The sequence below is a fragment of the Scyliorhinus torazame genome, chromosome 19 (assembly GCF_047496885.1).
Source record: "Scyliorhinus torazame isolate Kashiwa2021f chromosome 19, sScyTor2.1, whole genome shotgun sequence".
NCBI classification, from domain to species: Eukaryota; Metazoa; Chordata; class Chondrichthyes; order Carcharhiniformes; family Scyliorhinidae; genus Scyliorhinus; species Scyliorhinus torazame.
Window position 1 is genome coordinate 70,262,763 of NC_092725.1, and position 144,179 is coordinate 70,406,941.

The window sequence follows — 144,179 nt, forward strand, 5'->3', positions numbered from 1 at the left end:
GACACCGGTGCTGCTGATGAATATATACTCCCCCAACTGGGACACTCAGACTTTATCAAAAAGACCATGACAGAAATACCCGACATCAACTCCCACCAACTCATCATGGGGGGGAGACATCAACTGCGTGCAGGACCCACGTACGGCCAAATCCAGCCCCAAATCGGCCATTTTGAGGGAACTGAGCGCCTTGGATCAGATGGGGGTGGGGGGGCAGTGTGGACCCATGGAGGTTCACACACCTGAGGGAGAGGGAGCTTTCTTCTTCTCCCAGTTCCACAAAGTCTATGCCTGAAATTATTTTTTTGTAGTGGAGAAATTGGTGCTTCCAGGGGTGGTAGGGGAGGAATACTCCACAATAGTCATCTTCGACCACATTCCACACTACGTGGATGTGAGGTTGGATACGGGCCAGGTCCAATGTCCCCCCTCATGGAGGCTGGACACAGCCCTCCTCACCGACAAGGCCTTCTGTGAAAGAATGCCACAAACCATTGACGGGTACGTATACTGCAACCAGAATGGGGAGCTCTCTCTCTCTCCACATTCTGAAGGCATTGAAGGCAGTGATAAGGGGGGAAATAATTGCATATAGGGCACTCAGGGCCAGGAAGGCGAGGACGGCTAGGCAGCAGCTGGTCAACTCCACGGCTGTGGAACTGCTGAGCGAGGGGAAAAAATTACAAATGGAATTTAACCAGCTCTCCACGGGGGAAGCAGTGAACCACCTCCACCAGACATGGGAGAACTTTTATGAGCATGAGGACAAGGCCAGCCACCTACTGGCACACCAGCTGAGAAAGCAGGCAGCCACGAGGGACATAGGATGGGGGAGGCAAGCTAGTCGCAGCACCACATGAGATCCATGAGGCCTTTGTGAGTTAGTACTGAGATCTGTACACATCCGAGCCCCTGGAGCACGATAAATCGATTCCTCAACAAGCTCCCAGTTGTGGGTGAGGAAAGAAGCAGGGACCGGAAGCACCACTAGGACTGGAAAGTCCATGCAACTCCATGCAGTCGGGAAAGACACTGGGGCCAGACCGATTCCCGGTGGACTTCTATAAGAACATTTGCAACAGCGCTGGCCCCGCACTTGCGGGAGATGTTCAATGACTTACTATCGGGAGGGACTCTGCCGCCCACGCTGCCTCAGGCTTCGATACCACTAATCCCTAAAAAGGACAAAGACCTGACGGAGTGTGGGTCATACAGACCCATCTCACTCCTAAATACGGATGGCAACGTTCTGGCGGAGGCTCTGGCGAGGCGACTAGACAGCTGTGTGCAGAGGTAGTCGTGGAGGACCAGACAGGCTTTGCTAAGGACAGACAACTAACAGATCAGGGGCTGAATTCTCATCCGTCAGGATGCTCTGTTTTGCCGGCAGCCCAGGGGTTTCCTGACGGCGTGGGACTGCCCCACATTGGGAAACCCCATTGACCAGCCGGCGAAATGGAGAATCCCGGCAGTATGCTGCACCAGAAATCTGGCGAAGCGGGACGGATAAACCCGCCCCGCGTGAATGTGATCATGACCCCACCCAGGGAGGAGACACCAGAAGTGATCATCTCCCTAGAAGCAGAGAAGGCCTTCGACAGAGTTGAATGAAGGTACTTCATGAAGGAGAGACAGGGAGCACAGAGTCTCACTCTATCGGATGGTCTGCTTCTGTGTATCTGGATCCCCGAGCCAGTATGGAAGAAATAATGGAACTCCTCAGAGAGTTACAAAATTAACCTGAACAAGAGCAGAATCTTCCTCATGAACCTGCAGGTGGGGCAGGGGTGGGTGGTAGAGGATCAGAGCTGGGGAAGTTGCCATTCAAGCTGGCCCAAGCCAATTCCGATACCTGGGGATCCAAATAATAACAACCTTTAATAGTGTCGCAAGTGGGCTTACATTAGCACTGCAATAAAGTTACTGCCACACTAAGGCACCTGTTCAGGTACATGTAGGGAGAATTCAGAATGGCCAATTCACCTCACAGCACATCTTTCGGGACTTGTGGGAGGAAACCGGTGCACCTGAGGAAGCCCACGCAGACACGGGGAGAACTCCGCACAGACAGTGACCCAAGCTGGGAATCAAACACGGGTCCCTGGTGCTGTGAAGCCACAATGCTAATCACTGTGCTACCGTGCCACCCTAATAGCCCATGACTGGACATGGATCCACAAGTTCCGGAGACATGTCAAAATGTACTGATGGTAGAGACCTGTACGTGGATGGCCGAGTAGCGGCTCTGGGGGAACGCACGGATAAGTACCAGCTCCCGAAAGAGAATGAGCTACATTATATACAAATAAGGAATTTCCTCTGAAAGGAAACAGCAAGGTTCCCCCAGCTACCAAGATGCTCCCTACTGGAGAGACTTCTGATCACGGGCAAACTAAGGGACGGTAACTGCGCGGACATCTACGGATGGCTACTAGAGGAGATAGTCACTACTGGACGAGATGCAGGAGAAGAGGGGAGACGTGTTAGGCAGAGAAATAGGTGGGAGGACTGTGGATCGAAGCAGGGCGAACTCCACCTCCTCATGCACAGGACTGAGCCTAACGCAGCTAAAGGTGTTGCGCAGAGCGCACTTAACCAGAACACGAATGAGCGGGTTCTCCCCGGAGTTGGAAGACAAATGTGAACGATGCTAGGGAGGCCCGGCCAACCACACCCACATGTCCTTGTCTTGCCTGACTCGTGGGGTAATGAACAGTCTTTTTCAAGGCCATTTCCAAGGTTGCAGGGGTGAGGGTGGAGCCGTGCCCACTAGTGGCGATCTTCGGAGTTTCGGAGCAGCCACAGCTCTATGGAGAGAGGCGCCCTAGCCTTTGCCGTCCTCATCGCCTGCTTGGCTGGCAATCAGCAGCGCCACCCAACGCCGCAGACTGGCTTTCTGACTTGGCAGAGTTTCTCAAATTGGAAAAAATAAAATACGCAATTCGGGAATCTGGGGCTATTGACCAGCCTGTTCCAAGACCTGTACATGACCAGCAATCAATAAGTAATGGGGGGGCAGAGGGGACAAAGGGTGAGGGCACACATGGGGCCAACTATAGCAGCAAAGCTATAGGGAGCCGACACCAAACACCCTCCCCCTGGTATGTTCTAGTACCGGTGGCAGCAGGGAAATAAATATAACAGTACGGCTGTGGCAACCAGCTTCCGGAGGCTCAAAAACAGGGGCCCCCATACCTGTACATAGGTTCCTTTTCTTGAAGCTTTGTTTTTCCTTCATTATTTCACAGAATTTACAGTGCAGAAGGAGGCCATTCAGCCCATCGAGTCTGCACCGGCTCTTGGAAAGAGCATCCTACCCAAGGTCTACAGCTCCACCCTATCCCCATACCCCAGTAATCCCACCCAACACTAAGGGCAATTTTGGACACTATGGGCAATTTATCATGGTCAATCCACCTAACCTGCACATCTTTGGACTGTGGGAGGAAACCGGAGCACCCGGAGGAAACCCACGCACACACGGGGAGAATGTGCAGACTCCGCACAGACAGTGACCCAGCGGGGAATCGAACCTGGGACCCTGGAGCTGTGAAGCAATTGTGCTATCCACAATGCTACCGTGCTGCCCTTTTGCATACGCATTTTGTAGATACATAGCAAATGTAACTGTAAATAATTGTGAAACTAATAAAAAATATTTATATTAAAAATAATAATGGTAGGAGCTTTGGATTGCCTGCAATGAGGGATTGAAAATAGGAAACATTTGTGATGGCCTCCATGTTAGTCCAAGCTATGCCTATGGACAACTAATCAGGTAGTCTTTGCCCAATTATGATGTCCAGAGGCAACTGTTGCACAATGAGGCGTAGGAAGGGTCTCTCGACAGGATAAAAGACATGCACCAAGAGAAGCCAAGAGCATGGCCAACAGAACATAACCCAGGAGGCGATGCCCCAGTGACTTTGGAGACCAGGAACCAGTGTTCACTGTTACCAATATTTCTGTTGTTAAGTGCCAATTTTGTATGCTGATTAAACTCGAGAAACTCATTCTATTCATCAAAATATTTGGCATCTGTACCTGTTGGGTCAAGGGGTGATAATTTCTCTTGAGATTGTGGTGATGAGCTGCCTTCTTGAACTGCTGCTGTCTATGTGGTATAGGTATACCGACAGTGCTGTTAGGGAGAGAGTTCCAAGAGAGAGTTCCAAGATTAGATGCTAGTGGGCAACACGGTAGCCTTGTGGATAGCACAATTACTTCACAGCTCCAGGGTCCCAGGTTCGATTCCGGCTTGGGTCACTGTCTGTGCGGAGTCTGCACATCCTCCCCGTGTGTGCGTGGGTTTCCTCCGGGTGCTCCGGTTTCCTCCCACAGTCCAAAGATGTGCAGGTTAGGTGGATTGGCCATGATAAATTGCCCTTAGTGTCCAAAATTGCCCTTGGTGTTGGGTGGGATTACTGGGTTATGGGGATAGGGTGGAGGTGTTGACCTTGGGTAGGGTGCTCTTTCCAAGAGCCGGTGCAGACTCGATGGGCCGAATGGCCTCCTTCTGCACTGTAAATTCTATGTAATTTTGACCCAGCGACAGTAAAGGAATAGCGATACATTTCCAAGTTAAGATGCTGAGGCTTGGAGGGAATCTTTCAGGTGATGATGTTCCCATGTGTCTGTTGCCCTAGTCCTTCTAAATGATAGTGGTCCTGGGTTTGGAAGATGCAGTTTAAGGTGCTTGATGGTTTAAGGTACACATTGCTGCCACTGCGTCGGTGGTGGAGGAGTGAATGTTTGTGTATTTTCTCTGACCCTTAAAATTAGAAAATATGAAAATCATGCACAGCAAACTTGAAGCAAGATAAAGTAACGCTGGTTTATCTTTTTATACACACACGGTTTTTGCAACATCCTTCCCTTTTGCACTCATACAATATAAAGAGGGATAAGGGAAAAGAAGGATCTTCAGGGACAGACCATAGTAAAACACAAATGAGGGTTTTACATGTGTCCCGGGTCCAGATTCAAAAGTTTAATGGAATGTCTCTTCAGAGGAGATGTTGACTGTTGCGGGGTGATCAGTCTTTCCAAAAGTGAGACTGCAACCAGGGGAGAAGGCATGTAGAGTTGAGTTAGTCTTATTTCATAGAATTTACAATGCAGAAGGTGGCCATTCGGCCCATCTAGTCTGCACCGGCTCTTGGAAAGAGCACCCTACCCAAGGTCAACACCTCCACCCTATCCCCATAACCCAGTAACCCCACCCAACACTAAGGGCAATTTTGGACACTAAGGGCAATTTATCATGGCCAATCCACCTAACCTGCACATCTTTGGACTGTGGGAGGAAACCGGAACACCCGGAGGAAACCCACGCACACACGGGGAGGATGTGCAGACTCCGCACAGACAGTGACCCAAGCCGGAATCAAACCTGGGACCCTGGAGCTGTGAAGCAATTGTGCTATCCACAATGCTACCGTGCTGCCCCACTAGTTCACAGTTTTAATGAGGGGCGAGAATTCTTTCTGGTGCCACCTACTTGATGGTAAGATGGTAGACAATACAGGCTGCGTCCTGGAGTTGTGTTTTCTTCGAAGGTCAACAGGTAACTGAGTATAACTTCCAAAAGCTTGTTATTTAATGGAATTCAAGGGTGACAGTGGTTAGTACTGCTGCCTCACAACACCGAGGACCCAGGTTCGATCCATGTCACTGTCTGTGTGGAGTTTGCACATTCTCCCCGTGCCTGCATGTGTCTCACCCCCACAACCCAAAGATGTGCAGGGCAGGTGGATTGGCCACGCTAAATTGCCCCCTAATTGGAGGTGGGGGAAATTGAGTACTCTAAATTTATTTTTATAAATAATTAATAGAATTTAGATTGAAGTCCCAGAAATAATAGGTGACTATTTAGGCCATTAGCCCCAGTTTAAAGACCAGGCTTAGCAACCTTTGTTCATGGCTGCGGTGGAGACATCTCGCAAACAAGACCATTGTGTTGGCAGGGCTGGAATGTTTATATAATGCCTGGAGTATTACAGTCTTGGAGGTATGAGCCTTTGTTCACTTTCAACCGTTTTGAAAAGAGAAAATAATTTTATATAGTCAGAGGGACATATATATGTACTTTGTTCCTCCCCTCCCCCCATCCTCCTCCTCTATAAATGGACAGGCTAAATTCTTAAGTTTGAAAACACCACAAAAAAAGTGCTGTGAGAAAGGATAAAACAACTATGTGCGTGACGATTTGTTAGTGAATGAAATGGGCGATAAGGATATTCTGTAATACTGTCAATTCGATTTCTACTTCCATTTTCTTGAAGGTGATGAAAACACTCTATAGAGGGCCAGGTTTTAAACATTTTGAAACTGGAAGTTTATTTATTGCTGGACACAATGAAACTAGCAATACTGGTGAAATGTGGGAATTCTAATCTAGATACAAACTCACACATGTAAGAATGGAATAGCTTTTAAGGGTTGTTCACGGGTTAAAAGCTCGATATGAAAGCTAAAACATTTGGTGAATAGTTGGGAGTTAATTTTCTAATCGGTTTTGCTCCAGGGCTTTTGTTCAGATATAATCATTCCATTTTGAATTTGTTAAGGTATTCAATGACTACCGTCCAGTGGCCCTGACATTAATCATAATAAAGTGCTTCGAGAGGTTGGTCATGAAGGACATCATCTCCATACTCCCAGAACGCCTAGATCCACTGCAATTCTCAGACTGTCGCAACCGGTCCACAGCAGACACCATCTCCCTGCCCTACACTCATCCCTAGAGCATCTCCACAACAAGAACTCTTACATCAGACTCCTACTTATTGACTACAACTCTGCCTTCAACACCATAATCCCAGGCATGCTCATATTAAAGCTCCAAAACCTAGGACTTGGCTCCTCACTCTACAATGGGATCCTCAACTTTCTGACCCACAGACCACAATCAGTAAGAATAAACAACGACACCTCCTCCACGATAGTCCTCAATACCGGAGCCCCGCAGGGCTGCGTACTTAGCCCCCTACTCTACTCCCTACACACGATTGCGTGGCAAAATTTGGTTCCAACTCCATCTTCAAGTTTGCTGACGACACGACCATAGTGGGTCGGATCTTGAACGACGAGTCAGAATACAGGAGGGAGATAGAGAACCTAGTGGAGTGGTGTAACGACAACAATCTGTCCCTCAATGCCAGCAAAACTCAAGAGCTGATCATTGACTTCAGGAAGCAAAGTACTGTACTCACCCATGTCAGCATCAACGGGGCCGAGATAGAGATGGTTGACAGCTTCAAATTCCTAGGGGTGCACATCACCAAAAATCTGACCTGGTCCACCCACGTCAATGCTGCCACCAAGAAAGCACAACTTACTCAGGAAACTAAGGAAATTCGGCATCTCCACACTGACTCTTACCAACTTTTACAGATGCACCATAGCAAGCATCCTATCGGGCTGCATCACAGTCTGGTATGGCAACTGCTCGGCCCAGGACCGCAAGAAACTTCAGAGAGTCGTGAACACCGCCCAGTCCATCACACGAACCTGCCTCCCATCCATTGACTCTACCTACACCTCCTGCTGCCTTTAGAAAGCGGGCAGCATAATTAAAGACCCCTCCCACCCAGCCCACTCACTCTTCCAACTTCTTCCATCGGGCATGAGATACAAAAGTCTGAGAACACGCACAAACAGACTCAAAAACAGCTTTTTGTCATTTCACCATGCCTCTATCTTCCTCCTGTACTCTGGCTCATTGTTGTTTGAGAGCCGGCCCACTATGGTTGTGTCATCAGCAAACTTGTAGATGGAGTTAGAGTCACATTTTGCAACACAGTCGTGTGTATAGGGAGTATAGTAGGACCCCGGTATTGAGGATTATTGTGTGCAATTTGTAGAATCACTATAGTGCAGAAGAAGGCCATTCGGCCCGAGTCCGTAGTGACCTTCCGAAAGGGCACCCTACCTAGACCCATGCCCCCGCCCCATGCCCGTAGCCCCACCTAGTCTTTTGGAAACTAAGGGGGAATTAAGCATGGCCAATCCGCCTAATCTGCACATTTTGGACTGTGGGAGGAAACCAGAGCACCCGGAGGAAACCCACACAGACACAGGGAGAACGTGCAAACTCCACACATACAGTCAGCCAAGATCGGGTCCCTGGCGCTGTGAGACAACAGTGGGGGGCATGGTAATTGCTATTTTATGCCACAAATATCCAGGAAGGAAATCTGTTAGGACTACTTATTCTGATCTATACATGTCTCCAGGCCCACAATCGAGCCATTACGGCCCATCCTTTAATAGTCAATCACTGTGCTGACGGCCCAGAATACTGTGAATATCATTGATGTCAAGAAAAATCCAACAAAAAAGGACCCAAGTTAAATTCTTGGCCTTTGATTAAAAGATTTTCCAACAAAGAAACCACCTTCAAAGAAATTGTTGTTACCCAAGCTTAGGTCGAAGTATTTCAATTCGTAAAACAGTTGGTGTCAAAATTTTAGATGTGTTCATTTAAGTAAATAGGCGGAAGCCATTCCATTTAACTGGTTAGCATTCTTCGCAGTACAAATAACTTTGGGACAAAATTAAGACATATTCTGGATTTTTCACGGCCTAATAAATGTAATTTGTTACCAGAATGAAGGACTGAATCACAGTGCACCGCCAATTATCTTAAGTTAAGAATCATTCCCCACCGGACACCACTGGAAACTAAGGGACAATTTTATCATGGCCAATGTACCTAACCTGCACTTTGGACTGTGGGAGGAAACCGGAGCACTGGAGGTAACCCACACAGACATGGGGAGAACGTACAAACTCCACACAGTCACAGGCTGGAATTGAAACCGGGTCCCTGGCGCTGTGCCGCTCCTAATCAGGAAACAAGTCAGTCAGTTAGGTAAATGTGCTCCACCAAATACCATGTTAGAATTGAAAAAGATGTGAAGAAGACATACACCATTCCCCATGTACTCAGAACTTAGAAATCAAGTTGTGTTAATTTTAAGAGTGGAATATTTTGAATCTGTGTTGAGAGGGAGGGTTAATAGAGTACTTACTGGCACAGTATGTGTCAATAATTGTTAGTTGCATCAACAGCCTAGTGATGAATGAGTCTGACCATTTCCCACAAAGATGGCACAAGAGGAGGCCATTCAGTCCATTTAGTCAATACCAGCTTCCCACGGAGCAATCCAGCCAGTCCCACCAACCCGTCCAGTTCCCGCAGCCCCACAAATACCAAATTACTTTTTTAAAAAATCTTTGTTTCTGTATCCAACACCCCTGTGGGCAACGAATCTCAGCTCGTGACTGCTTGCTGTGTAAAAGAGCTTTTCTTTGCATCCTCCCTTCATCTCTTGGCCAAAATCTTAAATCTGCACCCCCCAGTCCTTGTACAATTAGTTAATGGGAAGTTATTTTTTATTTATCTTAGCCAAGTCTGTCAAAATGTTGCACATCCCTCTCAAATTTCCCTTCATTCTCCTTTGCTCCAAGGAGAACAACCCCAGCCCTTATAACTTAATCTTGTAACTAAATCGCACCCCGCAGCTCTCAAACCATTCTAGTAACTCTCCTGTGCGGCATGGCAAGGATCTTCATGCACCATAACTTCCAATCTATTGGGTCTTAGACTCGCCCCGCCCCCCCCCCCCCCCCCCCCCCCCCATCCCCGGTTGCATTTAGCAACCGACCACCAAACCCCTGACCCATCTGACCCTCTTTCTTCCCCCCGCCCCCATCCTGCCCACTTACCTTCACCCTGACATATCAAAGTGACTGGATCATTAAACTTGCTTGATTTACAGCAGCTAGTGCAATAAAAAGTGAGCGTCTTCCTTACATCTGAATCTCCTGCACACAACCAAAGGCTTCAGGAACCCAGTCCAATCACTTTTCTCACCCAGCCTGAGTCAGAAGGTCTGGTGAGAAATGCACGGTTGCATTTTGGTGGAAATAGGAGTGGAGCTGTATCTTTCTGAAAGTGCGATGCCCAGAACTGGATTAAATAAGGACCTAACCAGACCTGTATATATGTTAAATATGATTTTCCTGCTTTTGTACTCAACACCTCTATTTATGAAGTCAATGTCCCATATGCTTGATGTCCTGAAACTACAAATATCAATGCACATGCACCCCAGGGTCCCTCCGTTCCTTCAAAAAATGAAAACAAAGTAGTTGTCTAGCAATAGTGCTCAAGTGGCAATGACAGAATGATGGGATCGGAGAGGCAGTGGGTGTCAGAGAAACAAGACAGGGATTTGAAGCTTTTTGATAAGAAATACTACATGGCTACTGGGTGACTTAGTTTAGGGGACTCATGTGTTTGCTCTGCAGTTGCAGCATTTGAGGTGTGCAGCTTTGATCATCTCAGGGAGTTACGAGTTGGGTGAGAAGCATCAAGCGAATGCTTAAGAATTCACTGGAAGAAAACTGGTTTACATGTCTGCCAGACCCAAAGAACAAAGAAAAGTACAGCACAGGAACAGGCCCTTCAACCCTCCAAGCCTGCGCTGACCATGCTGCCCGTCTAAACTAAAATCTTCTACAATTCCGCGGTCTGTACCCTCCATTCCTATCCGATTCATGTATTTGTCAAGATGCCCCTTAAACGTCACTATCGTCCCTGCTTCCACCACCTCCTCCGGCAGCGAGTTTCAGGCACCCACTACCCTCTGTGTAAAAAACCTTGCCCCTCGCACCTTAAACCTATGCCCCCTAGTAATTGACCCCTCCACCCTGGGAAAAAGTCTCTTGTCTATCCACTTTGTCTATGCCCCTCATAGTTTTGTAGACCTCTATCAGGTCGCCCTTCAACCTCAGTCATTCCAGTGGGAACAAACCGAGTTTATTCAACCACTCATCTGTGGTACCCTCAATAATGACGCTTAGAGTGTAAACGGTGAAGAAGGCTTTAATAAGCTAAGAACTAGTCTGGTGCCTAGACGTGTGCTAACAGAGGTGCCGCCCACAAGGCGGCCCCTTGTATACGGCTCCCAGATGGGTGGAGCCCCCCAGGGATCCATGCCCGGTCTTAAAGGGAACATCACCTGACATCATGACAAGGGTACAGTGTTACAGTAACCATTCAGGGGAACAGGGCGCAGGGAGAATAGGCGGGGCTGAGGGTAGCGGTGCCGGTGCGGTGTGTAAAGGGGGGCGCTAGGGGGCGCGCGCGGTAGGTGATGACCAACGGGGAGTGGAGCTGGGAGGGGTGTGTTGTAGGGGGTGCCAGATCCTGCAGAGGAGCGGCGCGGGATGGGGCGTCTGTAGTGGGGGATCCAGCGGGTGCCAGGTCCCGGAGGGAAACCGTATCTTGCCTGCCGTCAGGGTACTCGACGTAGGCGTAACTGGGGTTGGTGTGGAGTAATCGGACCTTTTCGACCAGGGGGTCCATTTTATGGCTCCTTGTGTGCCTCCGGAGAAGAACAGGTCCAGGAGCCATCAGCCAAGGTGGAAGCGAGACCCCGGAGGTAGACTTCCTGGGGAAGACAAACAATCGGTTTTGAGGGGTCTCATTCGTGGCCGTGCAGAGGAGCGACCTAATGGAGTGGAGGGCATCGGGCAGGACCTCCTGCCAGCGGGTAGTTGGGAGACTTCTCGACCGTAGGGCCAGGACAGCCTTCTACACTGTCGCGTTCTCCCTCTCCACCTGCCCGTTTCCCCGCGGATTATAACTGGTCATTCTGCTCGAGGTGATGCCTTTGCTGAGCAGATACTGTCGCAGTTCATCGCTCATAAACGATGTACCCCGGTCGCTGTGGATATAAGCGGGGAAACCGAACAGGGTGAAGATGCTGTGCAGTGCCTTAATCATGGTGGCTGAGGTCATGTCGGGGCAGGGAATGGCGAATGGGAAGGAGGAGAACTCATCGATAACGGTAATGAAATAGGCATTACGATTGGTGGACGGGAGAGGCTCCTTGAAGTCCTCACTCAGTCGCTCAAAGGGCCCCGAGGCCTTCACGATCCGAATCTTGTCTGGCCAGTAGAAGTGCGGTTTGTACTCCGCACAGACCTGGCAGGCCCTGGTCATGGCCTTGACCTCCTTGGTTGAGTAAGGTAGGTTGTGGGACTTGATAAAGTGGACGAGCTGGGTAACCCCGGGTATCAGTGGTCATTGTGGATGGCTTGCGGGTGGTCCTCCTGCACGTTGGCGCATGTGCCGTGGGAAAGGGCATCTGGGGGCTCATTGAGCTCCCCTGGACGATACTTGATATCATACGTGTAGTTTGATCCTCCACCTCAAAATTTTATTGTTTTTTATTTTGCCCCGTTGCGCGTTATCGAACATATAGGCGACCGACCGTTGGTCGGTGACGAGGGTGAACCTCCTACCGGCTAGGTAGTGCCTCCAGTGCCGTACAGCCTCCAGGAGGCTTGTGCCTCCTTCTCGACTGCAGTGTCGAACCTCGGAGGCGGTGAGGGTCCGGGAGAAGAACGCTACTGGTCTGCCTGCCTGATTGAGGGTAGCAGCCAGGCGATGTCTGACGCATCGCTCTCTACCTGGAAGGGGATAGTTTCGTCCACCGCGCGCATAGCGGCCTTGATGATATCGGCCTTGATGCGGTTGAAGGCCAATCGAGCTTCAGCCGAGAGGGGAAATGTGGTGGTCTTTATGAGTGGGCGGGCTTTGTCTGCATACTTGGGGACCCACTGGGCGTAGTAGAAGAGCCCCATGCACCGTTTGAGGGCCTTGAGGCTACGGGGAAGTTCCTTTAGGGGGCGCATGCGGTCGGGGTCGGGACCTAGGACCCCGTTTTCCACGACATAGCCGAGGATGGCTAGCCGGGTTGTGTGGAAAACGCATTTTCCCTCATTATAGGTCAGGTTAAGGGCTCGGGCGGTCTGGAGGAACTTTGAGGTTTGCGTCATGGTCCTGCTGGTCATGGCCGCAGATGGTGACATTGTCCAAGTACGGGTATGTAGCCCGCAAACCGTACTGGTCCACCATTTGATCCATCGCCCTTTGAAAGACGGAGACCCCATTTGTGACGCCGAAGGGAACCCTGAGGAAGTGGAAGAGCCCCCCGGCTGCTTCGGAGGCAGTATAGGGGCGGTCTTTTGGTTGGATGGGGAGCTGGTGGTAGGCGGATTTGAGGTCGACCGTGAAAATACTTGGTATTGGGCGATCCGGTTGACCATTTCTGCGATGTGAGTTAGGGGGTATGCATTAAGCTGCGTGAATCGGTTCATGGTCTGGCTATAATCCACGATCATCCGTTTCTTATCCCCGGACCGGACTACCACCACTTGTGCTCTCCAAGGGCTGTTGCTCGCCTCGATGACCCCCTCTCCCAGTAAAACGCTGGACCTCTGACTTGATATAAATCATATCTTGGGCACTGTACCGCTGGCTCCTGGTGGTGACGGGCTTACAGTCGGGAGTGAGGTTCACGAATAGCGAGGGGGTTGCGACTTTCAGTGTCGCAAGGCTGCATACCATGAGGGGGGCAAGGGTCCGCCGAACTTCAGTGTCAGGTTTCGTTGGCTCCACTGGAAATCCAGTACGAGCAGCAGGGGGACACAGAGGTGGGGAAGGCTATAAAATTTGAAACGGGTGTACTTGGCGCCCTGGATCGAGAGATCCGCAATACAGTACCCCTTGATTTGTACCGAGTGGGACCCAGATGCCAGGGCTATGGTTTGGGACTTGTGCCCACCCTACCAGGCAACATCCTGGTAAATCTCTTCTGCACCCGCTCTAAAGTGTGGTGACCAGAATTGAACACTATACTCCAATGTGGCCCAACTAAGGTTCTATACAGCTGCAACATGACGTGCCAATTTTTATACTCAATGCCACGGCCAATGAAGGCAAGCATGCCGTATACCTTCTTGACTACCTTCTCCACCTGCGTTGCCCCTTTCAGTGACCTGTGGACCTGCACACCTAGATCTCTGACTGTCAATACTCTTGAGGGTTCTACCATTCACCTGTATATTTCCTACCTGTATTAGATCTTCCAAAATGCATCACCTCACATTTGTCCAGATTTAACTCCATCTCTTCGCCCAAGTCGCCAAACAATTTAACTCCTGCTGTATGCTCTGACAGTCCTCATCACTATCCATAATTTCACCAACCTTTGTGTCGTCCGCAAACTTACTAATCAGACCAGTTACATTTTCCTCCAAATCATTTATATATACTACGAACAGCAAAGGTCCCAGCACTGATCCCTGCAGAACACTAGTCGCAGCCCTCCAATCAGTAAAGCACCCTTCCATTGCTACTCTCTGCCTTCTATGACCTAGACAGTTCTGTATCCATCTTGCCAGCTCACCTCTGATCCCGTGTGACTTCACCTTTTGTACCAGAAGGAGTCAAGCTAATGGTGACTCTTCACTGGCATTTGTGTCTGTAAAGATATCATTGGGTAAAGGACAAGTGGGTCATTACCCTGTGTTTGTACAGATTGTTATAACATGTTTTTTTGTCTGGTATAGTATTTTTCTTGTTTCAATAAATTTTATTCTGTGTTCAGAGTACATCAGCAGACTCCGGTTTCCTCCCACAGTCCAAAGATGCGCAGGTTAGGTGGATTGGCCTTGCTAAATTTCCCTGAGTGCCCAAAAAAAGGTTAGGTGGGGTTACAGGGATAGTGTGGAGGTGAGAGGATAGGGTGGAGGTATAGGCTTAGGTAAGGTGCTCTTTCCAAGGGCCGGTACAGACCAAATGGCCTCCTTCTGCACTGTAAAACCTATGAGTCTATGACTCCTATGAATTTGCTCAGCAAATTTCCTTCATCGTTTCTAAAAACAAATTAGGATCTATCAAGCCAAGTATCTGATTTGTCCAGTATCAGCTGGGATTGCAACACGCATGCTGATTTTAGACTATCTGGCCTGCAGTATGCTACGACGCTCCTTGAACCCTTTCTCGAAAAAGGGTGTTATATTTGCTACTCTCCAGTCCTCTGCTATCCGAAAAATTTCAGGCAACTCCTTCTACTAGGTCTAGCCAACTTCCTTTAGCAACCTACCTGCAAGCCATTTGGACCAGTCAGCTTATCTACCCCAAGCATAAATTGCCTTTCCAGTCCTTTGGTATTACATTTTCAGACCATCCCCGGTCTCAGCTGTGACCAAAATTGTTAGCACCCTCTTCCTTATTAAACACTAATACAAAGAATTCATTAAATATTTTAGCCTTGCCCTGAACCTTTAGGCATACATCAGCATTTTCCTCAGAAAAGGGCCCACTCCACCTGTAACTGCCTGCTTACCTATATGCTGGTAGATTATTGGGTTTCCTTTTATGTTGATTGCCATTTTATTCGCATACTCTATTTTCCAATCACATTTTCCTCTTCACCTATTGCATTCACTTGGACTCACCCGACATTCATCATACACCTTCCCTTTTTTCTTCATCATCATCTCCATCATTCATGGAGCCTCATTTTCATTTATTTTCCAATTAAGCGGCAATTTAGCATGGCCAATCCACCTACCCTGCACATCTTTGGGTTGTGGGGTGGGACCCACACAGACAAGGGGAATATGTGCAAACTCGACACGAAGTGACCCGTGGCCGGGATCCGATTTGGGTTCTTGATGCCGTGAGGCAGCCGTGCTAACCACTGCATCACCATGCCACCACCGCCACCCCCCCCCCCCCTTCCCCAATTTAGGGCCATTATCAGATTGTTCATTACTCTTTTCCATTACCAATCAAAACCTCATGATACAATGATCACTCTTACCCAAATTGTTCACCAGAGACAATTGGTCCACCTAATTTCCCAGCACCAAATCCAACAATGCCTTCTTTCTAGTTGGGCAAAGGACATCCTGGTCAAGAAATTCTCCTGAATGGAGTTCAGAAATTCCTTCCCTTGTCTAGTGAGAGAGCTGGAAAGTAGGAAGACGATGCTGTCAAAAATCAGTAAATGAGCAGGTAGCCGAGGTAGTGGATGGGCTAAAAATTGATCAACTCATCTTTCCTGCAACTCCACATCTGGATATCTTCATTCAGGTTTCCCTTTACCTCAATGGCATTCAAGAAATGAGCCAACTGGGAGAATAGAATATAAACGCTGATTGGGAGAAAGGTTCCTTGTGGAGGGGTCAGCTACCTATTGAAGAATGATAGACCATGTAATCAACTTGACTTCCTAATTTAGTCCACCATCACCAGCTGCACAAATTATTCCGAGTAGGTCTCCAAGGATTACACCCAGTCAGCTTGGAACACCACAGAAACTATCTGTTCATAGTACGGCAATGATACTTGAGAAAAGCGCAAGATTGATATATTTTAGCACAAGCCTTTGTCTGCATCTTAACTATTCTAGCTTAGCTCTCTGGAGACCCATGCAGCTAAATACCAGCAGAGACTGGAGACCATGTTATATCTGACTGTTCAATTAGTTTCCAGAAGTTTCAATTCCAAGGTCACATACAATACAGGTCACATACGATACAGCTAAATGTTTTCCTCCTCATGAATTCTTGCTGCTCTGCTAACTGGAACATGTCAGTTCGTTCATAACCAACACCTTATGGAGATGCCATATGTCCACCTCAAATCTGACTAGGCTGGTATTTACAGTAGTATTTCAGATATTTACAGTGAATTGAATTGGGAGAGGAGCAAAGAACTGAAGATGTGGCATAAATTAGTCAACAGGGTTAGGTTGATCGAAAGTGCAAAAATTAACCATCAGCCTCAGATTCTAATGAACTCTAATATACAATTATCCATAGTCAACGGGGACCTTTGCCAAAAAGAGGTCTGAAAGGCTAACAGATGGTTGGAATAATACTGCAAAGCATTTTAACAAAGGACTTGATTCATAAATAATGTCTAGTGACCTATTTTTGTAAAACAAAGGCATCTTTGCATCAAACCAGAGCATCTTGCAGGTATGATTTTTAAGCAAAATAAAGACATTAGTATTGACCACATTGCTTTGAAAGCTTAGTGCTTAAGATACAGTGCAATTACAAAGCTTTTAGATGTGCGGAATTTAAAACTTTGACTGGACCTTCAAAATGAAAGTGAAAAATTCGACAGGCCTGATCCCGCCATTTTGTAGCAAGATTGGAAGTAGACTTGAACTTTGTCAATATTCTTTAATAACAAATAAATTTGACATCAAAATAAGTGAATAACTTTACAGAATAGCAAAACAATGGTTAGGAGTCTCTCATTATTTGCAAACAATATGCAAAATATTACTGTTACATGGAAGTAGAAAATGTAGTGTCAAAAAATTACAACGTTCAATATAAAAAATTGACTTCATAAACAGTACAGTGAAGCCACCTTACCAGTGTTTCAGATCAAAATCATACATTCTGAAAATACAATGGATCAAGAAATTCTTGTCCAGCCACTCGTTTCTTTATTCATAGTCATCAGTGGCACTCTGTTCAATACTTTGTGTGGAAAATCAGCTTGATCTATATACTGAAATCAAGCACTATGTACAATTCAACTGAGGTACTAGTCAAAGCAAACGAGGCAATAGCCACATGCCTTGATGGAATCTGATATCAGTTCCAAAGGGAATTGCCTGAAACAACTCGTTAGACAACAAAGCACCTGATCACAGTTAATATGGATTGACAACAAATGAACAATTAAACCTTTTCATTCTGAGCCTTGAAAGTAGTGACAAAAAAAAATCACCATTGTATTTCGTACAAATGAATGGTTTATCTTTTCTTTTTAAAAAAGGCTCAATATTAAAGGTTGCTACTCAGAGAAACTTCATCACACAATTATTGGGATTTGGTTCTGGCTTTTGCCCTGGTTTTGCAGTTCTTTCCAGAAATAGGTAGCAGACTGACGAGAACAGCACGCTCTCCTGATGAGGAGTAGGTTTTATCCCGGATCATAATACGGCAGTTGTAGCTGGGTAGAAGTTTGGCATCTGTCACAAACAAAAAAAAAAGGTTTAACACCCAAGGATCAAAACTTTTATCCAACAAATCTATTCATCTTTTTACCCCTTCATTTCCTGAAAATGCTGATTTGATTTGTTCCACAGATGCCAAGTTGACTTTAAGAGCATGCGCACTTGACCATTTTCATGTAAAGACCTGGTACATCCTTGGGATATTCCAAAAAGCCTATTCGCCAATTGTTGGCAGGTTATTTGCTCAAAATGAACTGGGAATCATGGTTGATGCTAATCCGGTCCTTGCCCGTATCTACAAATAACTTTTACCATCAGGGCGGATAATTTTAGCTGCATTTTCCCACCTTGGAGAAACAAGGGCCCAATTTTTATTCTGACTGCTGCTTCAACTAATTCAGTATATAACAGAGGGACCAAACTCAGAACCAACTTGGATCAACACAATTCAGTATCAGAGCTTAATGCTTACTGCTCCAGCATGGGCGGCATGGTAGCATAATGGTTAGCACTGTTGCTTCACAGCGCGAGACACCCGCATTCGAGACCCCGGCCTGGGTCACTGTCTGTGTGGAGTCTGTGCCTGCGTTGGTTTCCTCCGGGTGCTCCAGTTTCCTCCCGCAAGTCCCGAAATTCTCCCTCCGCGTAACCGAACAGGTGACGAGGGAATTTTCACAGCAATTTCATGGTAGTGTTAATATAAGCCTACTTGCAACACTAATAAAGATTCTCATTTAGTACAGCCTTTTGGTCCTACAGTTTTGTCCTGAAGATGATGTTTCATGCTGGATCAGCTCAATCAGCCCAGATTCTTCACCAACATGGCTATTCTTCATTTGAGATCAGGGTGAGTGTAATCAAGTGATTTGATAAGAGGTTGTTGCAATAATGACCTGTTCGTGCTGAAATGGCTAATTACAGGCATGATGGAAAGTGTTTGGTCAACTTGAAATGAAACATATTCAGGGTCCTTTAAACCTGGCCTATTTAAGGAAAGTTTATAATACACAGAGCTGTTACCTGTCTGTGGTTAGAAGAAAGATGTCATTTGGCAGTTTGGAACAGAACACGGTTTGACCTGTCTATGACACAGGTCAGCAGAGTATAAGAATCAAACATTGGAGACTTTTCGCTTCAGGGATGACCTCTAGGAACAAACTCGCACATGCGGAGCCCAAGTGAAGTCTCCGTGAACAGAACAGACCTCCGAGAAGAATTTGGTCAATTTACTTCAAAGGGGTAATATCTACTCATATCCGAAGCGGAGAGTCTGGAGGCACATTGTGACCATTTGTATGGCATAAGATTTGAAAACAGTGTATTTGATGCAAGTTTAGTGAATAAATCATGTTGAATCATAAGTTTGGTGTAGAGTGTTAGTTTGATATGTAACTGCTTGACCTCTTGTAAGAATAGAGACACCAAGAGGCTCAACAGGGTGGAGAGTGAAAAGATACAAAACTCTGACCTTTGTATAATAATCAGGAATGAGAACCAGGTAAGTTTTCTCGCCTGTTTCCTTTGACCTTCATCTCACTTGGTAAAGTTATGCATCCCAATGATACCTTTCTTTCCATCTTTTGTATGCAAATGTTTAAAGATGTTTTTGTTGACACCCACGATAGAAAACAATTTTCAAAAGTTCATTGGTTTGCTTAACTAAATGACCAGTATACTTACCCAAAGTGTCTCCTAATAGGTGGATAAATGCCTATAAATGCTCAGGTATTAGTGGCAACAGCGGATAAATCCTCCTTGATAAGCTGCTAACAATATCAACACATCAACAGCTACCTTACTTCGATGGGAGGAACTGATTAATCATCTGTTCAGATTTGCTGGTCTGTACAGTCCATCTGCTGGTACTATTAATATGTTGTATTTTCTTGACCTTTCACAGGATGTGGGTGTCACTGGAAAGGCCAACATTTGTTGCTCATCCTGATTGCCCTTAAATGAAGTAGTTTGCTGGACCATTTCAGAGGGCACTTGGGAGTCAACCATGTTGCTGTAGATATGGAGTCGCATGTAGGCCAGACAGGGTAACAATGGCAGATTTCCTTCCCCAAAGGACATTGGTGACCCAGGTGGGATTTTAGATATAATCAACCACCATTATCGAGGCTAACTTTATATTCCAGGTGTATGAATTGAATTTTAATTCCACCAGTTGCTGTGGTGGGATTTGAACCCATTCACCCCATCACATTAGTCTGGGTCTAATGATGTTACCACTATGCTGCCATCTCCCCATACATCATACTTTTGCAGCAACTGCACTTGTACATAATTGCTTTTAAAATTCAAGTTGAGAGCTTCACAAATGCAGCTTTCCTAACATTATAAAATACATCATCCACCAGGAAAGGGCAACAAAAGGAACCAACGCACTCAGGCAACCGTTTGCATAATGTAAAAGTGGCAGCGTCTGGGTACAGAATGTGAATCGGGTAAACAACTGACAGAATTGTCAAGATACAACGAGGTGATGTACATACAGAAGTGAGAAAGTTATCCCTGGAACACCGTTTGATCCTCCAGCAAATCTGCAAAGGGAATGGGTTCCAGTTTTGCCATCTGAACTGGGTTCTAGGATTAACGAACAACTTATCAATTAAACTTCAATCCAAACTATATCCATTGGCATGATTAGAATAGATATCGGGGGCAAGATTTTAAATCAGCGGTGGAGGACTGAAGTCACAATGCTGGTGGAAATGAAGCAAAGTCTGACAGGAGCTCCCTGCGTCAAATAAGGAACACAAATTGCATCTGTTAACCATGCCAGGATGGTAGTGAGAATATTGGTACCTATGTTTTGCAGTTTTGAATCTTGTACGCTGTTATGAATAACTGCAAACCGTCTTTAATCCCACCCCATCTCCTCCATCCTCAGCTCCAACAATAGGACCGAAGAGCTCATGAACCTTTTTCCCTAATCAGTTGCGACATCTCTCCCTCCTCCCAGCCCACCAAGCCAAACTTTATACAAAATTGCCCAATCTCCAACTCATGCCCTCTCCAAGCTCTTTTGATCATCTTTTGCTGGTCTTTAAACATAGGAATTACGAGCAGAAGTGGGCAATTCAGCCCTTTGAGCCTGCTCCGCCATTCAATCAGATCATGGCTGATCTCGTCCTAGTCTCAAATCCTCCTCCCAGTCTGTTGTCCATATCCCTTTAACCCATTTTTAAAATCAGAAATATAACTATATCCTTCTTGATATAGGGGGCACTATGGGGCAGCAAGTTCCACAAATTCACCACCCTCTGCGAGAAGTAGTTCCTCCTCATCTCAGTTCTAAATCTACTGCCTCTCAACCTACATCTGTGACCTCTCATTCTAGAAACTTTCCCAATTCTCTGGCTTTGCTACTAATTCTCTGGCTTTGCTACTAATCTTTGCTACGTTGTATGTTTTTTTTTCATTATAAGCTCTGCTGCCCCAGTCTTTATTCAAAGAAGTCCTGCTCACCTATTACAGCTGTGATTACTCGCTCAGTTTAGCATCCGATCAAGCATTTTGAAATGCTCAGGATTGTTCTCAAATCCTTCGGTGGCCAGCTCCACAAGCCCAAGGAATCTACGCTCATAATTCTGGTCTAAGTATGCCAGATTTTAACTGTTTCGTTATTGGCAGCATGTATTAATAATCGCTTATTGTCACAAGTAGGCTTCAATGAAGTTACTGTGAAAAGCCCATGTAGACCATAAGAACTCCCTCCTACAACCCCTTTGACCTGATAACGCCTTATTCCTTCAAGATAATCCTTAAAAAGCTTTACCCTCATATTGCCATATGGGACTTGGTATTTAATTTTGTTCCATAACACCCTGGGATAATTTATTACATTAAAGATACTATATAACTAAGTTTTTCTTTTCTGCTAAAGATCATAGATATTCACACATTATATTTGTCAAACCATTAAAAATAACATCTCGAGTGCAAGCCACTGCCACTAACTTGGGTGTATAAAGTCGAGGTCATTTGGGAGAAAGAGGCCAAAGTGAACATCGGTCTCTTAAGAGAATGGAAGTAATAATGGGGAACTAGGCGGAGGAGTTAAATAAATACTTTGCGTCAGTCTCCAAGATAGAAGACGCTAATAGTATTCCAAAAATAGTAAATAATCAAGGGGCAAAGGGTGGGAGGAAATAAATACAATAATTAAATAACACAAAAGGGATTGCCTTTTATCTACTTCCAAATTATTTACTGAGACAACTCAAGTGCAATATTAGTATGTCACTGTGAAACAGAACCATCAATTGTTATTTTTATTATGTTCTTATCGATTCAGACTGGAAAGAGCACATAGGCAGGTTTTCTTGTACATTTTGTAAAGGAGATAGTCTTCACTGTACTTAACACCCAATGTATAAAAATAAAAACGCTCAGACTCAAATGCATCTAAGAGAGTCAAACACGCGGACAGAGGCAAGATCCCAGGGGGTTAAAATTGTTTAACTGTCCAGAAAGTGAAACACATGGGGGAATCTTTTAGAAAAAGTATCTTGACGCTTTTAGTCTACGCATAAAATCAGTTTCAATATGTAACTCTAGCAAGAGTAGTGCGGGACTTTGGACCGTTTATCATTTGTAGTGATGAGGCGGAGGACAAGGATAAGACAGAATTATTTTCCAACTTCTTAGCATTGAGAAAGCGGGATGGAGAACACTTTTAGTGCTGTGGCGCATACAAGAGAGAGGAGATAGGTTGGAAATCCTTTGGAGGTCATATTGAAGCTGAAGGTGAGCAAGGTGCTAGTTTGTAACAATTTATCTTGACTTACATGAAAATGTCCCAAGTCTTTCAAACAAGTTATTATATGGGATTTATGAGCATGAATGCAGCCAAACAGCCTGGGTTTGTTCAGAAATTCAAGACTTCAGGTAATAACAAAGTTAGAGCAGCAGAACCAGAGAAGGCAGCACAAACTACAAAAAGAGTTGAACAAGTTATGTAAGCAGAGAAATAGTGGATTGAAATTTAATATGCCACGCCAAGGAAAATGGATAAAACTTACTCCATAATGTTTAAATAGCTAGGAATGAAATGTAAAGAGGAGTCTTAGGTAGGTAAATGCAATGATTGATCAATGAAGAGAAATCAGCAAAAGCAACAAAGTTGTCATTCAAAACAATAGAACACGGGTTAGAGGAATTCATGATCAAACTGTAGAATGCTCCAGTGTCAGAACACATCTAAACTACTACATCCCATTTTGGTCACCAAGAGAGACATTGAAACACACGAGCAATATGACACGGATTCTAAACGTCAAAAGTTGCAGGTTATTAGGAACAGCTTATTAGGAACAGTTTACAAATAGTTTTTGTGAAAAGACTCACCAGTGCGTATTCCCCAATGGCTGCCGGAAGCAGTCCCTTCACCATGTCCCCCCTTCTCCAGCTCAACCAAAGGTTTGCAAGTAGTAAATAAATCTAAAGGGAGGGGGAAAAAAGTGTCAACTATCCATTAATTTCCAAGTACTGGAGGTTCAGCTCTGAAGAGTGCTTTCAATTCGCCTATCTCTCCCATGCTGCTGCTCCAGTTCCTCCCCTCATAGGTACGGTCCCTGGAGGGGCAGGAAGAGCGAGAAGTTGGGAACGTGACTGGAGGAACTGGAGAAGCCAGCACAGGATAGTAAGAATCTGTGATTAGAGAAACAGCTCTTCGCGGATTCTGTCTCTCCCATGTTCACTGCTCTTCCAATCTAACTCTGCATTGTTTCCTCACTCTCAACAAATTCCAGGGCCTGCTAGCTACATAGCCTCATTTGGACCTCGAAGGAGCCTTAACGTAATATTGCAAAAAGGCAACCGTTAGTCTTCGCTTTTTCATGAGATACTTGCAATGACTAGAGGGTAAATGTTTTGAACTCTTTATGTTTCAAAATCACGCTTGACCTGTTCTGGATATTGGTATTGGATACTGCCGACGGTCCTTTTCCAATGACCTCTTAACCAGTGCAAACCGCCTTCATCACCAGTATAATTCTATCAATGGTTAGAAATTTGAGTCCGGTGTAGATATGTTCTTGGATTCAGTAAAGCAAATTATTCCTTCAAGATATGAGCACCTTAACATTATAGTATTGACTCATCACCTATAGAATGTCAACATATCTTTCATTATCTCTAGGAATTCATTATCTCCATGAAATTAGGGAAGATTTCCTTTATGAATTCTCATCTTTATCTCACAGCCCTGCTACTCTGTGAATTTAGGCCTTCCATAGCCAAGTTATGTTCAATAGTAGCACCGTTAAACATGCATTCCAACAAGGTCTACACATAACAGCATAGTTTGGAGGCATGGTAGCACAGTGGGTAGCACTGTTGCTTCACAGCGCCAGGGTCCCAGGTTCGATTCCCGGCTTGGGTCACTGTCTGTGTGGAGTCTGCACATTCTCCCAGTGTCTGCATGGGTTTCCTCCCACATGTCCCGAAAGACGTGCTTGTTAGGTGAATTGGGCATTCTGAATTCTCCCTCTGTGCGCGCCGGAATGTGGCGACTAGGGGGTTTTCCCAGTAACTTCATTGCAGTGTTAATGAATGCCTACTTGCGACAATAAAGATTATTATTATTAAAACCCCAAAACATGACAGAATCATATGCAGATTTTGTAGAATTATAGTGTCACTGTTTGAGGAAAAGTCCAGGATTTTGTCAAGACAAATAGAAATGCCCTGGTCCAGAATGCCTCAAGCAGCTATACACTGGCCATTAGCTCTAGTAGGTCACTCTGGATCACTAGCCATGGAGAGTCGTGCCATAGGCTAGAATACAGTAAACTCCAGTAGATAATTGAAAAAAAAAACCCGACTTACTATCACATTTGTCTACTCAAATTTCACTTCATGTAAATTAGTTCGACAAAGGTAGGCACTTAACAAAACAGTTTACTTACAAACAATACAGCTGAAAAAATATTTCAGCTCACCAATCTATTTGTGTTCCAAGCAGTCAATGATTCATCATTGCAGCACATCAACCCAGACTGCTTTTTCCAAACAGATTCTTATTGGCAGTTGTAGCCCAGTACATCTTAAACTGCAACATAGTTTTATTTCCAAAACAATTGAATCAGCAATGATCTTATCGAATGGCATTGGAGGCTCGAGAAACCAAATGTCCTATTCCACTTCCCAACCTTCATGCTCGTTTAAATCACCAAGAAGCAATGTCCTGCTTACTGGATTAACCTTGCGTTTTTCCATTACGGGTTTACTTCTCCTCTAACCACACAGCACATTTTGACTGCGACAACTGTCAGCTTCGAAACAAATATTGATTGGAGAATATTTGCATTGTAATTTGAGTTTCTGTCCAATGCAAGGCGGCATTAAGTGTTCCAAGTATGGGCTCCTTAATGTCGCTTTAATACTATACATCTCAGGAATAGGCAATTGTTTCATTGATCTACAGCAGTTTTATTTCAGAATTCCTGAAGGATTAATCGATCAGCTAAGCTAATTTTGCATAGTTTTCTATTCATTTTGGCTGTTTTGGAAAAGTTTGACCACTACATTTAATAGCCCTTTAATTAGTCTGCTCAGCATATGTTGCCGATATTAAATTACATTTATTTATTATTTATAAGTTATTTATATAGGATGCATTAATTAGAAGTGGGTTTTAACATAATCCAACATAGAATCATAGAATTTACACTGCAAAAGGAGGCCATTCGGCCCATCGAGTCTGCACGGGCCCTTGGATAGAGCACCTTACCTAGGCCCCCACCCCCACCCCATTCCCGCAACCCAGTAACCCCACCCAACCCAACCTTTTTGGACACCAAGAACAATTTAGCATGGCCAATCCACTAACCTGCACATCTTTGGACTGTGGGAGGAAACCGGAGCACCTGGAAGAAACACACGCAGACACGAGGAGAAAGTGCAAACTCCGCACAGACAGTGGCCCAAGCCGGGAATCGAACCTGGGACCCTGGAGCTGTGAAGCAACTGTGCTAACCACTGTGCTACCATGCCCGCCTCCCCCATGATTATTTCAGGCACTTTCCCCAATCCCCCTAGATGGGGACATGACCACATTCAAAACTCGTCCGATATTGCCAGACTGGGCTTCAGAGGCCAACACCTTCTACAATCTCAACGCAGCCTTCTAGATCATAGAAAGGCCACGGCAAACAGAAATAGTATTATCTGAAACTGAAGTTTAATGTGTTGTGATTTCTAGGGCTTTCTGCCAAGCTCTCAATGCAGCCAGCCTAGAAAAATAGATACTGCCACAGGTGTCCCATGGAACTGAAACCACAAATGTCCAACTACCTGCCGAGAACTGTAATTTATTCTATTTTGTTACCCAAAGATACTAGTTCTCCATACCCTTCTTTCAGGCAAATACAACTGTATGGTGGTCAGCATGTTTACAATCACAATATTCAATATCCTAAAGGATTAAGAGGCATTTTGCTACTTTTGGAATATAATTTCCATTTATGTTTCTCAAAGTGTTCTACCATTAACCTACAGCAGCAATGACATTGCAACAAGTAGTTCACCGAATAGCCACACAATTATTTCCTTTTTGTCTTTCAATATTTCTGTTTTTCAAGTGATGTACAACATCTGGAACTGGACGAGCAGAGATTTCCTCCAACCAAATATTCTGAAGACTAGGAGTCATTGTCTGCAGTTCCCACCACAAACTCCGTTCCCCAAGAACTGAATTCTCCCTGATCAATGAGAGGCAGATCCAGATCACTTGCAATTGGTGCAGTATTTCAGTTTTTGCAATGAGCTTCTGACTACACATTCGCTCAATCACCAAATCAGTCACCTGACCCCCCCCCCCCAGCTCATTCAACTTCATAAAGCTAAGCTCTGCTGTCCATATCCTAATTTCCACCAAGTCCCATTCAAATATTACCCCAATGGCCACTTGACTTGCATTGGCTCGTGATACAGCAACATCTCAAACTTCATTGTCCCCCTTTTTAAATTCTCTCCATGGCCTCACACCCTTTCCTTCTCTAATCTCCTCTGGCCCTACAATCCACCATGATCTATGCACTCCAATTCCAGCATCTTGCGCAACTCATTCTACTCGCTCCACAAGTGGCCATGGTTACTTCAGCTACCAGAGCCCGATAATTCCTTACCCCCAAGACTTTCCATCTCTTCCTTCACCTGAAGAAGCCTTTCAAATCCTACCATTTTGCTGCCCGAATATATCATTAAGTGACTTGGTGTGAAATTTAGCTTGCCGAACTCTCCAGTAAAGCACCTACTACTTCAAAATGTGTTATAAGTCATTGTTGGTTGGTATAAAGCCCCATTACTCCAGAAAATACATGGTTTAAATATCAGTTACATACATTTCATATGTTCGCTACACAAGATCATGGCCTTTATCCATTGGAATGTGGAAATTTCATTCTTCAACTATGTTGAATGATAATGAATCCTATTATAAGCATTCTAATCATGGTTGCAACTAAAGACATTCCTAATTTTAGCCTAAGAAATTTAAATAATCCTCAATAGGCTCTTTTCCAATTCAGGTTCATTCTGTCTCACTTTGTTTTAACATGCTTATCAACAAATATGGGATCATCCTCTAGCTTCCAGCCAAGAGCAATTTAATGTGACACTCTTGATGCATTCATTTCACAGCTCCCTCCAACCTCAAACACAAAATCTCATTGCCACGGTAATCCAACACTTTATGCAGTGAACACAACCAATTACATTTTCAGCCACCCAGTCAGTGTAGGTCAACATAGCTTAATTTATGTTTGCTCAAAAAAATAATTTAAGACAAGATCTCAAAAGTCATGTTAGTTTTGTGCCTTATTTCTCCTCCAGCTGTTTTCTCCTATTGAAAAAGAAAGCTGCCACTCCCTCAATTAGCTAGTGGTTGAACCAGGTCACTTCTGTGTACAGCCTACCTGGATTTGTCTTTGTGATTCACCTAAGGGGTGTTGCATCACAGTTCACGGAGTTAACTGTAGCTCACATTCTAAAAACTCGATTAACTAGGTTGAATAATAGAATCCCTATTGTGCAGAAGGCGGCCATTTAACCCATCGAGTGGGTCCGAGGGTTGCTCTGAAAGAGCACTCCACCCAGCCCACTCTCCCACCTATCCCAATAACCTCTTAACCTAACCTACACACTGCGGCAGATGGAATTCAATGTTGCCAAGTGTGAGGCTATCCATTTTGGAAGGAATAACAGCAGAATTGATTATTATTTAAACGGTAAGATGTTAAAACATGCTGCTGTGCAGAGGGACCTGGGTGTGCTGGTGCACGAGTCGCAAAAAGTTGGTGTGCAGGTGCAGAGGAGATTCATTAGGTTGATCCCAGAGTTGAGGGGATTAGATTATGACGAGAGGTTGAGTAGACTGGGACTGCACTCATTGGAGTTTAGAAGGATGTGGGGGGATCTTATTGAAACATATAAAATTATGAAGGGAATAGATAGGATAGATGCGGGCAGGTTGTTTCCACTGGTCGGGGAAAGCAGAACTAGGGGGCATAGCCTCAAAATAAGGGGAAGTAGATTTAGGATGGAGTGTAGGAGGAACTTCTTCACCCAAAGGGTTGTGAATCTCTGGAATTCTTTGCCCAGTGAAGCAGTTGAGGCTCCTTCTTTAAACGTTTTTAAGAAAAAGATACCTTTCTAAAGAATAAAGGGATTCGGGGATATGGTGTACGGGCCGGAGAGTGGAGCTGAGTCCACAAAGATCAGCCATGATCTCATTAAATGGCGGAGCAGGCTCGAGGGGCCAGATGGCCTACTCCTGTTCCTAGTTCTTATGTTGGTGGTGGAAGGAATGTTTGTGGAAAGGGTACCAATCAAGTGGGCTGCTTGGTCCTGGACAATGTCGGGCTTCTTGAGTGTTGTTGGAGCTGCACTCATTCAGGCAAGTGCGGAGTATTCCATCACACGCCTGACTTGTGCCTTGTAGATGGTGGACAGGCATTGGAGAGTCAGGAGGTGAGCTATTCGCCATAGAATTCCTAACCTCTGACCTGCTTTTGTAGCCACAGTATTTATATGGCTAGTCCCGTTCAGTTTGTGGTCAATGAATATTAATAGTGAGGGATTCGGTGATGGTAATGCCATTGAATGTCAACGGACAATGGTTTAATTCTCTCTCATTGGAAATGGTCATTGCCTGGCACTTCTGTGGCACAAATATTACTTGCCACCCCAAGCCTGGATATTGTCCAGGTCTTGCTGCATTTGGACATGGACTGCTTCATTATCGGAGGAGTCGCGAATGGTGCTGAACATTGTGTAGTCATCAGCAAACATCCCCACATTTTACATTATGTTGGAGGGAAGGTAATTGATGGAGCAGCTGAAGATAGTGGGCCTAGGACACTACCCTGAGGAACTCCTGCAGTGATGTCCCGAGACTGAGGTAACTGACCTCCAACAACCACAACCATCTTCCTTTTTGCTAGGTATGACTCCAGCCAGTGCAGAGTCTGCCCCCCCCCCCCCCCCCCCCCGCTCCCGTTTTGTTAGGGCTCCATGATGCCATACTTGATCGAATACTCACCCTCAACCCACCTCTGGAGTTTTGTCCACGCTTGAACCAAGGTTGTAATGAGGTCAGGAGTTGAGGGACCCTAGCGGAACCCAAACGGAGCGTCAGTGAGCAGCTTATTGCTCAGTAAGTGCCATTTGATAGTGATGCTGATGACTCATTCCATCACTTTACTTTTTTTAAAAACATTTTTTATTTAAAACAAATTTGTAATAGTTCCAGAGAGAAAACAGGCCTTATGCAAAGAGCCTTAACATAGTGAAAACAAACAGTGGGAAAGAATAACCATGCGAATAAAGCACTTCCCCCGTCAGCACTGTTTGCCCTGCCCCACGTGTTCAACTAAACTAACGTGGCTCTAACCCCCCCCCCCCCCCCCCTCAGGTGCCGCTGCTGTCGGTTTCCTGCGCTGTTCCCCGAGAGTCTGCAAGCGACCTTCTACCCCCCCCCCCGATGCTATCCCCCAAGAACATCCTACACAATGCGCCCTCCAGCCCCTGCTCTCTATCCCGGCTGAAAACAATTTTGGATAGAACTTTACAGTACAGGATAATTTAACAAACCGCCGCCACACAAAAGCTCTGAGAGCCCAGAGTCCTTTAGATCAAGTCCAGCTTCTTTTAATTAAAGTCCACACCTAGTCAGAGCAAATTAGGTTAACGGACTGCCGTCACTGTACAGCACTGAGAAAACTAAATGCCCGTTAGTTCAAGTCCAGCTTCTTTCCATTAATAAAAGTCCAAACCTGTTCTGGTGTCTCAAAGTAGTGGTGGAGTTCCTCAAACGTAACCCAAAGCTTCGCAGGAAACAGCATTCCAAACCTCACCTTTTTGTAGGAGGCTGCCTTTACCTTGATGAATCCTGCACGCCTCTTGGCCAGCTCCGTTCCCAAGTCCTGGTAGATGCGCACCTCACAATTCTCCCATCTGCTGCTCCTCTCCGCCTTGGCCCATCATAGCACATGATCCCTGTCAGCAAGCCGGTGAAAGCGGACCACCAAGGCCCTCGGTCGGATGCCCGTCCTGGGCTTCCTTGTGGGGGCTCTATGCGCCCCATCCAACTCCAGGGGTCGGGGGAAGGCCTCTGGCCCAATCAGCGCCTCGAGCATACCTTTCACGTATGCACCCACATCAGACCCCTCGCAGCCCTCGGGGAGGCCAATGATCCTCAAATTCTGCCTCCTGGCTCTGTTCCCCAGCTCTTCAAGCTGCTCCTGCATCCTCCTCTGGCGGGCGTTCAGTTCTTCCACCTCATGCTCCAGCTCTGCCACTATGTCTGCCTGGCTGGAGAGCTTCACCTCTACCTCCCTGAGCGCCTTCTCCTGGACCGTCTGCGCCTCGACCATTCGGTCCATTACCGCCCTCATCGGGTCCAACGTGTCCCTCTTTAATTCGGCGAAGCAGTTCTTAAAAAACTCCATCTGCTGCTCCCTTGGCCAGTGAGCCTCCGCTCCCTGGACCCCGCTGTCCGCCATGTTTTCGCCTCCTGGCCTGGGGTCCCCGCTGCTCCAGCTTCGAGCCCTGCCGCACCACTCGACCACTTCTGGTCCAGTTGCTCATACCCTGGGGTGGGGGGTGGGGGGGAAAAAAGAGAGCCTCTTCCCCATCGTCCCCTCAACCTAACCAGGTCGCCAGGTCCCGCAAAAGTCCGTTCAACAGGTCCGTTTGCCCTTCGCGGGCGGGAGCGATCCGACCTGCGACCTGCTTCCTCGAGGGCACCACCGGAAGTCTATTCCATCACTTTACTGATGATTGAGTAGACCAATGGGACGGTAATTGGCTGGGTTAGATTAGACCTGCTTTCTGACGTACAGGACATACCTGGGAAATTTTCCACATTGCCAGGTAGATGCCAGTGTTATAGCTGTATTTGAACAGCTTAGCTAGGGGTGCACAAGTCTTCAGTACTATTGCTGGAATATTGTGAGGGCCCATAGCCTTTGCAGTATCCAGTGACTTCAACCTTTCTTGTTTTCACGTAGGGTGAATCGAATTGGCTGAAGACTGGCATCTGTGATACTAGAGGCCTCTGGAGGAGACCGAGATGGATCATCCACTTGGCACTTCTGGCTGAAGATTACGGTGACTGCTTCAGCCTTATCTTTTGCACACGTGTGCTGGGCTCCTCCATCATTGAGGATGGGGATATTTATGAAGCCTCCTCCTCCTCCAGTGAGTTGCTTAATTGTCTACTACCAGTCATGACTGAATTTGACAGGGCTGCAGGTAATGGTAGAGTGGGAGATATGACAGGTTATGAGGCTACAATTGTGGCCGAGTACAATTCTGTTGCTGCTGATGGCCCACAGCACCTCATGGATGCCCAGTCTCGAGTTGCCAGATCTGTTCTGAATTGGATTCAATTTCTACCACCTGCAGGAGGCCAGTCAGCCCATCAAGTGTGCATTGACCCTCTGAAAGAGCACCCTATTCTAGGCCCACTGTCTCGCCCAATCCCTCTAATCGCAAAACTCCATCTAACCTACACAGTCAATCATAGAATCTACAGTGCGAAGGAGGCCATTCGAGTCTGCACCGGCCCTTGGAAAGAGCACCCTACTTAAGCCCTCACCTCCACCCGATCCCCATAACGACACCTAATATCTTTGGACACAAAGGGTAATTTAGCATGGCCAATCTACTGAGCCTGCACATCTTCGGACTGTGGGAGGAAATCAGAGAACCAGGGGGAAGTCCACGCAGACACTGGGAGCGTGTGCAAACTCCACACAGTCACGAGGCCGGAATTGAACCCAAATCCCTGGCGCTGCTAGGCATGTGAAATCAAATCGACCTGTGGCGGGATTCGAACCCTGGGGCTCTGGATCACCAGTCCAGTGACAATACCACAAGGCTACTGCCAGATCTGATCATGATGAGAGTTCCTTAATTAATCAGTAACTTCCTGATCATCCTTGCAGATCACACCTTTTGTGTGAATCACAGTAATATTAGGCGACTAATTTTCAGTCTTTTCCGATGATTCTAAATATTTTATAATTTTACCTCTACTTACGCATTGGATAACAACATCAGCACAAACTAGGTACCGTACTTGCCGAGTCTTGTTACCACCAAGTCAGTTTCCTGTGGATTAGTTGGTGTAATCTAGGTCAATTTCAAGCACTTTGCAAATCGGGCCATCCTTTATCGAACTGAAATATTATAAGAACAAAAGTAAGTCATATGGCCCTTAAGAGCCTGTTCTGCTGGTCAATAAGATCATGGTTGATCTGACCTTTGCTTCAACTCCATATTCCTGCCTGCTCACCATGATTCTCCATTCCTCTATAGTTCAAATATTTGTCTATCCCAGCTTTGAATATATTCAATTCCTCCATAGGTCTCCAGGGTTGAGAATCCCAAAGATTCATGATCCAGTGAGGGAAGAAATTCCTCCACGTCTCAATCTTAAACAGACTTCATATTCTGAAACTATGTCCACTGGTTTTACATTCCTCCATTAGGTGGGGAAAAAAATCTGCTCTGCATCTACTACTCTATCAAGTCCTTTCAGAATTTTTTGTTTCAAAGATCACCCATTCTTCTAAACCCCAATGAGTGTGAGCCCAACCTGTTCAACCTTTCCTCATACTTCTTTATCTCAGGATTAAGCTAGTGAATCTTCAGAACTGCATCCAATTTAAATACCCTTATTCCCTTAAATAAGGAGGCACAAACTGCAGACACTAGTAGTGATTTCACCAACACCATAAACAGTTGCAGCAAGAACTTCCCTACTTTATACTCCATCTCCCTTGCAATAAAAGCCAATCGAGTGCCTTCCTTATTACTTGCTGCACATGCATGTTAACTTATTACAAAGATACCTTGGCATTTTGTAGCATTCCATTTAAATAATATTTCACATTTCTATTTTCCCTAACAAAACTGATGACATCACATCTTGCCCACATTATACACCATCTTGTCAAATGTTTGCCACCACATTTAGGCTATCCTTAATTCTTTTGCAGATTCTGTGCACTCCTCAACTTCCATTTCCACTTAGCTTTATATGGTCAGTAAACACGGCTATAATACATTCAACCCTTTCAATCCCCTCAAATAATTAAAAGATTGTGATCCCTGTGGCACTGGATTAGTTCGTTTGTCAACCTAAAAATGACCCATTTACCTTGACTTGTCGGTCAGCCTTTATCAATGCTAACATCTTACCCCAGCACCAGAGCTCTTGTGCAGTGGCTTTAAAATCACTTTATTAAAGGTCTTTTTGTAAATCCAAATGTGCCACTCCGAACTGATTCTCCTTTACCACCCTACTTGTTACAGCCTCAGGGAACTTGTCGAAAATACAATTCCCCTTCTACAAAACCATGTTGGCTCCGCTCGATTATATTTTGAATAATCCAATTTCTTATTAGTTGACCGACTAACTGGCTTATGTTTTTTTGCTTTCTGTCTCCTTGCTTTCCTGAATTGGTGTTACACACAAGGTTTTCCAAACCAATGGGACCTTTTCAGAATTTCATGAATTTTGGAAGCTTACAGCCAATGCATGTTGGCCATCAGGTTCAGGGGTCTCGTTAGACTTCAGTTTACATAGTAATTTTTCCAGAGTGATAAAAGTTAATCCTTCCCTTTTCCTCCCTGATATTTTACTATTATTGAATTTCTTACTGTCTTCTAAATGAAGATAGATACAAGATATTTTTCAGAATCTGTCATTTCGTTTCACATTATTAATTCGCCAGTCATATGCTCTAAAGAACCAATGCTTATTTTAGTTACTTACTCCCCTTTTGTAAACTTAAAGTTGTTTTTATATTTCTTGCTAATTTATTCACCATTTATTTTCTATCTTTAAGCCATCCTTTGCTGATGTTTCGCAAAATGTTGATAAATTGGATGCCTTTTCTTTCAATTTGGTATCATCCTTAAATTTCATAGCTAGTCACAGATCCTTCTCATGGTTTTTTCCCCCCGTGATTGAATGTGCATCTTTGTTCAGTTACGAAATATCTCCTTGAATGCCTACCACTGCTGCTCTAGTCTTACCTCTTAACCTACTTTTCCAGTCCACTTTAGTCAACTAGTCTTCAAACCTTTGAAGTTGCCTCCAAGTTTAAGACACACGTTTCAGACGTAAGTTGCTCACCCTCAAAACAAATGTGAAATTTTATCAGGTTATGATCATTCTTCCCTTGAGGTACTTTCATCGAGAATCAATCGGTTTGTTAACTGTATAATTTCATGGATGTGGGCATAACTGGCAAGGCCAGCATTTGTAGCCATCCCAACTGCCCTTGAACTGAGGGGCTTGCTAGGCCGGTTCAGAGATCAGTTAAACATCAACCATATTGCAGTAAATCTGGAGTCACTTGTGAGCAAGACCAGGTCAGGATGGCAGACTTCTCTCTCTAAAAGGACATCAGTGATCCAAATGATTTTTACAACCAACAATGATAGTTTCATGGTCACCATTATTGAGACCAGCTTTTAATTCCAGGCTTTAACTGAATTAAAATTCTACCAGATGCAGCAGTGGGATTTGAATATGTGCCATCAGAAGATTACCTGGGCCTCAGGACTACTAGCCCAGTGACATTACAACTATGCCATCCTCTCCCCCAAAGTTTCATTCATCCTGCCTCATCATATATCATCAGATTTAAAACAGCATGGCCTCTGGATTGTTTCACAAGAAACTGTCCAAACACACCATGAACTTATCCTCAAGGACATCCTTTGTCAAATTGATTTGTCAAATCTATGATTAAAGTCACCCACAATTATTGAAGTGCCTTTCTTACAAGTCTGCATTATGCCTCAATTTATACTCTGTTGTATAGTGCAGATGGTTTGGGGCGCTTATAAACTGGTCCCACTTGTATACTCTCCATTTTCTTCAAAATTACATTCAGATAAACCTATTGCTACCTTGAGCTTTCCGACAATCCATTGAGGACGATTACTTGCAAAGTTGAACACTTTTCAGATGCATCAAGTTCTGGGATATACCATTTTCATTCCTCCTGGTTGGCAATGACTTAAAAATTGGTTATTTGATGGCGGATGAGACAATTCACCTGCTGTCCAACATCTTGCAATTTGATACATTTATCTTGATGTCAACTTAGTGAACCATTAAAGATAGTCCTTATTAAATATCCTGTCTCTGATAAATCTTGGAGCTTGGCTTCAAGACTGAGTAGTCAGAAGCGTCTATTTAAAATCAAAGTGTTCTGTGCTACAGTTGGAAAAGTCAAAACCCAATATAGTCAACAATTTTCCATCTTCATTTTTTGGAACTCCGAAATTCGTGTCACAGAAGTGTACAGCTCAGAAAAGGCCCTTTGGCCCACGGCATCTGCCAAAAAACACCTAATATTCTGATCCCATTTTCTAGCAGATGGCCCATAGCACTGTATGCCTTGACATCACCGCCAAGTGCACATCTAAATACTTCTTAGCTGATCATCTTACTCTGATCTTTGCTATTAACAATGCAGTCTTATCCTTAGCTTCAAACAATGCTGCTTTCACCACCATATCTTTGATTTTCTTTACTTATTTTTCCTGAAAAAAGCTCTCCAAAAAATGAAGATGGAAAATTGTTGACTATATTGGGTTTCCGGAATCTGGATACTTCCAGGAAAAGGGGGACCAGAGTAGTTGTTTTCTGATAATGGTCTTGTAGAATTGAAAAATTAATGAAATATAATTCTAAGTTTAAAACATCAGAGAGGTGCCCTGTGAGTAATCAGGAAGGGTGTTTGTGCAGATACTTGGCACTTATCCTTGAATTCCAAATCTACAGCTTGTCGGAGAATATCAAAGGATACGATTTCCCGACAAGCGATTTAATACTAACAAAGCCATCACCTCAGAGCCTGTAGAATCAGTTGAACTTTTCGCAAATGATTCACAGGGCCATAATTGGTAAACAGAAGCTGTCCACATACCAGTTTAACCCCTAATGCCTGTGCATCAACTTTCTCATTAAAAATACTGCTTGGGTTACAAATATTCTTTGGTACTATCGACCCTCAAATGTGACGATTGTAGAAAATTTGCGAGGCTTGCTTCAAAAGTCCATTTGCTAGATGAAGGTAGTCTTGTATTTGCATCTGGGCAAACTCGCAATCATTCCTTCTACAGGCACGGACTATACATCACAAGGGCTAGTTATTTTGTTTTTGAAATTCCACCACCAGGCTTACTTCCCAGGTCAATGACTTTGAAGATCTTATAAGACAATTTTTATGACCCTTGCATCTTGTGAACCAGGGATATTGGCTCGCTGCAGGATTACAATAGCTACAATTAAAGGACTCACTTTTCAGCATGAGACTTGATAAATCCTGCTTTATCCTATAAATAGTCCAAATCGTTCTTAGTGATCCACACTTCAATTACCTCTGGGATATTTACAGACTAGGCTATTATAACCGATTGTCGTGGCTTGGTTTCGGTAGTCTCTGCAATCTGCTGGTCAGTCATCCAACGCTGTGCTCATTCATAGAATTACATCCATTAAACCTATTTTTGGGACCGGGATATTTTACTGACCTATTTTACTTGACAGCATCAAGTCTATTATTTCAGTAACAAACCCCTCATTATTTGTTTCTTTACCAGAAACTTCTCTGCCCACGTATCGGCTAGAGTTAAACCACTTCTATTAATCAGAAAGATCTGATAAAAAGACACTTTGTTTTCAATATCCACTTCCATACAAGTCTAAAATATTTCTGAAGAGTGTAGATCTCAGATTGTAGTTTCTCTCCACACTTGCATAAAGCCCCCCGCCCCCCCCGCTTCTCTTCTGGAGATCCAGTTACATCTGGATATCAGTTTGGCTTAACTGTGCCAGGTTGAATATCCACCAGTCTCACAGCCACTTTCAATTCAGCTACTGAGGGTTCCTGAATGGACTGTGCTTGATTAAGTCTTTCTCCCTGCTTCTGTTGTCTCGCATCCGATGATTGATAAGAATGTTGTTCCTCTGTCCAAGCACCAAGTACTGAGCACTGACAGGGGAAAAGTGATTCCCTGATGGTTCTGCTTCTTCCTTTCCATCTAACGTCATGTACATTCGGAGAGCACTTCCTTAGCTGATATCCTACCTGACTCAGGAGTCTGCCTTCCCTGGTGGATGCCACCCTTGCAGCACGTGGGTTTAGGGAGCTCTTTGGCCATCAGAGCCTTTGCAATAGTTTATTTTTCTGTCCTTCTAATCTTGTGGGGGTGGGCGGGGAAAGAGAAAATAGTTGGGAGAAGGGAAGAGTGTTTTCCTCTTTATCTGGCTGTTATTTCAGTAACTGATGGTAGAAACTGACAAGCACGCCATGGATAGTTTATGCAGAAATGGTCCAGAAACTGATATCTCGGATCCTCCAGGATGCAACATTTTGCCCGTTCCATACAATGTTCCTTTACCTTTCTTCCTACTGAAGCATGGATGGTGTTCTACTGGGCAATCCTTCACAATTTTCTATACTTGTGCATACCTAATTGGGAGGTCTATTTTACAATCAATAATTATTTTCAAGCACAAACTAATTCTAAGCTATGCCGTTAACTACAATGTTCAATTTGTTTAAGTAACACTGAATTTATTGTGCTCTGAATTACCAAGGAACCCTCATTTCCAGGCCGAAGGATTTTAATTAGCCCACGTAATCGCCTCTGGGTTACTTCTTGGAAGAGTCCTTTGGGGGTGGGGGTTGGAGATCTAGAACAAGGGAGTCATAGTCTTGCGACTGAGATGAGGAGAAACATCTTCACTCAGAGGGTAGTGAACCAGTGGAATTATACAAAAGATTGTGGCAGCCGGTCACTGAATATATTTAAGAAAGAAAAAGGTAGATTTCTAGACTTTAAAGGCATCAACGGATACAGGGAGAGAGTGGGAGCATGATATGGAGAAAGAGGGTCAGTCATGATCATATTGAGTGGCAGAGCAGGCTTGAAGGACCAAATGGCCTACTCCTAATCTCAATGTTTCAATGTCTCACTGAAATAATTGTATACAGCCTTGGTAAGACTGCACCTGGAATATTGTTCAGTTTTAGACTCCTCATCTAAGGAAGGAAGGATATACTTACCAAACAGGAGCTCTTTAGTTCTTTTGGAAAAGTCTTCTAAACTAAATCATAATTGGTGTACAATGATGCATAGTTCAAGCTGCAAGTTCCAAGGCTTGGATTTCATTCAGATTATGTCTCACAACATTCTCTTTAAGCTTCTTGGGGCTTTTTAAACTACATTAAAAGTTACTAGACACATGCAAATTGTTTCAGTGACAAATGTAATAAAGCAAATCTAATTAACATGTTCCCAAGTGAAAAATTTCCCTGGTAAGTCACACCCCACCCATTTGCTAACAATTTCAACTTACATTTTAACGGAAATTGTCAGGATCGTGCTAAACAGAGTGCGAACGGGAAAGAAAGTTGACTGCAGCACCAATCTTATTTCTCGATTACACACATTTTCTGTTTCATCATATGGAAAACAAAGCCATAGATTCCAGGACGGAAAGAATCTACAAAGTCCTCACCCGCAACATCATATCTTGTTTTCTTCTGTGGACTATGGTTGTTCTTCTGCAGACTAGGGCTCTTGACAGATTTTGTTTTCTTTCCTGGAATAGTGAGCAGCAAGTTTATCATATGGGCGGGGGGGGGGGGGGGGATTGGATTTTTCATTACACGCCACCTTATCGCTTACCAAGGCTGGCACTGAGATTTTTTTGAAGTCTAATTCCACATGATCCGAGGCCTTTTGATAAAACCCCGTGCAAAACAATAGGCTCAACTTTTTCAGAAAGTTGGTTCTACATACGCACATCCACAAATGGATACGGATGAGATTTAGATAGTACAGGACTTTGATCCCAACACAGACTGCCAGGCAAGCGAACAAGCCAGAGACCAGCTAATGCTGCCCTGCAATCATGTACCAGAGGTTGTGAAACATGGTAATCGTGGGTGAGGGCGACCATTAGTCTACCCATCCATCTAGAAAGGTACCTACAGTGTCAATAGTTGACTCACAGGGTACAGCCTCCACTGATCTAGCTGCAACTCTGTTCCGTAGATCACTGTGTTGAAAGATACCTTCAAAATCAACAGTGCATTTTGCAAGTCTGACTGGTGTTCTTTTGCAATTTACAGTACTGTATATCCTTGACCTTGTAGGTCAGCTCTCAAGACAGGTTTCTTGGACTGAAAAGTCCAAGTCTGCTATAACTTTCTTTTTAATTCACCACCCCGACATTAGGCAACAGAGACGTGATACTGCTCCCTGTAGTGAGTCTGCAGCTTCTCAACATAGCCTAGTTTCAGACCTAGTCTGGTACACTTATCATAACATTCTCTGGCAATGTATTCCAGCTAGGGTATTCAACATTATTTGTTTTTTGGATTGCCATTCTGAATTGGTTGAACGTGTCAATTATCGAATCTGCAATTCTCTTGCTGTTGTCCATTTGAACAGCACACATTTACTTTGCTCGTCACCCTGGCATGACTTGACCTTGTCGGCATCAAATGTCACCTGTGGCTTTTTACCCTTGCACAGATTTTGTCCAACTGCCTCTGTAACTGCGGAGCTGCTTCTTCGATTCTTCTAACCACCCACATTTAGTACCATGGGTGAAATAGACTTGCAACCGTGTGTAATAGAACTTGCACTTCACACACACACAAAACACACCATACAAATTAGCTAAAAACAAATGGATTTATTCAATCAATTTAAACTACACGCAATTTCATAATGCAGCCATTGGCACCCCAGTATGTGTGAAATAAAATGCAAAGCATGGCGGTTCCTACAACACAGGAGGAAATAGCAGGGAGCCATGATCTAGTCAATTTAAAAAAATTGTTGAAGAGGTCTTTGCAACGGCCAGTGCATAGACAGAGTAGTGTACATTCAAAACATTCCAGCACGGTTGACTTTAGGGGCGATAAACAATAAGACAGTTGAATGGCTGATCAGTGAGGCAAGTGAGGGTCGGGGGTTGGGAGGAAAGAAAGAATTCCAATTTACCCGCCCGTATTACAGAACTGGTAATGGCTTGAGAAAGGGGGCCCAGGGCAGACAGATGCAGCTCAATTCCACCATATTGAGCTTCAGATCTTGGCATGCCATACCAGGTCACCACAGGAGAACCAGAAAGTCAGGAAAATACTGGTTGATTTTCAGAGCTGACAATGTGAGCAAGTGAATCAATTCATTGCAAAACTGGAATTCTAGCATGGAACTTGAGAAATTTATGGGCCTTCACAAAGCAGCTCTGTAAAGTATGTACTGACAAGGATATCCATGTATAAATGTCATTAATTTATTTTAATACTGTCAAATAACCCGTCTCAAATTTCTCCCATAACCCAAGAGGTTCCAGGGTGGGAAAATGGTAGCAGGAATAATTAAGTCATTGATCTCAAAATCCTGCAGTTCAAGCATGATGCTTTTGGAATCAAACCAGAAATTTATCTCAGATATCCTTTTCAAGTACTAACAGTTTGCATTATCTTCATTAGAAAAACAAATTGAAGCTCAACAGCCACAAAGAAATCAGCAGGGAAAGGAATAGCAGCTTTATTGAACTTAATTAAGAATGGTCAGACTTTCCACTGGAATATCCTTTCTGCTTTATTTCATACAGCAGACTTAATTTTGAGATTTTTTTCATTTAAAAATAGGAAAAGAGACTACAAGATCCTCACCCTGAGTATCATATTTTCTTTGTTTCTGTGGACTCCGACAATTAGAAGCATCAGGTTTTCTTTTCATTACTAAAAACAAAGTCAATGAATCAGGTTTGAAATATTAAAATTTTCTCTTCTCCATTTTTAACTTCATATAGAAATATTTGCTATAGAAATGCTTTCTCTCTCCCCCTCCCCCCCCCCCCCCCCTCCTCCCTCCAAGGAGAATGAATTGGCTGCAGTGGTGAACAGGCAGGAAGGGTTTAACGCGATGGTGCAGCCTTACTCAAGTCAGGCAAGCTTGATGATCAGCCCATCCTCTTCTATCCATCAATTTTGTATGTACATGTTTCACATCAAAACACTCCTACAGTTTTGTGGCTGGTGTTCATGTACTCAGTAAGCCAGTTGGCATTGTAGCTGCATTAGCCGAATCTTCAACTGAAACCATAATACAAAAGACCAAATAGAAATGCATACAATTAACCTTCCTCCTCTCTGACACCTGACCAGTCCCCAAGACTTCCAGCTTTGCAAATTTGTCCGCCTGTGCCCCAAACCTCCCTCCCATTTTATTTTTACAAAAAAGTACCACCACATGGCTGGAATTTTCTATTTTTTAAAAAAATCACATCGTCTTTTGTTCCCGCTCCTACCATTCATAAACTTAGGTTTTCAGAATGACAGCTCAACGGCTTCATACCATCACACTTGATCCCGCCAAGTTTTGATTGATTCTTGCATCTTAAAGAAAAATCAAACTTTCAGTCTTCAAATCTGCCCATGGTTTGGCCCCATCTCCATAATTGCCTCTCGCTCCCGACCTACCTATTGTTCTTTGCTCCAGTGCCCACTCCATTACGGATACCAGCTCCTTCAGCTATTGTGCTCCCACCCTCCAAAACTTGCCACCTCCATCCTTAAAATAAACTGTACAAGTTAGATTACAGATTTGTAACTACTCCCACATATGGCTCAATAGAACAAAACATGTAGTAAAGTTCAGTCAAGCTTTCAGGTGGGGTGTGGGGGAAGAGGAGGGGAAATAGTCAGAAACGGGGGGAAAGTTGTGTCAGCGCCTATGTTTCTCATAACATAGGCTGCTAAGTGTATTCAAGTGAGAACGCCAATACATCTTTATCAAGCAATAATTCAAAGTTATTATCGCCTTGGTCTAGAGAACAGTCAGCGATCTCATACCCTTAAATCCAAGTTTAACTCCAGGAGGTCGTTTAACCAGATCAGTTTGGTCACTGGCTTCCTCACTTAATACATTCAGAGAAGGATCTTCGTGCACATTTTTAATTTTATATTCATTAAGCTCTTTTTCCAGAACAGTCCAAGTTTCTTTATCGGGTTCAATTTCAACCACATCCCGAGAAGCGTCTTTGCCTTTCTCCATTTCCTTCAGAGAGAGATTCCTTTCAAGGGGAACTTGGCACGGCAATTTATCGGATTCCTTAAATATATCAAGGGAACTTAGATTTGCATCGCCTGGATTGCACAAGCGGGCTTCATTTTTTGCTGCTCCCGTACCACTTTCACCAGACTGCTGCTGCACTGCTTCAACAACACACACTTCTTGCTGCACTTCTCCCATTACTTCATCCTGATTATGGGCGGGGATAATACGAGTGCAGCTCGTGGGTACAGAATTCCAGCTTTCAGGAAATTCTAATACATGCTTCTCCGAAGTAGCAATTGGCACACTGTGTGAAGTGGTGCTTATTTCCATCTGCTTTACAATAGAATTTGGATTACTAGTCTCATTGCCATCATGGATCTCGTGTACTGCATTTGGCAAATCTACCTGGTTTTCAGCTTTATTTCCCTGCGATAGTTTACAGTGACAGTATATGCCAAGCACACCAGATGCAGCTAGCCAGGCATTAATACAACAATATTCTTTTTTTTCCCGTTGTTTTCCCTTTTTTGCAGCACCGTTCTTATTGCCGAGAGACTGTAATAATGCATGATTTTGATCTCCCCACTGTCTACCTGCCAGCTTCATCCCTGGTGCCTTGGAACTGCTAGCCTTCCACCCATCACTGCTGACATACTGTGAAGCTTTACTTTGAAGCTCCTCACTCAATCTCACATCCGAGCGACTGAAGGTCTCAGATCTTGCACTTTCTGCCGGCAGCCTCTCATTTGGCTTTGATATTTCAGCAAGCAGATTCAGGATTTCAGTGTGTCCAAGTACCTTGATGTTGTAAGACGATGAATGACAATGTGCATCCTCGAGCAGGTCAGCTTTACCACCTTCATCTAGCCTATCGGCTTCTTCAACGCTTGGTAATTTACACTCGCAAATTTCTCCTTCTCGTAGATTATGGTGTTTACAAGTTGACTTCTCGGTGTTGCCACCTGCAAGTGTGGGAGCATAAGGATTCCAGAAATTCAGTAGAGTTTCAATTTCTGTGTCAATCGAGCGCAACAAATCATCAAGGTCCCGAGTTTCCTGATCTGAAAACTTGAACGGAGGTGGGTTATTAATTTCAACAGGCAAGATATTCTGGTCAGAAACCAACTTGGCATCCTGCTCTTTGGGATCAGGTGGTAACACGGACTCAGACAGCTGAGGTTGGGTAAAATTGTCTCTGTCTCCAGTTAGATCTATCAAAATGTTAGCCGTGACATCATTAGATTCAGGGGTCAGTTGGCTATCGCTTTTTTTCAGTGAACACTCCAATACTGCGTCAGTGTTTTCCATCTGAGCAGATTCTTTTACTGGAGGGCGCCGTCCACTTTCCAAATTTGGTGGAGGCACAGACACTAATTGCAGACTTTCCTTCGCAACGAGCATGTTGCAGTCTCCGTGACTTTCTTTGACTTTCAAAGTGGATTCTCCAGTTGTTGACCTCAAAGATGAGTCACTCACCTCTGCTGCTGAGGAGCTAGTCAGGTCAACCAAAGCGCACGGCGAGCTCTGTTGAGCAGACCGCCACAGTCCAGTACTGTCTCCGAGGGAAAACACGCCAGTAATACAGATCTCAGATTGAACCTCATCATCTCTCGTAATAGGTTGATCAGCAATTGTAGTCTCATTATTTGCTGAGCTTTCTCTGCATATTACCAGCTCTGAAGAGTTTGTTATTTTCTTATTAATAGGCAAGGGTGAATTTTTACAACTATTTATGTCCTTTAAAGCATCTTCCACAGCAGAAGCCAGAAACCTCTTTTGAGGCGGACTATCGGTCACATTTTTCTGACTATCACAAGGTGTCAGATCATTTTGGATACTGGAGTCTTTGGACAATATCCCTGTGTTCAGAATTAGGTTCCTCTTTTTCCCATTTAACTCGGTGGAAGGAGACAACACTCCAATTGGAGTCTTCTGACTGGGTTCCAGGGGTGCAGCCACAGAATCTGTCTGCTGCTCAATAAATCCTCCTGCAGTTGATGAGCTAATACCCAAAAGCTTTTCACACTGCTGCCCAGTCCAACCTGATGGACTAGCAGCCGACGACAATGCTGCTTTGAAGTTCTCTGGCGCCACAACGGAATTAGAAGTTTTGCCTTGGTATTCAGCAGGCCTGACTGGCATATGCTTTTCTTGACTCAATACTGTAGAAGGGCTACAAACAGAAGCAACCTCCATATTCTGGCAATTCTGCACAACCATGGATGGTGGAATCACAAATACAAGGCCTGGAGTATTGTGCTTCCCAAAGTCTCCTCTGGATACAAGTTGAACAGGGGAGGGTAGAGAACTGCCACTGCTGACCGTTACAGGTGATGAATTAGAACCTGAAGAAACAAGTTGAATTGTTTGTTTGCCCACATCTTTAGATGCCAATTTTATTGTCGAGTATAGTACATTCATAGAATGTGGAGGATCAGAAGGTACCAGACTACTATGATCATGTTTGTTATACAAAGCCCCCACTTCAACTGCAGACGTCGTCACAGTCTGTTGGATGACTGTTTTTGAACCATCTATTGGTGAAACTCCAAGGTTGCAATGTCCAACAAATAAAGGGGATAACTGCGGGGCTACAGACATTGCATTCTGGGAAGTTACATTAGCAGTCGAAATGTGATTTCCTGGCGACGTCACATTGTGTTGGACATTTACATCTGAAGATACCGGGGAAGTGATTATACTATGTTCATTAACTGTCGAAGGTGTATAAAAGAAGTGAATATTGTGTACGTTTTGTTGCCTGTATAAACTCGGCTTAAAAGTGAGAGATGGTACAGCTGGTACAAGGGGAATGTTTCCCTGCGCATTTATGTCAGTAGTGGATGATGGAGTAGTTTGGTTTCTCTTTTCAACTGACATGTCAGACGTTGAACTGGCATTTTCTGATGCTCTATTCTGATCACTTAATTTATGATGCAACTGAGCGTCTTCAACATGCAAGTTCTTCATGTTAGACGTGTCAGTATACTGAAAAGTATGCGGGCTTTGCTGCAAATTCTTCCAGTCATGAGACATTGGAGTGACCCGCGCAAGCACCATTCTCTTTTGCCCATTGGAATTTGGTGGCGAAAACCAAGAATTGGGGGCATTGTGCTGTACATTGGGCTGCGGACCCAAAGCCGATGACCCTGTCCAGTCAGAAACCTGCAAATTGCCATAAGAGGGGGCACTTGCTGGCGTTCCACTGGGCAGAGTAGGTAGAGAAATACAACTTGTAAGGGCTGGCCAGTTTCTCTGGCAAAGCTGAACAGATGCAGCACTCGTCAGAGCTGAAGGAGCTTTGTACTGATCTTGATCTGTGCCCACCTTCCCAAAAGTCGTTTGAATTTGCATCGGGTCATTACATTTCCCCAAATTATTTGCCGCTGCACCAAGCGACGAGCTACAACTTCCCTGGGATTGGGAAAAATTTAGATGCTGCTGGTCCATTGAAATTTGAGGTACAGTTCCATTTGCAGATGATACTGAAATGAGCATTTTGGAGGAATGGGCTACATTTTGACTTTGATATGCTAACACTGGTTTAAAAGCTTTCATTACAGTGGCAGAATTGATGTTGTGGACATTATCAGTCTGAACTGTTTGTCCAGCAGTTGTGGTGGTCATCCATACAAGTCCATTGAGAGCGAGCTGCTGGACTCTTTTACCAGTTACTGTATTGTCTTTGGCAATTATTGTGGCTTGCCTCTTCCCTGGAGCAGCAACAGATTGGGACGCTGACTGTGAAACAACTTTGTGGATTAGAGCGTTCTGTGCTTGCGAATTAGCTTTAACAACGGAGAGCACTTGCTGAGGCTGCGCCATTGGCTGGACTGTCCCAATCATCTGGCTGAGGGTTTGCAAGGCATTCTCAACCGGTTTAGCACTGGTGCTCTGCTGGGCTTGGGGAGGAGTGGGATGCACAAATGTTCTGTTCGCTGCATATGCAGCATTATTCAGAATCGGCTTTGATATTGGATACGGTGGCGGCAGTCCCCTCTTACAATCGTAAATTTTCATTATTGCAGTTCTGGTCAAGAGAATTCATCACTTTTTTCAAAGTCGAGTCATAATCAGCCAGCCGTTTAAGGTCCTTGGCGCAAAACCTTTAACCTACAGGAGATCCTACGCCACAAGATTACAGGAATTCTGCAATTAAAAAAAAATGGAAATTATTAGGAGTTTTAAACTATACCCACATGATCCTGACACTACTCCCAAAATGCTTTTAAAAACAAAGGTGGTGGACAAACACATAGTTTAACATAAAGAACAAAATGTTTCACATGACAGTAACTAAATTGGTGACTATAAAACTGTACATAGTACAACCCCCAACAGGTTTCCGATGTCATCCCAGACGACGATGCCTTCCACTGGAAGCCAGACAGCAAATTACTGCTAATACACCAGAATTTATACAAGCCACTTATTAAAAGTCTAGAGATAGTGATCATAACTGGATTCAAAAAGGTCCGAAACTGGGCTTAGCCGCAGAACGTCCTGTGAAAGAGTGAACAAGGATAAATTATCGTGGATTAAGCAAGCATCTGGTGAGGAGAACTTAGCAGGCTGCATTGGTCAGGAGGTGGCAGTGTGTTATGATCTCAAGGGAGACCAATAAATTTAAAAAATAAATTTGAACCCCCAGTCATTAATTCAGAACAAATATGCCAGATGATTTCACGTTTTAAAGAAAGCTTTCACTGCACAAGAATTAAACAAAGCAAGCACTATACTTCATAACCCTTATTAATTAGGCCCAGAAATCGCAACAGGAGACAGAGTTCCCTATACCGTACAAGATCGTTAGGGCATCCTTCACTTCTGTTGAGTCCCTAAGACATAGGAGCAGAATTAGGCCATTCAGCCCATCGAGCCTGATCTGCCACTTAATCATGGCTGCTATGTTTCTCATCCCCATTCTCATGTCTTCACCGCATAACTCCTGATCCCCTTATTAATCAAGAACGTATCTATCTCTTGTCTTAAAGATACATCAGTGATTTGGCCTCCACAGACTTCTGCGGCAAAGAGTTCTGCAGATTTCCTCTGGCTGAAGAAACTCCCCCTTTTACAGTTTTAAAGGATCATCCCTTCAGTCAATGGCTGTGCCTTCGGATTCTAGTTTTTCCTGCTCGTGGAAACATCCTCTCCACATCCACTCGACCCAAGCCTCGCAGTATCCTGTAAGTTTCAATAAGATTCCCTGCTCCTCATCCTTCTAAACTCCAACAAGTACAGACCCAGAGTCCTCAGTCACTCCTCATATGACAAGCTCTTCATTCCAGAGATCTTTCTTGTGAACCTCCTCTGGACCCTTTCCAAGGCCAGCACATTCTTCCTTAGATAAGGGGCTCAAAAATGCTCACAATGCTCCAAATGGGTTCTGACGATAGCCTTCTACATCCTCAGAAGTACATCCCTCCTCTTGTATTCTTACCTTCTCAACATGAATGCGCACATTGCAATTGCCTTCCTAACTGCTGTCTGAACCTGCACATTAACCGTAGGAGTCCTAGTTCAAGATTTCTCCTTTGTGCTTCAGATTGTCTCCAAGCCTTTTCCCATTTAGAAAATAGTCTAATATCCATTCTTCTACCAAAGTGCATAACCTGACATTTCCAAATTGCATTTGACCACTTCTTTGACCACTCTCCTAGCCTGTCCAAATCCTTCTGCTGCAGCCCCTTGCTTCCTCAATACTACCTGTCTGCATATCTCTGTACCATCTGCAAACTTAGCAACTGTGCTTAGTTCCTTCTTTCAGATCGTTAATTTATATTGTGAAAGGTTGTGGTCCCAACACCAACCCCTTAGGCACACCACTAGTCACCGGCTGCCATCCTGAAAAGACCCCTTTGGGCTGCATGCTGGCACACTGCTACCTCATGGCGCTGAGGACCCGGGTTCGATCCCGGCCCCGGGTCAATGTCCGTGTGGAGTTTGCACATTCTCCGTGTCTGCGTGGGTCTCACTCCCACAACCCAAAGATGACAGGGTAGGTGGATTAGCCATGCTAAATTGCCTCTTAAATGAAAAAAAAAAGACCTCTTTACCCCCACTCTGTCTTCTGCCAGTCAGCCAATCCTCTATCCATTCCAGTGCCAGTCAGCCAATCCTCTATCCATGCCAGTAACTTACCCTTAACAGCCTCCCATATGACACCTTGTCAAAGGCCTTCTGACAATCTAAATAGATCACGTCTACTAGTTCTCCTTCATCTAACTTCCTTGTTATCACTTCAAAAACGTCTTGGTCACTTCTTCAAAGAATTCTAACAGATTTGTCAGACATGATCTCCCCTTGAGAAAGCCGTGCTGACTCAGTCCTATTTTATCATACACTTCCAAGTACTCTGCAATCTCATCTTTAATAATGGACTCTAAAATCTTACCATTGACCGAAGTCAAGCTAATTGGCCTTCTGCCCCCTCTCTTCTTAAACAGGGGTGTTACATTTGTCAGTCCTCTGGGACCCTTCCTACCTCCAGTGATTCCTTAAAGAGTCCAAGGGGCTTTTCACAGTAACTTCATTGAAGCCTACTTGTGACAATAAGCAATAAATGAAAATGATTGAAATGAAACTAAGGTGAACCACAGCCCTTAGAAAATCACTTGGAGAGGCAGCACGTGGCACAGTGGTTAGCATTGCTGCCTATGGCACCGAGGACCTGGGTTCGAAACCCGGTCTTGGGTCACTGTCCGTGTGGTGTTTGCACATTCTCCCAGTGTCTGCGTGGGTTTCACCCCCACAACCCAAAGATGTGCTGGTTAGGTAGATTGGCCACGCTAAATTACCCTTTAATTGGAAAAGAAAAATAATTGGGCACTAAATTTATTTTAAAAAAGGAAATTCAGTTGAATTCCCCTCAGTTTCCTAGTCTGATACTTCAGAGACATCCAGAGCTCACTCGTCCTATAAGGATTCCGCTGTCCATCTTTTCCACTGGTTTTACTATTCAGATCAGACAATTTTACTTCATGTACTTGGATTTTCCATTCCAAGCAGAGAGATCTTGTGCTTGTAATGGACTTGAGATCCTTTATTGTCCTGGATGCTTGCAGATACCCAACTGCCTTCTCACAGCCTCCCAAGCGGATTTGTTTGAGAGAGAGAAATACACAGATAAAAACCAATAAATAAATAAATTCAAACACCCATCTTAGGCAAGGCGGGAAGAGTTGATGTGGAAAAGTGCATCATTAGAACAGACGTAACCAAGACTAAGAAACTCGAGAACAGAATGGAGTCCTTATGGGAAGTGCTTACGGCGTGAACAAGGGTACCAAGTGGGAGTCTGGGTTTGTAGTGAACAGTCGTTGATTACTTACCTCCATAAATGGAGACAGAGGTTGAGCATGGGAACCAGTAATGGACTTGGTTGAAGGTGAAGGAAAGGTAGAAATTGGAAATAAAATCAATGAAGTTTTACCATTCATGCCAAGAGCGGGAGGCGACAATGAAACAGTCTTCATTGCACCAGAGAAATGAAGGAGGGACCCGAGTAGGACTGGAATAATCAATGTGACACATCACCCACAAAAAGGCATGTATAACTGGGACCGAAATGGATACCCATAGCCACACCTTTTTATTTGAATGAAGCAGAGTTGGAGGAGGAGTGGTTCAGAATGGGAACAGGCAGGGGAGTGTGTTGGAGGATAGAGACTGGTTGGGCCTCTGTGGAAGAAGCAAAGAGCTCCGAGGCCATCCTGGTTCAATGATTTCACAACTAACAGATCCGGTCAAAATCTTGTAGTCCTGCCATGTACCGTTTCAAATGCTGATGCACAATTAAGCAGCTAACAATTAACCCCCAAGAACATCCCTCTACTCAGGAGAAAATGCTCAAAGTCATACTTCACAGCATGTAGTGGCCAACTTAAAGTAACTACAGTAGATTAGTCAATGTTCCATAAAGAAACAGTAACAAACAGAATAGCCTCTTGTGATCATCAACAACAAACTCTAACTGGCAGTAGGAGTAAAGTGGGGAAGCAAAGAATGAAGGTTTCCTCTGTACTTGTTAAAAATCATTTGTTGCACCAGCCATTGCATGCAGCAAGATGATTGTGTTCACACCAATGTAGCTACAAGTAGGGCCTGCAGTTAAATGGTATTTCCTAGCCCAGAATTACCAAGCATTATTGTGGTGGTGTAAACTCAAATTTAAAACATTAGCTAGAGACTGACAAGGTAGCCCAAGACAAAATGCTGTCTGAAGGGTGGCGTTAAAAAGGATAAAAAGATCAGATTTTGATGACTGGCCAAGAATAATGCACTGTTATATCTAACCTGGAAACGTGGAAAATAGGAAAGGAGAAGAGGAAGGCCATTCGGCCCTTCAAGCCTGCTCCGCCATTCATTAAGATCATGGTTGATCATCCAGCTCAGTAACCTGTTCCAGCTTTCCACCCATACCCCTTGATCCATTTATCCTGAAGAGCTATGTCAAACTCCTTTAAAACATGCAACATTTTGGCCCCAACTACTTTCTGTGGTAGTGAATTCCACAGGCTCATCACTCTCTGGATGAAGAAATTTCTCCTCATCTCAGTCCGAAATGGTCTATCCAGTATCCTCAGACTGTGATGCCTGCTACTGGACACACCCACCATCAGGAGCATCCTTCCTGCATCTACCTTATAGGTCTCTATGAGATTTCCCCCACGCCCCCATTCTTCTAATACCAACCGACTCAATCTCTCCTCATTAGATCATAGAATTTACAGTGCAGCAGGAAGCCATTCGGCCCATCAAGTCTGCACCGGCCCTTACTTAAGCCCACACCTCCAACCTATCCCTGTAACCCAGTAACCCCACCTAACCTTTTTTGGACAATTTAGCTTGGCCACTCCACCTAACCTGCACATCTCTGGACTGTGGGAGGGAAAGGGTAGACAAAGCGAAGGGGAGCACCAACTCGGAACAAAATGCAGAATAATGTCAAAATGACAAAGTTAATGACACTATCTGAATGCACACAGCAATCGTAACAAGGTATATATTCTGAAGGCACAAAAAGACATAAATGGGTATATGATTTAATTGTCAGTACATAAACGTGGTTACAAGCTGACCTTTGGAAAGTGAACATTCAAAGATTTTGTCATTTAGAAAGGATAGGCAAGGGCGGCACAGTGGTGCATTGGTTAGCACTGCTGCCTCACGCTGCCAAGGACCCAGGTTTGAGCCCTGGCCCTGGGTCACTGTCCATCTGGGGTTTGCACATTCTCCCTGTACCTGCATGGGTCTCATCCAACATCCCCCAAAATATGTGCAGGGTAGGTGAATTGGCCACACTAAATTGCCCCTTAATTGGAAATAAAAAGAATTGGGTACTTTCTCTAAAAAAAAAGGACAGGTAGGCAAAAAGGAAACGGCAGTGGGATAGCAATGATAATAAAGCATGAGATCAGTACATTAGTGAGGGAGGATCTTGGATCGAACGATCAAATGTACAATCAATTTGGGTGGATCCAAGAAACAGCAAACATTGATGAGAGTTGTTTATAGGCCACTAAACAGTAGTGGCAATGGGGGGCATGGTATGAATCAGGAAATAAGAGCTGCGTGACCTGGGAAATATGTAATAAATTTGCATGCAGATTAGGTCAACCTCATTAGCACTAATGCTGCAGAGGATGAACTCCCAGAGTGTGCTAGAAGGTGGGTGCCTCGAGCACTGATGAAACATCTAGGGATCAGGCAGGCTACTTTAGTTTTAGTGTTATATGATGAGAAGGGGCTAATTAATGGCCATGTTGTAAATGATCCTTTAGGAAGTAGTGACAGCGATAGGGTAGAATTTTACACTACATTCTGAAACTTGGGTCTTAAATCTGAACAACAGAAACTATGAAGTTATGAGGGGTGTTGGCTAAGGTAGGTCAGGAAAAAATTTGGCAGAAGACAGGCAATGACTAGTATTGAAAGCAGCATTACATGGTCTGCAGCAAACATATTTCCTCTGAGGTACAAAAAGCCCAACAGGAAAAGATGGTTAGCTGAAAATTTAAAAGATGACTTCAGATCAAAGGGAGTGGTTTTTAAGTTTGCCTGAAAAAAAAAAAGTGGTAACCTCAAGGATTGGGAGCAATTTAGAACCCCTACCAAAAAACTGTGAAAGGAAGTGAAAAGAGAATAGGAATACAAGTTACCGCCAAATACTGGCGGACTGTAAAGGCTTCAGGTGCGTGGAAAGGAAACAATTAGCAAAGGCAAATGTGGGTTTGTTACAGGCAGCAACGGGAGAATTTATACTGGAGAATAAGAAAATGGCAGGGAAACTAAACAATTACTTTGCGTCTGCATTCACAACAGGAAGATACAGAAAATATCCCAGAAGAACAAAGGGGACCAAGTGACTGTTAAAGATGGGGAACTGAAAAAAATTAATGAAATAGCAGCACTCAACTTGAAAATTGATCAACTTGTGGTCCTTCAGAGGTTTCTCTTTGTGTTTCAGTGCCTTCCCATCGTGATCACCAAGGCCTTTTTTTTTTTAAAAAGAGAGTAGGCAGGAGTATTATGGGGTTTGTGTGGGCGAATAGGACCCCGAGGGTAATGAGGGGGTTTCTGGAACGCAGTAGGGACAGAGGAGGGTTGGCGTTGCCGAATCTGGGTGGCTACTACTGGGCAGCAAATGTGGCGATGATTCGCAAGTGGGTGATGGAGGGAGAGGGGGCAGCATGGAAGAGGTTGGAGATGGCGTCCTGCAAAGGAACGAGCCTGGGGGCGCTGGTAATGGCACCGCTGCCGCTCTCGCCAACGGCAACGCTAAAGATCTGGGGCCAGTGGAGACGACACAGGGGTGCAGTGGGAGCCTCGGTGTGGTCCCCGATCAGGGGTTACCACCGGTTTGTCCCGGGGAGGATGGACGGGGGGTTTCAGAGCTGGCATCGGGCGGGGATTAGAAGAATGGGGGACCTGTTCATTGATGGGATGTTTGCGAGCCTAGGGGCATTAGAGGAGAAGTTTGAGATAACCCCGGGAAATGCTTTTAGATACATGCAGGTGAGGGCGTTTGTGAGGCGGCAGGTGAGGGAATTCCCGTTGCTCCCGACACAGGAAATTCAAGACAGGGTGATCTCGGGTGTATGGGTCGGGGAGGGCAAGGTGTCGGCAATATACCAGGAGATGAAAGAGGGGGAAGCGTTGGTAGAGGAGCTGAAGGGTAAATGGGAGGAGGAGCTGGGGGAGGAGATAGAGGAGGGGTTATGGGCTGATGCACTAGGTAGGGTTAATTCTTCCTCCTCGTGTGCCAGGCTCAGCCTGATACAATTTAAGGTGGTTCACAGAGCGCACTTGGCAGGGGCAAGGTTGAGTAGGTTTTTTGGGGTAGAGGACAGATGTGGAAGGTGCTCAGGAAGTCCGACGAACCATGTCCATATGTTTTGGTCATGTCCGGCACTGGAGGGGTTCTGGAGGGGAGTGGCGGGAACAATATCTAAGGTGGTGAAAGCCCGGGTCAAGCCAAGCTGGGGGCTAGCAATATTTGGAGTAGTGGACGAGCCGGGAGTGCAGGAGGCGAAAGAGGCCGGCATTCTGGCCTTTGCGTCCCTAGTATCCCGGCGAAGGATCTTGCTAATATGGAAGGAGGCGAAGCCCCCCAGCGTGGAGGCCTGGACAAATGACATGGCTGGGTTCATTAAGCTGGAGAGGATAATGTTTGCCTTGAGAGGGTCTGTGCAGGGGTTCTACAGGCGGTGGCAACCGTTCCTAGACTATCTCGCAGAGCGTTAGAGGAAGGTCGGTCAGCAGCAGCAGCAACTGGGGGGGGGGGAAGAGGAGGGGGGGGGTTGCCTAGGGGGTGTTTGAGCAAGAGAACACATGAAAGATTTGGGAAACTGGCATGTACGGGAGGGAGCCAGTGTACAAAGCTCTGTAACATATTGTTTTACCATGTATATATCTTGCTATGTGCGTTTTCTTTCTATTTTGTTACGAGGCGGAGGGGTTATTGTTTGTAAGGGTGAAAAATGTTTTAAAAAAACTTTAATAAATATATATTTTTTAAAAATAAAATTGATCAACTTGAAAATTGATAAATAAAAATTGATAAATTCCCTGGTCCATATGAGCTACATCACAGAGCGTTGAAAGAGATGGATGTTTGCTGATTATCGTTTATAATTATATACATTGCAGAACGGCTCCTGCAGACTGGAAGGTAACAAACCTAACCACGTTGTTTGAGAAGGGAAAGAGGGAGAGAAAAAACAGACAGCTACAGGCCTCTTATTTGGCATTGATTCAGAAGTGATAACTGGATATTTGGGATAAAAATGATAAGATTGGGCAGGGGCAATGTGGATTTATGGAAGGGAGATGTTTGACACCGAGCATGTTACTTGCTGCATAGATAGAGGAGGACCAGTAGATGAGGGCCAGATGATGATGGCTGATGAGCTGGGTCGTGCTGTGGGCTTGGGCCCACTATGATATGAAGAGATTGGTCTCCGGTTTCGCACCAATGAGGGTATTAGATGATTATTTTAACACAGCAATACAATGCACATGGGTATGGCAAAAAGGCAAGAGAATAGCTAACACTAAGCCATAATGTGTGATTGGAGAGCTGCGATTCAGATTTTGTGAAAAGCAAAATATTGCGGATGCTGGAAATCGGAAATAAAAACAAAATGCTGGGGAAAAGAACTCATAAGTTAGGCAGAGACTGGGGCGAGGGGAACAGCTGGCATTTCAGATGCATAATGTTTCACCAATTAGAAACATAGAAAATAGGTGGAGTCGGCCACTCAGCCCTTCGAGTCTGTATCACCATTCACTATGATCATGGCTGATCATGCAAATTCAGTATCCCACTCCCGCTTTCTCTTCCCCTTGATTCCTTGACATCAAGGCTCCCTCTTGAATATATCGAACAAATTGGCCACAGCAGCTTTCTGTGGTAGAGAATTCCACAAGTTCACATTTCTGAGAGAAAAGTTCTGGGGAAAGGTAGAAATGTAATAGGTTTGGAGCAAGAGGTGGGTGGAACACGGACGAAAAGGAAGCCCTCTGATAGGGTGAAAGAAAGGAGCAAAGTCTTCCAGGGCCAAAGGGTTGGGGGAGGAAAAGAAATAAAGGAACAGAAACACACCTAGAACAGGTGTGCTGTCAAGTGAAAGGAGAAAAAAAAACAAGGACAGTGTTCACAGGCTGAAGTGAGAACAAAGAACAGGAACAGGCTCTTCGGCCCTCCAAGCCTGCACCGACCATGCTGTCTGTCTAACTAAAATCTTCTACACTTCCATGGTCCGCATCCCTCTATTTCCATCCTGTTCATGTATTTGCCCCTTAAACGTCACTATCATCCCTGCTTCCACCACCTCCTCCGGCAGCGAGTTACAGGCACCCACTACCCTCTGTGTAAAAAAACTTGCCTCGTACATCTCCTCTAACCCTTCCCCTCGCACCTTAAACCTATGTCCCCTAGTAATTGACCCCTCTACCCTGGGGAAAAAGTCTCTGACTATCCACTCTGTCTATGCCCCTCGTAACTTTGTAGAGCTCCATCAGGTCGCCCCTCAACCTCCGTCTTTCCTGTGAGAACAAACCAAGTTTATTCAACCTCTCCTCATAGCTAATGCCCTCCATACCAGGCAACATCCTGGTAAATCTCTTCTGGACCCTCTCTAAAGCCTTCACATCCTTCTGGTAGTGTGGCGACCAGAATTGAACACTATACTCCAAGTGTGGCCTAACTAAGGTTCTTTACAGCTGCAACATGACTTGGCAATTTTTAAACTCAATGCCCCAGCCAATGAAGGCAAGCATGCCGTATGGCTTCTCGACTACCTTCTCCACCTGCGTTGCCACTTTCAGTGACTTGTGGACCTGTACACCAAGATCTCCCTGACTGTCAATACTCTTGAGGGTTCTACCATTCACTGTATATTCCACAACTGTATTGGACCTTCCAAAATACATTACCTCACATTTATCCGGATTAAACTCCATATGCCATCTCTCCGCCCAAGTTTCCGAATGATCTAAATTCTGCTGTATCCTCCGACAGTCCTCATCACTATCCGCAATTCCACCAACCTTTGTGTCATCCGCAAACTTACTAATCAGACCAGCTACATTTTCCTCCAAATCATTTATATATACTACGAACAGCAACAGCCCCAGCACTGATCCCTGCAGAACACCACTCGTCACAGCCCTCCAATCAGAAAAGCACCCTTCCATTCTGTGACCTAGCCAGTTCTGTATCCATCTTGCCAGCTCACCCCTGATCCCGTGTGACTTCACCTTTTGTACCAGTCTGCCATGAGGGACCTTGTCAAAGGCCTTACTGAAGTCCATATAGATAACATCCACTGCCCTACCTGCATCAATCAACTTTGTGACCTCCTCGAAAAACTCTATCAAGTTAGTGAGACACAACCTCCCCTTCACAAAACCATGCTGCCTCTCGCTAATACGACCACTTGCTTCCAAATGGGAGTAGATCCTGTCTCGAAGAATTCTCTCCAGTAATTTCCCTACCACTAATGTAAGGCTCACCGGCCTGTAGTTCCCTGGATTATCCTTGCTACCCTTCTTAAACAAAGGAACAACATTGGCTATTCTCCAGTCCTCTGGGACATCACCTGAAGACAGTGAGGATCCAAAGATTTCTGTCAAGGCCTCAGCAATTTACTCTCTAGCCTCCTTCAGTATTCTGGGGTAGATCCCATCAGGCCCTAGGAACTTATCCACCTTAATATTGTTCAAGACGCCCAACACCTCGTCTTTTTGGATCTCAATGTGACCCAGGCTATCTACACACCCTTCTTCAGACTCAACATCCACCAATTCTTTGGTGAAGACTGATGCAAAGTATTTATTTAGTACCTCGTCCATTTCCTCTGGCTCCACACATAGATTCCGTCCCCTGTCCTTCAGTGGGCCAAGCCTTTCCCTAGCTACCCTCTAGCTTTTTATGTACGTGTAAAAAGCCTTGGGATTTTCCTTAACCCTATTTTGCCAATGACTTTTCATGACCCCTTCTAGCCCTCCTGACTCCTTGCTTAAGTTCCTTTCTACTTTCCTTACATTCCACACAGGCTTAGTCTGTTCCCATCCTTCTAGCCCTGACAAACGCCTCCTTTTTCTTTTTGACGATGCCTACAATATCTCTCATTATCCAAGGATCCTAAAATTTGCCATATTTATCCTTCTTCCTCACAGGAACATGCCGGTTCGGAATTCCTTTCAACTGACATTTGAAAGCCTCCCAGATGTCAGATGTTGATTTACCCTCAAACATCCGCCCCCGTTCTTCAGTTCCCGCCTAATATTGGTATATTAGCCTTCCCGCAATTTAGCACATTCACCCTAGGACCAACCTCTTATCCTTGTCCACCAGCACTTTAAAACTTACTGAATTGTGGTCACTGTTCCCGAAATGTTCCCCTTACTGAAACTTCTACCACCTGGCCGGGCTCATTCCCCAATACCAGGTTCCCTAGTTGGACTATCTACATATTGTTTTGAGAAGCCCTCCTTGGATGCTCCTTACAAACTGCCCGTCCAAGCCCCTAGCACTAAATGAGTCCAAGTCAATATTGGGGAACATCACAACAACCCTGTTGCTTTTACTCCTTTCCAAAATCTGTCTACCTATCTGCTCCTCTATCTCCCGCTGCCTGGTGGGAGGCCTGTAGTAAACCCCCAACATTATGACTGGACACTTCTTATTCCTGATCTCTACCCATATAGCCTCGCTGCCCTCTGAGGTGTCCTCCCACAGTACAGCTGTAATATTCTCCCTAACCATTAGCGCAACTCCTCCACCCCTTTTACATCCCCCTCTATCCCGCCTGAAACATCCAAATCCTGGAATGTTTAGCTGCCAATCCTGTCCCTCCCTCAACCAGGTCTCTGTAATGGCAACAACATCATAGTTCCAAGTACTAATCCAAGCTCGAAATTCATCTGCCTTACCTGTTATACTTCTTGCATTAAAACATATGCACTTCAGGCCACCAGTCCCACTGTTTTCAGCAACATCCCCCTGTCTGCTCTGCCTCAGAGCCATAGGTGCCCTATTCCCTAGTTCTCCCTCAATTTTTTCACCTTCTGACCGATTGCTCCGGTACCCAGCCCCACTGCCATACTAGTTTAAACCTTCCCGCGTGACACTAGCAATCCTCGCGGCCAGGATATTTATGCCTGTATTTAAGTTGTTGAAGTCAATGTCAAGTCCAGAAGGCTGTAAAGTGCTGAAAGGTCGGGTGCCGTTCCTGAAGCTTAGGGTACGGTGAAGAATTAAAATGACAGGCCACCGTGAGCTCAGGGTCATATTTGCAGAAAGAATACAGGTGTTTTGTAAAATAGAATTTACAGTGCAGAAGGAGGCCCATCGCGTCTGCACCAGCCCTGGGAAAGGGCACCCTACACCCCACCCTATCCCCGTAACGCAGTAAATCCTGCTTTCAGCTGGCTGAACCTGACTTAACTTTACCTTCTCCGTCATTGGACTCTTGATATTCACGCGAGTTAATATCTGATATTTGTTTCATAGATCATTCGGCCCATCGAATCTGCACCAGATGCCTTGGAAAGAGCATACCTCCGCCCTATCCCCATAACCCAGTAAATCACCCAACCTTTTGGACACGAAGAGGCAATTTAAGTTACCCCTACTGTAAACCTCTTTCCTGTTTCTTTCTTGTGTACATGTATGCAGTTGCGACGACCGATCTCCCAGATCTCAATGTATGAATAAAGGTTATAATTATGTTTTAACCATAAAGGGAGTTTGCTGCGTGATACTTTAAAATTGACTTTACAAACGAAAGGTTTGGGGGAACACACCACAATCCATTAACAGAAATAGAGATAGAGATGTCAAAGAAGAAAAGGAGTTGAAGATGGACAACGTGAAATGAAACAAAGGTGGAAACTCTAAGCAAAGCGGATGAAGCTTTTAAATTCAGGGCATATGCAGGACACTGCACCCATATAGTCATCAATACATCAAATGTCTGGTAAAACTAATTGAGGGAAGGGGTCCCCCAAGTAGGACTGGAACAAGAAATGTTCGACATAACCAAAATGGCAGGAATTCTTATCTAGGATCCAAACAGGTATCCTTGGCAAAGGAAGCAAGTCAAGTCAAAGGAGAGGTTGTTCAGAGTGAGAACAAGCTCAGCCTGGTGAAAGACGAGGGTGTTGGTGGATGGGGACAGTTTGGGCTCCTCTTTCAGGAGAAGCAGAGAGAGCTCAGATCATCCTGATGGGGGAAATGTAGGTGCAAGGAGACATCCGCAGTTAAAAAGAGAAGGTGGCTCGGGCCAGGAAATAGAAGAGTCACAGAAGCAGGAAGGAAAGACTGGACAAGGGGGAAAAAAATTAGAATCGAGGTCGGGAGAAAAGCGGGGTAGGAACAGGTTGCAACGATGGGCCTACCTGCTTAGAGCAGTCCTGTTTATGGGTCTTGGGAAGGAGGCAAAAGCAAGCTGTACGGGGAATTAGGGGGTGGAAAGCTGTGGAGAAAGACCACCAGAGGAGCGAGGAGATCAGTGACTGTTCTCGAAACAATGACTCGATGGGGGGTCATGGCCCACATGGTGGCAAGGAGGAAGTGACTGAGTGTTGGCATTCAGCCTCGGCATGGGGTCAGTCCATCAGATAAAAAAGAACAGCATCGCATCTTTCAGTTCGGCATTCTGGACATATCAAGTTCAACAGTTTCAGGCCCTAAACACGGTCCTCACTTTATTTTATTTTCTTCACTGGTTTCTCTTTTTTTCTTGCAGACAGCAGCACACCTGGTCTGGCCACAGTTTTTGTTTCTTTGCTTGCTTCCATTTCCAGTCCCTTTGCCCCCTTGGAGGATTAACTTTTCTGCCATTCAATCTCTTTTTTTGTCATGCACCTTTTCATAGACAGACCTTCCTTTTTTGACCTGGCCCTGCCAACTCCTTGCTCTAACTTTTCCCACATCAGATAAAATGTCACAAACCCCCAAAACGTTAACCATTTTCTCCAACCTCTCTCTGCATGGTTGCTGCCCAACCTGAAGTTTTCTTTCCCCAGCATTTTCTGTTTTTTTAAGGTTGAGGAATTTATTTATCTTTTTATGCCTTTGATTTTATCTTTAAATCCATTGCAGGATTCCATGTCAATATCCTCTTAAAAAGCATCAGCAACCAGGTCGATCTAAACGTGCAAATCTTCGACGTGTCTGTTGAAATTACGGATGGTCAATTTGTACACAACTTCCTGCCTTTGTTTACATTTATTTGAAATGCATGGCATTTAAAACCATAGGCAAGGGCCATAAAAGCAGTTCTCAAGCTACCTTAATGAACCATGTCTGAAGTAGCCTGACTGTTTCACAAAAGGAAATGGCCATCATTTAACTTCCTGGCTGATAAGGGAGACAGTTTTATGATACCCATGTTGCCACTCTTTTTAGCCATTTCGTAGCCATCTGCGAGAAACCTTTTTTTGCACAGCAATGATTCAGATTCCTCAGAAATCAGCTTACCAGGGTCCACTGGCATGATTAAATGCCCACTGTGCTACAGCGGCCAAACTCTTTTGACTTGCATTCTACTGTACCAGGTGTCAAGAAGACACTTAAATTGAAAAAGGAAAGAACAAGAATTTGAACACGGGTGAGTGTAAAGCAGGGAAAGTGCTCCGAGTCAAAGAGACAGCTGAAAAACCAGAGAAGCCAGCCATCTGAGGTAAATCAAAAGTTTGGCGACATCTTAAGACAGCCTATGAAGCAGTAGTGCTTGGTTGGCATGACTGGGCACCTGACAGGAGGCTTGAATGCACATGGCAACCGAAGGCAGATGAATACTGAAAGGAAAGCTGGAAATCCTGGAAATGAACTCTTGGTGAAAGCATCAGGGATAAAACGTTTTTGGAAGATTCTGAGGATGTTTTTTCGAGAGTGGAGTTTGGAAACATTGGTGTGGAAGTCAGAGTTCCAGTGAGACCAGCTGGCTCAGAATGTGATAAGCATCTGGGGGACTTGATGGAAAATCTACTCAAGTTGTATTGGGTGGTATCTGCCACTTGGCTTCAGAGTCTGACCACAGTTGGCCTGTTTGTTTACATAGGCTTACTTGCCGAGAACATTATAGTACAAGATATAGTTTGTAACTTGTGTTATCGTCAAAAATCTCTGATATTTGAGGATATTGCAGGGTGAAGGAGTATTGTATTATAGTCAATCCTTTCAATGTTTAATAAATGTTTTATTCTTTCGTTACATGTTAATCGGCAGTCCTGTGACTCTGCTCATCCATGTCTCTGAACAAAATAAAAGTTATGGTCTATTGAGCCAGGTTTCCATTTTGGGACACGACTTGTCCTTTCAGCTGAGATCATAACACAGGACCAGCCTTCAGTGTTAACAAAACGGAGGATCGCAACCCAGGTTTGTAATCTGCCCCTTCCTCACTTCTACCCAACTCTAGCAAGTAACAAATACACAACTTCAACCGGTACATTTTACCTTGTTCTTTTTTCTCTATAGATGGGGTTAATATGAATTTTTATGAGCCACCTCTCACAGCTCCCTGTCACACCACGAGATGGTTTACTATCATTTCCTCCCACAAATAGTGCCAATTTTTGAACAAAATGCAAAACAAACAGACATTTCCTCAAAATGCGCACATGCAGTAGGAGCTCCAAACAATCCAACTTTCAACTAACACCCAAAAAATTGGGTCTTCAGCAACCAACCCCACCCTTTCCCCCAGCCAAGCCTTAACCACCTCGCCCAAAGAGGAAACAAAAACAATGAAGTGTTTGGAGGAGGGGGATAGGAGGGGAAAAAAGATCCATTGACACTGTCTGCCAATGAGCACAGCCAATAGGTCAGCCGATGATCCGCAAGCTGGACTCTCAACTATGCATTTTATAGCAAATTCCATTCACTTGGCACATGAGCCTGTTTAAGCGGCCACATAAAAAGCAGCCTACAAAGTCTATACAAACTATAGTGCGCACACAACTCATGGCTGAAACTGCACCAACTTCTGATCTTTCACCGGCAAAATTGACAAGAGCGAAGGGCGGATAGATACAAATTCTGTGCATAAAATTAATCAGTAACTTGCAGCAGTGCGGTGCTCAAGGGCCGACAGGGAAACTATCAAATCACCTCTGTTGTCACACACACACATATCCCCCACGAGTAATGTTTTAGAAATCCTGTGCATGTCATTCACTTCTTTACCACACTATCCAAACTCCTTGCGTTATTAGTTTAGATGCACAATCCTTATTGTCAATAATTAAGTGGGCAAATCGTCATGTTAATAAGAGGCTGAAAAGAAAGAGCCCAAATATAGATCAGACTGCTGGTCACGCTCACATTCGTCCAAAGATGCTAATAGAAATGGAAGCTGTACTTGGAGCCCCATTCTCTAACACTATTTCCCTAGAATGGTGGGGGACCCATTTGCTCAACTGTGGAGTTACAAGTTCATTTGTTTGACTTCAGAGATAGGCAGGAGCTAGAAAAAATTTGGAGATACACAAGATAGGACAGACAGAAAATTTGTATAAGATCTAATGGCCTCAATAAACATTTCGTCTTGTAAAACACATTAAACAAATTCTCCAGAGAAGCGTTATTTTAGGAAGTATTTTTTTAAAAATTGTGTTCATGGAATGTGGGCATCACTGGCTGGGCCAGCATTTATTGCCCATCCTCGAGGGATTGATGTGGGTCTGGAGTCACATGTAGGCCAGACCAAAGGATTTCCTTCCCGAAAGGACATTAGTGAACCAGATTTTTTTTTTTTTTTTTTTTTTTTATTACAACAATCGACAATGGTTTCATGGTCATCATTAGACTTATTGAATTCAAATTCAATCAGCTGCTCTGATGGGATTCAAACTCGGGTCCCCATGGCATTACCCTGGATCTCTGGATTAGTAGTCCAGTGACAATACCACTACACTACTGCCTCCCAGTAAGCAGTTTGTTGGAAGGAACAGATGCATCACGTCTCAAGATAAGGCAAGATCGTCGGATGATGTGTGAAATATAAAGAATGAATAGATATGCACCAAGTTAAGGACTTTCCACATCTAAAGGAAGCCACTGGCTAGGGGCATTGAAGTAAGAAATTTAAGGGAAGTCAATTGCACAATGATATAACAAGCTCATCCATTCACCTACGCTACGACCAAGAAAACACAACAGCGCCTATACTTCCTCAGGAAACTGAGGACATTCGGCATTTCCACATGGACTCTTACCAATTTTTACAGATGCACCATACAAAGCATCCTATCTGGCTGCATCACAGCCTGCTATGGGAACTGCTCAGCCCAAGACTATAAGAAATGACGGAGGGACATGAACATAGCACAGTCCATCACGTGCAACCGTCTCCCATCCAAAGACTCCATCTACACCTTCTGATGCCTTGGGAAGGCGGGGTAGCATTAAAGACCCCTCCCATCATGTTATTCTCTCTTCCATTGGGAAACGTCTGAGAACACGCACAACAGATTCAAAAACAGCTTCTTCCCCACTGCTACTAGACTCTTGAATGAGCCTCGTATGGACTGAACTGATCTCTCCACACTACACTCCGATGCTTCAACCAATGCCTGTGTCTATGTATTGTGCATGTATCGTATGTCCTATGTTTTTTCATGCATGGAACGATCTGTCCGGACTGAATGCAGAACCATACTTTTCACTATACCTCGGTTCATGTGACAATAAATCAAATCCAAATCCTACGAACTAGAATTATTGTAGTAAAAATTAATCTGGCAAATAAGAGCCTAATACTTAGCTTCAGCATGTCTGCAGCAAAAGAGCTATTAACAAGGGGTGATGACTATTAAATAGGATTGCTAGATTTTAAAGTAGAAATAGGGCTAGGCATATAGATACATAGAAGATAGGAGCAGGTGGAGGCCTTTTGGCCCTTCAAGCTAGCTCCGCCATTTATCACGATCACGGCTCAACAGCCTAATCCTGCTTTCTACCCAAGTGCTATATCTAGCCGTCTCTTGAATATATTCAGGCTTTTAACATCAACTACTTCCTGTGGCAATGACTTTCACAGGCTCACCACTTTTTGGGGAAAGAAATGTCTCATCTCTGTCCAAAATGGTTTACCCTGAATCTTCAGAGTGTGACCCCTGGTTCTGGACACACCCACCATTGGGAACATCTTCCCTGCATCTACCTTGTCTCATCCTGTTAGAATTTTATATGTCTCAATGAGATCCCCTCTCTTCCCCCCCCCCCCCCCCACACTAATTCTTTCGAACTCTAGCGAGAACAGTCCTAACCTAGTCAATCTCTCCTCATATGACAGTTCCGTCATCCTTGGAATCAGTCTGGTAAACCTTTGTTGCATTCCCTTGAGAGCAAGGACATCCTTCCTCAGAGAAGGAGACCAAAACTGCACACAATATTCTAGGTGTGGCCTCACCCAAGGCCCTGTATAATTGCAACACATCCCTGCTCCCGTTATCGAAACCTCTCGCAATGAAGGCCAACGTACCATTAGCCTTCTTTACCGCCTGCATGCTTACCCTCAGTAACTGGTGCACAAGGATGCCCAGGTCCCGCTGCACACTGCCCTCTCCCAATTTACAATTAGGCGAACATTAATCTCTGCCATTTAAATGAAAATTGGATAGTAACTTCCAGTGGCCACATGTGCATTTAAACACAGAAATCAAGAAAGTCAGGAAGTTTTCTAGGGGCTGTTTAGCACACAGCTAAATCTCTGGCTTTGAAAGCAGACCAAGGCAGGCCAGCAGCATGGTTTAATTCCCGTAACGGCCTCCCCGAACAGGTGCCGGAAATGTGGCGACTAGGGGCTTTCCACAGTAACTTCATTTGAAGCCTACTTGTGACAATAAGCGATTTTCATTTCATTTTCATTTCAAGTTGAGCTGATCTGCCAGAAGTTGGGAGATTACATTATCACACCACTAAAATAATTATCTCAGATTCAAACGAAACATGCCATATAAAGGTTGCGCTAGCACATTCTAGCTCAAGTACATCTCTGAATCGTTGGCACTGAAAATTAACTTTTATAAATGTGGAGCCCCATTCTGTCAGCTATTATTGTTGGTGTTGATTTTTAACTTTGTTGTTGCATCTTTCAATTGAATAATTTATTTTCCTTTATTTCATTTACTGCACATGATTTGACACCAATATCAATATCCTGACTGGCACTTCCTGGTTCATGCTGTGTTCCTTAATCACTCCTTTTGGCTCTGCCCATAGATGTTTTGAGGCAAAAGCAAAACCGCCAACTACAAAATCAGATCCATTGTAAAAGAGCACATAGCTTAGGCAAGATCACCATAGCAACAAGAACAATTCCATATTAGCCATAGGTTGTTTCAACATCTGCCAACTTAACTTGATTACATTGAGAATGCAGAGAAAAATGAGTCAATCGTGGATTGCAACATAAGAAACCGATGATGGCTAAGTCACTGCCCCAGAGGTTTGACTCTTTCTTTTTGAAATGGTGGGGCGAGACACAGCTCAACCACAACTGCTCCAATTGCACCTTCGCGCTGTCCTACTTCCCTGACCGCCAGGTTCCCCCAATAAAACAGATGATGTGGCTTCAAGAGAAGTGGTACTGTACTGCAGCATCATCCACCCAACTTTTTGGAATCTTCCCGGCAAGCTTGAATCAACCATGTGCATACATCCTTTGTTATGGAAGTTTCCAGAGGACAAGATTGTCCCCGAGAAAACACATCTGCAGATGGTGTTGTGCCTCAATGAACTGGAATTAAAGTTAGAGAAACTCAACATTAAAGCAGGGGGAACAGTATCTGGACAGTTTGCGCCAGGCTTCAGTCACACCTTGTATGTGCAGGTTTTACACAGGAATAGGTGCGATCGATATTATGCAGAATTGTTGGGACCCAGATGAGATGGAGACCACGGATCTGCAGAAACTGATCATATCAAACAAGCACAGCATACTGGCTAAATGTGAGGAATACAATGGTGTCTGTTGAAAGAGTGAGAATGCCAATCATGGCATGGCACCTTGGAGCATTAAGATGTCCAAAGAGAGGAGGAGGAAGGGAAGCATAATGTGGTAGTTACAGAGGATTCAATAATTAGGAGGACAGATATTCTTTGTAGGTAGGATGGAAAGTCCAAGATGTTTACTGCCTATCTAGTCCCAGGGCGAGGGATATCTCAAAACGGAGTGGAAAAAGATATTGAAGGTAGGTGTGTTGGGGTGTAGCCATCTGGGATGGCCACTTTCAGCATATAAAATGGACACTCGCGGAGCATATAGGGAAAAATGGACAATACAAAGCAACAAGCAGGCACAGAGCCTGAATGTGTATTAGGAAAGACAGACTGCAGACGGAACCAAAACTCTTGGCCGATTTGCACATTGATGGCCCATCTCCAGGAAACAAAGAACTCGTGCTCAGGTAGGCAATATCGTCCCAGACATTCCGGCGCCACTACCCCAGCAAGAAGACACAAACAAAGCAAGCGGCCACTTAGGACACGCCCAGCCATCAAGGCACCCGCCCCTTTATTGGCTCAGATCGATGGCAGTGATCGAGAAGCTGCCAAATTAATAGGGACCAAGTTTAAGGCCCACCTAAAAGCACGTGAAGCCCCCCCCCGGACTATAAGAAGGAACCCCCGCCATATGTTCAGCCTCTTGGAATCGGCTCTCAACTGGAGAGACCCTTCCACCTGCACCACCAGAAGCAAGTAAGTTCAAGTTCAACACTTGCTACCAGACGGACGACCTTAGCTGTACTCCTGCTACCTCTTCGAACCCAATAGCCTCAGGTCCGAACAACGGCCACTGTTCCTCTGACCTAAGTGGGCACCCGAAGCTAAGTATAGGTGTTTGATAGACATAGTTTAGGCTGTAGTGTTATTGTGCAAGAGTAAATAATACTGTGTGTAAGTAAAGTACCATTGACTTTGAACTAACTAACTGGTGTATTGGCTCTTTGATCGGTATTCGGTTGAACCTTGTGGCGGTATCAAGAGATACCTGGCGACTCTGAAAGCATATTCATAATTAAGATTAAGAAAGGCGACCTTATTAACTGCCATATTTATAGCCACTAAAAGAGAGCAACAGGGGACCCAGTCAGAGTCAGTGCAATTAATCCATGTTGGAATCAGCAACAATGGGAAGAGTAGGCAAGAGATAAGAGTTTGAAGCATAAGGTTATAACTTCTGGCTCGAGGTCTTTTGGCGCAATGTGTAGAAGCTCCAGGTTCAAGTCTCAGTACAGAACTGGACAGCCAAGGGAGTTGACTTCATAATGTAGCCAAGCAGGTTGAGAATCAACATGCAAATAAAAGCTTCCAACACGTGTCAATGGTGGGCGCCAAGAGTGGCATGATCAACATTGGAAACTCTACCATCACTCGGATAGCCACAGGCTGCAACACTACAGGGTCGGATATCATAGCAACTCAAACTCAGAGTGAATTGCAACACACCACCACCAACCTCAGGATTGTCACCTGAACCACATGCAAATTGGTGTAGGGATTGTTACAAACGCAAGGTTTTATAAGAGGGTTACAATTTGAAATGTTTAAGGTACAAAGGATCGGACACAGGCTCTGCCCAACAACATGCCTGTGATTTGGTTACATGGAAACTTGGTGGGGGGGGGGGGGGGGGGCCGCGGGGGAGGTCATCTGTGGACAGATTTATTCGTCCACAGAAGTTAGACATCGCTTTGGCCAGCAGTCATTGCCCATCCCTAACTGACCTGGGGGTGGTGGTGGGCTGTCTTCTTGGACTATTGCAGTCCATGTGTTGTAGGAACATAGACAGTGCTGTTAGGGAGGGAATATAACCATTTTGACTCAGCAAGTGGAGGAATGGTGATATAGTTCCAAGTCAGGATGCTACGTGACTTGGTGGTGGTGGTGTTGGGGGGGGGCGGTTTGTTCCCAGGTCTGCTGCCCTAGTCCCTTGAGGTCACAGGTTTTGGTCGGTGCTATCGAAAGAGCCTTTATGAGTTGCTGCAGTGCATCTTGTAGATGGTACACACTGCAGCTACTGTGCATTAGTGGCAGGAGTGAATGTTTAAAATGGTGGATGGGTGCCAATCAAGCAGGCTGCTTTACCTTGGATGACATTAAGCTTTCTTGAATGTTGTTGGAGCTGCACTCATCCAGACAGGTAGAGAGTATTCCATCACATTCCTGACTTGTGCCTTGTAGATGACAGACAGACTTTGTGGAAACAGATGCCAAGTTGTTCTCTCCAGAATTCCCAGTCGATGACCTGTCCTTACAGCGACAACATTTACATGGCTGATCCTGATCAGTTTCTGGTCAATTGGATGTTGATAGTGAAGGATTCAGCAATGGTCATCCCCTGGCACTTGTGTGGCATGAACATTACGCGCCATTAATTAGCTCAACTCTGAATATTGTCCAGGTCTTGCTGCATATGGACACCGACTGCTTCAGTATCAGAGTCGTTGCAAATGGTGAACATTGTGCAATCATCCATGAAGCATAGAATTACTGCAGTGCCATTCGGCCCATCAAGTCTACACCGATCCTCTGAAAGAGCATCCTACCTAGGCCCACTCCCCTATCCTCACAGCCCCACCTAACCTGCACATCTTTGGACACCAAGGGGCAATTTAGCATGGTGAATCCACCTTACCTGCACATCTGCACTGTGGGAGGAAACCAGAGCATCTGGAGGAAACCACGCAGACACAGGGAGAAAGTGCAAATCCACACAGGCAATCACCCAAGGCCAGAATTTAACCCGGGTTCCTGGAGCTGAGAGGCAGCAGTACTAACCACTGTGCCACCGTGCCGCCCCCAGTTCTGACCTTGTGATGAAGGGAAGGTCATTGAAGAAACAGCTGAAGGTGGTTTGGCCGAGGACACTACCCAGAGGAGCTCTTGCAGCAATGTCCTGGGACTGAGATGATTAACCTTCAACAACCATGACCCTTGTTCCAGGTCTGACTTCCGCTGTGCCTAGCTTCCCGACTTCAAGGGAAGTCACTCACCTTACTCTTCTACCCCTGTTTGGACGAAGGCTGCAATAAGGTCAGGGGCCAAGTAGCCCAGGCAAAACCCACTCTCACTCTTTCTGTCCAAAAACTGAGTGGTCTCAGAAAGAAAAGCTGTGGGTCAGCAGAGAAGACTGCTGCTCCACTGCAAACTACCAGGTAGAATAGGGACATAATCTACAGAGGGTGGTGGTTGATGGGAAATGTTCAGAATGGAGTACAGTCACAAGTGGAGTACCACAAGGATCTGTTCTGGGGCCGTTGCTGTTTGTCATTTTTATCAATGACCTAGAGGAAGGCGCAGAAGGGTGGGTGAGTAAATATGCAGACGATACTAAAGTCGGTGGTGTTGTCGATAGTGTGGAAGGATGTAGCAGGTTACAGAGGGATATAGATAAGCTGCAGAGCTGGGCTGAGAGGTGGCAAATGGAGTTTAATGTAGAGAAGTGTGAGGTGATTCACTTTGGAAGGAATAACAGGAATGCGGAATATTTGGCTAATGGTAAAGTTCTTGAAAGTGTGGATGAGCAGAGGGATTTAGGTGTCCATGTACATAGATCCCTGAAAGTTGCCACCCAGGTTGATAGGGTTGTGAAGAAGGCCTATGGAGTGTTGGCCTTTATTGGTAGAGGGATTGAGTTCCGGAGTCGGGAGGTCATGTTGCAGCTGTACAGAACTCTGGTACGGCCGCATTTGGAGTATTGCGTACAGTTCTGGTCACCGCATTACAGGAAGGATGTGGAGGCTTTGGAGCGGGTGCAGAGGAGATTTACCAGGATGTTGCCTGGTATGGAGGGAAAATCTTATGAGGAAAGGCTGATGGACTTGAGGTTGTTTTCGTTGGAGAGAAGAAGGTTAAGAGGAGACTTAATAGAGGCATACAAAATAATTAGGGGGTTGGATAGGTTGGACAGTGAGAGCCTTCTCCCGTGGATGGAAATGGCTGGCACGAGGGGACATAACTTTAAACTGAGGGGTAATAGATATAGGACAGAGGTCAGAGGTAGGTTCTTTACGCAAAGAGTAGTGAGGCCGTGGAATGCCCTACCTGCTACAGTAGTGAACTCGCCAACATTGAGGGCATTTAAAAGTTTATTGGATAAACATATGGATGATAATGGCATAGTGTAGGTTAGATGGCTTTTGTTTCGGTGCAACATCGTGGGCCGAAGGGCCTGTACTGCGCTGTATTGTTCTATGTTCTATAATAGGAAGAGTAGGCTATTCAGCTCCACATGCCTAATTCAACTCGATCATGGCCGACAGCTTGTAGCAACTGTGTAGCAGATGGTATAAATTGGACAAGTATGTAGCAAAAGCAGATTTTAATAGGCGAATATTAACTTCTCAGAGATTGTGATAAACATACCAGCACATCAGAAAGTAACGAATTTCTTGAGTATGTCCGAGATGGTTTTCTGCATCAAATGTGTCCTATAACTGAAAGGGTGGCACGCTATACAGTAAGTTCCCATTTTTAGCAACATTCCACGTTAGTGCCAGATATAACAGGACTGCTATGAACACTTGGCGTCAGGGTTTCCTATTCAGCATAGTTGCATGCTGGGGTTGATTGTTGCATCCCATAGTGTCATTTCGGAATGGCCTCTCCCACTCATCAACTGTCCCCACTCACCACTTCCCTCCTGCTCGCAGCTCCTTTTTCTCCCTGGCTCGCCACTTGCTCACTCACAACGAATGCTCGGCAGAGGCTCGCATAATGTCGCTTTCTTACATGAAAAGGTCCTACAGAGGCTTTTACATTAGCTGTAATGGGAGAATCCAATTCGCTCAAAATTGTTTCATTTAAAAGTTTCACGCTTCACAAATTCACCCATGAAGTTCAGCAAGGAATTACAATATTAGATTTAGTAACCAGTCACATTTACTTAAACAACCCAACTGAGCGTGAATATCTATCCTGCAGTGATCATAATATGATGAAATTCAATGTGTTTGAAAGGGAGAAACATGAAACAGCTACTAGGATGCTAGTTGGAGGCAAGGACAACTTCAGTGGCACAAAACAAAATGGTCCAGACATGTTGAATAATTACTTTGCATCAGCATTTATATTTGAGGAAGAGGGCAGCATGTCAGGCAAACCAACATTGAAATTTGGGGGACCCGGAGGCACAGTGGTTAGCACTTCTGCCTCACAGCACTGGGGACCTGGGTTCACTTCCGGTCTTAGGTAACTGTGTGGAGTTTGCACATTCTCCCAGTGTCTGCGTGGGTTTCCTCTGGGTGCTCCGGCTTCCTCCCACAGTCCAACAGTTAGGCGGATTGGCCATGATAAATTGCCCCTTAGTTTCTAAAAGTTGGGTGGGGTTACAGGGTTAGAGATAGGGCGGGGGACTGGGCCTCAGTTGTTGCTCTTTTAGAGGGTTTGTGCTGACTTGATGGGCCAAATGGCCTTCTTCTGCACTGTAGGGATTCTATGAAATCACCAAAATTAATGCCAGCAAAACAATAGTAATAATCTTTGTTATTGTCACAAGTAGGCTTACATAAACACTGCAATGAGGTTACTGTGAAAATCCCCTAGTTGCCACACTCCGGCGCCTGTTCGGGTACACTGAGGGAGAATTCAGAATGTTCAATTCACCTAACAAGCACACCTTTCGAGATTAGTGGGAGGAAACCAGATCACCCAGAGGAACCCCACGCAGCCACGGTCAGAACGTGCAGTTTCCACACAGACAGTGACCCAAGCAGGACTGCAGGAATCGAATGCGGGACCCTGGTGCTGTGAAACAACAGTGCTGACCACTTGCTACCATGACCACCCACATTTGGGGGGGGGGGGGGTAGTGATCAGTGAAACCGGATGATCAGCCATGATCATAATGAATGGCTTGGCAGGCTCGAAGGGCTGAATGGTCTCCTCCTACTTTGATTTTTGATATATGTTTCTATGTAAGAAGGCAAGATTGAAGGCCAAGGTTGAAGTTCATTGAATAGCAGGCAAACTGCTGACCTGGTGAGGAGACAGGATCGAGGGAGAATGGGTATTGGCACAATACGACTAATGGTGTCCCCACAAGGATTCATTTTGGGGTCTCAGCTGTTCATTGAATGGATTGCTGGCCTTTATACATCGAGGACAGAATACAAGGGATTAAAAGCCATAATTTAGAACAAAGCCCTTCTCAGACCACATCTAGTCCGTGATCAGTTCAGAAGCTAGGGTTCAACTACGAGAAGAGATTTAGAAACTAAAGTTGTATTCCCTTGAATTTAGAAGGCTGAGGGTGATCTCAAGAGGACAGATAGGGTAGATAAAGAAACTGTTTCTGCTGTTTGGGAACTCCTGGTCTCAGTTGTACAAGTCTAAAAATTAGAGCCAAGCATATCAGAGGGCAAATTAGGAAACATGCAAGGGGTGGTGGAAGTTTGGAACGCCCTTCCACCCAATAGCAATGGAAGCCAAATCGGAGATGGATAGATTATTGTAGCCAGAAGGTATTATGAGATTTGGAGCCAGCTTGGATATATGCAGCTTGGTCACAGACCAGCCACGAATAGCGAAACAACCGAGAGGGCTAAGTGGCCTGGTCCTGTACTTTGGAGGAGGGGGCGGGGGGGGGGGGGGGGGGGGGGGGAGATAGGGCGGGGGACTGGGCCTCAGTTGTTGCTCTTTTAGAGGGTTTGTGCTGACTTGATGGGCCAAATGGCCTTCTTCTGCACTGTAGGGATTCTATGAAATCACCAAAATTAATGCCAGCAAAACAATAGTAATAATCTTTGTTATTGTCACAAGTAGGCTTACATAAACACTGCAATGAGGTTACTGTGAAAATCCCCTAGTTGCCACACTCCGGCGCCTGTTCGGGTACACTGAGGGAGAATTCAGAATGTTCAATTCACCTAACAAGCACACCTTTCGAGATTAGTGGGAGGAAACCAGATCACCCAGAGGAACCCCACGCAGCCACGGTCAGAACGTGCAGTTTCCACACAGACAGTGACCCAAGCAGGACTGCAGGAATCGAATGCGGGACCCTGGTGCTGTGAAACAACAGTGCTGACCACTTGCTACCATGACCACCCACATTTGGGGGGGGGGGGGGTAGTGATCAGTGAAACCGGATGATCAGCCATGATCATAATGAATGGCTTGGCAGGCTCGAAGGGCCGAATGGTCTCCTCCTACTTTGATTTTTGATATATGTTTCTATGTAAGAAGGCAAGATTGAAGGCCAAGGTTGAAGTTCATTGAATAGCAGGCAAACTGCTGACCTGGTGAGGAGACAGGATCGAGGGAGAATGGGTATTGGCACAATACGACTAATGGTGTCCCCACAAGGATTCATTTTGGGGTCTCAGCTGTTCATTGAATGGATTGCTGGCCTTTATACATCGAGGACAGAATACAAGGGATTAAAAGCCATAATTTAGAACAAAGCCCTTCTCAGACCACATCTAGTCCGTGATCAGTTCAGAAGCTAGGGTTCAACTACGAGAAGAGATTTAGAAACTAAAGTTGTATTCCCTTGAATTTAGAAGGCTGAGGGAGAGAAGAGAGAAAAGCTTGAGCAATGTTGTTTATTACAGTCAAAGCAATTCAAATTTGTACATATATTCAAGAGGTTTTAAATTCCAATGTAATTTAAAATAACTAATGGTTTTCTTTTGTCACAAAAATGTCCCATTTCATGACTCATATGATTTAGGAGTATAACTTTTAGTTTGCGGATTGAATTAAAAAATAAAAGATGAACGCAGACTCCTACTGTGAATCTGATAAACAAATCCCATGTAACTGCTGTCCAGAGGGTGAACAAAAGAACAAAAAAAAAGGGAGCAGAAATCAGCCAGTCGGCCCCTCGAGCCTACGCTGCCAGTCAATAGGATCATAGCTCATCTGATGTGGCCTTAATTCCATCTTCCTGCCTGTTGCTCCTTAACCTTTGCCCTCTTTGTTAATGAAAAAACTGTCTAAATCCGCCTTGACTGACCTAGCTTGAACTACTCATTCTGGGAGGGGGGGGGGGGCAACAGTACAGGACCAAAGTGCTCAACTTTTCCTCAACACATCCATCCCTTAATCCCAGGAATTAACCTAGTGAGTCTTCCCTGAACTACATCCAATTCAAGTATTGGCTTGGCTAAGAGGACCAAAAGTGCACATAGTACTATGTGTGTCTCTGCCTTGACCAGCAATCATAGGACTTCCCTACTTTTATAATCCATTCCCCTTGCAACAGAGACCAATAATCTATTGCCTTCTTAATTACTTATTGTTCCTGCATGCCGATTTGGCAGATTAGTGTACAACACACCTACCGCCATCCCTCGGTACCTTGGCATTTAAAATTTTTTTTTTTTTTTTTTTTTTTTTTTTTAAAAAGAGTATCCAATTTTTTTTTTCCAATTAAGGGGCAATTTATCATGACCAATCCACCTACCCTGCACATCTTTGGGCTGTGGGGGTGAGCCCCATGCAGACTCGGGAGAATGCGCAAACTCCACACGGACAGTGACCCAGGGCTGGGATTTGAACCCGGGTCCTCAGCGCCGTAGTCCCAGTGCTAATCACTGCGCCACTGTGGTGCCCAGTACCGTGGCATTTTGCAGTCTCTATGCATTTAAATAATACTCTGCCAAAATCGACAAACCTCACTTTCGAACATTATATACCTGCCAATTGTTTTTGCCCCCTTGTAAATTTCTGGATATCCTCTTCACAAACTTATTTTCCTACCCATCTTCACATAATTAGCAATAATCCCTGCAGCACTCCACTAGTTAGTTTGCCAACCTGAAAATGACCCATTTATCCTGACCGTTTCCTATTAATTAGCCAAATCCTCTATCCATGCTACTATATCATCCCCCCAAAGCCATGTAACAGTGCTTCCCAAACTAAGAGTGAGGGAGAGTTTTAGCAGGGCGGTACATGTTTAAAGTGCAGGTTTTTAAAAAAAATAAACATCTACATTTTCCACTGGATTTTTTGCAGCAGCATTATGGCCTTAAATCGCTGTGCATGGATTTAAAGGAGACTAACAGCTGTTGGAAATCAGTCAGAGCTCCACGGCAGCCATTCACAGTTTAGGAAACCCTGCCATGTGCTCTTACCTTACCTTTGATGTGGCAACAGTGAATGGTTTTTGGAAATCCAAGTACACTGCATCTACTGGATCCCCTTTCTCCACCTGCTTTTTACATCCTCAAAGAAGGCTAATAAATTTGTCAAGCACATTTTACCTGTCGTAAAAGCATGGACTCTGTATGATAGCATTATGATTTACTAAATGCCATGCTACACCCTCTTTAACAATGGATATTGTCCCAATGACAAAACTACAGAATTACCATTTGACCCATGGTGTCTGAATGAGCAGGGTTATTCTCCCTGCAACTCAGCACATTCTTCCTAAAGTGTTTTCAGTCTAATTCTCTTTTGAATGCATCAGTTGAACCTGCTTCCACCACCCTCAGGCACTACATTCCACACTTTAACCACTCACTTGAGTGAAAAGGTTTTCCCTCATTTCCAATTATCTTAATTCTGTGCTCTCTCTCACACATTCTCGGTGGCAAGTTTCCCTTTATCTACCCCACCACGTTGTTTTGAATATCTCTGTCAAACCTCTTCTTCTCAGCTTTGTTTTGAATATCTCTATTGAATCTCCTCTTAGCTTTCTCTTCTCTCAGGAAAACGTTCCCACCTTCTCCAATCTATCTTTGTGACTACAATTTCTCATCTTTGGAACATTCTTGTGAATCTTTCATGCACTCTCTCCGATGTTGTCACATCATAAATCGCAGTGCCCAGAACTGGAAGCAGTTCTCCAGCTGTGACTGAACCAGTGTCATTTACAAGTTCAACATAACTTCTTTACTCTTGTAATCTAGCCCCTATTAAAAAAGTCCCTCCAGTGCAAAAAGGGGCCATTCAGCCCAACGAGTCTGCTCTGAAAGAACACCCTAACTGGGCCCACGCCCCCACCCCATCCCCGTAACTGCACCCAACTGTTGGACACCAAGAGTCAATGTATGGCCAATCCACCTAACCTGCATATCTTTGGATACTGGGAGGAAACCAGAACTTCCAGAGGAATCCTGAGCAGACACAGGAAGAACATACAAACTACACAAAGTTGCCACCCAGGTTGAGGGTTGTGAAGAATGTATATGGTGTGTTGGCTTTCATTAACAGGGGGATTGAGTTTAAGAGCCGCGAGGTTTTGCTGCAGCTTTATAAAACCCTAGTTAGACCACACTTGGAATATTGTGTCCAGTTCTGGTTGCCTCATTTTAGGAAGGATGTGGATGCTTTGGAGAGGGTACAGAGGAGATTTACCAGGATGCTGCCTGGACTTGAGAGCATGTCTTATGAAGAAAGGTTGAGGGAGCTAGGTCTTTTCTCACTGGAGCAAAGAAGGCAGAGAGGTGACTTGATAGAGGTGTACAAGGTGATGAGAGGCACGGAGAGAGTGGATAGCCAGAGACTTTTCCCCAGGGTGGAAATGGCTGTCACGAGGGACATAATTTTAAGGTGAAGGTATAGGGGAGATGTCAGAGGTTGATTCTTTACACAGAGAGTGGTGAGTCTGTGGAATGCACTGCCAGCAGAGGTGGTGGAGTCAGAGTCATGTGGGATATTTAAGCGACTCTTGGACAGGCACATGGACAGCAGTAAATTGAAAGGGTGTAGGTTAGGTTGATCCTAGATTAGGATAAATGGTGGGCACAACATCGTGGGCTGGAGGGCCTGTACTGTTCTATGTTCTACACGCAGAGAGTCAGCCAAGGCCAGAATTATACCCAGGTCCCTTGAGGCAGGAGTGCTAACCACTGTGCCACCCTGTCGCTGAAGGACACTGTTTTATTAACCGTGCTTTATCAACCTGTCCTGCCACCTTCAACAACTTATGTACATATACACAAAGCTCTCTCGGTTGCTGCATCCCCTTAAGAATTATATTTATTTTATATTGTTTCTCCATGTTCTTCCTGTGACAAATGCAGGATTTTAGATATATTGGGATTATAAACATTTGGCAATTTAAGGGTTAAACGGCTGGGTTAGAGCGAGAGACTGCAGCAATCATGCTTTTAAAACAATCTTGTTTGGCAAGACCAGAAGGTTTTAGCAGCCAGAGGTGAAACTGACCAGAGTAAAAAGCCTGGTCTAATGCATTGTTGATTGACATGGTGGGAGAGTGCCCATGCCTGGGGGGTTAATGAGTTTTCAGCCGTGAGAGTTAATTTGTTTTCAGCTTGGGGGAGATGATGTCATTGCTGGATGAAGCTACGGCTTTCAGACATTTTGAGAAAGCTTTTGAGTTGAATTCTGATCTGGCTAACACCGAGTCCGCAAGTAAGATATTTTGCTCTCACAGTAGGATAGTTAAAAATGATTAATAGTGTTTGAAGCAGTGCAGACTTGTCAGAGGACAAAGGGATAGCTGAAACAAACCAATTGAATCAGCTTTTTTTTATATAAAGACATCCAATCGGAGTCTGCAAGTATTCTAACAGGAGTCAAATCTGTTCTGGAAAGCAAGTATTCCTCTGTGCCATTCAGATGTAGGATAGATTGGGAGGTATGATTTTTTCTTTCTTGTTTAATCGGGAAGAGAGATCGTAATTAAGGATATTGTATTTATTGTATTGAGCATTATAGTTTATGGGGTAAATGGAAGCCATTTTTGGGTGTAATGTTGGAGAGATTAATATGTTAATAATAAAGCACGGTAGCGTTGTGGATAGCACAATCGCTTCACAGCTCCAGGGTCCCAGGTTCGATTCCGGCTTGGGTCACTGTCTGTGCGGAGTCTGCACATCCTCCCTATGTGTGCGTGGGTTTCCTCCGGGTGCTCCGGTTTCCTCCCACAGTCCAAAGATGTGCAGATTAGGTGGATTGGCCATGATCAATTGCCCTTAGTGTCCAAAATTGCCCTTAATGTTGGGTGGGGTTACTGTGTTATGGGGATAGGGTGGAGGTGTTGACCTTGGGTAGGGTGCTCTTTCCAAGAGCTGGTGCAGACTCAATGGGCCGAATGGCCTCCTTCTGCACTGTAAATTCTATGATAATTCTATGAAAATACAATATCCCTATTTCTTTGTGCAATCACTCCTGAAGCGAAGTATTCTTTCCGCATAGTCTTCCAAATAAACTAAAATATTGGGGTCTTGGTCCAGTATCCTAGCCACTTTTGGGGTGTCGTCTGGGATCATAATATTCCTTAAAAAATTAATAATTTCACCATTTCTCAGCATTGACCTTCATCTGCCACCCGTGTCCATTCCAAGTTGTCTATATCCCTTTTCTAAATCATCCTCCTCATAGTTTACAATGCTTCCAAGTTTTGTAACATCTGCAAATGCAGAAATTGTGCCCTGTACACCAAGGTCTGGGTCATTATCAGGAAGAGAAAGGCTCCCAAAACAAGTGATTACAGGCATGGTGGGAAGGTTTTGGTCAACTTGAAATGAGACATATTCAAGGACCTTTTAACCTGGCCTATATAAGGAAAGTTTGCAATGCACATATCGAAAGTCTGCAAAATGCAAAACAGGAACTTATAGCTGACACCTGTAACCACAATGTCTGAATACTGGAGAACCCGATGCCTAAAGTATCGACCTGTGGTTAGAAGAAAGACGTAATTTGGCATCTCGGAGCAGAAGCGTTTGACCTGTCTTGACACGGTTAGAAAAGCTAAGAATCAGAGATCGGAGACCATTTCTTGAGCGACGACCCATGGAACCAACCTCGCACACAAGGAGCACCCAGGGTGAAGGCTCAGTAAGCAGAACAGACCTCAAGAGGAATTCAATTCAAAGGGGTCTGAAGCTGGTAGCCTCGAGGCAAATTGTGATCATTTGTATTATATATTTGAATAAGATGTATTCAATGCAAGTTTACTGAATAAAATAGTATTAAATCATAAGTTGAGTGTTGAGCATTTGTTTGATACTGTTTGACCTCTTGTAAGAAAACAGAGACCAGCAGGCAAATATGGAAATTGTGCCCTGTACACCAAGGTCTAGGTCATTATCAGGAAGAGAAAGAGTCCAGACACTGACCTCCCCCACCCCTGGGAGCTCCGATACACACACCTTCCAGGCCTAAAACATCAATTAACTACGATTTGTTGTTTCTTGTCAGTCAGCTAAGTTCAGAATAGTGTTGCAACGGTTCCTTTTATTCCACGTGCTATAACTTTGCTAAAGTATTTGTGTGGCACTGTATCAAATGCCATTGCGAAGTCCATGTACAGCATTGCCCTTATCAACCCTGTTAACTCTTCAAAAAACTCCAGCAAGTTAGTTAAATACTATTTTTCCCCTCAATAAATCCAAGCTGTCCTTCCTTAATCAACACACGTTTGTCCATGTGACTATTAATGTTGTCACAAATTACAGGACAGCATTACGGGACAAAATGACAGGTCTGTAGTTGCTGGGGTTATCTTTATAACTTTGTGGAACGAGGGTATTATGTTTGCAATTCTCCAATCCTCAGGTGCCAGCCGAATAGAAGGAAGACTCAAAAAGTATGGCCAGTGCCTCTGCAATTTCCACTCGTTCCCTCAATATTCTTGGATGCATCTCATTGCCCCTGGTGTCTTATCAACTACAAGTACAGGCAGCGCACACAATACCTCCATATCAATTTTAATCCCTTTCAGTGTCTGAATTACCTCCTCTTTTACCATGGCCTGGACAACATCATCTTCCTGAATAACACCAGCTTCAAAATAATAATTTAGACCAAGGATAAATACTCTTTTTGGTCCTAATCAGCTCCATCTCCTTTTACCACCCTTTTATTTTTATGTATCTATGGAAAACTTGGGATTCCATTTTATGCTGGCTGCAAGTCTCTTTCGTACTCGTCTTTGCTTCTCTTATTTGCAATTTGACAGATAGAGCAGCTGGGAGTTTGGTGAGAGTTTAGTTAAGGGACTGAAATGCTCCTTTCCGTTTTTCAGCATTGAGTATTTGGTTACTTCAGTACAGAGGAAGAAGCCGATGGATGAACAACTGGAAAATTATTCTACTTATAGTAAAAGTATGGTAAGACAGTACAGTTGAGTGGAATGTGCATCCAGTGATATGTGTGAATTCTTGAATGCACCATGTGTCCTCGACAACCACATCTGCAGGTGGTGTCAACAGCTGCAGCAGCTTGTGCTCTGGACTTTGGAACTTCAGCGACATGGTGCATCCATGAGACAGAGAATTAGGTGATGGCACATTTAGGGATGTGGTCACGATGCAGGTTGCATGCAAGTGGAGAGGGAAAGGATGAGCATCAAGCAGTCCAAGGGACCAGGTAAGTAGTGAAAGAATCTCCGAGTCGATCTCACTCACTAACCAGTTTTGCATTTTGGATACTGATAAGGGTGATGCTTCCACAGGAGTGCAGCAACGGCCACATCTGCGACACTATGGGCGACTTAGCTCACACGAGGGGAGAAAGAAGAGTGTAAGAGCAATCGCAATACGAATGTTAGCTGGGGAACAGACCGGTTTTGCTGCAGCTGTAGATACAACTCCAGCATGGTATATTGCCTCCCTGGAGCCAGGGATGTCACAAGAGCGGATGCAAAACATTCTTCTGAAGCATGGTGAACAGCCAGAGATCATGTTTCACACTGGTGTCAAAAGGAAGGAAGAGGGGTGAAGTCCTCAAAGCAGATTTGAGAGAGTTAGCAAATAAATTAAAAAGCAGGACCTCAAAAGCAGTAATCTCAGGATTACTCCCAGTGTCACATGTGAGTGAGGATAGGAGGATTGAGCATATAGCTGGGGATTGATGTAGGAGGGAGGGCATCAGATTTGACAATTGAGGCTGGTTCCACAGCAGGTGGGACCTCTGCAAGATGGACAGATTGCACTTTAGTAGGACTGGGACTAACATCACTGCAGGGAGATTTTCTAGTGCTGTTGTGGAGTATTTAAACTAGCTTGGCAAGGGATGGCAGCCTGAGAGATCAGATTGGAGGGAAGAAAAGCTGTTAACAAATAGAAAGGTAAAGTGTAATTTGAAGGATGACGAAGCGAAGGCCGGCATTAGAATATGGAAAAATATTAAAAAGACAAACTTGAGGGCACTTTATTTGAATGACCATAAGACCATAAAAGACATAGGAGCAGAATTAGGCCACTTGGCCCATCGAGTCTGCTCCGCCATTCAATCATGGCTGATATTTTTCTCATCCCCATTCTCCTGCCTTCTCCCCATAACTTCTGACCGCCTTATTAATCAAGAACCTATCTATCTCTGTCTTAAAGATACTCAGTAATTTGGCCTCCACAGCCTTCTGCGGCAAAGAGTTCCGCAGATTCACCACCTTTTGGCTGAAGAAATTCCTCATCTCTGTTTTAAAGGATCCTCCCTGTGTCTGAGATTGTGTCCTCTGGTTCTAGTTTTCCTGACAAGTGGAAACACCCTCTCCACGTCAAGTCTATCCAGGCCTCGCAGTATCCTGTAAGTTTTAATAAGATCCCTCGATTCACGGCTTGGGTCACTGTCTGTGCGGAGTCGGCACGTTCTCCCTGTGTGTGCGTGGGTTTCCTCCGGGTGCTCCGGTTTCCTCCCACAGTCCAAAGATGTGCAAGTTAGGTGGATTGGCCTCGTTAAATTGCCCTTAGTGTCCAAAATTGCCCTTGGTGTTCGGTGGGGTTACTGGGTTATGTGGTTATGGGGATATGGTGGAGGTGTGGGCTTGGGTTGGGTGCTCTTTCCAAGAGCTGGTGCAGACTCGATGGGCTGAATGGCCTCCTTCTGCACTGTAACTTCTATGATTCACCCTCATCCTTCTAAACGCCAACAAGTACAGACCCAGAGTCCTCAACTGTTCCTCATACAACAAGCTCTTCATTCCAGGGATCATTTTTGTGAACTTCCTCTGGACCCTTTCCAAGGCCAGCACATCCTTCCTTAGATACAGGGCCTAAAACTGCTGCACACAGCATTTGCAAAGGTAGGTGCTTTGAAAGCACAAACAGAGGTAAAGGAGTATGATTGAACTGCCATTATGGAGATCTGGTTATAGGGTGACCAAGACTGGGAACCGAACATTCAAGGATGTTCATCATTTAGAAAGAATTGGCAAAACGGAAAAGGAGCGCTGTTAATAACGGACAATGCAATCAGTGCAGTACATTAGTGAGAGGATCTTTGTTGAAGGATCATGACGTAGAATTAGCTTGGATGTAGCCAAGAAACAGAAAATAACAGCAAACATTGGTGGGAGCTGTTTAGAGGGCACCAAACTGTATGAGGAAATTAGAGCCACATGTAAAATGGGTAATACAGCAATAACCGGCGACTTCAATTTGCATATAGACTGGGTAAACCTAATTAGCACTAATGGGGTGGAGCATGAATTCCTGGGGTGAACATGTGTTGTTTCTGGAGCAGTACGTTGACGAATCTTCTAGGATTTGGGCTATTTTAGATTTTGTATTATGCAATGAGAAAGGACTAATAATAGCCATGCTGTAAAGGACCCTTTTGGAAATAGTGACGTGGCAGATGGAATATAACGCGTGAATAAGTGTGAAGTTATCCACACAGTAGAAAAAACAGAAAGACAGTGTTTATTAAATGGTGAGAGATGGTTAAATGCTGATGTCAAAAGGGACCTGGTCAGGTGGTGGAAAATGGTTCGCTGGCCTTCATTGCAAGGGGATTAGAGTAAAAATGTCGCTGACATTGTACAGAGCTTTGATGAGGCCGTACCCTCAAGTATCGTGTACTGCTTTGTTCTCCTTCTCCGAGGAAGGATAATACTTGCCACAGAGCGAGATTCACCAGACTGGAATGGTGGGATTGTCTTATGAGGAGAGATTGCACAAACTGTGCCTGCATTCACTACTGTCGAAGAATGAGGGTGATTTCATTGAAAATTCCTCCAGGATGTGACAGGGTTAGTGTGGATAGGATGTTTCCCCTGGCTGAGGAGTCTAGAATCAGAGGCCATGGTCTCAGAATAAGGGGTAGGCCATTTAAAATTGAACTGAGGAGGAATTATCAGTTAGAGGGTGATGAATGCTTGGAATTTTCTATCTCAAAGGGCCATGGAACATCAAATCATTGAGTATGTTCAAGGCAGAAATCAATAGATTTCTGGTTACTAATTACATCAAGGGATATGGAGATAAGTGTGGCAAAGTAGTGTTACAGTAAATGCTCAGCCAAATGTGGAGCAAATGAAAGGGCTGATCGCCTACTTCTGCTCCTAATACCCATGTACCTACGTAATTAACAATTAAACAATTCTTAAAATAATAGAAACACGTCAATTACTAACTTATACCTTCTCTATCTCCAATTAAGCAAAACCAATTACAGGTCAAAAGCCACTGGTAAATAAAGTTAGCAAATGCAAGGCTACTTGCTGCACTCTCGTGTAGAGATTTCCTGGAAAGACTGTTTGGAGAGAGAGAGAGAGAGAGAGAGAGAGAGAGAGAGAGAGAGAGAGAGAGAGAGAGAGAGAGAGAGAGAGAGAGAGAGAGAGAGCCATCCTTTCACGGACAGTGTGCAAATACGTTTTTGGTCAGACTCCTGCTCAACTAGACAGCATTTTGCTGTTCAACTTTAAAACTCTTAAACTGCCAAACCTATAATCAAGCTTCAAAATGACATACAGACCTGGCTTTTCCTATTAATTACCTCATCTTTCTCCCACTCGGGTCCCATGACCTGCTTACCCAAGTCCAAACACTAACATTTTCCACTCTCCAGGGAATCTCTAGCAATCATGACACAGTTTAATTAGGCATCTCTTTGTAAAGAGGTACATGCCTGGAATTAATGATTATTTACGATTACCATGGGCAGCACGGTAGCATTGTGGATAGCACAATTGCTTCACAGCTCCAGGGTCCCAGGTTCGATTCCGGCTTGGGCCACTGTCTGTGCGGAGTCTGCACATCCTCCCCGTGTGTGCGTGGGTTTCCTCCGGGTGCTCCGGTTTCCTCACACAGTCCAAAGATGTGCAGGTTAGGTGGATTGGCCATGATAAATTGCCCTTAGTGACCAAAATTGCCCTTAGTGTTGTGTGGGGTTACTGGGTTATGGAGATAGGGTGGAGGTGTTGACCTTGGGTAGGGTGCTCTTTCCAAGAGCTGGTGCAGACTCGATCGGCCGAATGGCCTCCTTCTGCACTGTAAATTCTATGATAATCTATGATTTCACTTTTATGACACCTTAATTGCATATTTTGCAGATAGACCACCTGCCTTCATGTTAAACCAGGATCTTTATAAATGTTACTGCAACAGGCATATATAATACAATCTATATTTAAAATATATTTTTAAAAGCTGGTAAGTCCCCTGGAATGGATGACTGGCATCTTAAGTGTCAAGGAGCCGCAGTGATAGTGGGTGGATAACTTGGTTGTAATCTCCCAAAATCCCATAGATTCGAGAAAGACCTCAGCAGACCAGGAAACTGAAAATGTTATATTTTTCTTCAAGAAAGTAGGGAAACAGAAAGCAGGAAGCTACCAATGCGTTAAACCTCAAGAATACACCAAAGTAACCCTAGCTTCTCAAGCTCCGGGAAGCACACTGAAGTTCCCACAGAGCACAGGATGTGCTACAGAACAACCCTGCCATTTCTGTATTTGTTAGGTTATCTTGCTACTGCCAATAAACCTTACCAATGCTAAAAAATATTACTACTGTTTATAAACCTTACTTTATAATTAAACATACGATTCACACCTTTTCATACAAGTAGTTACTCATGGTTACTTTATCACTTATATTAAACTGGTGTAGATTCAGTCCCAAAACAGCAATCTACTCAGCAGTCCATCAGTTTACTGGTTCCCTGTGATTTCACATCTTTATTTTTGTTTTTCATCATAACTCTGAACCCACAGACTCGAATAGCCCCAAACCTCTGCTGTCCCTCGCCACTTTCATGGTCCTCAACAAGCTCCCTCACCGTCTTTATGACCCAGTTAGGCTAAGAGACAATGGGCTAATTGGTCTATAGTTTTCTGCTGTCTGTCTCTGCCCCCCAATAAAGGTTAAAAGAACTGTTGCTGCCAGATTTCGATTTGAAATATCAGTTCTATTTCTCGCTCCAGAAATGCTGCCAGAGCTGAACATTTTCCCAACACTTTTGTTTTTATTTAATTTTTATTGCAAACATTGCAAAACAGAATGAAAACACTACAACTCATGAACAACAATAAGCTGGTAAATGTAGTGCAAACAGTATCATTGTTTGGTTTTACAATGTGGACGATGCGCGTGAGGGATACGGTTTGATTAAATCATTATAATGGGCCATAGGATGTGGAGATAACAGGATGTGGCGAGCAACTGACGTTAACGTGAACATGCAATGTAACAGATGGTAGGCGTACCTGAAAGAATGTGAACCTCGACAACCTGAACCGATTAGGCAAGAGGGGAGGGGACTGGGGTGACGGGTTTAGGATAAAAGGGATAGAACAATTGCCGTAGAGTGTGCTTCTCTAGTGGAGGCACCCGACTCTGCAGACTCGAAACTAATAAAGGAACTTGCTTCTACGGCTTTGTCCTCGGTGTCAGTGATTGTGAGCACATCCACATCTCACAAACTTGGGGGCTCGTCCGGGATCCCAACAGCGCTCTGCCAGTAGCCGGGAGCGAGGAGTGACGAGACGACGCGTCCTACCGATTTCGGTAGTCTCTGAAATCACCGCTCTCGGGCTGACGAAGGGAGGGGCCCGGACCAGAGGACTCTAGAACAAGAGGGAGACGAACCAGGAAAAAGTAGACTGTCGAGCAATTCTTGTGCACAAGACCCGGGTAAGAAAATTGACTATTAAGTATTACTCGGGCGACGGTGGGAAGGCAACGGAATTTGTTGTCTTAAGGAAACAAGATTCAGGTTAATTAAGTAATGCAGGATTAAGGATTAGACATGGGTAGTAAACCCAGTAAAAAGGAAAAGGATGGAAAAACTAATCCAGAAATCCCACCCGATAGTCCATTGGGGCAAATGTTACAAACTTGGGGTGACACCTCTTGTACTAAGGGGAAGTCAAAGGAAAAGATGATGCGGTATTGTTACTACAGATGGCCAGAAGAACCAATAGCAGCACCCTCAATTTTATGGCCAAAATATGGATCAGACGAGGATTGGGCGTGCCAACAGTTAAACATTTACGTTAACAGTAAGTCACCCGTTAAACCCGAGGAAAGTAGTTATGCCGCTTGTTGGATGGTGGTCACCAATATGTTTAACTTGAAAGTTAAAGGGAAGAAAGACCAAGAATCTCTCCCTCCCCCTCCGTGGGACTGTTTAGATAGTCTGCCACCGCCCTATCTGCAGCCCAATGCGCCCCCTCAGAATAATCAGCCACAACTGGCAGACCAACAGGCGCCCATAAATCCTCCTCCGCTTCCCCCACCGCAACGGGAAGACCAACCGGTGCCCATAAACCATCCTCAGCCTGTAAATCCTCCTCCGGACATAATACAAGAGCTCCACACTCCTTCAACAGAAACAGGGGCCCATAATGATCAACCGGGGGAATGGGGACGATCCCGAAGTCAAGAAAAACAGAAGTCCAGCAGTTAAAGGACGATGTCAAAAATTTCCGTCGACAAAGCACCCGTCCAACGGCGCTGTTCCCCTTGAGGGAGGTACCCATGGGTGACGGTAATTTGGGATTTGTGAACGTGCCCCTAACACGTACTGAAGTAAGAAGTTTCAAGAAAGAAATGAAAAACCTGCTGGAGGACCCCCTGACAGTGGGTGAACAATTAGATCAATTCCTTGGACCCAATATATATTCCTGGGACAAAATGCAGGCCATTCTGGGGATTCTCTTAACTCCAGACGAGAGGCAAATGGTAAGACAAGCAGGAATGAGGATTTGGGAAAGAGAAAACTCCGCTGTAAGGAACGTCCCAGCAATACCAGGGGACACAAAATTTCCAATTGCCCGACCCGCATGGGACCAACAAACACAAGTGGGGAGACAAGATATGATAGATTACAGAAAGTTCATTGTAAAAGGAATAAGAGAATCGGTCCCAAAGGGGCAGAATTTCGAGAAAGCATTTGAGAATAGACAGGAAAAAGATGAGGCTCCGGCAATATTTCTCCAAAGATTAAGGCGGAATATACAACAATACTCAGGCATTGACCCAGAATCAGACGCTGGGCAGCAAGTCTTGCGAGCTAACTTTGTCACTAAATCGTGGCCAGATGTTAAAAAGAAATTAGAAAAGTTGGAAGACTGGAATGACAAATCAATGAACGAGTTACTAAAGGAAGCACAAAAAGTATATGTGAGAAGGGAAGACGAGAAGGCGAAGATAATGATGCAGGCGGTAGAGCAGGTTGTGGAAAAGAAGTGGACGAGGGAGACCCCAGGTAGAGGCAGGGGGGGGGGGTCAACAAGGACAACGGGGGAGGGGAAGAGGCAGAGGTAGAGGAAGAGGAGGACAAGGACTAGGAAATTGGGAGACAGGACCCATGAAATGTTATTATTGTGATGAGGAAGGACACTGTAAAAGAGATTGCCCAAAGAGAAAGGAGGCAAAAGTGTACGCCATGATGGAAGAGGATGACTAGGGGGGTCAGGGGCTCCACTCCCTGGGGTTTGAAGGATACAGAAGGGAGCCCTTGGTTAATTTGAAAGTGGGACCCCGGGGAGAGGAAGTGGTATTTATGGTAGATTCAGGGGCAGAAAGATCAACTATTATGCATATACCAAAAGGAATGAACACAGGAAAGGGAAAAATTTAAATTGCGGGAGTAGCGGGAAAAGCATTAATAGCCCCAGAAATAGAGGACGTACTCGTTAAATACCAAACGAGAGAAACAATTGAAAGCTTAATAGTAATTCCACAAACAGGGATGAATTTAATGGGACGAGATCTGCAAGTGCAATTAAAACTAGGGACGGCCCCGGAAAATGGAAACGTAGTAGTGAAAATGTACGTTCTCATGGACCAAGACGAAAAAGGGCCGGGGAGGGCAATCGGGGAGGGTTACATATACCCCCACTAAAGATCAGCCTGAAAGCCGGATGTGAACCAGTCCGTGTAAGACAGTACCCCATCTCAATGGAAGGGCGGAAGGGACTCCAACCAGTGATAGAAATATTGGAGGTAGGAGGAGTGGTGGAGCCCTGCATGTCCCCATATAATACCCCCATATTACCAGTCAAGAAGTCTGACAGAATGTATCGGATGGTGCAAGATCTGAGAGAGCTGAACAAAATAGTGGAAAAGCGCCATCCTGTAGTGCCAAACCCATATACCATTATGGGACAGATCCCCCATGCCCATAAATGGTTCAGTGTGGTGGATCTAAAAGATGCATTCTGGAGCTGCCCACTTGATGAGAAAAGCCGAGATATTTTTGCCTTTGAATGGGAGAATCCATACACCCGACGGAAGCAATATAGGTGGAAAGTTCTACCCCAGGGACTCACCGAGTCACCTAACTTGTTCAGGCAAGCGCTAGAACAAGTACTAGAGGAATATAGTAGCAAGCAGGAGACCCAATTATTGCAATATGTGGATGACCTGCTACTGTCCAGCTTGGACAAAACAGCTGTCACAAGGGGGACTATAGAGTTGCTAAATTTCCTAGGAGAAAGGGGTTTAAGGGTGTCCAAAAACAAGCTCCAGTTTGTTGAAAAAGTCAAGTATTTGGGCCATTTAGTAAGTGAAGGAAAAAGAAGGATAAACCCTGAACGCATAGAAGGAATAACCTCCCTCCCTTTACCACGCACTATCAAGGAAATTGGGAAATTTTTAGGATTAATAGGATACTGCAGAATTTGGATCGAGAATTTTGCATCAAAAACTAAGTTCCTATATGACAAAATGGCAGAGAAAGTAAAGAATTGAAATGGAAACAGGAAGAAAAAGAGAGAAATGATGAACTAAAACAAAGCCTGATAAGGGCACCAGTGCTCTCTCTCCCATGTTTGGAGAAGCCCTTTTACTATGTTAATGTGGAAGGTGGAACGGCAATGGGGGTTCTGACCCAAAAGTGGGGAGGAAACAAAAGGCCAGTAGCATTCTTGTCGAAAGTATTGGATCCTGTGTCCCGCGGATGGCCACTGTGCGTCCAAGCAGTGGCCGCTACAGCAGCTCGTGGAAGAAAGCCGTAAACTCACTTTCGGCAGCGAATTAATCGTAGCAACCCCGCATACGGTACATACAATCCTGACACAGAGATCCCACAGATGGCTCACCAACTCCCGAATTCTAAAATACGAGGCAATCTTAATGGAAAGGGATGATTTAAAAATGAAAATAGATAGGAGTGTAAACACCTCACAATTCCGATTTAGTGGGCCGGAGGAGGAAGGAGACCCAGAACATAACTGCCTAGATTTAATTGAATACCAAACAAAACGTAGGGAGGACTTGGGAGAGGAACCACTGCCCGAGGGGAATAGATGGTTTATTAATGGATCATCTCGATGCATAAACGGGAAGAGACACAGTGGATACGCAATAGTGGATGGGAAAGCACTGAACAGAGTTGAGACAGGGAGATTGCCTAACGATTGGTCAGCACAGACTTGTGAGTTATATGCATTATTAAGGGCTTTGGAGTTACTGAAGGGAGAGCATGGAACGGTATATACCGACTCCAAATATGCCTTTGGGGTAGTACATACGTTTGGAAAAATATGGAAGGAAAGGGGAATGATAACCACCAGAGGAAAAGGATCGGCCCACGAAAAATTGATAGAGCAAATGTTAAGCGCGCTCCAGTTACCGGAGGAAATAGCAGTGGTCCATGTTCCCGGACACCAGGGAGGGAACTCCCTGGAGGCCCGAGGAAATAGACCGGCTGATGAAGAGGCCAGGCAGGCTGCCATGGGAGACACCATTAAAATAATGAGCCTCATCCCCACGTCATTAGAGATTACCAAAGAACCCGTCTTCACACGTGTGGAGCAACAACAAATGAAGGAGTTAGGAGCAACTAAAAATGAAAAAGGGGAATGGAGACTAACAGACGGGCAACAAGTATTAAACAAGGAAATATCCAGGGAACTCTTGGGACAGATACACTCCCAGTCACATTGGGACACCCAGGCTCTCTGTGATGCCTTTCTGCGGGTATATGCTTGTACTGGAATCCACACACTAGCTAAGCAGGTAGGCGATCGATGCATAATATGCCAGAAGATAAACAAAAAGAATATGCGAAAGACCATAAAAGGGGGTCGGAAATTGGCCATCCGCCCCTTCCAAAGAATACAGATAGATTTTACAGAACTTCCTTTGGTGCAGAAATGGAGATACGTCTTGGTAATAGTGGACTACTACACCCGATGGGTGGAGGCCTTCCCCACTGCCACGGCCCAGGCAGTGGGAAAGATACTGCGAGAACAAATTATTCCACGATACGGGGTCATTGAGTCCATTGACTCCGACAGAGAGACTCATTTTACATCCAAGGTTCATCAATTAATTTGTGAAACCTTGGGAATACAATGGGATCTCCATGCACCGTGGCACCCCCAAAGCTCAGGGATGGTGGAAAGAATGAATAGCACCCTAAAGACGCAGCTAACCAAGTTAATGTTTAAAACACACCTCCCATGGACTAAATGCCTACCTCTGGCACTATTAAGAATTCGAACCGCGCCCCAAAAAGATATAGGGGTATCACCCTATGAAATATTGTTCGGACTACCTTACTTGGGAAGGAGTGAGGGAGTCCCAATGGTAGAAAGTAACGATGTGTTTATGAAGAACTATTTACTGGCAGTATCTCGTTCGCTTACAGAACTAAAAGCAAAGGGACTCCTGTCTCAAACACTCCCATTGGACTTTTATATACATAAGCTACACCCAGGCGAGTGGGTGTTGATAAAATCATGGAGAGAAGAAAAACTACGGCCCGTTTGGGAAGGACCTTTCCAGATCCTCCTCACCACTGAAACTTCAGTCCGAACAAAAGAAAAAGGGTGGACACACGCCGCTAGAACAAAAGGGCCAATTGCGCCTCCGGAAGACAACACTGATCAGTGGACGGTGAAAGAGGGCGAACAACCACTGACTTTAATATTCTCAAAGGACTCAGATAAAAATGCTGTTTAAAATTGTCATAGTGACATGTCTAGTCATTTTGATTGAAGGCTTTCAGAAATGTGATAAATGTTATACTCAGGTAAGGACCAAAACTGGGAGACATGAGGCATTTACATATCACACCTCCCATCTTCTCATCCTGTTATAAGACGCTTATAGAATGCGAGGAAGGGGGGAAGCGATATTATATGCTACAGAATTCAGTTGGTTACCAATGCCCCCAAGGGCCCAGAGGACAATGGCTATGTTTATGGCCAAGGGGGCAATGGGGGACGGGTGAACGAGTATTACAGGATAGAGAAAGGGAAATAATGGTGAAGGAAAAGAAGAAGGCCAAGGCTACCCCTAAACCAACTGCTCCCCAGGTATACCCCTCCCTTTACGAGGAGATCCAACATGAGATCCAGCTACCCAAGGCTGGGGGAAATTTATTTGTCGACCTGGCCCTGAGGATTACTCAGACACTGAAGGTTACTAACTGTTGGACCTGTGGGGGGCCCCTTATGAGTGAAAGATGTCCCTGGAGAGGTTCTACCGTGGAAGCAGCAGACCTATTTAAGTGAAACATAACTACCAGCACCCACCGTAGACCCCAGGAGTGGGTACTAACCGATACTCCCCTGGCAACCGAGTGTGTTGCTAATGACCCATCAGGGTCGCCTGTGAAACACGTGGGGTTGAGTCCGTGTAAACGGATCAAGACATTCCACAAAAATGGTAGCACCTCCTGGTGGCCCGAAAGGCCTACATGGTACTGGCAGGCTACCAATGCTCCCATCCCAGGGACATGTGACAACACCACTGAAGGTCTGTGGAAATGCAAGGCCGAAACTGATAATACCTATTTAGGGATTCCCGGCATGAAAACATGGGGTCATGATACAAACAAAGGGGGTTCGGCCCCGGAAGGATTATTTTGGATTTGCGGAGAAAGAGTCTACTCGATTTTACCCCTGAATTGGAAAGGGACTTGTTCCCTAGGGTTGATACAACTCGGTTTCTTCCTGCTTCCCAAACCCAGAAGTAACGCCCTGGGAGTGAGGGTCTTTGACGATCTAAGACGTCCCAAGAGGAGTGTGGAAATCGGTACATGGAAGGACGAGGAATGGCCCCCCGAGAGAGTAATCTCCTATTATGGGCCGGTGACTTGGGCGGAGGATGGCTCATGGGGTTACCGTACACCAATTTATATGCTGAACCGCGTTATCAGGTTGCAGGTTGTCCTGGAGATCATATCAAACAGGACAGCCGAGGCCTTGGGGCTATTGGCTAAGCAGCAGACTCAGGTGAGGGCGGCAATTTACCAAAACAGATTGGCATTGGACTGCCTTTTAGCTGAGATGGGGGGAGTATGTCGGAAGATTAATTTATCAAATTGCTGCCTCAATATCGATAACAATGGGGAAGCCGTTATGGAGATATCGGAGGGGATTCGAAAGATTGTACATGTCCCTGTCCAAAAATGGAAGTCATTTGGGGTTGGAGGGTGGTGGCCTAGTGTCTTTGATGGAACCTGGTGGAAGACAATGGGTTTCATACTCCTATGTGCCTTAGCTGGCTTACTATTCCTGCCCTGTCTCATACCATGCTTCCAGAGACTCATTATGAGTGTGGTGGGACGGATGCAGGCGGTGACGGTCCCTGTTGGACGAACTGGCCAAACGGAAGGCACACCCGGCTTACAGAAAATTATGATACTCAAACCAGGTGAGGTCCAGCAGGTGCAACGGGAAGAAATTAAGTTGATGCTGAGTAAACTGGAGACTAAGTACACCAAGTGATTTATTCAAATACTTGTAGAAAGAAAAAGGGTGGATTGTGAGAGATACGGTTTGATTAAATCATTATAATGGGCCATTGTGAGGGATACGGTTTGATTAAATCATTATAATGGGCCACAGGATGTGGAGATAACATTATGAGAGATACGGTTTGATTAAATCATTATTATGGGCCATAGGATGTGGCGAGCAACTGACGTTAACGTGAACATGCAATGTAACAGATGGTAGGCGTACCTGAAAGAATGTGAACCTCGACAACCTGAACCGATTAGGCAAGAGGGGAGGGGACTGGGGTGACGGGTTTAGGATAAAAGGGATAGAACAATTGCCGTAGAGTGTGCTTCTCTAGTGGAGGCACCCGACTCTGCAGACTCGAAACTAATAAAGGAACGTGATTGTGAGCACATCCACATCTCACAATGGTAATAATAACATCTGAAGACCAACACAGCAGCGTTTTCAAAAGAACACTCAGTGGGCCACATGACATATTGGGATAGGAAACATGTAGGTCTTAAGGAGCATCTTAAAGGAGTGAGATAAATAGGTTTAGGAAGGAAATTCCAAGAGATTGCAGGCTAAGTGGTGGAGGCACATTCATCAATGATGCAGCAATGGAAAGGAGGAATGCACAGTGGGCAGATTTGAGGGTACACAGATCTCAAGAGGGTTGTGGGGCTGGAAAAGTTTTACTTTTAAAATTCAACAGATCGTGGACATTGGCTGGCTAGGCCAGCATTTATTGGGAAGGGCAACCTACAAAAATGGACACAGGATCAAGGAAGCAGAAGGATTAACTACAAGTTTGATCAAAAAAGGTGAGAGCTTTCTTAATCCAGGAGATGGTGAGATTATTGAGATTAGAAAGAAGAGGGGGTAAGGCCATGGAAAGATTTGAGAACTTAAGAGAATTTTTAAAGTCAAGACACTACCATACATAGAACACTAAGTGCTAGTACAGGTGAACAAGCACAAGGGTGATAGGTGAATGGTGCAAGTTAAGAAATGGGAAGCAGAGGTATGGATTTCTGCATAATGAGTTGAAAAGGTGATGGGAAAGGGCCTTGTTACAGAGATAGTAGGCAGTCATGGTAACAGCAGTCCATGCTTTTTAAATTTGTTTCATTCAATTCGTCTGACCTGGAAGAATCTATAGTAATTACACTTTTCAGGCATTAGAATGTAAATTAGTTTTGAGGTTTCAATTTAGATATTTTTCTTGGGTTAATCGTCGGCAAGTCAAACGCCATCCTGTCCAATATCGAGGCAATTTGTTATGAGCCCAGAAGTCAAACAGACATCACCAGTATTTCAATAGACTGGCTTATACTATGTCCAGTCAAGGTGATGACCTTAAGACATTGCAAAGAGGTAAAATAACATTTTTAATCTCAAGGGAGACCACTAACTTACAAAAAGAATCTACTATTAAGGTTATTAAGGTTTCTCATTTCAAATAGAAACATTGACTGTTCAAAAATTAACCAAAGCATTACTAACTTGCACCATTTTGTAAACCTTTATTCATTCAGCCTGAAGATCTCAAAAGGTCACTCACTCCCTGTACTACTGTTAATTTCATTCAACCGTTCCTCTGTAATTTGCCGGATGCTGTGGGTTCCTTCACTCGGGGCAAAAGTTTTCCGCTCTTCTCAGGAATTCAGTTTGATACTCCACAGTATCCCTGCTGTTCTCAGAAGTAAGAGATTTGTTGGTGGACCTTCCACTAACACTAGGCTAGTCATCGCTTTTATTTAGGCACCTCATCATTGGGGACAGCTGAGTTGAAGCATGGACTTCACTGCCTTCTTGTTTTGTGGTCTACAGCTTTTCCTTTCCGCCCATTTCCAAGCTATTCCAGTTCCAAAGGTAACTGGCTCATTTCAAAACAGCTCCCGAGTTAATTGTTTCTGCGAGAAAACACAGGTAAACCCAAAGCAAAAGGAAACTACCTCTCTGGTATCTATCCCAATTCGGCTCGCCTGGGATGTTCAATTAATTAGCTTCAATTCCCAAACTTGTCCTTTGACCAGAAAAGTATATGAATAATTTAAGACTTTCTTACCCGCTGTTTACATGTCTCTCTTCGGTCTGGGACCTACAGAATAATTTAAACCCGAGAAAAATAACTGTAGACATCTCGGGCGAAATTCTCCCCCAACGGCGCGATGTCCGCCGACTGGCGCCAAAGACGGCGCCAATCAGACGGGCATCGCGCCGGCCCAAAGGTGCGGAATGCTCCGCATCTTTGGCGGCCTAGCCCCAACATTGAGGGGCTAGGCCGACGCTGGAGGGATTTCCGCCCCGCCAGCTGGCGGAAATGGCGTTTGTTTCCCCGCCAGCTGGCGCGGAAATGCGGCGCATGCGCGAGAGCGTCAGCGGCCGCTGACAGTTTCCCGCGCATGCGCAGTGGGGAGAGTCTCTTCCGCCTCCGCCATGGTGGAGGCCGTGGCAGAGGCGGAAGGGAAAGAGTGCCCCCACGGCACAGGCCCGCCCGCGGATCGGTGGGCCCCGATCGCGGGCCAGGCCACCGTGGGGACACCCCCCCGGGGTCAGATCGCCCCGCGCCCCCCCCCCAGGACCCCGGAGCCCGCCCACGCCGCCTGGTCCGGCCAGTAAATACCAGGTTTGATTTACACCGGCGGGACAGGCAATTTCTGGGCGGGACTTCGGCCCATCCGGGCCGGAGAATTGAACGGGGGGTCCCGCCAACCGGCGTGGCCCGATTCCCGCCCCCGAAGGAGTGATCACAATATGGTGGAATTTAAAATACAGATGGAGGGTGAGAAGGTAAAATCAAACACTAGTGTTTTGTGCTTAAACAAAGGAGATTATAATAGGATAAGAGAACTAGCTAAGGTAGACTGGGAGCAAAGACTTTATGATGAAACAGTTGAGGAACAGTGGAGAACCTTCCAAGCGATTTTTCACAGTGCTCAGCAAAGGTTTATACCAACAAAAAGGAAGGACGATAGAAAGAGGGATATCTAAGGAAATAAGGGAGAGTATCAAATTGAAGGAAAAAGCATACAAAGTAGCAAAGATTAGTGGCAGACTAGAGGACTGGGAAATCTTTAGGGGGCAACAGAAAGCTATTAAAAAAGCTATAAAGAGTAAGATAGATTATGGAGAGTAAACTTGCTCAGAATATAAAAACAGATAGTAAACGTTTCTACAAATATATAAAACAAAAAAAGAGTGGCTAAGGTAAATATTGGTCCTTTAGAGGGTGCGAATGGAGATTTAATAATGGGAGATGAGGAAATGGCTGAGGAACTGAACAGATTTTGGGGTCGGTCTTCACAGTGGAAGACACAAATAACATACCAGTGACTGATGGAAATTAGGCTATGACAGGTGAGGACCTTGAGAGGATTATCACTAAGGAGTTAGTGATGGGCAAGCTAATGGGGCTAAAGGTAGACAAGTCTCCTGGCCCTGATGGAATGCATCCCAGAGTGCGAAAAGAGATGGCTAGGGAAATTGCAAATGCACTAGTGATAATTTACCAAAATTCAGTAGACTGGGGTGGTCCCGGCAGATTGGAAATTAGCAGACATGACATCACAGTTTAAAAAAGGAGGTAGGCAGAAAGTGGGTAATTATAGGCCAGTGAGCTTAACTTCGGTAGTGGGGAAGATGCTGGAATCTATCATCAAGGAAGAAATAGCGAGGCATCTGGATGGAGATTGTCCCATTGGGCAGACGCAGCATGGGTTCAAGGGCAGGTCGTGCCTAACTAATTTAGTGGCATTTTTTGAGGACATTAACAGTGCGGTAGATAACGGGGAGCCAATGGATGTGGTATATCTGGATTTCCAGAAAGCCTCTGACAAGGTGCCACACAAAAGGTTGCTGCATAAGATAAAGATGCATGGCATTAAGGGGAAAGTAGTAGCATGGATAGAGGATTGGTTGATTAATAGAAAGCAAAGAGTGGCGATCAATGGGTATTCCTTTGGTTGGCAATCAGTAGCTAGTGGTGTCCCTCAGGGATCAGTGTTGGGCCCACAATTATTCACAATTTACATAGATGATTTGGAGTTGGGGACCAAGGGCAATGTGACCAAGTTTGCAGACGACACTAAGATGAGTGGTAAAGCAAAAAGTGCAGAGGATACTGGAAGTCTGCAGAGGGATCTGGATAGGCTAAGTGAATGGGCTAGGGTCTGGCAGATGGAATACAATGTTGACAAATGTGAGGTTATCCATCTTGGTAGGAATAACAGCAAAAGGGATTATTATTTAAATGATAAAATATTAAAACATGCTGCTGTGTAGAGAGACCTGGGTGTGCTAGTGCACGAGTCGCAAAAAGTTGGTTTATAGGTGCAACAGGTCATTAAGAAGGCAAATGGAATTTTGTCCTTCATTGCTAGAAGGATGGAGTTTAAGACTAGGGAGGTTATGCTGCAATTGTATAAGGTGCTAGTGAGGCCACACCTGGAGTACGGTGTTCAGTTTTGGTCTCCTTACTTGAGAAAGGACGTACTGGCACTGGAGGGTGTGCAGAGGAGATTCACTAGGTTAATCCCAGAGCTGAAGGGGTTGGATTACGAGGAGAGGTTGAGTAGACTGGGACTGGACTCGTTGGAATTTAGAAGGATGCGGGGGATCTTGTAGAAACGTATAAAATTATGAAGGGAATAGATAGGATAGATGCGGGCAGGTTGTTTCCACTGGCGGGTGAAAGCAGAACTAGGGGGCATTGCCTCAAAATAAGGGGAAGTAGATTTAGGACTGAGTTTAGGAGGAACTTCCTTCACCCAAAGGTTTGTGAATCTATGGAATTCCTTGCCCAGTGAAGCAGTAGAGGCTCCTTCATTAAATGTTTTTAAGATAAAGATAAATAGTTTTTTGAAGAATAATGGGATTAAGGGTTATGGTGTTCGGGCCGGAAAGTGGAGCTGAGTCCATAAAAGATCAGCCATGATCTCATTGAATGGTGGAGCAGGATCGAGGGGCCAGATGGCCTACTCCTGCTCCTAGTTCTTAGGTTCTTAGTAAGATCCTCCAAATCAAGTGACGAGAAAGGTAGTCCAACAGCAGCATCCCCTCCCAAGTCAACTTGACCAGCACAAGGCGCAAATTGCTCAAAACACGGACAGGGCATGTCACTCACATGCCTGACACCAGACTCCCAAATCAACTGCTCTACTCGGAACTTGGTCACGGCAGGAGTCTCCCAGGAGGACAGCATAAACATCTCATGGGTTGTCTTCAAAGCATCCCTGAAGAGGTCAAGCATACAGATTTGTGGGAGACTCTGTCTTGCGATGGAAAAAGCCCTTTTGGGAAGGCACCAAACACGGAGACTTCATGAAGAAGCAGGGCTGAAGCATCAGATGTAGCACACAAACCTGCGAACAACCCATCAACAACCATCTGTCCCACATTGGCAGAGACTGCAGACCCGACGCTGGGCTCCGAGTTGGCTGATACGTCCATCGAACCAGAGTGGAAGCAGGTCAACCTTGATCCTGAAGGATTGTTCCAAGCCAATGACTTTGAACTATAAATAAATAAATAATCGCTTATTGTCACGAGTAGGCTTCAATGAAGTTACTGTGAAAAGCCCATAGTCGCCACATTCCGGCACCTGTTCGGGGAGGCTGGTACAAGAATTGAACCTGCGCTGCTGGCATTGTTCTGTATTACAAGCCAGCGATTTAGCCCCTGTGATAAACCAGCCCCTATGATATTATTAACTAAAACACAGGCAAACCTTTAAATTGCAATCGCTTTAAAAGCCAGTTTATCAATCTCTCAAACCAGGATTTTCCTCCAATTTACTTTGTCATGTGAGAGTACCTTTAAGAAATGGGTGTTTTAAGTGGGTGTGTATATAAATATCTGTAGTGAGAGTATCTTTAAGAAATGGGTGTTTACTACAGCAGTGATGTCAGAGAGTGGGTGGAGCTGGGCCGTCTGTCAGCTTTTTACTTTCGTTTTCGGCTGTTTGTGCAGGTGTTTTTAATTTTGTTTTCAGAGCTTGATAGTTGCAGTCACAGCCAGAAGGTGTATGAATCTCTCTCTGTAATCTAAAGACTGTAAATCGATCCTGGTGCTTTAAAACTAATAACAGTAGTGACTTTAACCTGATGTGTTTCTGGTAAAAGGTGTTTTAAGTCATATGGAAGTTAAAAGGAAAGCCTAAAGGATTACTTAGTGTTGTATTCTTTGTGGGTTGTAGTGGAATTGATGGTTGCTAAGATGTTCACTGTATGTTTTAAAAAGGTTAACTCGAGTTCACTGAATAAACATTGTTCACTTTTTTAAAAATACTTTTCCATTTCTGCTGTACCACACCTGTAGAGTGGGCCATGTGCCCCCCCATACCACAATCTATTAAAAATTGTGGGTCAGGTGAACTCCATGATACACTTTGGGGTTCTCTAATCCCTGGCCCTTAACAACTTTGCATTTAAAAATTAATTTCCCAAATTAAAAATTATAATGCTAAAACATAGGAGACAATTCTGCCCTTCAAGCCTGCTCCGCCATTAATTATAGTGGTTTGTCAATACCCTGATCCTGCCTCCCCCCCCCCCCTCTCTCCCCCCCCCCCATATCCTTTGACCCTTTTGCCCCAAGTGCTATATCTAACTGCTTCTTGAAAACATAGAAAGTAGTTGAGGCCAAAACATTATGTGATAGTGAATTCCAGAGACTCAGTCCTGAATGGTCCACTTCGTTTCTTCAGACTGTGGCCCCCAGATCTGGACATCACATTCAGGAACATCCTTCTTGCATCTACCCTGTCTACTCCTGTCAGAATTTAATAGGTTTCTATGAGATCACCACCCCTCATTCTTCTGAACTCCAGCGAATTCAGTCCTAACAAAGTTCAATCTCTCTTCATTCGTCAGTCCTGCCATTCCAGGAATCATCTGGCCAACCCTCTCTACACTCCTTCTATACCAAGAACATTCATCCTGATAAAGAGACCTAAACTTCACACAATACTCCAAGTGTGGCTTCACCAAGGCCCTATATAATTGCAGCAAGGCATCCCTGCTCCTGTACTAGAATCCTGTCACAAAGGTGGCACCAAGAGCTGGTTTAGCTCAGTGGGCTAGACAGCTAATTTGTAATGCAGAACCAGGCCAGCAGCGTGGGTTCAATTCCCATACCAGCTTACCCGAACAGGCGCTGGAATATGGTGACTAGGGGCTTTTCACAGTAACTTCATACTTGTGACAATAAAATAATTATTATTACATAGAACTTGCCTTCTATACTGCCTGCTACACCTGCATGCTTACCTTCTATACTGCCTGCTACACCTGCATGCTTACCTTCTGCTTTGACAAAGAGTCATCCAGACTCGAAACATTAACTCATTCCTCACTTCATAGATGCTGTCAGACCTGCTGTGATTGTCCAGTATTTTGTTTGTTTCAGATTCCAGCAACGGCAGTAATTTGTTTTTATATTTGTTTACCTTCAGCAACTCATGTACAAGGACACCCAGGTCTCATTGCACATGCCCCGCACCTAATTTATGGCCAATCAGATAATAATCTGCTTTCCCGTTATTGCTACAATAGTGGATAACGTCACATTTATACAAACTGTACTGCATCTGCCATTCATTTGCCCATTGCCAGCATTAGAAATACTGAAATTAGCCACAGTTGCAAAATATGCCACCAGGCTCTGGGTTAGTATTACCGGAGTTATTCACTAATAAATTAGTTCAGTGAACTAAAGCAGTGGCAAATGTAGTGTGATGAATATCACGTTCGCTGCAGAATTCAGTTTAAAATAAAGCATTAATACAAACAGCATTTTAATTCAATGTGGAATAAAACCACTTTAGCTAAAGGTCAGGTCGAGGTTACCACCTGATGGGAGAAACCCGAAGCTGGTTTCAAAGGTTCGTTAATACAAACAAATACAAGATAATAAAGGCTTTTCCTTGACAGACCATACATTCTTTATGGATCACTCCCCTGAACCTATAAGTATTCAAAACATAAGGACAGGGAATTCTCCAAATAAATAGATACACAAATCTTTCCCTAACTATACCTCTTGACACTTAGAATAACGCCCTCACAAAAAGTGTCTCGTTTTGTACTCACAAATCCTGGCAATGTCACTATAGTTTGTTCATCTTTATTATACGACAGCTGGTACTATCAATCGGGAGACCCATATAAAAAATGGGAAGAAAAAATTTCCCAATGCCAAGATCAAAGTGGTCAAGAAACCAATGACACTAATTTTATGGGAAGAGAATGTTATTCCTCCTGGCTCACAGATCCAGTTGAAACGCGTCAAAAGAATAGTAATCACAGCAACCAGCAGGATGAAGCAGACCTCATGGGCGAAATTCTCCTACCCGCCCCGCCACATTTCTGCGCCGACCGGCCGGCGGGAGTCTCCGTAACACCGGCCGGTCAATGGGGTTTCCCATTGTGGGGCAGCCCCACGCTGTCGGGAACCCCCCCCCCCCCCCCGGTGCCGGCAAAACGGAGACTCCCGCCGGCAGAGAATGACGCCCCATGTCTCTGTTCCGCATCTTGGGACCGAAACAGACATGTGCCCAATATGATATAGTATTTGGAGTAAACAAAATCATTTATGAGTCATTGTTACACTAAGGATTCTAACCCGACTGGACCCTCTAATCAATATTCAATATTCTGTGAACCACATTATCGAAGCACACTCCAGAAATGTCACTGTGACAAACCTGGATGGCTGACTAGCGAAGATGCTCGGCACATGGCATGGGTATCTAATAACTTTTCCATTTATGATTGGAAGCCTGCTAATCATTCTAGTCATGCCATTCAAGCAGTCTACTCCATAGGATGGTATTTTAAACAGAATCCCTCAGTCAAAAGGACAGATTGTATTCCCTCCCCCCCCCCCCCCCGAGCTAATCCATCGAAATCTTAAAGTAAATTATACTGATAAGACTGCGAGGATGCTTACGCAGTTATCCTAACTGTGGAAATAGTACCTCACCAATCAACAGTAAGCAGGAACCTTCTCTGATTTCTCCACTTGAAGCTCCACCACCTTTTAGAGTCATAATGAGAAATGACACTTGGCAGAATTTTGTCACCCCTAAATCAAAGACACCAAATTTGGCACCACGCTCCGCCCATCAAAGACAGAGTGTGATATGGTACGAATTAAGTAATGGCATGATGGGAAAACTGGTCAATGGGAAGACTGGTCAAAATGTTTGATTCAATGTAAGAAAGGCTGAACTACTCATTCCAGCTCACCAGTCCCATCTGCTCACAGTTCACCAGACCCCTCTAAGAAATGCTGCCCTAACCATTTCAGGCTGTAAGACTGATAAGGCCAACTCTGCATAACTTGAAGTCTGAAAAGATCAGCGAAGGTCGAGCCATTCCAAAACACCGGACCTCGGCAACTCCTGATAAAACTAACTCGTCATAACCCAGGGCCGTCGGAATTAAACAAGATAAGTTCAGGAAGAAATAATTCTATTCCGACCTTTCAATGTTCCCTCCAAGGACAAGATAATGGTATGAGTGATGTGCCCAAAAAAGGTCTGTTCTATGCTTCCGTTTGTATTTCCTATCAAATTCCTGACTACTGTTGTCACGCAATCTTGATAATGATAATGTATAACTATTGAGCTAATTCTCTGCGAAAGTGCGGAACTTGCGAAAGACTCAGCAGTTTTGTTGATTGCTCTGACCAAGTTTCAGCCAGTACTGCATGCAGTCTTTTCGAAAATAAAGCTTTGTTATTTTGTCTTAACGAGTGTGTTGAATCTTTCTACTACAGAAGCGGGAAAATATTGACTTTAGCAGGAGACTGATGAGTGTACAGTTAAAAAACACTAAATAAACTTCTAACCTCAGCTACCTCTTCAGTCGTTCAAGCCTTAGGAATGTTCTCGCAGTGGTTAAGTGAGACCACTTCGAATCTAAAAAACATTATCTTCATATGTCACTATAATGACGAGTCTGACTGCAGACTCACTGGTAGTACTTCGAGATCAAACACTGGCAAATAATGAGCTTGTTAAAGCTAACTATATGGCCGAAGCAATCAAAAATACCCTACATCAAATAATTAGAGAAGAGCTTCCAGATCCTCTGGTTTCCACCATATTTAAATATCTCTCAACAATTCAGCAGTTGAAGGCATTGCAGAAATCCACTTCGAGAGTCATGTTACTCAAAGTGAGCAAAATTGAACAGCATAAACCTGAGACTCTATGGTGGTTTAAATATAGAGTATGGAGAATTTCTTTAATAGTGTCCGTGCCAAGTATACAACCGGACAAATTTTATTTTTGGATTTATAACCGTGTCCAACTCGGACAAATTGCTTTCACAGGAAATTTAAAAGCACATGTACAAGTTCACACTCCGTACACTTTAATTGGCCAGGCTGGATTTAATAGAACTTCCTTACAGCCATTAGAATATTTTTCCGCTGTCATGCATATAGGGAAAACCCTACGCTTATGCTTTGATTGGCAAAAACACCATGAATGTAGGAATGCATCCTGTTTAGTGGTTGCAACACCTATCTTTGAAAAACTATCTAGAATTCACATTCTGGGCAATGGATCAGGAGCGATACTCACCTCGAGTATTGCGACGTCTATCAACTTGCTCCAGGAACATCGATGTTGACGCCACATGAAAATGTAACTTGCTGTGGCTATGGCCTTAAAAAAGACCACAGACATGCAGCAGCGGTCTCCATATCCCCAGAAAACCACTTTCCATCCACCATTAGGATTTCTAAATTGACCGCTCTCCTATCATGCTCACCTTACGGTCACTGTCACTAATTATGACGTAACTGAGCATATTAGGCATGCCAAACGCTTATTAACAGAAGTTCAGATCTTCGATCCTGTCCATGCCCGGAGTGGATACGCGCCCTTGGTTTGGCTGCTGAAGATGTTTTTCCCAAAATGGATTCCATCTTTCAAGGAATTACTCACACTGCTAGTGATGTTTCAGTAATGTCCTTCATTACGCACTGCCTATCTGTGGCACAATTTGTTTGATTTTACTCATTTCCTATCTCCGCAGATCGATCCTCACCATGTCCTCAGTATTTCCAGTCCACCTTCAGGATTGGACCGAGCACCTGCAATTCCTTATTAACACAGGAAGGGGCACTAATCATCAATGAGAATCATTTTTATTTGCATAATTGGCTGGACAGCTGGTTTGTAATACAGAACAAGGCCAGCAGCGCGGGATCAATTCCCGTACCAGCTTACCCAAACAGGTGCCAGAATGTGGCAACTAGGGACTTTTCACAGTAACTTCATACTTGTGACAATGGAAGATTATTATTTTTATTATTATTAATGTCTTTATGGACAGGAGGATAGGTATACGAAATGTCAATCAACCGACTCTCCCAACCCAGAAATCCTTCCGTGCTTTTGTTTTCGTATAGCCCCTATACCTTTTCCAAATGATGCCTCATCAACGTAGTGATAGAAATCCCTATAGGATTATCAACCTTCAGGAAGAAGGATCCCTTTGCGCCTCTATGGCACTTGTCGTGTGTCCTCGTTGTACTCAACAAGGTCTCTTATGTCCTACTGTTACTACACCCAGGAGATATGGCACTCCTTTTAACATACATGGACCACGAACATTCTGTCATCAGCAGTATGCTGCCATGATACAATCTCCAATGGCACTCAAATATTGTCACGGCCATCTTCTACCAGACCCAAGTCCGTGCAGCTACGCGCCCTGGCGACCACATCAGTTTGCAGCTGCTGTGGCCCCCGCCTTTTCTGATCAGTTCATGCTCATCATCTTTTTGGTCCTTTCCCGCCACGAACACCTATTGTTATCCCTCCTTCCGGCCGTAATGATAAAAATGGCCTCATACTAGGACCATCTCTGACATCATCATTAAATTCCTCACTCCCTTACCTGGAGATGAGGTCGGATGTGGAAAGTGAGCCCGCTGCCGCTGGTTCATCTTCTCCACCAGTATCTGTATTGATTCACAGCCAGGCAGATGATCTCACAACAGTCGAACGTCATATCGAGGATTGGCGAGACCTTAACGAGGTACCTTCAGATTTCGCACCCCTTACGTACAAAGATGCCATAGCGATTAATGATATTAAAATTCCCGACCATTATAGAGGGTGATCTGACACCAATGCCGTAATAACCCTCACTTCTTTTGCCACGCATCTTACAGATTCTGAAACTGCAACCCTCGCTTCACTTAGAGAACCTTGCTGAATCTGAAACTGTTATAAACCCCGAGAATTTCACAATCGATTCCATCATCAAACGTCTCCTGAAAATTGACAACTAATTATAATGATACTATTACTTATTCATAGACATATCTTGAATTAAGTACTGATACTGGAATCAATGCTAGAAGCTGTATAACGTTATCATGTGTTAAGACTCGATGGGCTGAATGGCCTCCTTCTGCACTGTAAAGTCTATAAAACAGTTTATCCCAACCCGGAAAGATGGAGAACGCTTTGTTCCTTATCGACCAAGCTCATCGACAAATGGACTGTTTAGAAGCAATCAGAACTCTTTTTATTCTAACATCATCCTGCTATCGAGAAGCCCCATATTATTGGAACCACAGTACTTAATCGACGATCTGTTCCCATTAACAATGAGGAACCAGGAACAGTTATTATCCCTTCTGTTCGTTTAATTAAAGGAAACTCAGAAATCTCATCCCTTTCTCCAGGGATTGAGACAATTTATTACCAGTATCTCGAATATGGGTTTTTTGAACAAAAACTTTGAATTATATTTTGGGAAAATAATAAAGAAAGATTTGCCCTCGCATATGGAGGAAGGACTGCATTACAACGATACAAAGCCTTAAAAACTGAACTAAGAACAGGTTACTTTGAGGCACTTACCATTCAAGCCTCAGGGTACAAGCATGAAAATAATATGTTCAGTGATGATCAAGACACTCTTCAGTTTCTTGCTGTTATTTGTGATAATACTGTGCGTCCTCTTGGGAAGACCAAATGTTTAATTTGTCACCAAGAGAATGGACAGGAAGAAATAAATCCATGCCTGCGTTGCATACTGAAATTTAGACATGATAAGTGCGATATAGAATTCTCTTGTAGAGGTTTCTACTTTCCTGCCATTCCCCGAGAAAAGGATCAAGTAAATCCTTGGATTCCCCCGAGTGCCACATGGAACTCGGACAATCTGGCCACCCTATGAGAATTGGTAGTGGGTCATCATCAAGTACAACCAGAAAACACTGGAACTTGGTTAAAGGCCGAATATCGAGCTGAGCTCCAAGACAAATCTCTCCAACAACCTGAACAAGCATTTGTTCAAAAATATTACACCTCAGAATCAACACAATGCACTCAGGATGAGACTCCTGACACTAGTTTTCCAGTAAAGAAAATAATTTTATTCTATCCCCCTTTCCAAAAAAGATACCCTATGCATCTCAAAGGAGAGTACAGACCAAATCTATTCAACCTCGGTATCCCAATTATTCGACATTGGAATACCTGAGATTTGGAGACTTAACATTTTCCAACTCTCTCACATCAGAGAATAAGGAAAGTATAGAAGCAACTAGAAAGCTAGACTGTGGATGTGAATACATGAGAATGAATCCAATCTCAACACCACCTCCCACAGACAATCCAAAAAGGGAACATATTTGTGATGAAATAAAATACAAAATTGATCCCACTTCTCTACCTTAAGAAAAAGATAAAGAACCTCAGGGAGCTCGTGGCTACACTCCTGTGACTTAAATGAACAAGACTCCTGAGCTTCCTCCACATAAAAAACAAGAAAAGGGACTAAGATCAAGTAGAGTAAACTCTAATAATCCAGAGAAGTTTGAAGTAATTTGTAATTATCTGATTAACTTGATGCAAAAAGAAATTGACCAAACAGAGAAAGAAATAGAGGCTGAACTAAATTCTGAAAATAGAAAACAATTAGGAACTTTAAACACAGCTCTTCAACAAAGCTTAGGCCTCATGCACAATGCTATCACTGCCCCTATTGCAGCGAGAGACAGAACAAAAAATACATTGATTAGAACTATAGAAGTAAAATTTCTGCAATGGGCAGGGAAGCAAATGTTACAATCATTCCTACAGAAAATGGAAACATTACCCCTTATAGACCAACAACGTTTGAAGGATTGAATCCATGAAATCCTCAATGAATGTGGGGATGTCCTTGGAAGCGATTATCTTCCATTATAGAATGGAACTGAGAATGAATTACAAGATAGTCTGCCAAACAAATGCATATTAAACTGTTCCTTCTGACTAAATGTTTTCCTTTGGCTGGGAAGGAAGAAGTCAATAATTGTGCAAATGAAAGGATAGACTTGAGTAAGAGCAACTCAGTCATTGATAAAAATTTAGGTTCATCAAGAGGGGGATGTGATGAATATCACGTTCACCGCAGAATTCGGTTTAAAATAAGGCGTTAATACAAACAGCATTTTAATTCAATGTGGAATAAAACCACTTCAGGTCAGGTAGAGGTTACCACCTGATGGGAGAAACTCGAAGCTGGTTTCAAAGGCTCATTAATACAAACAAATACAAGATAATAAAGGCTTTTCCTTGACAGGCCATAAATTCTTTATGGATCACTCCCCTGAACCTATAAGTATTCAAAACATAAGGACAGGGAATTCGCCAGATAAATAGATACACAAATCTTTCCCTAACTATACCTCTTGACACTTAGAATAACACCCTCACAAAAAGTGTCTGTTTTGGTATCTAAAGAACATGACAACACTGAAAAAAGACAGGCCTCTATACGAGTCCCCTTTGCCAATATATCTTATGACACCTGACAGTTACTCAGACACTTCGATCATTAAAAGATGTATTAATGATAATACATCCAATTAGCCATTTGGCTATAGGTAATTAACCAACAGTAAGTGACAAGATAACAGATGCCGTCCTTGACCAATAAGAGAATTTTATGTACATAAAAAGAGGGGCATTTTAGCAAGAGGTAGCCTTCTCACTCCCCTGCAGGAGTTTGGGTCAAAGCTCTATTCTTCAAGCTTGCCTTGTCAGACAAAACCTCAAGTTTTGTACTCCCCCTGTGAAACTCTTTCCTTTTTCCTTCTTGTGTGCATGTATGCAGTTGTGATGGCCGTCATCCCAGATTTGAATGTATGAATAAACACTACAATTCTGATTTAACTATAAAAGGAGTTTGCTGTGTGACAATTTAAAATTGACTTTACAAACTAAAGGTTTGGGGCAACACACCACAACACATTTCAAAAAATTAAAATACCTTTGCTTACTGATAGACAGCAAGAGAATTAAAAGGAGTTCAGTTTTGCCTCGCCCTCATCTGGAACAGGTTTACCCATCAGTTTGGAAGACAAGGTAACAAACATAATGACTATGATACACATCGATGCAAAGCTGACTTGGCAAGATCCTCCAAATTACCCTTCTCTGGCGGTTTGCTCGCCAGCTTGAACATGGCTTCAGGTGAAGAATTGAATGAGAAGTCAAACTGAAATCTACTCTAGGCAACTCAACGAGGGCAAAAAGTTCAAATGTATGTTAGTGTAAATTTTCTGCTTTGGTAACATACTTGGCAACATGAATTAATGCCTGACTTTAAGTTGCCACAAATGCTGAGACAGTTAACTTTGGACTAAGAGTGACTCTAACAAATGATCCTCCAAAGACAATGTGCCAGTGATGACCAGTGCTCCACAGATTGCAGGAGCCGTTATTCTAAGCTATCAAAACAACTGCGAGAGATCCCGGGTTCAAATCCAGGACTGGCAACTCCTGACCTTATATAATCATGTGCGCAACATATTGAATGGACGAATGTAACATACCCTGTAAAGAATTGATAACTATATATGGAATGAACTGCGATACTAAGAGAATTGATTGGCTGTATGTAAATGAGAATGCAAACTAATTCTGCTTTTCAAAGTGTATATTAAGCCAGTTTAAGCCACAGCTCAGCGAGAAAGTGCCGGCACGATCGAGGGGTCTAGGACCTTCCTCCCAGAGCTCTGCAACAATAAATTGCTTCTTTTGCTCATGTTGAGGTCTACTTGTGAATATTTTCACACAACATGTGCATCTGAACCTCAAATTGAACTGCCAGTCACACAAAGCCCACAGGAGAGGGTGCACTGTCTGTGGCACAGTGGTTAACACTGCTGTCACGGAGCAGCACGGTGACGCAGTGGGTTAGCCCTGTTACCTCACAGCGCCGAGGACCCAGGTTCCATCCCAGCTCTGGGTCACTGTCTGTGTGGAGTTTGCAAATTCTCCCCTCGTTTGCGTGGGTTTCGCCCCCACAACCCAAAGATGTGCAAGGTAGGTGAATTGGCCACACTAAATTGCCCCTTAATTGGATAAAATGAATTGGGTACTCAAAATTAAAAAAAAGAAAAAAACACTGTCACAAAGTACCAGAGTCACAGATTCAATTCCAGCCTTGGGTGACTGTCAGTGTGGAGTTGCACAATCGCCCCCTGGCTCCGTGGCTTTCCTCCGGGTGCCTCCCACAGTCCAAAGATGTGGTTAGGTGGATTGACCATGATCAACGCGTGGGGTTGTGGGGATAGGGCAGGGGAATGGGCCTAGGTAGAGTGCTCTCTGGGAGGGTCGGTGCGGACATGATGGGCCGAATGGCCGGCCTCCTTCTGGACTGTAGACTCTATGGACGTGTGTATTGGAAATAAATGATGGTGAACACTTAGTTCATGATTTGTGTGGTTTAGAACATAGCTTGTAGTTATAGAATAATTCTTAAAACCTGCTATGATGGACCAAATGCCTGAAGAGGTTAACATCTAGAAAAGCAAGGTCACTAAAATGCTGGTCCTGCTGGAACACAAAGGACCAGCAGTTCAAAAGATGACCCATGTTTATTTAATAAAGTCAGAATAGAAAGGAGAACCATAAAACAGCAAGTGGGCTTACTTACCTGAAGAGCTGGAGACGTCTGCTATGCTTGCAAGAACAATGGGAGTCTAGAGAAATGTTTCTGTTTTGGTAGGTAGACCTAAATTAGTTTTAAGTGTTGAGTAAACCGTGAAAGGCAATGAAACCCATTTCCTTCACTAGATCAAACAAGACATTATAAATGAGGGACAATTAACTTAAAAGGTTAGTTTAATAATTACCCAGAGCAAGCTAAGTCATGAGGATTAGGAAAGTACATCTGGGTGTTAGCTGGGAGAGTTTCAGTTGCAGTTTGGATCTTGTATGGTTTGCAGCTCACAGAAAAGAAAGTCAAAATAAATGATATTGAGATAGACCCATACCAGAAGGAAAGTAAAAACTTAGCCCTCATCACTGACCATGTGGGAGGCAGGTGAGGTTTAACTCAGTTTGAATTTTGAGAGGGAACAGAAGCTGGAGTATTGTCTAGTTTGAAACTGGTGGAACAATCTAATGCGCCTCAGTGTCTTACTACAAAAAAAAGTAATCAGATTAGCTTATAAGTATTGGAAAGGTAATCAGAACAAACGCCTGACGCCCCCACATTCGAAGAGTAAATGAAAGTTTTATCTCCTGTTAAGAGTCCAATTGTTCCCATTTCTTTTACTTTATTATTTTGGTCTGTGGACCCATAATCAGTATGTGCCTTTAGGCAAAAGACCCCAGCCTGCTTGTGAGGACACTGTTCCCAGACTGTGTTTATGAGTGGAGAGGCCAGACTCTTCGACACCGGGTCTTAGGGACCAGGCTTGCAGGAAATTGGTTAACTGGCAACCAGTGGGTTGGCCAGGAATAGTGCTCTGCCTGACAATGCTCAGTGCTTGGTTACTGCGTGATGCTTTGAGAGAACTTGGCAGAAATGTTTGGACCATATAAGTGAAAGAATCGCTCTCACTCTTTCTCCTGCTTGTTGAAGTGAAAGAACTATTTTATTGTAATGAAAGCAGTTGCTGTCTGGCACCTGCTTTGCTGTGAACCTGAAATGATGCAGAGTCTGCAGAGAACGTACACAGCACTGCCAGAGACAGTACTCTCTGGCCGAGGAGGAAGTACGGAAAGACGTTGACGGGATGGATAGATTAATGGGAGGAAAATCCTCTAGCAGGCTATACCGCACTCAAGTACAAATATTTTTCAAATGTTAACCATCTCTAGCTGGATCGTGACAACCTCATGCCTTCTGTATATATTTGGTTGTACCAAACAAGCCACACCATTTTCTCTGTCTTGGTATTGAGAGTTAGAAGAATCACTAACAGGACACTGTGAAAATTGCTTAATTAGTCATATTGATTGTCACGGTAACCGACTTCGGAAATGTTGTCACCACACCCTAGGCTAGTGCATGGTCAATTCTAGCCCCACGTGATTCAGAGTTGCAACACAAGTAAAATTAGATTCTATTAAAAATACCAGAGGTCCTTGGTTGAGCCCAATAAACTACCGTCACCAGGTTTGGAACATTAACACAAGTAACCTATTATTCCAGTACTTATAATTAAACTGACAGAAAATGTAAATGACTATCCAAGAACACACACACAAACTACCCACCCACACAAACTACCCACCCACACAAACTACCCACCCACACAAACTACCCACCCACACAAACTACCCACCCACACAAACTACCCACCCACACAAACTACCCACCCACACAAACTACCCACCCACACAAACTACCCACCCACACAGAGGAGAAAGGATGGTTGAGGGGAAAAGAAAGTATTAATAAAGTAAAAGGGTAAAGGATCTTTAATGCACTGGGGTGACTTACAGTTAATGTCTTTCTGAAGTTTAGACTTTCGTTTTGGTACTTTTTCCTTCTAGGCTTGAGATGGTTTTCTTTGGCAAGGTTGTCTACTTCCTCGGCAGACTCAGGATCATTTCAGGTTTACAGCAAAGACGTGCCAGACACTCAGTAGTTTTAGAACAACAAAGTTGTTCTTTCAATTCAGCAAGCAAGAGAGAGACTGTTCCCGTCACTTCCAAGGTCTAATCACTTCTGCAAAGTTTCCTCAAAGCATCATGCAGGAACCAATCACTGATCGTCGTCAGGCAGAATACCATCTCAGGCCAACCCACTGGTTGCCAGTTAACCAATCGAAACTTCCGCCAAAATCGGTTCCTAAGATTCACCCAGTGCCGAAGAGTCTGGCCTCTCTCTCCAAACATAAAACCTAATGGCATGGCAAGCAGGGTGCTTCAGTTTGATTCTTCTGCTTAAAGGCACATCCCGATTACAGGTCCTCGGACCAAAAATAAAAGGGAACAAAGAAAATAAACAGGAAGGACTCTTCCACCATATTGGAGTAAACATACTGTTACAAGGTGCTGTCCTTGTAAAACTATCGATCTTCCAAACTGCCACAAGTTTTATGGAAAAAAACTGATCAACAAACAGATATAAATGGTTGAAAAAAAATAGCATAAATACTGTTATGCGAATCAGACAAGGGCACCAATTTCAAAACTGGCATATAAGCGAGACAGTGACTACTGGCCAGCGCAGCCTGTACAGTTTTGGATTTATCATCTTTTGCAGTCCCCACCCACCTCCATCATCACCTCCCATTGACATAAAAAATGTGCACCTGGGGCACTCCTCAATCATATTTAATCCAAGTCCATAAATTCCCACCATCGGACACTCGAAATAATTAAAAGTTTGCATACCGATTTGGTTAAACATTAGTATGATGTAAACATGCAGAGTTAAATGACAATTTTTTTTCCCCAATGCTGGAGAGACTTTACGTGCTCAAGCTTAAAATGGACCCATGCAAACAAACATTTGGAACTGTTTCAGCATTTGAGAGGAGACGATGGATGTAACTGGAATCAGATTGAATGGCCTGCTTCGATGGGCACAATTGTATTTACATAGCTCTCAAAAGATGGGCACCAACCAACGAGGTGACATTTAAAATGAACTTCCAACGTAATTAAGATATTCCACGAGAGAGGGCAGTTGAAAACGAAATAGTGGGATAAAGAAAACAACGAGTGCAGCCAAAATGCTTGGAGATTTTTTTTAAAATGGATGTGTCATAAAGGAGACTGGGTGAGATACAAGACTGGCAAAAAAAAACTACAAAACCATGGTAACGGCTGTGGCAGCTGATGGCCGAAAGACAGGCTGAGAAGTGAATTCCCCACTTTGTTCCCCCACACAAGGGGAGTACCTGGACATCTTTCTGCTCCAGCCTTCAAATTCGGAAGGATTTTAACGGAACGTGATTAAAGTTCAACTCATTTCAACGATTGAGGGTTTTTATTTTAAATGGTGGTGGTATCCTGAACGTTACCGACAATTCCGTTCCATCTATCTAAACATTTTCATCGCACGTTTGGAGGTCGGTTTAAAGGAATGTGCGTGCGTTTTTTTAAAAAACAGTAAAGCTGGCACTGTTTTCGCTCTCTCTCCTCCCCCGAATCTCCTGCTGTTACTGTGAGGTAGTTGAAGAATTAAATAAAGCCCGTGCCTGTTTGTTTTCATAAATTTGAATGCTCATCTTTCACACAGCACACTGTGGGAATACAAAAAGTAGTGAAGCATACACTATCTGACTGACGGTTGTACATCCACATAGCCCCTGTCTGGATTTCGACCTTGTAAATTTGGCTGCTATTTGTAACAAAAGAAACATTATCAGAAGGTGGGATGCCGATTTTCAAAAGAAAACGCCACTAACGAGAGTTTAAAAGGAACCACGAAGCCGAGCCCGCCAAAGTGTGGAGGGGAATGGGACAATTTCGACCCTCCTCCTCCTGCTGTGTTTACCAATCGTTGGAAAATCTCACAGAAAGAAAAAGATTAGGATTGGGAACAGGGGAGGGAGCATAAGAGAGGGAAAAAAAAGAAAGGGCACAAAGGATTGTTAAGGCTGAGCCAGCGGCTCTCCAGCAAAACAAAAAAGCAGGGAATTTGAAAGCGTGCAACAACAATTTTTAAAAGTACTCACGTTAAACGCTGCAAAGCAGAGAGGGGAGACAGACAAGGCAGGGAGAGGGGAGAGAAGGGAAGGCAGCGAGATCCCTGAGGGAACTGGAACTCCGCGACTCCCCCAACACAAAGTAACACTGCAGCTGGCCGCCCGTGCGCCTGCGCGCCCGCCGCGGGAACCCCGGTCATTGTGACGTCACAATCACCGCCCCCTCCCCCATGGCAACAACTGCTCTAGTCTGGCGCATGCGCTCTCCCCTTACACAGCCAGCCCGGGCAACCTCCAAACCCCAATCAGCAAACGCTGCAAAGACTCCAGCCAGAGGTCTGGCAGCATAAGTACTAGGAGCAGGAGTAGTCCATCTGGCCCCCCGAGCCTGCTCCACCATTCACTGAGATCATGGCTGATCTTTTGTGGACTCAGCTCCACTTTCCCGACCGAACACCATAACCCTTAATCCCTTTATTCTTCAAAAAACTATCTATCTTTATCTTAAAAACATTTAATGAAGGAGCCTCTACTGCTTCACTGGGCAAGGAATTCCATAGATTCACAACCCTTTGGGTGAAGAAGTTCCTCCTAAACTCAGTCCTAAATCTACTTCCCCTTATTTTGAGGCTATGCCCCCTAGTTCTGTTTTCACCCGCCAGTGGAAACAACCTGCCCACATCTATCCTGTCTATTCTTTTCATAATCTTATATGTTTCTATAAGATCCCCCCTCATCCTTCTAAATTCCAACGAGTACAGTCCCAGTCTACTCAACCTCTCCTCGTAATCCAACCCCTTCAGCTCTGGGATTAACCTAGTGAATCTCCACTGCACACCCTCCAGTGCCAGTACGTCCTTTCTCAAGTAAGGAGACCAAAACTGAACACAATACTCCAGGTGTGGCCTCACTAACACCTTATACAATTGCAGCAGAACCTCCCTAGTCTTAAACTCCATCCCTCTAGCAATGAAGGACAAAATTCCATTTGCCTTCTTAATCACCTGTTGCACCTGTAAACCAACTTTTTGCGACTCATGCACTAGCACTCCCAGGTCTCTCTGCACAGCAGCATGTTTTAATTTATCATTTAAATAATAATTCCTTTTGCTGTTATTCCTACCAAAATGGATAACCTCACATTTGTCAACGTTGTATTCCATCTGCTAGACCCTTGCCCATTCACTTAGCCTATCCAAATCCCTCTGCCGACTTCCAGTATCCTCTGCACTTTTTGCTTTACCACTCATCTTAGTGTCGTCTGCAAACTTGGACACATTGCCCTTGGTCCCCAACTCCAAATCATCTATGTAAATTGTGAACAGTTGTGGGCCCAACACTGATCCCTGAGGGACACCACTAGCTACTGATTGCCAACCAGAGAAACACCCATTAATCTCCACTCTTTGCTTTCTATTAATTAACCAATCCTCTATCCATGCTACTACTTTCCCCTTAATGCCATGCATCTTTATCTTATGCAGCAACCTTTTGTGTGGCACCTTGTCAAAGGCTTTCTGGAAATCCAGTTATACCACATCCATTGGCTCCCATTATCTACCGCACTGTTAATGTCCTCAATAAATTCCACTCAATTAGTTAGGCACGACCTGCCCTTTATGAACCCATACTGTGTCTGCCCAATGGGACAATTTCCATCCAGATGCCTCGCTATTTCTTCCTTGATGATAGATTCCAGCATCTTCCCTACTACCGATGTTAAGCTCACTGGCCTATAATTACCCGCTTTCTGCCTACCTCCTTTTTTAAACAGTGGTGTCACGTTTGCTAAATCCCAATCCGCCGGGACCACCCCAGAGTCTAGTGAATTTTGGTCAATTATCACTAGGGCATTTGCAATTTCCCTAGCCATCTCTTTTAGCACTCTGGGATGCATTCCATCAGGTCCAGGAGACTTGTCTACCTTTAGCCTCATTAGCTTTCCCATCACTACCTCCTTGGTGATAACAATCCTCTCAAGGTCCTCACCTGTCATAGCCTAATTTCCATCAGTCACTGGCATGTTATTTGTGTCTTCCACTGTGAAGACCGACCCAAAAAACCTGTTCAGTTCCTCAGCCATTTCCTCATCTCCCATTATTAAATCTCCCTTCTCATCCTCTAAAGGACCAATATTTACCTTAGCCACTCTTTTTTGTTTTATGTATTTGTAGAAACTTTTACTATCTGTTTTTATATTCTGAGCAAGTGTACTCTCATAATCTATCTTACTCTTCTTTATAGCTTTTTTAGTAGCTTTCTGTTGCCCCCTAAAGATTTCCCAGTCCTCTAGTCTCCCACTGATCTTTGCTACTTTGTATGTTTTTTCCTTCAATTTGATACTCTCCCTTATTTCCTTAGATATCCACGGTCGATTTTCCCTCTTTTTACCGTCCTTCCTTTTTGTTGGTATAAACCTTTGCTGAGCACTGTGAAAAATCACTTGGAATGTTCTCCACTGTTCCTCAACTATTTCACCATAAAGTCTTTGCTCCCAGTCTACCTTAGCTAGTTCTTCTCTCATCCCATTGTAATCTCCTTTGTTTAAGCACAAAACACTAGTGCTTGATTTTACCTTCTCACCCTCCATCTGTATTTCAAATTCCACCATATTGTGATCGCTCCTTCCGAGAGGATCCCTAACTATGAGATCCTGAATCAATCCTGTCTCATTCCACAGGACCAGATCTAGGACCGCTTGTTCCCTTGTAGGTTCCATTACATACTGTTCTCGGAAACTATCGCGGATACATTCTATAAACTCCTCCTCAAGGCTGCCTTGACCGACCTGGTTAAACCAATCGACATGTAGATTAAAATCCCCCATGATAACTGCTGTACCATTTCTACATGCATCCGTTATTTCTTTGTTTATTGCCTGCCCCACCATAATGTTACTATTTGGTGGCCTATAGATTACTCCTATGAGTGACTTTTTCACCTTACTATTCCTGATTTCCACCCAAATGGATTCAACCTTATCCTCCATAGCACCGATGTCATCCCTTACTGTTGCCCGGATGTCATCCTTAAATAACAGAGCTACACCACCTCCCTTACCATCCACTCTGTCTTTCCGAAAAGTTGGATACCCTCGGATATTTAACTCCCAGTCGTGACCATCCTTTAATCATGTTCAGTAATGGCCACTAAATCATAGTCATTCACGATGATTTGCGCCATCAACTCATTTACCTTATTCCGAATACTACGATCATTCAGTTTAAGTACACTTATGTTGGCTTTTGTACCTCTGTTCTGAATCTTAACACCTCAATCAGTAACTTCTCCTAAGTTATATTTCCTCTTAACCTTTCTCCTAATTTTCCTTGTCGTTGAACCCATATCTTCATGTAGCAAGCTGCCGCGTCGCTTACCATTAATGTTTTCACTTCCCGTTTTATTTCTTTTAGTATTCCTGGTCCTATTCACTGAGCTCCCCTCAGTCACTGTACCTTGTACTGTCACCCTTTTTGATTTTTGACTATGGCTTCTCTGCCTTACACTTTCCCCCTTACTACCTTTTATTTCTGTCCCTGTTTTACTACCTTCCAACTTCCTGCATCGATTCCCATCCCCCTGCCACATTAATTTAAACTCTCCCCAACAGCTCTAGCAAACACCCCCCCTAGGACATCGGTTCCAGTCCTGCCCAGGTGCAGACCGTCCGGTTTGTACTGGTCCCACCTCCCCCAGAACTGGTTCCAATGTCCCAGGAATTTGAATCCCTCCCTCCTGCACCATCTCTCAAGCCACGCATTCATCCTCTCTATCCTGACATTCCTACTCTGACTAGCTCATGGCACTGGTAGCAATCCTGAGATTACTACCTTTGAGGTCCTACTTTTTAGTTTAACTTCTAGCTCCCTAAATTCAGCTTGTAGGACCTCGTCCCATTTTTTACCTATATCGTTGGTGCCTATGTGCTCCACGACAGCTGGCTGTTCACCCCCCCCCCCCCCCCCCCCCCCAGAATGTCCTGCAGCCGCTCCGAGACATCCTTGACCCTTGCACCAGGGAGGCAACATACCATCCTGGAGTCTCGATTGCGTCTGCAGAACCGCCTGTCTATTCCGCTTACAATTGAGTCCCCTATCACTATAGCCCTGCAATTCTTCTTCCTGCCCAGCTGCGCAGCAGAGCCAGCCATGGTGCCATGAACCTGGCTGCTGCTGCCTTCCCCTGGTGAGCCATCTCCCTCAACAGTATCCAAAGCGGTATATCTGTTTTGCAGGGAGATGACCGCAGAGGACACCTGCACTGCCATCCTACTCTTGCTCTGTCTTTTGGTCACCCATTTTCTCTCTCCCTCAGTACCTTTCACCTGCGGTGTGACCAACTCGCTAAACGTGCTATCCACGACGTCCTCAGCATCGCGGATGCTCCAAAGTGAGTCCATCCGCAGCTCCAGAGCCGTCAAGCAGTCTAACAGGAGCTGCAACTGGACACACTTCTTGCACGTGAAGGAGCCAGGGACAATGGACGTGTCCCTGAGCTCCCACATCGCACACGAGGAGCATGTCATGGGTCTGAGATCTCCTGCCATGTCTTAAACCTTCGGTTAACTTCAACAACTACAATTTCAACAAAAAAAACAACAAAGAAAAAATAAATAAATATACCAATGAAAAGAAACAGAAACACTACTTACCAGTCACTTACCAGGGATAAAAAGCACTTCCTCCCCACCCAGCTTTGAATTCCCACCTAGATTCAAATTCCCAAACTCACTCTTAGCTGTGTCTCACTCCTGGCTCTGTCTTCTCTGGCTCACTGGGAGAACTCACTGGGAGTGAGTTTAAAAGTTGCTCTTTTTAAACTGTCGCAGCCGCGGTTAAGAAAGAAAGATGTGCTGATGCCGGCGTTGGACTGGGGTGAGCACAATAAGAAGTCTCACAACACCAGGTTAAAGTCCAACACGTTTGTTTTGAATCACTAGCTTTCGGAGCACTGCTCCTTCCTCGGGTGAATGAAGAGATAGGTTCCAGAAACATATATATTGACAAAGTCAAAGATGCAAGACAATGCTTTGAATGTGAGCATTTGCAGGTAATTAAGTCTTTACAGATCCAGAGAGAGGGTAATCCCAGGTTAGAGAGGTGTGAATTGTCTCAAACCAGGACAGTTGGTAGGATTTCACAAGCCCAGGCCAGATGGTGGGGGTGAATGTAATGCCACATGAATCCAAGCTCCCGGTTGAGGCCGTACTCATGTGTGTGGAACTTGGCTATAAGTTTCTATTTGGCTTTTCTGCGTTGTCGCCCTCCCTGAATGAGAAAAAGAGTTAACGCTTGGACTCCTGTTTTGGCTCCTCTTGAAGTTTGCCATTGTTGCAATGGGGGGGCATCTTATGCCTTACCCGCTGAGTTTGTCCCCAGCAGTTTCTGTTTTTTAACTTTCAGATTTCCAGCATCCGTGGTATTTTGCTTTTACTTCACCAATTCCATCCATAAAGAGGCTCTCAACCATCCCACACATGCATGAATCTCACTATGTGGATGAACAAAGAACAAAGAGAACAAAGAAAAGTACAGCACAGGAACAGGCCCTCCGGCCCTCCAAGCCTGTGCTGACCATGCTGCCCGTTTAAACTAAAATCTTCTGCACATCCGGGGTCCGTATCCCTCTATTCCCATCCTATTCATGTATTTGTCAAGATGCCCCTTAAACGTCACTATCGTCCCTGCTTCCACCACCTCCTCTGGCAGCGGGTTCCAGGCACCCACTACCCTCTGTGTAAAAAACTTGCCTCGTACATCTCCTCTAAATCTTGCCCCTCGTACCTTAAACCTATGCCCCCTAGTAATTGACCCCTCTACCCTGGGACAAAGCCTCTGACTATCCACTCTGTCTATGCCCCTCATAATTTTGTAGAGCTCCATCAGGTCGCCCCTCAACCTCCGTCTTTCCTGTGAGAACAAACCAAGTTTATTCAACCTCTCCTCATAGCTAATGCCCTCCATACCAGGAAACGTCCTGGTAAATCTCTTCTGCACCCTCTCTAAAGCCTCCACATCCTTCTGGTAGTGTGGCGACCAGAATTGAACACTGTACTCCAAGTGTGGCCTAACTAAGGTTCTATACAATTGCAACATGACTTGCCAATTTTTATACTCAATGCCCCGGCCAATGAAGGCAAGCATGCCATATGCCTTCTTGACGGCCTTCTCCACCTGTGTTGCCACTTTCAGTGACCTGCGAACTTATACACCTAGATCTCTCTGACTGTCAATACTCTTGAGGGTTCTACCATTCACTATATATTCCCTACCTGCATTAGACCGTCCAAAATGCATTACTTCACATTTGTCCGGATTAAACTCCATCTGCCATCTCTCCGCCCGAGTCTCCAAACAATCTAAATCCTGCTGTAACCTCTGACAGTCCTCATCGCTATCCGCAATTCCACCAACCTTTGTGCCATCTGCAAACTTACTAATCAGACCAGTTACATTTTCCTCCAAATCATTTATATATACTACAAACAGCAAAGGTAGTAGCACTGATCCCTGTGGAACACCACTCGTCACAGCCCTCCAATTAGAAAAGCACTCTGCCATTGCTACTCTCTGCCTTCTATGACCTAGCCAGTTCTGTATCCACCTTGCCAGCTCACCCCTGATCCCGTGTGACTTCACCTTTTGTACAAGTCTGCCATAAGGAACCGTGTCAAAGGCCTTACTGAAGTCCATATAGACAACATCCACTGCCTTACCTGCATCAATCATCTTTGTGACCTCCTCGAAAAACTCTATCAAGTTAGTGAGACACAACCTCCCCTTCACAAAACCGTGCTGCCACTCACTAATATTTGCTTCCAAGTGGGAGTAGACCCTGTCTCGAAGAATTCTCTCCAGTAATTTCCCTACCACTGACGTAAGGCTCACCGGTCTGTAATTCCCTGGATTATCCTTGCTACCCTTCTTAAATAAAGGAACAACATTGGCTATTCTCCAGTCCTCCCGGACATCACCTGAAGACAGTGAGGATCCAAAGATTTCTGTCAAGGCCTCAGCAATTTCCTCTTTAGCCTCCTTCAGTATTCTGGGGTTGATCCCATCAGGCCCTGGGGACTTAACTACCTTAATATTTTTCAGTACGCCCAACACCTCATCTTTATGGATCTCAATGTGACCTAAGCTATCTACACACTCTTCTCCAGACTCAACATCTACCAATTCCTTCTCTTTGGTGAATGCTGATGCAAAGTATTCATTTAGTACCTCGCCCATTTCCTCTGGGTCCACACATAGATTCCCTCACCTGTCCTTCAGTGGGCCCACCCTTTCCCTGGCTACCCTCTTGCTTTTTCTGTACGTGTAAAAAGCCTTGTGATTTTCCATAACCCTATTTGCCAATGACATTTTTTGATCCCTTTTAGCCCTCCTGACTACTTGCTTAAGTTCCTTCCTACTTTCCTTATATTCCACAAAGGCTTCATCTGTCCTCAGCCTTCTAGCCCTGACAAATGCGTCCTTTTTCTTTTTGACGAGACCTACAATTTCTCTCGTTATCCAAGGTTCCTGAAATTTGCAGTATTTTTTTCTTCTTCCGCACAGGAACATGCCAGTCCTGAATTCCTTTTAACTGACATTTGAAAGCCTCCCACATGTCAGATGTTGATTTACCCTCAAACATTCGCCCCCAATCTAGGTTCTTCAGTTCCTGCCTAATATTGTTGTAATTAGCCTTCCCCCAATTTAGCACATTCATCTTAGGACCACTCTTATCCTTGTTCACCAGTACTTTAAAACTTACTAAATTGTGGTCGCTGTTCACGAAATGCTCCCCTACTGAAACTTCTATCACCTGGCTAGGCTCATTCCCCAATACCAGGTCCAGTATAGCCCCTTCCCTAGTTGGACTATCTACATATTGTTTTAAGAAGCCCTCCTGGATTCTCCTTACAAACTCTGCCCCGTCCAAGCCCCTAGCACTAAGTGAGTCCCAGTCAATATTGGGGAAGTTAAAGTCTCCCATCACAACAACCCTGTTGCTTTTACTCCTTTCTAAAATCTATCTACCTATCTGCTCCTCTATCTCCCTTTGGCTATTGGGTGGCCTGTAGTAAACCCCCAACATTGTGACTGCACCCTTCTTATTCTAGATCTCTACCCATATAGCCTCGCTGCCCTCTGAGGTGTCCTCCCGCAGTACAGCTGTGATATTCTCTCTAATCAGTAGTGCAACTCCTCCACCCCTTTTACATCCCCCACAACCCACCTGAAACATCTAAATCCTGGAATGTTTAGCTGCTACTCCTGTCCTTCCCTCAACCAGGTCTCTGTAATGGCAACAACATCATAGTTCCAGGTACTAATCCAAGCTCTAAGTTTATCTGCCTTACCTGTTATACATCTTGCATTAAAACATATGCACTTCAGGCCACCAGTCCGGCTGTTTTCAGCAACATCTCCCTGTCTGCTCTTCCTCAGAGACATACTGGCCCTATTCCCTAGTTCTCCCTCAATTCTTTCACCTTCTGACCTATTGCTCCGGTAACCGCCCCCCCCCCCCCCCCCATACTAGTTTAAACCCTCCCGTGTGACACTAGCAAACCTTGCGGCCAGGATATTTATGCCTCCAGTTTAGATGCAAACCGTCCTTCTTATACAGGTCACACCTGCCCCGGAAGAGCTCCCAGTGGTCCAGATAATGGAAACCCTCCCTCCTACACCAGCTGTTTAGCCGTGTGTTTAGCTGCTCTATCTTCCTATTTCTAGCCTCACTGGCACGTGGCACAGGGAGTAATCCCGAGATTACAAACATTGAGGTCCTGTCTTTTAACTTTCTGCCTAGCTCCCTCAACTCCTGCTGCAGAACCTCATCCCCCTTCCTTCCTATGGCGTTAGTACCAATATGTACCACGATCTCTGCCTGTGTGCCCTCCCCCTTCAGGATGCCCGCTATCCGTTCTGAGACATCCTAGTCCCTGGCACCAGGGAGGCAACATACCATCCTGGAGTCTCTTTCATGTCCACAGAAGCACCTATCTGTGCCCCCGACTATAGAGCCCCCTATGACTATTGCTCTTCTGCGCTTTGACCCTCCCTGCTGAACATCAGAGCCAGCCGTGGTGCCACTGCTCTGGCTGCTGCTGTTTTCCCCTGATAGGCTATTCCCCCCAACAGTATCCAAAACGGTATACCTGTTCAAGAGGGGGACAACCACAGGGGATTCCTGCACTGACTGCCTGCCCCTTCTGGTGGTCACCCATCTCTCTGCCTTCACCTTGGGTGTGACCACATCTCTACAACTCCTATCTATGATGCTTCCCGCCACCTGCATGCTCCTAAGTGCATCCAATTGCTGCTCCAACTGAACCACGCGGTCTATGAGGAGCTGCCATTGGTTACACTTACTGCAGATGTAGTCGAACGGAATGCTGGAAGCGTCACAGATCTGCCACATCTCACAAATGGACACTGCTGGAGAGAGCAACCAAGAGGAGTAGGGGGGGGGGGGGGGGGGGAGAGAGAGAAAATCCTAGGGGCATGAAAAACATCTTTTCCGTTTTCTTTGTTCGCTGTTTCCTTTTTTTTAAGGACTTCAAACCATTCTGCAACCTCTAACAAAGAAGTGTAGCCACTGTTGTTGTAATGTGGGAAACTCAGCAGACTTGCCTGCTCAGGTGGATGTAAAAGATTCCACGGCATTATTTCGCAGAAAAGCAGGCGAGTTCACCCTGGTGTCCAAGCTAATATTTATCCCTCAGTCAACATTACAGAAACAGATTGTCTGCTCATTATCACATTTTTGTGTGAGGGTTTGCTGTGCCCAAATTGGCCATGACATCCCTTCTCATGCAGTCACTCGAGAGCGAGGATGACTTGTTTGCATTGTTTCGATGGATTCTGAGGTGGCTGTGCAATCCAATGTGCAATCTGCAGACTCTGCACATATGGGGCAAGTGGTGCTTGCCGGGTTTAAGCGATTGGTGCCTTAATGTTGCACCAAATGTGCCAGCAAAGCCCACATCTCACATATGAATTTGATAAAATATTGCCTTGGCTTCCTGTTTCCTAAACTACAACAATGACAAACTTCAAATCGAGTCAGAGGATGCTGGAAAAACTCAGCAGGTCTGGCAACATCTGTCAGGAGAGTAAGCAGAGTTAATGTTTCAAGTTATTTGGCTCTTCACCAGTTCTGACGAAGAGCCAAAGGATGCAAAATGTTAACTCTGCTTTCTCTTCTTACAGATGCTGCCAGACCTGCTTATTTTTGCAGCATCCTCTAGTTTCAGATTCCAGTATCCACAATATTTTGCTGACTCGTGAAGAGTCATATTTACAAAACATTAACTCTGTTTCACTCTCTACAGATGCTGCAAGATCTGCTGAGTTTATCCAGCACCTTCCTGTTTTTATTTCAGATTTCTAGTTTCCTCAGCATTCTGCTTTTATTCAAAAGTACTTAATTGACTGTAAAGCACTTTGATGTCTGGTGACCATGAAAAATGCCGTAAAAATGCAAGTCACTCTTTTATTTCAACTTGTTGTCAATGTTGCCAGCTCTGGAGAAGAGCCTGGGCCCCACATTCATATCCATTGTTTTCATGCAGCAGGCGATGGTCTCTCTGTTGTGGAAGGTGGAAAATTCAAAGGGCCCCTCCCCGTCACTGGGTACTGCTGTATCTGTCCAATTTAGATACTTCGACCAGTATATTTTTAGTCCAACAGTCCACATTTTTAGTCCACAGTCCAAAGTTTTATCCAGGAGCCCTTATTTGCGAGATGAACAAAGGACAAAATTAGGTACATAGTTTAATGCAATTTTATTCATAATTCTCTCACTCAACGAAGTATGACTCAGACACACAGCTGAGCTCTAGGTTTTACCCGCACTTAATGAAGGAGGCTTCCCAGGCTACGATCACTCGAAATGGATGTCTTCTCTGGGCTTCAAACCCAGGGTCCCTTCTTCTTGCGATGGTTGTGCCTGGGGGACTCCCAGGTTATCGGTAAAGATCTGTTCTGATGTTCTTTTCTTTATACTGTTCTGCTAGCATTGAGTCATAGGTATAGGCCCACATCTGGCCATTGTCCCATCCAGACCCCAGTTCGTTAATGGGAAAAACAGGATATTCCTGTTTTTCCAGGACGATTCAATCAAGACCCATTGTCCTCTGAAACACCCTCGTCAGACCAGCCATCAGCTCATTATGGAGTCTAATGGCTTCTTTTGTCTGTCCTTCATTCTGCTGCAAAGCTGATCACCTCTATCTGGAAGTGCATTACATATTCATAGCATGGTCTTGTGTTTTGTGTAAACATGAGTGGGTAATCACAAGGCCCAAATAGTCGACATGAGTGCTCTTGCAGATGGCTAGTATCGATTACAGCCAGGACCTCATGTGGCTGATTCTGTTCCTGGCCTATGTGTCTGTTTTCAGCCTGACCACAGTACATTACAGGTAAATAAATAAATAACATTTATTGTCACAAGTAGGCTTACATTAACACTGCAATGAAGTTACTGTAAAAACACCTCTAGTAGCCACATTCTGGAGCCTGTTCGGGTTCACAGAGGTAGAATTCAGAATTCTCAGCTGGTACTGGAATTTAACCCGCTGATACCGTGGGCAGCACAGCCATTGTGGTAGAAAAATTGCTTCACAGCTCCAGGCTCCCAGGTTCGATTCCCGGCTTGGGTCACTGTCTGTGCGGAGTCTGCACATTCTCCCGTGTGTGCGTGGGTTTCCTCCGGGTGCTCCGGTTTCCTCCCACAGTCCAAAGATGTGCGGGTTAGGTGGATAGGCCATGCTAAATTTCCCATAGTGTCTAAAATTGCCCTTAGTATTGGGTGGGGTTACTGGGTTTTGGGAATAGGGTGGAGGTGTGGACCTTGGGTAGGGTGCTCTTTCCAAGAGCCGGTGCAGACTCGATAGGCCGAATGGCCTCCTTCTGAACTGTAAATTCTATGATAGAAACCTACTTTATTATAGGTAATAAAGGTTTAAGGGAAGAAATCATTTAGTGACATTATACTACTAAAAATCATATTAAGCCATGACAGCAGAAAATGCTGAGAGCATGGGAACAGATCGGATAAGGAAGTCAGTATTGAAACTGACTATCCACGTTGCAGAATAGACTCATTGTTATTATTGGGCGAACATCCCAGTTCTGGAGAACATGGTGGGAAACAAGGGGCGGGATTCTCTAATCTCGCGGCAGAGTGTCCACGCCGTCGTAAACACCATTGCGTTTTACGACGGCATGAACAGGCCAACACCATGACTAATTCTGGCCAGCACGGCACTGGAGCGGTTCACGCCACTCCAGCTGCTGATCCCGGCGCGAACTGGCCGCCGCGGGATCCGCGCATGTGCAATGGCACTGGCGCCAATGCGCGCATACGCTGTGCCTTCCTTCAATGCGCCGGCTCCGACGCAACATGGCGCAGGACTACAGGGGCCGGCGCGGAAGAAACAAGGCCCCTAGCCAGAGAGGCCTGCCCGCCGATCGGTGCGCCCCGATCACGGGCCAGGCCACATCGGAGGCCGCCCCCGGGGTCGGACCCCCCTTCCCCCCCCGCCCCCCCCGGCTTTGCAACCAGCTATTTACTTTTGTTTCATTTTTTAATTGTTTATTTGATCTGAAGAAATTACCCCGAACTGAATTGTATTTTGAATTCAACTCAACCATCTGTATTTGCGTAGGACAAACAACTTCTAGATTCTGTGTTCATATAAAATTTGACTTGATCAATAGACTTTGAAACTGACATAAATAAAGCTATACTTGACTTCATCCAAGAAGCTCAGTCTCAAGTTCTGTAAGATTGATATATAGTGCGGCGACACATAAATATTTCAACAAAATACAGATCCATCACCCGCGCTGCTGGCCTTGTTCTGCATCACAAACCAGCTGTCTAGCCCACTGAGCTAAACCAACCCCAACACCCATATCCACCTTTCTACCACCTCCCTCACCCCGTCAATGGTTTCTGTTTTGTCATGCAATTTCCTCCCATTTAAACATTGGGAAGACCAGAAACATAACATTTGGTCTCCACCGCAATCTCTGTAAGATTGGCACAGATTACATCCTGTTGAGAAATAAGCCACAAGCTTTATCAAATCTTTATACACATGAGGTTACTTTGTTTCAGGAGAAGAATTAATACGGTTCATTTGGATGTGATATGGAGCGGTGCCAAATAATGGTTGATAAAAGATCAAATATTATCGACTTCCTCAGCTCTAATCCCTTTGTAGAATGTCATGTCAGATAAGCCTGATCACAGCAAACAAACATCACGTATTGTCCATCAGCAGATCATATAATGAGCTTAATAATACTATAGTCAGTATCTTGGAAACTCAACCAACACAGGCATAGCTGAGGTTTCTCAAGTCATAAGTTATATGATACTTGTAATGGAATAGGAATAACAGTATTATGATCAACCTACAGCAATGAGAAGCATGTTATCATTTTCCTGGCACATCAACGGTACCTGAAAACCATGTGATTCCAACTGCAGATACTAAGACCCCAAATAAACATGTTATTTGAGATCAGATGTAATGCAATGCCTGAGACCTAGATGGATCAATTCCCATTGTTGCAAAAGGATTTTGCAACGAGACATATTTCAAAAAGACTTTGAAACCAGACAAGTCAATCAATTGACACCTGCCTGGAATGTAAAGATATAAGAAGGCCCTTAACCAAACTCTCAAAACTGTGGTGGATCGGTAGGTAGAATACCTTTCTCTTAAAATGTCCAAGAAAGAAGATCTCATAGACAAACATTCCACAAACATTGATGTGGAAATTTCAACGCTTATTTGAAATAAAACAGTTGTTTATTTTACCAATCTGATGTATTATTTGGTTCTCTATCACTTGAGTCTAATTCTTCACGGGATTGTATTCCGACAGACTGTAATACTCCACTCTGCTAAACTTTCATACATTTTGCACTAATCAGTCGATGCTTATTCTATTCCTATGTAATCACTGCCTGAATGAGGGGCGGGATTCTCCGCAAACGGCGCGATGTCCGCCGACCGGCGCCAAAAACGGCGCGAATCAGTCTCGCATCGCGCCGCCCCAAAGGTGCAGAAGTCTCCGCATCTTGAGGGGCCGAGCCCTCACCTTGAGGGGCTAGGCCCGCGCCGGACTGTTTTCCGCCCCGCCAGCTGGCGGGAAAGGCCTTTGGTGCCCCGCCAGCTGGCGCAAAACTGACTTTGTCAGGCAGCGCATGCGCGGGAGCGTCAGCGGTCGCTCACGGCATCCCCGCGCGCGCGCAGTGGAGGGGGGTCTCTTCCGCCTCCGCCATAGTGGAGACCATGGCGAAGGCGGAAGGAAAAGAGTGCCCCACGGCACAGGCCCGCCCGCGGCTCGGTGGGCCCTGATCGCGGGCCAGGCCACCGTGGGGGCACCCCCCGGGGCCAGATCGCCCCGCGCTCCCCCCAGGACCCCGGAGCCCGCCCGCGCCGCCTTGTCCCGCCGGTAAGAGAGGTGGTTTGATTCTCGCTGGCGGGACAGGCATTCCAGCAGCGGGACTTCGGCCCATTCGGGCCGGAGAATCTCCGTGGGGGGGCCCGCCAACCGGCGCGGCGCGATTCCCGCCCCCGCCGAAGATCCGGTGCCGGAGAATTCGTCAACCGGCGGGGGCGGGATTCACGCCAGCTCCCGGCGATTCTCCGACCCGGCGGCGGGTCGGAGAATCCTGCCCCAGAGCAGTGTTTCCAATACTCAGCTAAATGATCATTGGTAATCCTATGTTGGAGAGTAGCTTTGGTTTACCGTAATGTTCCTCTTTGGGCTACTCCACAAGCACTCTAGTCTTTGGAGGTTTGGCGCTGGCCAAGACACCAAGTTTCTACAACCATCCATGCTTTGACACTCTATGGTCTTAGTAAGCAAGGAATGGAGCAGGAGACCAGGCATGTCAAATTCTACTTCATGACATTGCAACACCAATTTTACAGTGAATATAGACACACACATGATTATGTAAAATGCAAAAGTCCCAGGAAATCCTGGGGTGGCAGGGGTGGGAGTGGGTGGTTACTTTGAGACATGGCATATCAGGTCTACACAACATTTCCTTCTTCCCTGTGACTGAGGAGCACTGATTTCCCCAGATTCAGGGAAGAGGAAATTTGCCACTCAGATAATTGAAAAGTGACAGAGTCGATCACAGAATCAACAGCTGTGCATCTTTATGTCAGGGAAAACAAGTCTGGTGCAGGATATATTATGACTGCAGACTTGGGAGAATTCTCACAATTCCAGCACCAGTTCAAGGTGAATATGATTTCGATAAAGGACTTGTGAGGCATAGTGTTGTCCTTTACTTCAGTAGAATTGTCCCAAATGGTTGCTTGGCAGGGGTGGAGGGGGTTTGGATGGGGAAAGGAACTTATCAAGAACTAAAGGAGAAAGGACTGCATCTGTGCAGCTTGGTTTTATTTGGTTAGGAAATTGAATTCACCACAGAATCTCTCTGAATCAAATTGAGGATTGAACAAGTATATCTGTTTAAAAATGCCTTTTACAATAGTGACCCAATGGGGAAGCAGGGAATGATCACAGAATCTCTACATTGCCAAAGGAGGCCATTCGGTCTAACGAGTCTGCAGCGATCCTCCAAACGAGGATGCCTCCCAGGCCCACTCCCCTGCCCTATTCCTGTAACCCCAACTAACCTATAAATCCTTGGACCCTAAGGGCAATTTTAATATGGCCAATCCACCTAACTTGCACATCTTTGGACTTTGGGAGGGCCCAGAGGAAACTCCGCAGACATGGAGAGAAAGTGAAAACTCCACACAGGCAGTCATCCATGGCCATAATTGAACCAGGGTCCCTGGCGCTGTGAGGCAGCAGTGCTAACCACTTGTGCAACCGTGCCACCTGTGACGATGGTCTGGGAAAGATAAATGAGAATGGACAGAGACTACTTGAGCTGTTCTGCTACCATGAGTTTCATGTAACTATTACCTTTTTTGTTGGAACAAAAATCAAAGGTCAGGGCAATGGCACCAATTGGTTGCGATCATCAGTCTATGTGGATCACGAAACCACATTCTCAATACATGCAGCTGTCACAGGACTACCTGTAACACAGAGCACTCCCTGGTGTACACAAGGTGAGGATGGAACCCCTGAAGTTTTTCATTCAAAGCAGAAATGTTATCCTCGGATCAATATCAGCCATATTGTCCACCTAGATAAGACACAATTCCATGACTCAATTCAACAGGCACTCTCCAGCAAAGTTCAAAATTGAAATGGAACCTAATTTGAGACACCGTGGTAATAAACACCATAACATATGGGAAGCAAAAGCTCAAAAGTGGTGACTGGTTCTGAAGTGGTTTATAAACTTAATCCCTTATGAGACAATTCCAGATCGAGAGCAGTTCTCTCATAATTCCTCTCACTCAAGTTTAAGCTAGGCAGATGCCACAGATGATTGGTTGGGGCTGAATAACTGATCTATTTTTCCCTTAGGGACAGGAACCAGTGAAGAATACTACCCTCTTCCAGACATCCATCTTTAATAAGCTTCTAGATTATAAATGACCCAGATGTTATATGGATTCGGTGGTCCCTCTTATATAATACATTACTCCACATTGGAGTATACAGAAGTGGTACATTGGAGTTGTATACAGAATACTACATGAAACTATATGGGCGCAATGTAATTAAATTGGAACAAAGTCCTATAGCGAGTGCGTTTAGCCACATGCTTCCCAGTGCTCACAGCGCCAAGAAACACAAGGCTATAAAACATGACTCATGTTTGATAAGGGGTCTCAGGCAATAGCCCCGTTTTGTAGACTAAGAAGTTCCACTCGCCGGATCTCCTCAGTACAGTGAGAGATCGGGACACCATTTTTAAATGGTGTCACGATCTTTGAGGCCCCCAAAGTGACCCCCCTCTCCAAACACCCAAACGGGAATCCCCCACCCAATCACAGCCACACAAAAAATGCCAGGTTGGCACCTGAGCAGTGCCCCAGCCAGTGCCACCTGGGCACCTTTTCTGTGCCAGGCTGGCACCCAGGTGGCAGTGCCTGGCTTGCACTGACAGGATGTCTGGATGGGGATGCCTGGGTGGCACCAGCAGTACCAGGGTACCAACCTGGCCAAAGGGCATGGACCTGGGGCCTCTGATCCCATGGGAGACCCCCACGAGTGGTGTTTTGTCTGGTCCCCGTTTGTGGAGAGCAGTACAGAATGGCACTCGCCTGAGGTCTCCAAGATGAGCGAGAGTGAACCCATGCCTCAGGTAACTTGGAAATCTGCTCATCAAAGTGAGACTAGCTGTCTTACACTAATATGCAGATTTGCTAAAATGTGATCCTGCACACAATGGGCGGGATTCACATCGCAACATCTCGCAATGTATTGCGAGCAAGATAGATCCCAGGAGCGGGGTCTCCTGGCTCTTATTGGCCACGCTGCTCCGCAGCAAGCTGCTTTTTAGGCGCAGCTAGGCCGTTTGATCGCACTCAATATTTACTAAATGGTTTCAAAATTATTTAAGAACTGAACATGCATTACAGTTTAAGTAGCTAAGTACACCACAACATTAAAAATTATTAAAATATGAAAAAATAATCTTATTTCTGATTTAGAATCCAAAAGTCCAACCTCTACAATGTTAAAGCAAAATATCTTAGAATTTCCATCAAAATGGCATCGAGGAGCTGTGTTCGATCCCAGCCCCAGGTCACTGTCTGTGTGGAGTTTGCACATTCTCCCCGTGTCTCCGTGGGTCTCACCCGCACAACCCAAAGATGTGCGGGGTAAGTGGATTGGCCACGCTAAATTGCCCCTTAATTACAAAAATAAAAACAAAGAATATCCATCAAAATCTAAAGTAAGGTGTTACCTTGAATTCCCCAAGTAGCACACCACCTACTTAGCAAGATACCTCTCCTCAATTAAGAACAGCAGGATCTGACTATGCATTTGGCAACATAACTACTTCTGAGTTTTCAATGAAGTCCTGTTTTTATATTGTTTCTTACCTTATTAACTCAAATGTTGCAAATATGTTGCCTCTCTGTGTAGGTCTATCCCATTTTCATTTTCATTATCCTTATAAGGCTATATCTTTCACAATTATTAGTAAATTATTTAATTGTTGAAAATTCTCTCATCATGAAGGTTTGAGCCTTTGACTGATCAAAAACATTTGAAAAGTCTTACAATAACAATTCCTATAATTTCAGAGTTTATATACAGTTCTTTATGTTTCAGCTGGGGACTACATAGCATCTGTTCCCTTGTAAAGGTGATGTAGAATCATAGGATCATAGAATCCCTACAGTGCAGAAGGAGGCCATTCGGCCTATCAAGTCTGCACCGAAAGAGCACTCCACCCAGGCCCACCCCGCCTTATCCCCATAACCTAAACCTGCACATCCCTGGACACAAAGCAGGAATTTATCATGCCAATTTACCTAACCTGCACATCTTTGGACTGCTGCTTACACATTGTGACTGCTGCGTACACTTTGTACCTTTCACTTACTTCCTCCCCAACCTCAGTTCCATTTTCTTTCATAATGAAATTGCTGCGCCCAATTGTAAGGTTTCCTATTCTTAAACTGATCACTGATAACCCTCCAACGGAAATTAGATGATGCACATGGCATGAGTGCACTGCAAAGGATTACGTTAATAGCAGATGCAACCTATTTGGAAATGTGCATGTTGAGCACTTAAAAGCCCAGAACATTGTATTTATTCTTAAACACTGATCAAGTACACTGCTGTTCTTTGGCTGCACTGCAGCTGGTCACGCCAACAGCTAGTATTGCATTCCACAACTGCAGATGTTCAATAATTGTTTGACAGATGAAACTATGGAAGACTTGACAAGCCTGGAGTCATATGTTGAATTAGTCTAATCAGCCAGCCAGATTAATTGATATGATCACTTTGGTTTCAGCTGGTTAAGGACCACAGCTATCCCCGTGCACCGTCAATCTCAGTTCATGTTAACCTGGGTTCAGGAAACGGTCTGTACACACACTCTATAAATCGTATAAACAAAGCCTGTGTGAGGGCAGCACGGTGGCGCAGTGGGTTAGCCCTGCCGAGGTCCCAGGTTCGATCCCGGCTCTGGGTCATGTCCGTGTGGAGTTTGCACATTCTCCCCGTGCTTGCGTGGGTTTCGTCCCCACAACCCAAAGATGGGCAGGCTAGGTGGATTGGCCATGCTAAATTGCCCTTAAATTGGAAAAAATGAATTGGGTAATCTAAATTTAAAAAAAAACAAAGCCTGTGTCTATGTGGATTGCTCAATGTATAAAGTTCAATTTTCTATGATCGATAGCTTTTACGCGAATTGATAATGGTTCACAAGATATTGGTACTAGCATTTAACAAAATCATTTTTCAAACTTACTCCATTAAGATTGCAATGTTACAGACAAAACTGGGCATGCTTCATATCACAAAATAATGTTAATGTCTGTTAAAACCATTTTAACAGTCTTTTTACAAAAAGCAATGTCATCAGAATTATAAAATGTAGGGACTTCCGGAGGCGGCTATGAGGGAGTAAGTCGCACACTTGGTGGCTCCCGCTCCGGTCGGACCTTTGGACCTTTCCCCCAACATTTTTGCGCTTTTAAGCACTGGATTGGAAAGTAATAGCACTCAGGCACTGAATCCATACAGAGATGTATGGAACTAAGAAGTAGGAAAGATTGCAAACAGCTGAAGAAGTGGACAAGCAAGGGCAAAGGGGAGGCTGTGAGTGAAACCAATATGGCCGATGTCGAGACCCGGGCACCGCCAGCTCAGCCGACAATGGAGCACCTGTTGCAGGTTATGCAGGAAAACTTCCTAGCACTGAAAAAGTGATCATTTGGAACCGCTCCAGAAATCGTTTGACCGAATGGAGAAAAGGCTGGATGCCATGGAGATTCGAAGGTTGAGGGACCAACAAAAAATGCTCCTGGAAAAGATGGAGGACCTGGAGAACAGGTCTTGCCGGCAGAATTTAAGAATCATTGGCCTCCCGGAGGGGGCCGAGGGGCTGGATGCTGCCGCATATGTGGCAGATATGTTCCAGAAGCTGCTGGGGAACGAGGTGTTCCCTCGCCCGCCGGAGGTGGACAGGGCACATAAGAGCGCAGGTGAGGCAGCCGTGGTGAGGGGGTCCCTCACGAGTGATGGTGGTCCGGTTCCACAGGTTCCTGGATAAGGAGCGGGTTCTTCAATGGGCCAAGAGCACGCAGAGCTGCAACTGGGGCAATAGCACCCTGCGCGTTTACCAAGACCTGAGTGCAGAGGTGGCCAGAAGGAGGGCAGGCTACAGGCAAGTTAAAGAGATTTTATATAAGAAGCAGGTAAAATTTGGGCTGCTCTATCGGGCGTGACTGTGGGTTACGCATGAGGGCCAGCACCATTATTTCGAGGAACCCGAGGAGGTGATGGACTTTGCAAAGAGGCAAGGGCTGGTCCTGAGCCGAGGACTCTTGGACTTGTGTTGGAGCTTTTAATTCCTTCTCTCTTGTTTCTGAGAGATGGCTGCATGTTTTTTCATGCTTTTGTATCTTGGTTTTTCTGTGTTTTATTTGTCTTTTTTCTCTTCATGTCTCTTTTTCGCTTTTGTGTTAGAGTTTTGTTAGAAAAAGAGAATAGTTTAATGGTTCGGATATGGGGGGTGTTTTTCGTGGATGTTTTGAGCTCTTTCTGCGTTCAGATAGGAATTTACATAGAATGGTTGGCAGTGCCTGCTATTTTGTTTTGTATGACTTAAATTACACTATTGGTGGGGCTATCTCTGTCCTGTTTAGAGTATTTGTTCAAGCAGGGCGGATTTGGGGAAGTGGTGTGGATGGGCCGGGGGGAGGGGAGCCAGGGAACAGTAAGTGGGAGACTCGCTGGCGCCGGAGTTGGGAGCCACCAGGCTAGCTGGGTGGGCTAGTCAACGGAAGCCAGGTGGGGGGGGTGTTCATTTAGCTAGTTTATGTCAGGGGTTAGGTTATAGGGTGGTATTGCTAGGGGAGGGAGGGGGGGAGTAGGTCTGCTGACGATGTTGGAAATTGGGCATGGTAACAGTGAGGAGGTCAGGGGTGGAGCGACTGAGGAAGGTCAGGGGTGGAGAGGCGGGCCAGAGGAAGCGCAACACATGGCTTGGGGTCTGGCCAAAGAAAGGAGATGGCTGATCGGCAAAGGGGGGGGGGGGCGAGATGCCCCCCGACCAGGCTGAACACCTGGAATGTTAGAGGGCTATACGGGCCAGTCAAGAGGGCGCGTGTGTTCGCGCATTTACGGGTTTTGAAGGCAGACGTAGTCATGTTACAGGAGACTCATCTGAAAGTGGCTGACCAGGTCAAATTAAGGAAGGGCTGGATTAGTCAGGTCTTCCATTCGGTGCTCGACACTAAGACCAGGGGGGGTTGCGATCTTGATCATCAAGCGGGTCCAATTTGAGATGGAGGGCACAGTTGCTGATGGGGGTGGCAGATTTGTTATGGTTAGGGGTAAGCTCGAGGGGGTGAGAGTAGTCCTGGTCAACATATATGCCCCGAATTGGGATGACGTAGATTTTGTTAAGAGTTTGCTGGGGAAGATCCCTGACTTGGACTCACACAAACTGATCATGGGTGGGGACTTAAACACAGTTCTTGATCCTGGCCTGGACCGGTCGTGTTCAAAAATGGGTAGGGTGCCAGCGATGGCAAAGGAACTGAGAGGGTTCATGAAGCAAATGGGGGGAGCTGACCCATGGAGATTCAGTCGGCCGTCGGCGAAGGAGTTTTCGTTCTATTCTCAAGTCCACAAGGTGTATTCCCGAATCGATTTCTTTATCATGAGCAGGGACTTGCTGACAGGGATGACGGGTGCAGAATATTCGGCAATTACCATCTCGGACAATGCTCCGCACTGGGTTGATCTGCAGATTTGCAAAGATAGCTTTCAGCACCCACAATGGAGGCTGGAAGTTGGGCTGCTGGCGGACGAGGCGGTGTGTGAGAGGCTGAGGAAATGCATGCATAATTACCTGCAGGTAAATGATACTGGAGAAGTCTCAGCAGCGGTGCTCTGGGAGGCGCTGAAGGCAGTGGTGAAAGAGGAGCTGATTTCATCCGAGACCATAGGGACAGGACAGACAGGGCAGAAACAGACCGACTGGTTCAGGAAATTTTACGCACTGACAGGAGCTATGTGGAGTCCCCGAGGCCAGAGTTACTTAGGAAACGGCAGAGGCTGCAGACCGAGTTTGGGATGTTGTCTACAGGGAAGGCCGTAGAGCAGCTTAGAAGGGGAAAGGGCGCAATATACAAGCATGGGGAGAAGGCCAGCAGAATGCTTGCACAACAACTAAGAAAGAGAGAAGCGGCTAGGGAAATAGGAAAGGTAGTCGACGGAGAGGGAAACCTGGTGGGGGACCTGGTAGGACTGGTGTTTAGGGACTTCTATAGCAAGCTGTACACCTCGGAACCCCCCACGGAACCGGAGGGGATGAGGTGCTTTTTGGACGGGCTGACCTTCCCAAGAGTAGGTAGGGGGTTGGTAGACGGGCTGGGGGCCCCGATCAGGATCGAAGAAGTACTGGGGGCCTGAAGGTCATGCAGTCGGGTAAAGCCCCGGGCCGGACGGATACCTGGTGGAGTTTTATAAAAAGTTCTCCGAGATAGTGGGGCCGGTTCTGGTCAGGGTGTTCAACGAGGCAAGAAGCAGAGGGGTCTTACCCCCGACGATGTCGCAGGCCACTATCTTGCTTATACTGAAACGGGATAAAGACCCGGAGGCATGTGGGTCCTATAGGCCGATCTCTTTGATTAACGCAGACGCAAAGTTACTGGCCAAGATCTTGGCGTCTAGAATTGAGGACTGTGTACCGGATGTGTTTGCGGAGGACCGAACCGGGTTCGTAAAGGGCAGGCAACTGGTTGCCAATCTAAGGAGGCACTCAATGTGATTATGATTCCCCCAGGGAGCAGGGAGGCAGAGGTAGTGGTAGCGATGGATGCCGAAAAGGCTTTCAACCGGGTTGAGTGGGACTATTTGTGGGAGGGGTGGGATTCATTGACTGGGTTAGGCTGCTATATCAGGCCCAGAGGCTAGTGTGAGGACGAACAGGACGACATCTGACTACCTCAGACTGCACCGCGGGACTAGACAGGGATGCCCCCTCTCCCCACTGCTGTTTGCGCTGGCCATAGAGCCACTGGCAATTGCTCTGAGAGCTTCAAGGGACTGGAAAGGGCTGGTCCAGGGGGGAGTGGAACATAAAGTCTCGGTATATGCGGATGACCAGCTGTTATACGTGTCAGACCCAATGACAGGGATGGACGGAATCATGGAAACCCTGAGGGAATTTGGTCGGTTCTCAGGACATAAATTCAACACGGCAGAGAGCGAGATGTGGGTAGTGCAGGCGAGAGGTCAGGAGAGTAGGCTGAGGGGGCTGCTGTTCAGGCTGGTAGAGGAAAGCTTTAGATATTTAGGGATACAAGTAGCACGAGACTGGGGTAAGTTGCATAAGCTAAACTTGTCCCGGTTGGTGGAGCAAGTGAGGGACGAGTTCTGGAGATGGGATGCACTCCCGCTGTCATTGGCGGGGAGAGTGCAGATGGTGAAGATATCGATTCTTCCGAGATTCATGTTCATATTTCAGTGTCTTCCCATCTTCATCCCGCGGTCCTTCTTTAAGAGGCTCGATAAAATTATCCTGGGATTTGTTTGGGCGGGAAAGTCCCCACGGGTGAGGAAGGCGATGCTCGAGAGGAACCGAGGGGATGGGGGGGTGGCGTTGCTGAACTTTAGCAACTACTACTGGGCAGCTAACATAGCCATGGTAAGGAAATGGATGGTGGGTACGAGGTCAGTTTGGGAGCGGGTGGAGGCTGCTTCGTTGTAATTGAAAATATGGAAAAATATGTCATTTGAAACATGGAAGTCTGGCAATACCTGATCTAAGAAACATGAGAGAATGTAGGAAAAAATCCCACAAAGGGTTAAAAGCAGCTGCAGGAGAGGGCTGTGAAATGCAGGTAGCCTTTAGCAGATAGTGAAGCAAACAAAACAAGCAGGTTTTTCAAGTCATAATGGAGTGAATTTTAGTATACAGCTAAAAGCAATGTTTCGCACCTCCTTTTGAAGTTAGATAAGCAGATGGAAAAGAATGGATAAGGTTTTCAGCTGAATTAGGTGACAAATGTTTAAATGTGAGGCGTCTTTTAAACTCATCACCAATTGAATTTTTAGTATAAAGCTAAAAGCAATATTTCACACCTTCATTTGAAGTTAAGTAAGCAGATGGAAAAGAATGGATGAGGGTCAGTTGAATTAGGTGACAAATGTATAGATGTGAAGTTCTGCTGACATCAGGTAAATTAAAAGAAATCTGGAGACAACGTGTCTATGAGAACACAAATTAGACCCAAATCAAAGTCAAAATTATGAGCTGGGGACACAATTTGATAATAATAAAACTATAGAAATGACAGGGATCAAAAGTCACACCACTTTGAAATCAAAGCATTTTTGAAATTCACAAAGGAAACAATGTAATCAGAGATCTATGAGATGAGGTCATGCTCAAAATGGATACTTAGTCATGTTAGAAAAATTTAGATTAAAGGTACTTTTTACAATCCAAGTGAAATAAAAGTTACTTTACAATAAAGTCATAAAAACTTAATAACTGTTAGAAAGATATATAAACCCTGAGAAAGGGGACGGTAGGCAGAGAAGCAGAGAAGGAACAAGAGAAGCAAGCAGAGTCAGCTCAGAGTCAGCTCTCATAGCTCGGTCATGGGAAAGGTACAGAGCAAAGCAGCTGAGCTAAAACAGCTAATACATCTAAGGAAGACCAGGATTTAAAGAAGAGAGAGAGTCAGCTCAGAACCAGCTCTCACAGTTCGGTACATGGGAACGATAGAGCATAGCAACCGAGCAGAACAGTGAATACATCTGAGGAAGACCAAAAGCTAAAGAAGAGTAATTGTCAAGGTGGACTTGAAGATCTCGTCAACCAACCAGGAGAATCCAGAAGCAAGATCTTTTTACTTTTCTGTAAAGACAGTGATTGCATCTTTTAAAAGAAAAAATATAATAATAAAATAACTTAAAAGTTTTAACTTGAAACAGTGGTTATTACAAAGCCTACTTTACTTACTGAGCAACACAGGACCCAGGATATCGATGATACTAAGTGATAAGTAGGTAAAATTCTTCTGTGAAGGTATGGGTTATACCAGGGGATAACTTGAAAATATAGTTTGACCTGAATAGCACCCACCTAAGCCTGCATAGGAGTCAGGGAGTGAGAATCCCTGTTCACCATTTAGAATATCGGCCCTTTTTGGTATAGGGGGAATTCTAAGAATAGTGGTGAGTTTTTAACTTCATCGTGCAGCGGCACCAGTTTGGCAGCCTTGGTTACGGCGCCTCTGCTGCTCCTGCCGCCATGATACTCCACCAGCCCTATAGTGGTGGCGGCTCTATGGATCTGGGACCAGTGGTGGAGGCATATAGGGGAGGTGAGAGCATCGGTTTGGTCCCCAATCTGTGGTAACCACCGATTTACCCTGGGGAATATGGACGGTGGGTTCCAATTATGGCGGAGGATTGCGAGGATAGGCGATCTGTTCCTGGAAGGGAGCTTCCCGAGCTGGAGGAGAAGTTCGGGCTGGCGAAAGGGAATGATTTCAGGTACTTGCAGGTGCGGGATTTCGTACGCAGATTGGTACCATCCTTCCCATGCCTCCCACCAAGGGGGATCCAGGACAGGGTAATTTACAGAGGAGAGGTGGGAGAGGGGAGAGTCTCCGACATTTATAAAGAACTAATGGAAGCAGAGGAGGCACAGACCGAAGAACTGAAGCTTAAGTGGGAGGAGGAGCTCGGGGGGGGGGGGGGGGGGGGGGGGGGTGATAGAGGACAGCATATGGGCAGACGCTTTGAGTAGAATAAACTTGACCGCAACATGCGCCAGGCTCAGTCTGATCTAGTTCAACGTCGTACATCAGGCCCACATGCTCGTGGCCCGGATGAGCAAATTCTTTCGGCTGGAGGGCAAATGTGCTAGATGTGCCGAAGACCAGCGAACCATGTACACATGTTCTGGGCGTGTCCTAAACTAAGGGGGTACTGGCAGGGATTCGCGGACGTCATATCCCGGGTATTGAAAACTAGGGTGGCAATGAGTCCTGAGGTGGCAATTTTGGGGGTTTCGGAGGACCTGGAAGTCCAGGAGGAGAAAGAGGCCGACGTCTTGGCCTTTGCTTCCCTGGTAGCCCGGCGATGAATACTGTTGGCATGGAGGGACTCAAAGCCCCTGAAGTCTGAAGTATGGCTTTTGGACATGGCGCGCTTTCTCGGGCTGGAGAAAATTAAGTTCGCTGTCAGGGTTCGCCCGGAGGTGGTAGCCATTCATTGACTTCTTCGCAGAGAATTATTCATCAGCAGGGGAGGAGGGGAGGGAGAAGGAGGGGGGTTAGGGTAGCATAGAGTAGGGAGTTGCTTAGGCAGGGTCTTGCGAGAGGGGAGCCGATGCTTGCATTATGTTTAATTTGCTTTTTGTACACTACGGTATAATGTCGCTGTTGTATATGCCAAAAGCATCTCAATAAAATTGTTTATTAAAAAAAAGAATTATAAAATGTACTGAATGTGCAATCTGTACTGGTGTGTATCATGTATCTTGTGTTCAAGATGCTTTTAAAAGCATTCCAATGCCATAGGTGTGATGAACGGTTACTGTATTACTGTACCCTTATCATCATGTAAGGTGATGTCCTCATTAAAACCGGGCTTGGATCCCTGGGGGACTCTGCCTCCGGCTCCGCCCACCTGGGAGTCGTATATAAGGGGCCGCCTTGTGGGCGGCACCCAGTTAGCACCCGTCTCGGCACCAGGCTAGTTCTTAGCTTATTAAATCCTTCTTTACCGTTTACTCGCTAAGCGTCGTTATTGAGGGTACAACAATTTAATAAGCGAAACTACATCAGGATGGACGCAGGTCTAAAACCAGAAAAGCTCAATCTGGAAGCACGGACACCGGAGGCAAAACATATCTTTAAATACTGGCTCCGATGTTTCGAGGCCTTCCTGGACTCCTCGGAGACTCCCATCCTGGGGCCACGCAAGCTGCGCCTACTCCATGCCCGGGTGAGTCACAGAATTTCTGCCACGCTCGAAAAGGCGACTACCTATGAAGAGGCGGTCGGGTTACTATGCAAGCGGTTCGTCAAACCCATCAACGAGGTACATGCCCGGCACCTGCTCTCTACCTGCCGGCAGCGCTCGGGGGAATCGCTAGACAAATTTGTAGAAAAGTTCACCGCGCTTGCCAGGGACTGTGACCATCAGGATGTGACAGGGGAAACCCATATGAACCCGTACATCAGAGACGAGTTTGTGTCCAGCATCCGCTCGACCTACATCCGGCAGAGGCTACTCGAAAATGGGGCAAAAGACCTCCAGGACACGCTAACGCTCGCCTCCTCACTGGATGTGGCCCGACATAATTTGGGCACGTACCCCGCAGACCCTGCGAGCCCCCTTGGACTTTCTCAGACTCGGCCACGTTACGGGCCTGCGCCGCACGGCGACCCGCTCAGACTGGGGGCACACCGTGCTACTTCTGCGGGCAGGGCTAGCATCCACGCTCACGCTGCCCAGCCCGCTCTGCCATCTGCAGCGACTGCAGGAAGAAGGGTCATTTTGAGAGGGTCTGCCTGGCCAGGCCCAGGGGCCAGGACCACAAAGAACAGCAGGCCCGAAAATCAGGCCCGCAGGCCTCGCAATGCGGCTGCGCATCGACCCGACACGCCCCCTCTGACGCGTCATCTGCCTTGTGCGAATCATGGGGGTGGCCATCTTGTCGGCGGCCATCTTCTCGACCTGACACGTGCGACCGACGGCGGTGGCCATTTTACGAATCCGACTCGGCTGAGGACTCGGACTACCCGCGATTGGGAGCGATCACCCTCGACCAAACACGGCAAAACATCTGTAGAACTTGGTGATGAAGGTCCAGGTCAACGGGTGCGACACTTCATGCCTCTTCGACTCCGGGAGCACGGAGAGCTTTATTCATCCAGAAACAGTAAGGTGCTGCTCCTTGCGCACCCATCCCGCATTCCAAACGATAGCCCTCGCATCCGGGTCCCACTCGGTACAAATCAAGGGGTACTGTATTGCAGATCTCTCGATCCAGGGCGCCGAATACACCTGTTTCAAACTTTATACCCTCCCCCACCTCTGCGCCCCCCTGCTGCTCGGACTGGATTTCCAGTGCAGCCACTGAAGTTCGGTGGACCCTTGCCCCCGCCCCCCTCACGGTATGCAACTTTGCGACAGTGAAAGTCGCACCCCCCTCTCTATTCGCGAACCTCACACCCGACTGTAAGACTGTCGTCACCAGGAGCCGGCGGTACAGTGCCTAAGACATGACTTTTATCAAGTCAGAGATCCAGCGTTTACTGGGAGAGGGGGTCATCGAGGCTAACAACAGCCCCTGGAGAGCACAAGTGGTGGTAGTCCGGTCCGGGGAAAAGAAACGGATGGTCGTGGATTATAGCCAGACCATAAACCTCTTCACACAGCTCGATGCGTACCCCCTTCCTTGCGTAGCAGAAATGGTAAATCGGATGGCCCAATATCAAATATTTTCCACACTCGATCTCAAATCCGCCTACCACCAGCTCCCCATCCGACCAAAAGACCGCCCCTATACTGCCTTCGAAGCAGCCGGCCGGCTCTTCCACTTCCTCAGGGTCCCCCTTTGGTGTCACAAATGGCGTCTCCGACTTCCAAAGGGCGATGGATCAAATGGTGAACCAGTACAGTTTGCGGGCTACATACCCGTACTTAGACAATGTCACCATCTGCGGCCATGACCAGCAGGATCATGACGCGAACCTCGAAAGGTTCCTCCAGACCGCCCGAGCCCTCAACCTGACCTATAACGAGGAAAAATGCGTTTTCCACACAACCCGGCTAGCCATCCTCGGCTATGTCGTGGAAAACGGGGTCCTAGGTCCCGAACCTGACCGCATGCGCCCCCTAAAGGAACTCCCCCTTCCCCGCAGCCTCAAGGCCCTCAAACGGTGCTTGCAGCTCTTCTCCTAGTACGCCCTGTGGGTCACCAAATATGCGGACAAAGCCCGCCCACTCATAAAGACCACGATATTTCCCCCGTCGGCTGAGACTCGATCGGCCTTCAACCGCATCAAGGCCGATATCACCAAGCCCGCTATGCGCGCGATGGACGAAACTATCCCCTTCCAGGTAGAGAGCGATGCGTCAGACATCACCCTGGCTGCTACCCTCAGTCAGGCAGGCAGGCCAGTAGCGTTCTTCTCCCGGACCCTCACTGCCTCCGAGATTCGGCACTCTGCAGTCGAGAAGGATGCACAAGCCATTGTGGAGGCTGTACAGCACTGGAGGCACTACCTAGCCGGTAGGAGGTTCACCCTCGTCACCGACCAACGGTCGGTCGCCTTTATGTTCGATAACGCACAACGGGGCAAAATAAAAAACGATAAAATTTTGAGGTGGAGGATCGAACTCTCCACACGTATATCAAGTATCGTCCAGGGGAGCTCAACGAGCCCCCAGATGCCCTGTCCTGTGGCACGTGCGCCAATGCGCAGGAGGACTGCCTGCAACCATCCACAATGACCTCTGCCACTTGAGAGTTACCCAGCTCGTCCACTTTATCAAGTCCCGCAACCCACCTAACTCAACCAAGGAGGTCAAGGCCATGACCAGGGCCTGCCAGATCTGTGCGGAGTGCAAACCGCACTTCAACCGCCAGCAAGGCTCGGCTCGTGAAGGCCTCGGGGCCCTTTGAACGACTAAGCGTGGACTTCAAGGGCCCCTTCCCGTCCACCAACCGCAATGCCTATTTCCTCACCATTATCGATGAGTTCTCCCGCTTCCCATCCCCCTTCGCCATCCCTTGCCCCAACATGACC

The 144,179-nt window shown here is 45.1% G+C and overlaps 1 protein-coding gene across 6 annotated transcripts; it reads right to left on the reverse strand.

The window, feature by feature from the left end:
* Nucleotides 1-17,046: 17,046 nt before the first annotated feature.
* On the reverse strand, nucleotides 17,047-114,427 carry LOC140396202 (uncharacterized). Of its 6 annotated transcripts, XM_072484498.1 has the most exons (7): nucleotides 114,278-114,426; nucleotides 112,090-112,531; nucleotides 42,272-46,625; nucleotides 41,090-41,158; nucleotides 38,914-38,997; nucleotides 23,205-23,297; nucleotides 17,047-17,864 (listed from the first exon to the last, which is right to left on the reverse strand). In XM_072484498.1, the coding sequence occupies exons 3-7, from the start codon at nucleotides 46,494-46,496 to the stop codon at nucleotides 17,713-17,715; spliced, it is 4,623 nt and encodes a 1,540-aa protein (XP_072340599.1). In that variant the 5' UTR covers nucleotides 46,497-46,625; nucleotides 112,090-112,531; nucleotides 114,278-114,426; the 3' UTR covers nucleotides 17,047-17,712. The 6 variants fall into 6 exon arrangements, with proteins under 6 accessions (XP_072340599.1, XP_072340598.1, XP_072340600.1 ...); XM_072484497.1 differs by lacking the exon at nucleotides 112,090-112,531 and having other exon boundaries at nucleotides 114,278-114,427; XM_072484499.1 differs by lacking the exons at nucleotides 112,090-112,531; nucleotides 114,278-114,426 and adding an exon at nucleotides 49,811-49,829.
* Between the last annotated feature and the right edge of the window lie 29,752 nt (nucleotides 114,428-144,179).

What these genes read in the sequence shown, in the direction of transcription:
- LOC140396202 (XM_072484497.1), bottom strand. Translation starts at nt 46,496, where the DNA reads ATGAAAATTTACGATTGTAAGAGGGGACTGCCGCCACCGTATCCAATA. An exon ending in AAGAAAATATGATACTCAGG is followed by an intron (nt 38,998 to 41,089) that starts GTGAGGATCTTG and finishes TCACTATTCCAG; the next exon opens with GAAAGAAAACAAAATCTGTC. An exon ending in AACAAGATATGATGTTGCGG is followed by an intron (nt 23,298 to 38,913) that starts GTGAGGACTTTG and finishes CCCTCCCTTTAG; the next exon opens with ATTTATTTACTACTTGCAAA.